General features: G+C 44.6%; 7 protein-coding genes and 1 pseudogene across 9 annotated transcripts in view; 4 read left to right on the forward strand and 4 right to left on the reverse strand.

Annotated features, from left to right (window-relative positions):
• Positions 1-19,908: 19,908 nt before the first annotated feature.
• On the reverse strand, positions 19,909-22,830 carry LOC142558568 (aminopeptidase N-like). The gene has a single exon (XM_075670702.1). The coding sequence runs from the start codon at positions 22,828-22,830 to the stop codon at positions 19,909-19,911; it is 2,922 nt and encodes a 973-aa protein (XP_075526817.1).
• Positions 22,831-28,044: 5,214 nt separating this feature from the next.
• Positions 28,045-28,863, reverse strand: LOC142558215 (omega-amidase NIT2 pseudogene; annotated as a pseudogene).
• A 7,453-nt stretch (positions 28,864-36,316) lies between these two features.
• Positions 36,317-40,297, forward strand: LOC142557685 (omega-amidase NIT2). Its single transcript, XM_075669706.1, has one exon. It carries the CDS (start codon positions 36,613-36,615, stop codon positions 37,462-37,464), a length of 852 nt encoding a protein of 283 aa, XP_075525821.1. The 5' UTR covers positions 36,317-36,612; the 3' UTR covers positions 37,465-40,297.
• Positions 40,298-41,128: 831 nt separating this feature from the next.
• On the forward strand, positions 41,129-60,107 carry LOC142557686 (reticulocalbin-2). Its single transcript, XM_075669707.1, has 6 exons — positions 41,129-41,598; positions 41,897-42,044; positions 46,416-46,563; positions 49,339-49,455; positions 52,504-52,712; positions 59,664-60,107. Exons 1-6 carry the CDS (start codon positions 41,391-41,393, stop codon positions 59,833-59,835), a joined length of 1,002 nt encoding a protein of 333 aa, XP_075525822.1. The 5' UTR covers positions 41,129-41,390; the 3' UTR covers positions 59,836-60,107.
• Positions 60,108-70,586: 10,479 nt separating this feature from the next.
• On the forward strand, positions 70,587-75,796 carry LOC142558216 (regucalcin-like). Of its 2 annotated transcripts, XM_075670372.1 has the most exons (5): positions 70,593-71,002; positions 71,377-71,565; positions 72,518-72,730; positions 74,490-74,633; positions 75,142-75,793. In XM_075670372.1, exons 1-5 carry the CDS (start codon positions 70,837-70,839, stop codon positions 75,348-75,350), a joined length of 921 nt encoding a protein of 306 aa, XP_075526487.1. In that variant the 5' UTR covers positions 70,593-70,836; the 3' UTR covers positions 75,351-75,793. The 2 variants fall into 2 exon arrangements, with proteins under 2 accessions (XP_075526488.1, XP_075526487.1); XM_075670373.1 differs by lacking the exon at positions 74,490-74,633 and having other exon boundaries at positions 70,587-71,002; positions 75,142-75,796.
• Positions 75,797-76,407: 611 nt separating this feature from the next.
• LOC142557688 (regucalcin-like) lies at positions 76,408-92,479 on the reverse strand. Its single transcript, XM_075669710.1, has 5 exons — positions 92,063-92,479; positions 84,175-84,363; positions 82,804-83,022; positions 78,917-79,063; positions 76,408-76,704 (listed from the first exon to the last, which is right to left on the reverse strand). The coding sequence occupies exons 1-5, from the start codon at positions 92,214-92,216 to the stop codon at positions 76,499-76,501; spliced, it is 915 nt and encodes a 304-aa protein (XP_075525825.1). The 5' UTR covers positions 92,217-92,479; the 3' UTR covers positions 76,408-76,498.
• Positions 92,480-99,668: 7,189 nt separating this feature from the next.
• Positions 99,669-114,879, reverse strand: LOC142557687 (uncharacterized). Of its 2 annotated transcripts, none has more exons than XM_075669709.1 (3): positions 114,664-114,879; positions 109,316-109,909; positions 99,669-101,007 (listed from the first exon to the last, which is right to left on the reverse strand). In XM_075669709.1, the coding sequence occupies exons 2-3, from the start codon at positions 109,682-109,684 to the stop codon at positions 100,147-100,149; spliced, it is 1,230 nt and encodes a 409-aa protein (XP_075525824.1). In that variant the 5' UTR covers positions 109,685-109,909; positions 114,664-114,879; the 3' UTR covers positions 99,669-100,146. The 2 variants fall into 2 exon arrangements, with proteins under 2 accessions (XP_075525824.1, XP_075525823.1); XM_075669708.1 differs by having other exon boundaries at positions 114,571-114,879.
• Positions 114,880-115,069: 190 nt separating this feature from the next.
• The window catches only part of LOC142557689 (uncharacterized), a 25,246-nt gene continuing 15,474 nt past the window's right edge, over positions 115,070-124,841 (forward strand). Inside the window, exon 1 of the mRNA XM_075669714.1 lies at positions 115,070-115,401. The gene's annotated coding sequence lies outside the window, so the exon portion shown is untranslated. The remainder of the gene's footprint in view (positions 115,402-124,841) is intronic.

Below are 124,841 nucleotides of genomic sequence, written 5' to 3' on the forward strand. Positions count from 1 at the left end.
CACAGGTCGCACAAGTGTTGCACACGTTTAATCTACTACGTGCCTATCCCTCGTCACCTAATGCTTCTCTTTTGTCATTCGTCATTGTCACTTTCTTTTGATACCGTTGTCAATATTCAAATGTGTATCAAAATAAGCTCCCGTCGCTGGTTGAGTGCCGTCTTATGTCGCCTTCGCCTCGTATTCCTGTCCCCTACACCTGGGGTAGCTTGCACGAACATTTAATAACGAAAATAATAACGAATTTAATAACGCGTTCTTGTACGGACTAGGCGTTGTCTATGGAACATTTAAGAACGTGTTCTTGAGTCCGTTATTATTTTCTTTATTAACTGTTCGTGAAACCCGGCCCTGGTATCGCATCGCATCGTTGTGATGCGTGTAGTGTTGTTTTGACTAAAAGGAATCTCAAACATTCTAAACATATATTCTCTAAGAAAAAAAAAGAAAACATTTACCCAAATTGCTGTATTCTTCAATTATATCTGTTTTTCCTGACTCGTTTTTCGGGGAATTAGTTGACATTGACATTTTAACGAAGTTTTTTAATCACTATATATCTTTCACAAGAAACACGTTCACATAGCATATAACGGTGTCACAAAATCTACAAACTGAACCGATTCGCCAACTATATATAATCTAGCAAATTCAACCTACAGAATTGTAATATGTATATTTTATTCTGGTGCTAGGACTGTTGCAAGCTGGATGCTTCAATTGTTGCTTAGATTATACTATTTTTCCCAATTTTCTGCATTAATAAAGAAAGTAAAAGCGAAAAAGAAATAAGTACAGAAAACAAACACGCAAACTCAAATGCCATTGTAATCTTACATTTTATTTTGAATGCATGAAATTTCATTTAAATTGGACCGGCATTTCTCCATCATAAATGTATTTAAACAGATCACTCTTCATTTGGCGTCGACTTAAAACGTCCTGTCATGTGATACTGACCTCCGCTAGCTGTCCTGTTACGATGGAGATCAATAAGGAGGAAATAAAAACGAAATGAAACCGACAGGGCATACGGTTCGTCACACAGGAGTCGCAAGCGAAGCAGCAAGCCCAGCTGTGTGTTGCAAACTTCAAAAGCAGCAGCGACACTTTTGTAGCGTTGAGGAGCACCAGTGTGTACCGTGCAACGTACAATGTTTCATATTTAGCTCACCGAGAAAGGTATTGCATCTGTCTGGCTTTAGGCGGTGCGGACAGCGACCATTTCATTGCCAACTTAATGGTAGCAGTAACATAAGGAGCTATTTTTTTAGACTTTCTTCGTAATCGTTCGGGTTGCAGTGAGCGCTATACCGGCCATATGAATCAATAAATTTTATGTGTCGGTGAACGCAGTACCCATGCACAAGCGACCGCTTAAGTTTGATTCACATCGGGAAATGCCAAGTAAGCGGATCCATTTCACAGATAGAAACAGTCGGTGCAAATGATGACGGTTGAAATCAGGCAAACATTGTAGCCACAAGCTCAGTGCAAAGAGAAACTTGCAAAAATTTGCTGGGCTACACTCAAACGGTCGCAGAGCACGTGAAAGGGTTATTTGTGATATCCCCAAAGCTTACAGCTGCAGAATACAAGCACAGGTGCTACGAGGTGCAGAACTGTGATACGTACGATAGAGAAACGTCCACCATTTCGTATGCGTGCTAGAAAAGAGCGGCATGAAACATCGTGAGTTCGGAAACTGAACCTTGTTGTCTTCCAGGTTTTTCTTTCACGGCGCTATAGATCGCCACAAAGGCACTCAGCCTATCGCAGAAACTACATGCGTCTTTCGTTGCCAATAAACACCTGGACTTTTAATTTCGCAGAAGAGCGGCTAAACCGTACGTTTCAACGTTCAAGCATTTATTGGGTAAAGAACGTTTATTTCCTCATCCAGTCTGAAATAAGAAGCGCAAAGTTGACTAGAGCCGCCCTACCTGACGTCATTGGCCGTGCCCGTAGCGCAACTTGAGGAGCATACGTCTCTCGCTTTCAACATTATATCGCGACATCACAAGCCTAGCTAGAGTGTGATAAAAACCACGATGATAACTACAAGTGAAATCGCTACTCTACTCTTCATTTTCGTATTGAAGCCTGTCGACCAAGGTAAGTCTCCGTGATCACGATTTCGCCGCCTCCGACACGCACTGAGAGGTTTAGGGTGAAGGACGGGCGCAACGTTTAAGACCATAAATCATGTCACGTAGCCTGTTAGGTAATGGACACCTTGGAGCCCAATAGCGTGCGAGCGTGTATTTCCCTACTTTGTATTAGCCTCCAATCAAAAGCTGTAGCACGTCGCAGGCACACACTGGAACATAAAACGGAAAGCATCATAAAAAGAACGGATTTCCAATATTGTTTTTAGGCGTATGTGAGTTAGCAAGTCTTCGAAAGCACTAAGAAAATTTTGAAAGCACATAACCTGCACTGCTGTTCTGCATTTTATAGTGTAATAAGACGCGAAACAATGTAAAATAATACTAGGGCAAGAAAGAGAGTCCAAGAGGAACATTCTTTCCTGTCCGGGTTTTACATCACATTGTTTTGCGTCCTATTACAAGTATGAATCAGCTGTCCCCGTAACAATTAGTGATATGTCCTGCGTGCGATGACTTTTCACTTTTTTCTGGTTATTTAAATATATAGGCTTCTGCTAGCTATAATCAACCAATGCAAATTACCTTCTTGCCGCTATTTCCTGTCAGTTTCTCGTCAAAGGTCGCAGCTTATATTGTCCTAATTTACGTACAGCTGAATGGGCAAGTTCATTTCAGTCGATAAATTGTAATTCTCACAATGTGCCTTCAAAAATTATCTGCAACATCCCTCCACCGGCTACAGCTGTTCCAGACTCGGAGTTTACGAGTGTGTCTAGGAGTCCCGCAAGCTACATCTCAGTCACCTCCCCGTTGCAGAAGCGCAGGAACCACATTTCACCGTAATTCGCAGCCTGGAAACATGCTAACATTACTTCAAAATTTCTACCCAGCATTCTGCGCGCCCACTTCTCTCTCTAATAGAGAACCATTCAGGTGCACAGATACACGCCGTACTTCAGGAGCAGAAATCACGACTTCCACGATCAGTTTTTGTCACTCAGACCTCCGCTATAACCACCGTAGCTTCTGCAAGTGCCGAAAATAGAAACGTAACTCGAAGGCCTTAAAAATAAAAGCGACGTTTCTACATTAGCAGCCAAACAATTATCGCTACATCACCTATTTGACAAGTACCAGGAATATATTCACGTCTACACGAACGGTTCTGTAATCAAAGAAAGTGCGACTGCAGCTTAGGTTATACCATCCTTACAAATAGAGTACGCTTGTCGACTAGGACGCACGTCGTCGCCAACAATAGCGGAATTAGTGGCAATTCTCCAAGCCACTTATTTTGTCACAACATATTAGGCATCACCAAAGTGGGTAATTTGCACGGACTCCTTATCAGCAGTAGCATGTCTTGAAATATTGATGACAGCCAACCACACGCACGAATAACATGCGCAGTACTGAACAGTTAAACGGAGGCTAATGAAAGAAAATATGAAGGGATATTACAGTGGGTCCCGGGACATGCTGGTATAGCACGCAACGAATTAGCGGACTCGTTGGCAAAATCCGCCCATAAAGATGCAGAAGTTCAACTCATCCCTTTATCACCAATAGACACGAAACGAAAATTGAGAGTACTAGAGAAGCACTTGTGTATATCAACCTTGTTTAATGAAAATACTAAAGAATCAATTCTTTAGGAAGTGGACCATCAGTTAAAATACCAGCTGGATGTAGAACTTTCTAAAAGTACCGAGAGACTAATTCATCGACTGCGCCTTGAGACAGCGTACACCAAACATTTCCTATATCGCATCAAACGGGCTCCTTCCCCGGCTTGCTCCTGTGGCCACGACGATAAGGATGTTCGCCATCTACTCCTCGAATGTCCCATATACGCTATGCAAAGACGACAGCTAGAGCAAGAGCTGCATTCCATTGATCCTCGCCGGCCTTTCTCACTCGCAAAATTGCTGGGCCTATGGCCATCGAAAATGGCACAGCGAAAAGCATTGAACGCACTCGAACATTTTTACGAAGAGACAGGCATCCTTAACAAGTACTAGATATTGCACTGACTAGTCACACAATGTTACTCTAACTTGCTTCTAATGTTTTTAATTATTAGTGTTTGTATATTATGTGTCGTGCTTCCTGTTTTTGTATTCTGCGCGTGCATTATCCTAACTCTGTGTAATTTCTCATCTGCTCATATGCTCATCGCAGTCTACATCACGGCCGCTTATATGTGTTTGTGACTTTGTTTACGAACTCATCGTGGTGGAACTTGCATTTGACTTTTATATTGATATGTTCATGGGTGTATAGGAATGTGTGCTGTGGATTTATGACCCTATGATGTGGTTTATTTTCATTTTTTACATACATTCTTTATATTGTTGTTTGCGTTATGCGAAAAAGAGTAGCCGTCACCATTGTAAGGTGCCTACGTCTCTTTCTTTTATTTTCATTTTAATAAAAAAATAATAACTCTGTCGCTTTTGTGAGTGCAAACTTTGAAGTCATACACAGCGCCAAGCCATGTTTAAGCGCATCGATAGCTAGCCGCAACAATATAAAAAGTGAGCACAGCATACAATTAACCCTTTGTTGGTGAATGCCTCGAAAGCACACTTGCGCAACCTGTTAATTGGTATCAAGCACTTGGGACTATACATGTCATAGCAAATGTACATCCATTTCTTTTGAGGACCTGTCTTTCCTGTTCGTATATTACAGAAGCGGGCTCTCTCGCATTTCGACTCCGTCAAAATTTGGGATGTGGCGCCACGGCCGGGAATCGAACCCTCGATCTGGTTGCGGAGCAGTGCAACGCCATAGGTGCAAAGCTACCTTGACGCGCGATAAGCGGCACTCGTAGAGTTCACATTAACATTTCATCGTGAAACACATTAGCAAATGTGTCCGTTGCACACAGCGCGAGCCTTCGGTCTAGCCCACGTAGTTCTGTAGTTACGAAAGGCCTAAGAGATGAAAATATAGAGCTTAGATAGAAACGGCGGTAAGTTTAGACTGATTGATAAGCTTCAAAGCACACTCCAAAAGCACACTTTGTCCCATTACCCCCTTCGGCACTCGTGGACGCTGCGACATACAATCTGGCGATGTTTAACCGAAGAATGTCGTTCTTGCTTGCGGAATCACATAGAGTTCAAGATAATCTACTAGGTCTGGACACAATCTTCGCGACCGCGAATCAGTATTAGCAAGTTTCGCAAAGGACCGTGAAAATCGGTAAGAATATGTTGACACAGCTTGCATTAGCTAAGCCACCGTTATCCGGGTACATGTCAGCGCACCGCTAATCCGGGCAATCTCACTGTTTTTCCGCGGTCTTATTTATTTTCCCTGCTTGCATATTTGTTAGTTTCTTCGTGTTTCGGAAGCAACGGTGGTATGGCCCATTGTGCAATGCCTCATAGGTTATGCATTAGCAACTGCCCACGTTCTGGGGAGCTCAGCGAAGCCAGCAATCTGCTACACAACATTTAAGCCGCTTTGAAAAGGATCGGCCCAGACAAGGAAGCTTGATAAATACGCTGTTTTGATATTGCCCACGGACTACAAAGTGCATATCTTATCTGGATAGCGGCATGGACAGACGTCAGTGAACTATCTGCAATGATATTATCTTTATTGGTTTAATTTTGTTTTGCATTAATTCATTTATTTTAGCATTATCATTTCCTCCTTTATTTTCTTGCTGCTTAAGATAGTGAAGTATAATAGCCGAGGTACTCTTTACCTCAATCTCTCTCTGTACAACAGAACAGAACTGAAAGCAAATTAATAATCAGTGAATTTTGACAAGCACGCTGCAATTTATAACGGTATCGAGTGTACGCCTTGATAGCAATAGCTTAGCGTATAAAAATTATATGAAAGCTATAGAAACGGGGTGATAAAAGCACGTCATACTAAAAGGACATATGGAGCATAATTTCAACACAGAACACAATAATGCACTAAATACATAACGTTGTCGAGAGCTACTCAAAGGTAAAACAGTACAACCTCAAAACAGGCTTAAGGAATGCAATGTGACTCATCAAATCCATTACGATAGCAGCGGCGTTTTCTTAGTAAAAATAAAATACACTAGAAGTGAGACCAAAATGAAACAGAGGAGGTAGGTATGTTAACCAGAAAGGAATCCGGTTGGTTACCCTACGCTAAGGAAAGGGAAAGGGCGAACATAAAGAAGGGAGAGAAGAACGCGGTGAGTGTGCCCACGGGCGCGGACAGCACTACACCGCGGAAAGCGCTTGCACAAAATAGTCGTTCTCAGAAAGCACAAAAGCACCTTCACTGCCTTCTGGGCCGATGGTCGGCGGAGTATCATTCTCATGTATATTCTCACAAGTTCGGATAGCTGTTTCCATTCTTTCGCTATATATTTAAGATAATTATTAGAAAATCTTGAGTTGCACAGGTGGCACAAAATTTTCAGTTATCTCGATGTGGTACCATGAGGGAAGAGCGCAAGAAAGAGAAACAATATGGTCGACGACGACGACGACAGAGGGTAGAGGCAAAACACATCCAGCAATCACTTTTACTCGTGGAACACTGTGGCGTCCCGTATACCACGGGGTGTATCTAAGACTTGAAGTATTTCTTAGAATCAAATAACGCTTGCAAGCGCTAAGTGCTTCTAAGTTACGCGTTAATGCTTAGCAGGTATCCCGAGACTACCACCACTATATAGCATTCGTTCACTCAGTGTGTTAAACCTCTGCTTTTGACGAGAATCTCCTTGAAAACAGTTTTACATCTGCTTCTTAAGGAAAGAAAATACGTGATTTAAAACGTGGAATGAACGAGAAGAAGGGAAACTAAGGTGCTTGATTTTTGTTAACAACAACCATATGAAGCTAACAGATAACGAAGCCAAGGAAAGCATAGGGAAAATACATTGAAGCTTTTAATTGAAGTGTAGAAACGATAAGCTAAAGGGAAATGAAAGCGAATGAAAGAACACATTGCCGCCGGTGCGAGCCGAACCTACAACCTGCGCATGTTTATGAAAGGGTTTGTTTCAATATGAATTTTATTTGACAAGCAGTAACAAAGCCGGGGTGCTAGTAACATGAAAAAAAGGCTGTTTATAAGAGCTTGAGGTGACCTGGCCACCACACTGCTACACGAATACAGGGATTTAGTGCGGGGAACAATACATTAGGACAGTCGTAAAACTTCAACGCGCAAAAACAATCTTTCATCTAGCAAGTTCTGAATACTGTTCACTTGTTTTGTTTGAACTTGAACTTGTTTTTTTAAACAAGTTCAAATCAGACAAGGTTAAAGCAGGATATCTATATTTGATATATCTAGGAATAGCTTACAGACCATTATGGAGGCATTGGGTAAGGAGGGACTACGGTTACATAAACGTAGAACAAGCGTCATCTAAAACAACAAAAAGGCGTCAGCGTAACAAGAGGATTATTCGTACAACGCAATAGAACGCCACGTGAAAGCAGTCAATACAAAAATTCAATTGAGATGAAAACAAAAAAAAGTTCACCGAAGATTACAACACTCCCTAATGCAAAATCTGCGCGCAGCTCCATACGTGTTTTTATTTTCGCAATATATTGGCTGGTGCGGACAATCTGGCTTGTGCGGCATGTTTCAAACAGGGCGAAGTGTGGCGCGTCTGCCTCGCTAATCGGGGTGATCGCAAGAGGCAGCGCATGAGTGACGCGTGGGTGCGATTAACAGCAGCCGCCGCAGACAGACCTCCGCTCATGCAGCGCTTTGTTTCCATACGGACAACGCGCGCTACTCTGGCTCCATATCGTAGCCATCGTCGCCGCACAGCCCGTCTTGCGCGGCACTGCACTTTTCTTCTGACGCTTTGGTTCCACCGAAGACGAGAGCTGCCCTTCATCGCGGGGAAGTCGCGCCACCGGTGTCAGCGGCCTTTCACCCAAGGGAGCGTCACATCGAGTGTCACTCGTAGCCCCTCGCTATCGCCTCTTGGAGAAGCAGTGATTCCTGTAAGGCACGATGGTACCACAGACTGACCTCAGTAGCACACGCCGCGGCCGAGCGCAGCCCTCCCCACCTCACGGCACCCTGACCCCCCCTCCCCTCGGAAGCGCAGATGAGATCGTCCACGCGGCTGCGGATGCCGCGGTCGCAGGCAACTCAGCGCATGCGCAGACCGTCTCCCGTCCACTCCTCCGCTTTCTGCCTAATGGTTCCGCTGCACCCTCCTCCTCTCTTCCATATGTCCCTTCTATCATCAACCGCTGAGCTCCACGTTCGCTTTCATTCTTCGCGATGCTCGATCACTCTGTTACGCCGACGCTGCCGACGTTCGCCACTGAAACTGAAGAGCTGCGCTCTAAAACAGGAGCTCATACAGGCGGAATTACACGTGTAAATATTACATGAAGATCATTGTGTTACAGAGTAAGCATAAAAGCGCGAGGGAAGGCATATCAACTGGTGAATCACTACAATGCAAAGTGAAAAAAATAACACGACATTAACAATAAACTCTGTCGTAGACGAAGGTTCAGCGATTATGAAAAGTGTGTGTGAACTCCTACGGGATTTGCTCAGAAAAATAAATAATGAACATAAGACGCTCAGGAAATTTATGCACCAAAAGTCAAAGAAGAAGCTTAGTAAGGATATAGAACGCTATAGGGAAAGAATAAAGACAAGTAAAAATGAAGACAGAGAAGGACTAGAACCCTCTGCGGTTGCTTAGGGCCTATGGTGTTGGGCTGCTAAGTACGAGGTTGCGAGATCGAATCCCGGCCACGGCGGCCGCATATCTATGGGAGCCAAATGCGAAAACACCTGTGTACATAGATTTAGGTGCACGTTAAGGAATTCCAGGTGGTCCAAATTTCTGCAGCCCCACTACGGCGTGTCTCATAATCTGATCGGGGTTTTAGCAAGTAAAAAAAAAATTAATTTTAGTGGGCTCACACGGCAAAGTGAGCCGCGGTAGTTGCTCAGTGGCTTTGGTGTTGGGTTGCGGAGCACGACGTCGCGGCATCGATTCCCGGCCACGGCGGCCGCATTTCAATGGAGGCGAAATGCGAAAACACCCGTGTACTTAGATTTATGTGCACGTTAAAGAACCCCAGGTGGTCAAAATTCCCGGAGTCCTCTGCTATGGCGTGCCTCATGATCAGAAAGTGGTTTTGGCACGTAAAACCTCATAATTTAATTTAACAGCAAAGTGTTCGACCAGTCAGTCGACTGCGAAATGCGTTATGGTTGGATTGGGAAGCGATATTATCCGGAAGTGTTCCATTGACAGATAGCACGAGGAAAAGCTGGAACGCTGAAATTGTGTGCAACGCCACAAATGTGGGTGTAGCTGAACTGATTGTGAAGTCTTCGTGACGTCCACAGTGTGTCTTTCAGATTTGATATGGATAGAACAGCTATGTGAGTGAATTGATGAAATAATGATAAAAGGGCAATTTCACGGCGAATACGTAATGATTGCAATGAAAGGCCGATCTTTGTTTGGGTTAGACTTGAATGATAAGTATAAATGTTTGAAATAAAATGGCTTGCCCTATTTTGTATGCCCTCCAGAAGGTCGTCAAGATATTTTTGATATAATACCCTAAGTAGTTCAAGGCTCCTCACAAAACTGCAACGCACGCTGAAAAAGTTTCATCGCTGTGGCTTCTTGATTACAAATGTACTTCGAAGTTATCCGATTGGGTTATTAGTCAAGCGAATATTCTTTTTCACTGTGTAATAGCAGAATGGGTGCCCATATTGGCGTGCAATGACGCTTTTTTTAAGCGACAGTTGTTCAGTGTACCTTGCGCCGCTTTTGTGGCCCTCATAGCATATCATCCTGTTCGTCACGATCGAAAGGAGAAGTCACTGGAACACTCCATCTGCGCATATGCAGAACTCAATAGCGGGCCAGCTACGTCTAAAAGCTTAGGCATCGCCAACGGTGTCTTTCTTTCCTGTGCTGTCATCGTGGTCGTCATTTTGCCGAGTAGTCATGGCCTCTTAGTAAACGTCGTCATGGTACCAGCTACGGTCGTATCGCGTGACCTTCTTTAGATGGCACGGTACAGTCTTTTTTCTTTATTGCGTCAAAAAAGTGGGAATACACTGAAAAAAGGAAAGGTAAAAGTGCTTTAAGCGAGATTGTGCGTTAATGGCATTCGAGAAAACAGAGTTAGGGAGTCGACAACGCTCTATACCAAAAGAAAAATGTGGGTCGCTTCTGACGTGCTCAGAGACTCGCAGCCGACGAGCGAGTTGCGTGACGCTGGAAAACAGGAAAAGGCAGTTCCAGACTCCTATTGCGTGCATAGCAGCGTCGAATAAGAGCCCCTCGGCTCACCGAATCGACTGAAACCTATAAATGTCACGTCCCTGTGGCCTAAAACGGTAAGCATGGATCCTGCACGTTCCATCACCGATGAACGTTCCCGAGCACCACCAGCAGACAATAAATCATCAAATGCACGTGTTCCTTATTTTAAGTCATAGCCACATATTTTCCTTTTAAAAACTATTACGGTCCGATCTAATCGCCATTTGAGAGACCCGGTGTTTTTCGAGTTATGACAGATGGGGGCCAGATATACGTTGTGAAGAGCACAATTTCCCCGGTTTGCAAAAACTGCACTTCGTTTCAGATATTCTTAACGTCCCACTCTTGAGGTCTCTGAAATGAAGGGTCAAATAGAAAAATTTTCAATGGTTTCTCTGGAGAAAGCCACTCGCACAAAATTCACAGTATTGCCCGAAGGGCGAAGGATTCGTAGCGATAGCAATGTTTAGAGACGCGCTCAAATCCCTTGGCCGGTGTTCTAACCAAATGCAAGGCGACATGTTGGCGCGAAGCAGCATCCGAGGCAACTGCTGCTGTGTAGCAGGATAACAGCTGTCAGGCGTCTTACAGCGCTGACGTCATGAGGGGTGTAGCCAGCGCTGTTGGAGGTGAAGGGCATCGATGGCGCAGGATAGAGACACATTCGACGGAAACCCGTAGGCGTTCGTGGCTTAAAATTCACTGTCCACTAGGGCTGCTATGCACCATAAAGTTTTCTACATTTACTAGAGAGAACTCTGACGCTACGATCGTTTAGCCACCATGGGAATGATGGATACGTAGTACGTGGATTTGTTTGATCTTCGTGCTTGGGGCTTCAGACGTTCTTGTGGCTTGGTTTATTACGCTTTATTTGGGCCTAACTTCTCCTAAATGTCAAAGCAATTTCCACGTTTTTTTTTATGCAGAAGGTAATAAGACGCTGCAAGCACGCATAATGGCTGCTAATACAGTGGTTCCGCTGGTCCGTGCGTCCGTGGCGTAACGGTTTTAATATCGGGCTTCTGTGCTAAAGGTCCTGTGTTGGAATCCTGCCGTCGGTCAGTTGTAATAAGGTTTACGTGACTATTTATAACGCAGTACTTTCTTTTAAAATGATCCCTTTGCAACGTCACGAAGCTATTTAAAGCCAGAAGGGCGAAGTTTAGGCAAATCCATGTGCTACCCATCATTCCTATTGCCCACACATCTAAAAGGCCCTTACCAACATGGCTACGTTCTCGCAGTAGCACGTTTAAAGGTGAGACGCGCTTTTCCAAAACATGGATGATGCGGGGACACATGGAGTCAAGAATGATACCATCAGTCAGCACGTTGACTCCTTATTTACGATTCCAGCCCGAGGTCCCCCATCTTGGTTAGGTCGGACAAGGTGTGCGGATAAGCGCACTCGCATTATTGTGCATGTCCCCTTTGCCACCCAGACAGAACCTTGATGCCCCCGCTAAGAGAAAGCGTTACCTCTGGAGCTTCTATCTATGCATGAGAACGGAAAAACGTTTTTGCCCGGCATCGCCAGCACACATTTCGATGAGGTTTGCTGCGCTTAAAAGAAAAGGGTAAAGTCTACCGACTGTAAGAACAGATTTGTTTAGGCTATCACTTTTTTTTTTTTTTCTTTTGCAGGAACTGCCGAAAGTTAGAAAAAAAATCTGATGCATGAAGTTTACAATTCAGTACCCCAGAAATAAAAAGAACATACCATTTATGTCAAACTGCACCTGCTGAGGCAGCTAAAGCATACGAAATCGATGCATTATACATCACCTTGAACTATGCCAGTAATTTTCAAGTAGGACTTTTGCAAAAGCCCCGTAAATATTGCAACACTTTCCCATAAGCTACGAACGCATACATCAATCAAATCTGCTCGCTTCAGATGCTCTGTCAGATGTAGTTTATAAAACTTCTACAAACACTTTTGGTGCATAGTTATAGATTTGCCTGCTTTGTGCTCCAAGTTTTTTCAACTTTTTCGATTTTCAACACTTCCTTAATAAACAATGAGGCTCGGAAGCAAAAGTCTCATTCCTACGGCCGGTAGAGTTCAGCTTTCTCTCCTAAGTGCAACATGCTACATTCATATAGGTTCAGCGATATCTCTAGTCACAAAGTTCTCGCTTTCTCTTTTGTGTTTTGTTTTCTTTTTCTGGTGACTTTTCGCTTAGTAAACACAGTGACTACAAGCATCTCATGACCTAGAACGTGACCTGTGATAGACGCCGCCTTGAAAACTTCGAAGAATGTATTTTTAATAGTCATCGCTTTATAAGACTTGGATATCAGTTTAGCCTCAAATAAAACTGGCGGTGCTGCGCATGCCTTGCGGTGCCGTCGGCGTCGCCTGCCGCATGGATGCAATCAGCAGCGGGAGCTGCGAGCCGCGAGCAATTGCAGCGAGAGGCCAACGAGGACTGCCGTTCGCGGATGCTGCAACCGGGCCACTCGTTCATCCACTGGCACGCTGTGGCGAACGTGACGTCATTCTACTACCTCTGCGAGTACGACACAGGCATCAGGATTGACTGTGCCAATGGAAAGCGGGCGAACGGTAGCAGGGACGTCGTCTGTCAAGTGCTCTTCGAAGGTAAGTGCCAAGGTTTAACTAGGCACTTGAACCAAATTTCGAAGGGAGCGGAGTGAAAGAAATGTATTGCGCTTTCACTAAGGCGCAGGTTCATAAAAAATAAGTTGTCATAATCGCCCCAGAGCCTCCCAACTCTCGATGGTACGCCCAGCGCCATCAATAAATGGCACTGGGCAATCAATAACCTCTCCTTAGAGATTGTCGGGACGTGAATGACGGCGTCTTGTCGATACGTTTGTATTTATATTAAGCTACGCTTCCGTGACTGTATAACATCCACAGCATTTCGTTCAACTGATCTTTGTTTAGAATGTAAGAGCGCAATTTATGTATTTTTAGGGGAAATTGCACTTTGGCTTTAAGCCTACGCCATGGCCTGTTCCGAAAGTTCCATAGTCTCTCGCAAGACCTTTACGACAGAAACTTCCACCTTCGCTAGAAACGCTAGCACTGGAAGAACCAATGCTGCCAAGTTCAGGAAGTTGGAGGAGCTGGAAATTCTTATCTTGTAGGACCAACAAGCACTAAAACGAAGCCCAAGCAAAAAAAAATTCAAGCAGAGCCGACTCGACTTGACATATATGTAATGCAAAGCGTTATGCAGATGTCACTACGTAGGAGCTGTTTGTTGTTGTGATACCCAGTGATCGGAATGCCAATCTGATACCTCGTCCATCAAAGACAGCGAAGCCGTGTGAACTAGTTCTCACACTCGTCGGAACGTGGTACCAGTGGTCTGCTTGCTTGACTCACGCCCTCGCTTTGCGTTAGAGCGCGGTTCTGACTGGTTCTTCGGGTTTCACTGCCGTAGGCGTACGAAATCGTTGTTGGCTTTCAACGTACAGCCAGTATAACCATAAACAAAAATTAACTAATACTGTATAAAAAAACCTGCATATAAGTTACTGTGTCTCATAGTGAGCTATACGGAAGTTGACTTTATATTTCAATGTTTGACCATTAAATTTCAAAACAACTTCGGGGCTCTGACACACGTTATACGATGCATTTACCCCCATCCCCCGATCACGCTGTCGCACGCCGACCTTCAACGCCGCACGAAAACTGTTACGGAACTCACCCTTGCGTAAAAGTTGCACACGGGACAACTTGTATGTCTTTCTTTTTTCGTGCGCTTCGTCACGCTGATCCTAAAAAATAAGAAGAAATAAATTCTGTAGTTTGCCATAGTGGGGGGACTGCGCATTAATTTTGATCACCTCGAGTTCTTTAACACGCGCCCAATGCACGGTACACCGGAGTTTCTGCATTCTGCCTCCATCGAAATGCGGCCGCCGCACCGGGATTTCATCCCACGTTCTCGTGCACAGCGGCGCAATGCCAAAGTCTCTACGTCAGCACGGCGGGCCTCACAAGATCTGAACTATGCTGAAACAACCGGCCGAAGCTTCTACCTCGTTGCGCTTGCAAGTAGCACGTTTTTGCAGCACGCTGCCACTCTGATAAAAGGTCCAACTTTGAATGCAAGAATACTTACTGCCCCATATATAATGAGAGCAACTCGAGACTCGAGTCTGTTCAGCACAGTGCGGTACAGCCAGCGAAACCTGAGATGGCTGGCTACCAAGCGTTCTTACTTGTGATGTAACGGATCGCGTACTGAAGGTCCCGCGCAATAAGGATATAATTGGCCGCTAGACAACTGAACCCTAACTCAAACTGTTTCAGAAAACGTCACTGAAAGCTAATGTTTAGTTTCGTGATCTACATTTATTCTTGTGCGTGCATATAAAATTTACAACTTAGTTGTGTTGCAATGGAAGGGCCTTGTTTTGAAAGGACATGAAGACTTTATTCCTGACTCAGTCCAAATTAACGATAATAATGTTCCAGATGGGTCCTTGTTCGTGGCGCTCCGTCCAGTCGCCTGGACCAGTTAACGTGATTTAGGTGGGCCATCAGCAGTGCCGATAATCCGTAGCGCAAATCTTGATATGCGGTGCAGTCCCGATCTCTCATGTGTAAGGTAGGCAAGATGGAATGTTTACACCAAGTTCAAATACGCGGACAAGAGAGTGCTTCGTGGCATTTTCAGTAATATGATCTGCGTTCCGGTATTGGCCACATACCTAATACACCATTTCACCTGGATTGATCTCAAAGTGGTGCTCATCACATTGAAATCATCATTTGGTAGCCATAAGTGTCTATGCCCGACGAATTAGTCTGGTGAGTATTTTGGATGTTAATGGTGGCAGGCCTGTGTTTGAGAACAAAATAAATGCAATGGTTTCGTTTCGTGACTGTAAAGTATTAACGGTGCACGAATGCATTTTTTTAGCTCTCTGTGAGAGTCATTGGCGTAATTTCTGAGTAATCTTCAAGACAAGCAACCGGCAAGAAAGTGAGGGATACACCCAGTGCTCGTCGTTAGTGTTCAACCCGATTAGCTTATTGTCACACTGACTAAGGCAGAAATGGCAAATGGTGCATACGTATTATGAACATTTGCCGTAATTCACGGTTAACGCGTTATTATACCAACCTTTCTTCTGTTGTCACTGCGTGAATAGTGCTGCTCTGTCCTGTGTTTATGAGGAGGTGGTGAGAAAAATATACGCTTGCGTGGATAGTGATAAAAAAATAGTGAACTCAATCTTGCATTGTATATATTGTTCTTTTTTTCCCGTGAGCGCTGACTTACTCAAATGAATCCCTCTGTTTTCAATTTCAGGCGCCGTCAACCCATACGAGTTCAAAGGGAAGTGTCGCTGCACGTGTGCGAAGCGTTGAAACACTGGCTGTCGTCATCCCCGTTTGTTGACATAAATACCTGGCAACTCCAAATAAATTTCGACAGGAGGCGCCGTAAGAAGGTCAACGCGAGCACGGATAGCACGCGTGCATGTCTTACGCCGATTTACATGATTTTCTTCACAAATATCAGTTTTTATTTTCTTTAACTTCATTGCTTCACTGAGGCGCGCTCGGACGTAAATATTATTTTTGCTTGTTCTCGTCTCCATCGCTGTTCTTTATGCAAGAATACTTTGATAACGGCAAATTGTTCATCTTGTTCAATCCGTTCTAAATGTGCGTCTTCCCCTGCAGTGCAATATACGCATACTATTTGAGTTATGTACCGCATCCAGCCTAGGCGGCCAAAAGGCAAGCACCAGTATTAGCTAAATAAACAACATACACCAATAACACTATGCCAATTATACCGTTTCTTCTGTATAGTCCCGTCTGCACAAGGGGTCGCCCGGTCCTAGTATTCCTTGACGTTTCTTAGCGGACACTGAAGTTTTGCGTAATTATTGAGAAATTATGTACGTCACCGTCCATTACTATTACACAAACACACAAATCACGAAAAGGTAGCTTGCACTGAGAATCTGAGGGAATGTTTTTAACTTAGAAATTTATTTGCATGAAGGACATTTACATGAAAAGACTTTAGCACTTCTATAGCACATCTCACTAGGGTCTAGCATTGTGAAGAAACAAGCGCGATACACAGATAGAGCCGTCACAATCGTGTCTGCAAAGTATTAAACCAACGCAGGCAGCGAAACGCCTGAAGATTTCAACGAGAGCCCAATACCATTGATGACTTGTTTTCGAAAAAAATCACCCGTCCGTGCGCGTGAAGCGCAGAGTGAACAAACGGCGCATTCACGTGACATCACCTGCACCGTTTATTCTACCAGATTCTATGCACTACCCTGCTAAGATGAAGCGATCGAGACAAAGCACAGCCTTTCACCATACTGGCTGCATACAACAATATGGTGGCCTCGATGATTTCGATGTGTACTCCCTATAGCCAGCAGCAGCGCGAACTCTGGAATTCTCCTAGAAAGTACATGGAGAGCGCGCAAAACCAACTTGTCTCATGGTAAAACAGCAACCATAGATGCACTGCACAGCAAGAAATAGAAGAGAAAATTCTATGGCCTTTCATGCTATCACCGGAAAAATCTTCAATATAGAATTTTTAGGATTATGAAGTCGACAACTGTAGCGAAATGGGCCTGTTGGTACATCTTGAATGGCAGCAGTTGAGCGCTTATAGTAAAGACGAGGGCTACACGTGCACATGCGTAACTAAATTTCATTCTTCTTGCCCGTACGATCTATCTTGTCATCGTGCTCCCCGGTGGCAACGTGATTCATGTAGTCGGTGACGTGAATTCTAAGGGCACTTTTGTTCGACTCTGTCAATGAATTAAACTTCATTGTTGCGAGTAGCGCCCGTGCGTCTGCGTGTCTCCTTTTTTGTCCTCTTCTTTACTAAGCCCTCAACTACTGTCATTCTAGGTTATAGTGTCACGTGTACAGTGTGGTCCATTCTTAAAGGCAACACTCAAATGTACGGCTCACACTTGACTGCAGTTGTAGCTGCACATGCCGGCTGAAGCGACGTCAATGCACTACACAGGGTGTGTAAAAAGATGCCAGTGACTCCAACCGCAAGCCGTCTGTTGCATAGTCGGGCGATTGTGCACTTCCCACACGAAAAAGACATGCACATGCTCAACATTTGTTTTCCCTTGAACAGTGAACTGCACTGTAGATTGTTTGACTTTTAACAGTGGAGCTGTTCTAAGTCGCGCTTTCGCCGTCCGGTGTCACGCAGGTGGGGGGGGGGGGGGAGGCAGAGCGCTCGCCGGGGAGGGGGGGGAGGAGAGAGGCATAGGAGCAGGTGTTTCGTCGGCTCGCGCCCTTTCGCCCCATGGATTCCGCTCGGTGCAAGTGGCAGCTGGAGCTCGCACGAGAGTGGCAGCGCCGACGTCGCGCAAATCCCGAGCTTCGAGAGCGAGAAGCTCAAGCAAAGCGCCAGCGGAGAGAAGCTGCTACAACCGAGGATCGAGAACGGGAAGCGCAAGCCAAGCGCCTGTGGACGCAAGCCAACCCCCAGTTTCAAGAGGAGGTAACCCAAGCCAAGCGCCAGCAGAGTCAAGATAACCCCCAACTTCGAGAATACCCGCCGTGGTTGCTTAGTGGCTATGGTGTTGGGCTACTAAACACGAGGTCGCGAGGTCGAATCCCGGCAACGGCGGCCGCATTTCGATGGGGGTGAAATGCGAAAACACCCGTGTACTTAGACTTAGCTGCATGTTAAAGAACCCCAGGTAGTTCAAATTTCCGGAGTCCCCAACTACGGCGAGCCTCACGATCATATCGTGGTCTTGGCACGCAAAACATTATAACTTAATTTTTTTAACTTCGAGAGTAAGAGGCCGAGCCGAGACCTGGACGCAGAGAGATTCCTCAGGCGAGGGGTGCCGATGGATGGTTCAAGAGAGAATTCCTCTATCGTGAGTGCGGCCACAGCAGCAAGGTGTGTGATAGAATGTGGTTTAATTACAAACTCACGCAACTGAAAAGTTTGCGCAATCCGGAACAGAAGCTCGAATCTAGCAAAACGACGATAACGAGACCAAAGGCTTTCATGAAAATCACGCTAAACACGAGTTCAAGCTTGAGAAAACGACCACCAGCTTCACTGTTTTGACAGCTTTCACAGTGTGGAACTGGCTTTACTTTTTGTCGATGGCTGTCTTCCACCGAACTTTCACTGTTATCAAGTTATCGCTCGGCGCCAGATGCGCCCGCCATATTCGAAGGTTTCTGAATGTTGTCGCCGAGTCTATACCGAAACAGTCTTGTATTCGAGCGACGCGAATAGTGTCGCATATTCTCGAATATATGCAAGCGCCATTGATGACTCAAATAAATTTGAAAAATAACAGAATTCAATTAAGAGGATAAGAAACAATCAAGCCAATAAAACATCTAGAGTGAAGAAAGAAACTGACCAAATGCAAAACAACGTTATATAACTAAAGGCACAGAACCTATGTAGAGCGCAAACACATTTAGCCACCACCGATTGTTCGATTATGCTTAAATTTAATGCAGGTAAGTTGTTCCAATCTGTTACTGTACACGGAAAGAAAGCTCTAAATATAGGTAAGTGCTGGTGATAAAGATCCAGCGTGACGATGCCTTGTCCGGCATGTTACAAGTGATTTTAGATAAATTTGTGCACTAAGAGAGAAATAATTGTTTTTACGCGAAAAAAAAATTAAATTGTATACTGTCTGAATTTCACTTCAGAACTGCAGTGCCTTATATTTGTTTTTCGTGCATTCTGCTGGTTAGGTAATCATGCAGTTGTGCGAAATTGGCAGAAGGCTTATCTTACAGTTTTACCCTGTATCCCTTTCAAGGTGATGGTGTTAATATTAACGTAAGGGTCCCTGCAGTACTACATGAATATTGCAATTTATGTTGCGTGATGTCAATATGAAACTGTTAACCAAGTGTCAGGGTGAACCTGCTTTAATTTACAGCTGAGTAAGTTTGCCGTAGTGCAACTTATGTTGGAAACGTATGCGTTGCAGCGTAATTTACTTTACCGTTATTGTCATGATCATCAAGTTATGTTACCATCATTTCCATGCTGACTGAAACACCTTGCTTGTCGCTCTCGTAGACACTAACGTTCGAGTTCCTTCTAGTAATTTTTGTCAACAGCTATCTGGTCGCATGGACACCTCTACATGAAGCTCATAACTGCTTACGGCAGTAAAAAATTTTAACTAACTTTTGCGAATTTTGTGAAAATGCATGCAGACCAACCGCAACTTTCCAAATAGTGTTTTCTTTCTTCCGGTGCAGTATGCCTGAAACGTCACAACACTTTGTTCAGAACAGGCAGCAAAGAGCCATGGACTATTCATTCGAGGGCGAAAGTTCGGGTATGAGTCACTGCTTTGTTGTTTTGAACAGCTACTGAGGTTACATAAACGATCTTTGTTTTGAATTGCGATGTAAGTTTTCGGCACCAGGTAACTCAACAAAACACACACACACACAAACACGCCAGCACACGCGCACTTAAACTCACGCTCGTAACAAGTGTCTTAGGCAGCGAAGGCTTTCACAAGCTCTGAATCATGGTCCCTGTGCCAGGATGCGTAATGCTTTCGCTGTTCAACGGCAAGCGTGAACGCTTCCGACAAGAGCCGGTTGTTTGTCGTAGTCGCCAGTGCGGCAGTGAGCAGGCTGACCTCATGTGTTGTTTTGGCATTTCGGGACACCATTCCGAACAGCGCGTCACGAACGTTTTTATCAATGCTTGCAGTGTTGTTCTTCCCTGCCTCTTGCCACTTCGACAGGAGGAACTCCATCATCACCTCACTGGAGGTCTTGGAAGCCGCGACATTGTGCATCACGAAGGTACGGTGGTCTTTGAGCAGAGATGACACTGTTGTCTCATTGAGAAGTTTCCATAATCGGTGGCGATCCGAAGTGCAACTAAGCCCATGAAGCACGGCGTCCAGTGGAACAGCTGCGTGTTCCAGGCTGGCAGCGGAGAACAGCTTGGACCACAGCATGTCCCACAGTTCCACAGAACCATGCAATATCGCCGCACACAGAAGTTTCCCGTCTGGCAGCGGAGCTCCAATGACCGTCTTCCTCTGGCCAGTCATATAACCGTTGAGCACATCTCGCGCCAGCAGAATACACTGTGGTTCGGCGTACCAACAGGCTCGTTCCATGATCTGCCTCTGAAATGATTTAGAGTATGCACTGTTGTTGCCCTTCATAATGTCGCCAACCACGTCTTCGAGCAGCCTGTGGTTGTAAGAGCGCCACGAATCCTCGAACTCGCTTTGAAGAAGCATGGTGTCCAGGTATGAAGCAATGTCCCCGTATGCTGCCCACAAGTTTTGGTCCTTCTCGTTTTTGACGTGCAAGGCCGCAGCGAAGAAGTTGGCATACGGCGTCACGCCGGCGTCAGCTAGCTTGAAGATGTCGTCGAGAAGGCGAAGTTTTGTGCCAGAGTCGAACAGTGTAGCATTATGGAGCGCCTTGATGATTGAAGTCCACTCACCTTGTTCATAATTGACCCTGTAGTATCCGAGGCCTTTCTTGTTAAAGAGGACAATGTCATCATCTATAGCCTTCAAGAAGAAGTTTAGTTCGGACTGGAGCAACCACAGTGTACCTTCGGTGATTTCACCCGTGCGTTTGTAAACGACGTAGTGCAGCGGCAGCTGCCATGACTGGTTGAAACACTTGACGCCACCGTAGCATACTGACACTTGTGACAGCCTCTTGAAACCAGGTCGGTGAGCGTACTTCTTAACTGTGACTAGGGGATAGCCGATGTTGTTAATCCACGTTTCCATCTTGTCCGCGACATCCGACGAGCCATTCTGAAGCCGGAAGGCGAGCAGCAGGTCCTTTACACTTGCTGCTCTGTAGCGAGTTCTATTGAGAAATGTGGCAACGGATTTGACGAAGTCCTCTGTTGTTAAGCTTTGGAAGACGACGTCCATGATCATTTCTGACCTCAACAGGAGCGGATGATCGCAAATTCCGGGCAGCCACCTGCGAGGCCTCGATAGTCTCTTTTTCATGTCCTCTGCGCGCAACACATCGGCGACCCTTCTGGCGAAATGACTGTCCGATACTTTAGCTTGGAAGATGTCACGAAGCATTATTCGTTGGAAGACGAAAGCAAGTCCTTCGAAAAGCCAGACATCGTCCCATTGCCGCGAAGAGACAAGATTTCCAAACCACTGATGCGCAACGACATGGGCGAGCTTCGTGAGGATAGACTCACGCCTCTGTGTGTTCAAGGAATCTTCGTCGTAGGCTACGGTGGGCGCACCGAGAATCACCAGTCCCCAGTTTGGAGAGACGCTTTCCTTTGCATCGGGAATGGCGATGATGTGCACTTTTCGAAACGGCAAGGGCACACTCAGCAATTGACCCATGTAGTCAAACATCTTGACGAAGGACTTGAGAGCCATGTCAAGGTAAGGCAAGTCGTAACGAATGGCGAACAACTTCGAGTAGCCGTCATTTATCATTTCAAGCCCTGTGAACACAGCGAAGACAAGCTGGGACGGCGTGATGGGCACCGACATTTCAAAGCGATCCATACGCTCGTTTCCCAGCAATACTGTGGTGTTCTTCAACTCCCAAGTAGAAACGGTTTCGAAGTCTTTGTCGCGCACGAGAGTCAGGTTGAAAGTGGCCTTCAGAGCCGGGTCATCGAAGCAGGGAAAAGCGTACCTGGCGTTTCCGTTCCACAAGTGGGCTGTCATGATCTTAGTCATCATCCCACCTTCTCCGCTGTAGTTTCTGACAACCAGACCCGCGTACTCCGCACGATAAGTCCCGCTAAAAGTGGCCGTGAGGTTGTACACAGTGCCTTGGACCAGTTCGAAGCCCAAATCAAACACAACCGTGTCGACAAGATCGGGCTGCGATGAGCGCTGATTGATGACCACGTTGCTAATCTTCTGGTTGCCCGAGTACGTGCTGATGTTGGCTTCTTGAACGGTGACGTTCGCGGCATGCGCTGTGATGGTAGTGGAGCCTTTCTCGACGCAATCGATAACCACGTTCACTCTACCATGGTACGTGCCTCCCACCTCGATACTGCTGACGTTGAGGTCTAAATCATAGTGCACGGGTATCACGTTTCCTGGGAGCGTGGCACGTTGTTCGGTCTGCGAAGATACACTGCCCTGCGCTACCCTGGGATCAACACCAAGCGCCGACTTCTGCATCGCCGCTTGAGTGGCATTCTTGGCTTTCGATCGGTTCGGCACGGCGAAGAAGGACATGAGCAAGACGAAGCTGACCAGGCAGGCGAACAAGACAAAGTTCCGCACCTCATGGTCGGCACTGTTGGTGGACGACTGTGAAGCGCCCGATAATCCGAAGGGGAGCCAGTCGAGGAATCGCCGGCGTGTTGCTTCGGGCGGTCGCGGCGGCTCCTGTAGGAGGCCCTCAAGCAGCGTCTGGCTCTGGCTCTGCCTCTGCATTGCATTTCATGTCGTCTTTCTCTTCTCTCATCCTTTGGCCATTCTTTCCCGAATTTCTGTTATCTAACAACAAAGTGATTTGTTTTGAAACATTGGTACAAACTTTCAAAGCATTAATTGTTTAAGAGGGTAAAGGTGTGTGACTTCAAGCCCGTAAAAGTGTTGCGAGCTCGAAGTGCAGCCATTGACAGTTCCCAAAAATGATGTTCCACGCCCCCTCTCATGGAACACGGAGTTGTTTAAATGTATGTCTTATTTATAATAATTATTCTAGTTAGGGTTTTGCAAGTATCGTTAGAGAACCTCAATAGTATGTTAGCTTCGAGCTTTGCTTGTGAATTCTCAAGGTTATCCGAGAAAATAGTACAGTAAGTAGATTATCAAATCAGCAAATCCAGTGTCTTGCCGCGTACGACTGTGTCGTACGCGGCAAGACACTGCCAACAGACTAAATGGTGAAGCTTTACATGGTAGCGTCGCTCACAGTTTTTAATACAGCGTCGCTTCTGACATTACTTCCCGGCTCACGTGAAGCACTCAGTTTTCACAGCCATCTCAAAGCAAGTCAGGTCTACCATTCCATACTGGCATAGTATTAGGCATACTAAATAGGCGCACTGCCTATTTTTGTAGTTCCAAGCTAGAGCCTTCAACTGCCCCCATTAATAGCCAGATATTTGTCCACATAGTACGAAGTTCACGAGATTCGTTTTTCTACTAAAGTGAAAACCTGAGAAATAATACGTGATACGCAAGAACATAAAATTTATAATTCAGGCGTAACTCGGCCCAAAGCCACAGTAAAATTTACGGATAGTTCAGTGCATTGAATGCGATTGGAGCATGACGCTTATTCTTCCAGTCATGAAACGTAGCTTGTCGATAGCGTCGTCATAGTTCCTTTGGATGGAAGCACTACTTTGGCTGCTGCCGTGGTAACATACAAAAAATCTCAGCCATAGTTAGTCTGCTCGTATTTGTCGATATCGAGCTCATTTTCGCGCTTTTTCGTCTCTCCTTAACGTCAGCCGCCTTCTCATTGCACTTTCGCGTAGCTGCATGCGATGCCCAAGTACTTCGTTCGCTGATTTTCCGGCTAGCACTCCCTTGACTGGAAGTCCTGCTTGGGAAACGTCGTATTTTTCTGTAGAGGTGCTTGCTGCCACTGATGTTGCTCGGTGGACTTGATCCGGTGCGGCGATGCCTCTTGAACTTGCCCCTGGCACTGTTGGTCGACGAACGACTACCTGAACGCCGACGCCTTCCTGAAAGGCTGCCTGATAACGGAAGAATCCTCTTGGTCGTTGGTTTGTGCAATGCTCTCCTACCTGAATGTCTGCTTCTTGATCGCCGTACAGGCTTAGCTTCACGCCTACTTTTGCTGCCAGCAGTTGACCTTCGAGACTTCGACTCCCGTTTGCTTTCGTTATTGTGCTTGCTGCGTATGCTTGAGGTCGAGGACCATCCTCTTGTGCGGTTTGCGTTTTTGGCTGCTAGTAAATGCCGCTTGCCGTTTGTTGACGTTTTGCTTTTTGACAGACGTAACTTTTTAGCCCTCCGTTTATCATCAACGCTCACGAGTGATGAAGCTCTGCTTGGCTGCCGCTTCCTCCTGGTCGTATGCCTCTTCGTTGTTCTTAGACTCGAGGACGTGCTTCTCGATGACTGGTACTCGTCAGTGGCCTTGAACTTCTTTCTACCTTTCATTTGTTGGCTGCGAAGTGACCGGTGCCGCACTTTTGCCCTTCGTTTGACCTCGCTGCTACTAACCGATGACTCCCTTCCTTGTGACTGATGCCTCCTGATTAGCTTACACCTGACTGTTCTCGATCGCGAAGAACTGCTCGTCGATCTGCGTAACCTCGTGGGATCTCGTTTCGACGTCGTACCCCGTCCCTTTTCAGCACTGGATTTTTCACCAACCCTGCAACGCACTGACTGGCTCCTTGGCGATTGTTGCCTGCTGGTCGTGCGTTTGATATAGCACGTGTCTCTGCCGGAGCGCCTACTTTTGGATGACAGACGTTCCCCTCCCACCTTGTGCTTTTTCCTGCCGCCGCCACTGGTCGAATGTCTACTGGTTGATACGTGTGGTTTTTTAACTGCGCGCTTCCTCCCATTGACGCTGTTTGATGGCTGACTACTTGATGCACGATACCTTCTACTCACAGGCTTCCGTCCAATGCTTCTGCATGAGGAGCCACTTCTCGACTTCTTTGTCCTTTTTGTATTACTCGAGCTAGCGTTGCCGCTGCTCTGGGATGTTCTTCTCAGCCGTCGTTGCTTTTCGGACACGTGCTTCTTTCCACTGTAACCGCTCAAAAATGTACCTTTTGACCTAGTCTTCTTAGCTGCGTATTTTTTCTCGCCGCTAATACTCGATGATGTAGATCTCGACCGATGGCAGCTCTCACATTCGCCGCTGTACTTGGTACTCCCAGACGCGTTCCTTGGGCGACGTTGCCGTTTGCGCGTCGGTGCTCCAACACTGGTTTTGCTCAGCGATCTGCTCTTCCGACGTTGACCCTTTTTGTTTAGGCGTCCGCTTTGGCTATCGTGGAGCTTCTTGTCACTGCGGCTGGCTTTTGACGTCTTCGGCATCTTGCTTCGACATGTCCTCGATGTGTTTCGGCTTGAAGATTGCCCCCGTTCGGTTCGGCGAGGGCACGTACTTTCTGTCTTCACCGTGTATGACACAGTCGAAATGATTTCTGTTGTCACGGAGCTCTCAGCTGCCTGTCTGCCGCGATTCGTGGCCTTCTTTCCAGCAACACCTGTTGACGAGACATCTATCTCGCCTCGGGACGTTGCCTTCGCGACAGTGGTTTCTCCATCCCTGCCTGCTTTTGTCCTCATCTCTTCTCTTGGCCGAGGTGACCGTGTCACTTCTTTGTTTTCTTTGTTTTCATTGCCATCTGCTGTTTGACTCTTCGATTTCATCGATTTGCGTTCGGGCCCGCCTTTCCCAGACACACTCTTCTCGACGCCTTGACACATATCCGTTTACAATTTTACTCAGCCTGCAAGATCATCTTCGAATTGTGCTTACCAGTGATATTTTTCGACAGGCTGCAAGTAAACGGCACTGCTTGTATGAAAGGACTCAGCAGTATGTGAAGGACCGATGCGACAGGCGCATCTAGAGTTCCCTAGAACCATTGTCGGGCTACACAGCTTGTCTTGGAAGTTGTCCGGGAACCGTAGGAAGAGGATGCAAACTGTATCTGATACGGCTGTAATTTTGCGCCATTTAGACGACACTTGTACAAAGAAATGGGCGCAGGCTACGCAGCCCGGGACTGCCCATTCTTTCTCCTTTTCTCGCTGTTGCTGTTGTTGTTGTTGTTGTTGTTGTTGCCTATCTAAAGTATGCCTCCTACCCACTATGGGTCAGTAGCCAAGAAATTGGTGGCTTATTCCAAGTTACAATTAAAACTAAATTTCAGAATTGTTATCTAACAAGACAAATGGGTATTATGAATACACTACTTGATAAAACTTCAACGTGAGTATGGATATACCTCTCTACGTCAGTTTCGTTCGTTCAGACGTAACGACCCTGAGTGTGGATTCAATCGAATTTGTATAAACATTTTTGTAGACAAAGGGCATTAACGAATTTCGGCTTGCGGCAGTAGCAAAAGTAAGCACTCTTGCACATACCCTTTAGTGTAGCACTATAAAATTCAAGGCAGAATATTTACAAGATTTCAATGCCACACTCTACCAATAAATTTTTATTTGCATAGGGCTGCTCTGATGATGATAGTGAGTCAGACACACTTGGTTCGTTCTTTTTATTTTGCGATCATTTCTAGAGGCAACGAAACAGGGTTCTCGAAGCTTCATTTCACTTGCTTGTACATCCTATAAATTCATCAATTACCCTTTCTCTCGGGGCTTCGGTTCTGGGCTTCAGCCACAGGGTTGCTTGCCTTGCCATGTCTAATTTCGTTTGCAATACAAAAAATGCTGCATCGATAGGTCGCCCACAATTTTTTTTCTTTGACATGCCCATGCAAATCTGTGCTGATTTTAATCATTTGCGAGTAATCCTTGGATGCTATTCTTGAACCGATCACTTTCTCGTTCTCGTTTCCCGCGAATACACGCAAAATTGCCGCGCGACTGGCTACTCGAGGCACTTTCCGTGTATTTGCGAGTTTCCTTCACTTTCGCAAAAACACTTATGTAGCACGCATTGAGCAGCAGAAAGCTGTATCGGGAGTTTTTCATGTTCCTCTACAATTTTCTCATTGACACTTTTAATCTAAATATAATATTTGAGAAGTTGTATAATGAATTAGGACTAGTTATGTAATTAAGCGGAATGAGAAAAATTATCTGAGTGTCTCCAAGCGACGGCACCCAACATTACCTTGGTTCTATCCAGCTACGTGGCATTTGCATATTTTTAAGGTTTGGTTAAAATTACGTGGGACACCCTGTATATTTTGACGTTTGCAAAGTAAACTTTTCCTATCTAGTTGAAAATAAGCGCTTGTCCTGTCTTGTCGTTCTTGTTATACAAACGAGTTGTGCAAGACACATGGTCCTGTGAAGCAAGCTATAGATTTCCAGCATATCGTCCGAGCTCTCCTGGTAGATCGTCGCAGTAACCTGAACTACTCCTTGAAAGATGCCCCTCCGTCGGTCGAGGGCACTGCCACGCTACATAATTTAAAACAGTGCCAATTTCTTTACGGATCTTAGAAACAGTTCGAAGTAAGAATGCCCTACCTCTCGGCTAATTTTCACGTTCCTAGGTAGTATTGTTTTCCTAAAGAGATCGTTTGAACATTGTAGAAACCTGCGCCCAAAACTGACCGAACAAATACCCTGCAGAAATTGGTGATACTGTCTCTTGATCGGTACTTAAAAAAATATATAAAGGTTACTATCTGTCCACAACATCTTGCATGATGCCGACCAACTTCTACAAATTTCAGCCGATATCTCCTTTGGTTCTCTTGCAGTAATGCCATAAATATTGAAAATACACACAGGTGTGCTAGCTACGCGAATCGAGTTCCAGCACATATAAGAAGGCCAAAAGTGATGCCGCAGGTTGTTTCGCTGTTGCTACAGCCGCAGTGCCATACGGCTGCTTGACCGTGACATCACCTGAAATGTATTAGAATGTGATCCTAATGCGCGTGCTGACTTACTGGCAACGTCACGCGATATTCGTTCGTAGGACTGCTCAAGTCAGCTCTAATAGATATCGTCTCTCTTCTGCTTCGCGATCGGTATCTGGTTTCTCACGGATGCCAAGAGATCTAGGTCGACGTCACCAATAACAAGCTCTTCTACTGCCCCAGCCGACGTCACAACGTTACCCATAGGATCCACCAACATGCTGTGACCCCACGCCACGTAGCAGGCGCGTTCGTCCGTGGCCGCAGAAGCTGAAGCCACGTACACCTGATTGTCGACAGCCCTGGCGCGCTGAAGCATCTTCCAATGGAGTGGGCCTGTCGCCATGTTGAAAGCACCTGGAAAAAGCAGAAGCTTGCACCCTTGCTTAGCGTACAGTGACGCCAGTTCGGGGAACCGCAGGTCGTAGCAGATGCCTAGGCCCACCTTGCAGTAAGGCGTGTCGAACGTCGTCGGGCTGTCGCCGGCCGCGAAGCAGTCCGATTCCTTGACCGTCATCTTTCCGGGAATGTCGACGTCGAACAGGTGCAACTTGCGGTGCTTGGCGATGAGTTCGCCGTCGGGTCCGTAGACGAGGCACGTGTTGTAGAGCAGGTCGCCGTCGCGCTCTGCCATCGTGCCACCGACGAGGTAGACGCCGTTACTATTGGCTGTGTCCGCCAGAAATTCGCTAGTTCTGCCGGGGATCGGTTCGGCGTTCTTATGGAAGTTCTGAATGGCGCACGGAAAGCCGAAGAATTCCGGGAGACACACGAGCTTGGCGCCTCTTGCTGCCGCCTTCTTGACGTGCTCGGTGGCCCTTGCAAGATTTTCGACCTTGTTCGCTCGCACAGCCAGCTGAATGACTGCGACGCGAAAGCTTCCTAGTGTCGTCATTGATAAAACTCCGAGATTCCCGTATCGTATTTGTACTTCCAGAAATGTTTTCTTGTTCAATATTCTGAAATAATAGCGGGAGTCAAACAAGTACACCCCGAGCGGTTCACAATATCCGGCTTAACATATCCCACGTACGAAGGCGTATGAAGGTGTTCCTTGGATCTCCAATCCCTTTATACACAGACTGTGATCTTGTGCAATACGCGTTTCTCGGAAGCCGGATTCGCCTTCTTTGAACCTAATATATAAAAAAACACAAGGCACGTACGATGTTGGGCCACTTAGTGCACGACTCGAAAAGGTGGGGGGAGGGCGCACACGTCCCTAGAGGTGGCAATAATCCAAGTCCATTCACGTTCAAATCGCAAGGACATTACTTCGGTTTTAGAGCACCCAAAAGACAGTTATAAATAAGAGAAACATAGTTCAACATGCATGTCGCATTTTGCGCAGCAGCCATCGAAACGCCGTTTATCCTCCGCACGCCAGCACAGCGACACATAGACGACACCTTTTCTTATTTACTGTGCAGGACTAGAATTACCTTTCTGCCGCATCGTTTGGGTAATGAATCAGCTCCAATTCATTGCTTTACAACAACGCATCATAATGCAATCAGTGTGTTCAACATCAGGCAGAGAAAGCTTCGCAATAAATGTCAAAACACAGCGCGAGTCAGCATCGTTTGACATCTTGCCCAAGAACATGAAGAGTCCTGGCACCTCGAGTCCAACGCGTTTTCTAATTTTGTAAGTTAACAACCGTCTATTCGCCGGGCGCATCCAACGCATCGCGATTCTTCCGACGGAGAAAACACTCGGTTCAGAGCACGTACGCCGAAGGTCACAGTAGCGATGCAGACATGCTGGCGCAATTTCATACAGAATCACTTTTTCTTTAATTGAAAGAACACTGTTGCGAACTACCTCGGACCAGGCACGTGCTGGTTTAACGTGAGGAACCAAGCCGGCAAAAGCCGGTGTACAGCGTCGGAACTTGCTAAAAGGAAAAGACACGACGCATTACTCGCTTATTTTCAGTTATTCGCCTGTCGCGTCACCACTTCTTACCACGTGGGGAAAAGAAATTATAGCACTTCGTTGGACAGTGTTACCACGAAAGAAGGATGTTGTTCACATGTAACTGACTGTCTACGACAACGGCCAGTGAGTGTACACACATGAGGGAGAGAAATTTATTTTTTTTTATGACGGAAAAACATTACGATGAAGCGGATGAGAGCCGAGAGGACTAGGCACTGACTACAAACAAGTAAGCTTATTTTGCAATGCGGGGTGCGAAACTATCTTTCACCAAGCGCCTATGTTGCGCAGGTATCTGGACACACGCGCTCGTGAAACCTACGAGGCATTCACTATGAATTGCAAGAGGCCTTATGTGTCATCTTGCCATTAGTGGCCCCGACCTAGAAAGAAATGAGCTGTCTCCGTGACTGGGCGATAGGGCACTCTTGTTTCGTTTTGCTTCTAAACGTCCTCTTTCTTTTCCATTTTATACCGAAGTACATACGCTCAAAGCATATATACTTCGTTTGCAAAAGAAACCCACTTTCTGGTAGTCAGTGCCTAAAGTCCAGTCCATCTCTTTCTCATGTCGTTTGTCGCGCTGTTCCTCTGCCATGAAGGCCGCACCAACAAATTCAAGTTCAGACCCTCTTGCAAAACATTTCTTGGTCTCATATCCCGAACTAAGGCCCCAGTCTAGACCTCTTTGGTAGGGTCAGAACTCTTACCCCAGCCCATTCTTTACGTTCTGCACCAGAAGAGGCCACCATATTTTTTTCGGACTTACGTGGGGAGTGGGCCACCTCTCCCATTTGCCAGCGCGTTTGTGCGGTGGTAATTTAGAAAGTGTCGCGTTCTTGAAAGTGGATGTGACGGGAAACACTCTCACAGCATTTGCTGATTCGAGGGATATAATCTATGCAGTGTTTACAAGTAGCGGAGATTGGGTCCCCGTTAATATAATGTGTATACACATTCAGCACGACAAACAGTGTAGACTGGCGTCAGTAATCTGTGCATGTGTGTTTTTTACACGATCGAGGCATCCTCTCTTGAATGCGTTTAGTATGGCATGTGAAAAAGTGTGGGCGCGGACTTGCGAGACTTGAACATCTGCAGCCTCGTTTTGCGCTGCATCCTTTTGCTCTTTTCAGGGGTTTTCAACAGGTCAAGGCATACAAGATCCTAGATTCTTTGAGTGGGAGAGCTGATGCGATCCTGTAATTTCTCGTAATCCTTGATGACCTGAAACCTATTGTATGCGTACTTTTTGAAGTGAACGAGCATGCATGTTCTACCTATATATCACGCTCTGACGAGAAAGATGCCTGTGTTTAGTGAATCTATGCGAGCTGTCTTTGCAGTTTATTGTTTTGTGACCTCTTTTGTGAGATGTCCTTACGGTCCAGTGTGTTCTATGTGATATTTGTTGTGAACAGCTTTTTTAGGAGTGTACGAATAATGATTTTTTAAACCGAATCGAATACGAATCGAATAGTACCAAAAGCGAATCGAATCGAATATCTAATAATTTCGAATAGGTTTCGAATAATGTATAGCCGTTATCAGAATAATATAAAACGATGTTCACATCTCAGTATTTTTAAAGTTAGCAAGTTTCTGTCATTACATAGCACGTTATGAAGCGTTGTTTATTAAAAGCGCTACTGGAGCGTTAGGAGCAAACAAGTAGTTTCTTCGCATGCACAGGACTCTGCAAAGAGTGCGAATGACCCCTGTACCGCCCTTAAAGTATGGCTAGCTAAGTGAAGTAGCAAGCGCCACTGCGCAAGTTCCCATGTTTAATGTCCTCGCTATCCCCGCAGGGGTGAAAACTTACTGTACTTTGCTATGGTCCAATTTTATGTTTAATTTGGCGCAGTTGACGCTCTGAATGAAATATGCGAAAAGTATTCGAAAAATATTCGCATTTATGAATCGTGGCAATTCGATTCGTTATCCGAAACTTCTGAATATTCGCACACCACTACAGTTTTTGGTGCATTTACGTGGCTTTAGGTCTGAAAATAAGTGTCCCGCGCCGCTTGAAGGCGCCAACGTGACGCAAATATCGTATAATAAAAATTGCGCAAGAAACACTGACCACGATTGTCAACGTTCGCAGACTGCCTAACGGACGTTTCTAGATCGTTCGCCCTATTAAAATAATGGTTAGCTTCAAGTGGCATATTTGTTGCAGTGAGGATGTTTAGGTAGCCCTCGTCTTTTCATCGCGTAATTCGGCAGAAAGCAGAGCCGTTAACTGTGGCACATCTGAAGCGGTAGTGCAGTTGGTCGTATGAACATTTTCGGCATACGTGTTTTGTCTTCACCAGTGCGAGCGCCGGTGTGCAAGGCGACTGCCTTCTTCCCCACACCCGCCTCCTCAGCCCTTTCCCGCAGCCGCTACTGGGGGATACTGTTGGTGGTGCACTCTTGCGTTGGTTACATTCTGGGAGTTGTTCGGAAAGTACACCGAAGACGACGCCTCCCGTCACACGCCGTTTCTCCCCAGGTACAAGATCGCCGTTATGTGTTCGCTCGAGTGATGTCAAGAATCTCTGTGAGCTTATGCATGCAACAAACCATCTGTTAAATCGCCAAAAGCAGCACTACAAGGTCGTCGTGGCGGTGAACGGCCGGGAAATCCTCCTTAGCAACGACCAGTAAATCGCAGGAGGCGCACCGTCTAAAAGTTCCCTGTGGTATATACTGTACATACCGTTTCCGTCACTTGTCGCGGCGACATGGAGGGAAACATCGGAATGCATGGGAAAAAATGTTGCTGTTCACTCTACCGCTGGTCTCTTTACGACCAGAGACTAAACAATTACCCTCCGAAATTCGCACACGGCACGCAAACTTCTGCAGTTAGTTACTTGTGGGGCGAAAACTCCCTCTTTCGGAGTAACTTTTCGGTTACTCTCATTTTCCCCAGCATTTTTCTTAGAGTGTATATAAAGTTGTGTCTGAACTTTTTCCCTTTTCGGTGTACTTCACGCTTGTTCACGCGTTATGTTTGTACGTTCGTACCCAGTAAATAAAGTTTACTTACTCAGGGAGCTATATTTTGTTGCCTAATTGCAGTGGTCGTTGCAGGTGGCCCATTGCTCCAGACAGATTTCTTGCAAATTATTGTGAACGATCGTTCCTGCACGTGATCACAATAGCGTGCTGGAAAAAAAAGGAAACAGTATTAATTACACCCTCTGTGCAAGCATAAGGTGACGACAGCGTGCATTCGCGAGTTATAGGGCTACTGACACGATATTTCCAAGACCTCTTTATTTTCTTTTTATTTTATTTTGCTTTCAGTTAAGGTCCGGTACCTCTGAATGCCTGACAATGTCAAAACCTACAGCGCCTTAAATAATTTAATATATTAATATAGTAGCTCTTCTGCAGCCAGTTTCGGTTTTGTTACTACTGTGTTGTGATGCCATGACGCAGTATGTGATCACGAGGGAGCAAGACACTGCGATGTTTTGACACTCGCTCCAGCTCGCTCGGTCGTCCACCATGCTGCTACATCGGCATTCACAGCGAGTAACAGCATACGAGGCGACCAAGCGAGCCGGAGCAAGTGTCAAAATATCGCAATGTCTTGCTCCCACGTGATTCATGCTGTGTCACACGTCACAACACATTATATATCCTCCTGGGGAAGCGAAACCGAAGCTCGCTGTAGAAGAGACATAATACTAAATTATTTGAGGCGTTCTGAGGTATGACATCATATTTTGTGGGGTTAGAGGTCTAGGACCTTTATTTCATGCAAAAGGAATAGTCAAAACTGTAATATAAGTCTTATTAAACAAGACAGCTTACGCGCGAAATTCGTCGCCATATCGTCATATAGCGACTGTCACGCGAATATGCCGACTTACATCTCTACAGGGCGTTTTGTTCTTTTGCGTGACTACTGCATACCACGTTTCAACAATACAGGAACTCTACGTTTTCTATTTTCCCCCTTCCCTCTCAACAGAGTAGCAGCCCAGATTCTGTCACAGGTCACATTCTGTAGAAATGGCGGCGTGATAGGGACCAGGAGCGATATGTTAGGCGAAAGTTTAACACCTCTGGCTTAAATGTGATCGTTAATATCTAGGTGAAGTTCAAAGTGCGCGGGATAATTGAGGCTTTCGCCGTAAATAATGTATGTAAGACCTCCGCAGTGTTATAAGTGTGATTGCGAACGCCACAGAATTTAACTCGCTCTCCTAAGAGAACTCTGCCAACCGCCATCGCGATAAAAATTATTGAAAATACGGAGAACATTATGCTGGATATCGCACGTCCCTGTATTTCTCCCTTACAACTTGTAAATATAAAATATGGGGTTTTACGTGCCAAAACCACTTTCTGATTATGAGGCACGCCGTAGTGGGGGACTCCGGAAATTTGCACCACCTGGGGTTCTTTAACGTGCACCTAAATCTAAGTACACGGGTGTTTTCGCATTTCGCCCCCATCGAAATGCAGCCGCCGTGGCCGGGATTAGATTCCGCGACCTCGTACTCAGCAGCCCAATACCATAGCCACTGAGCAACCACGGCGGATCTTACAACTTGTGAATGTGTGTGTGTGTGCTTGTGGGGGGGTCCAGAACACGGCATGTTTCCGGCTCCTTAAGTCGCTCCCAGAGCATGCAGTAGGCAAAATCATGGCCTTCAACATCGGTCTCTGCTACCCGCAGAAGGCGTCGCTTGGGCGTGAATTTAGAGGTGTGCGTTTTCGTATCAGAAAACAAAAAAAGATTTCGCACTTACCACTGCTCTCTCCTTGCGCAAATTTTGCGGAAATATCGCATGTTGCGGTGCGGATTGTTTGGCGTAACACTTGGCACCGCTCGGACCATAAAATGCGATCATTTAGCCAAATCTCAGCAAGAACAGAGCAACACTAATCACAAAATCTTCTTTCTGCGCTTTTGAGACAAAACGCATGTCTCTACACATATGTTGTCTTCCACTACGAATCCAGTACAGGGAGATATTCTGTAAGCATAGAGTCTGTAAGATTCAACCTAGTGGACAAGTCCATTTCTTCCGCTGCTGAAGTGCTGATTGGCTGTGGCGTCTGCTTGCTGCGTACGCGCAGCCCAGCCTATAGCCAATCAGAACTTCAACAGCAGACGAAATGGATAGGTACACTAGGTGGACACTTACAGAATGCCTCCCCTGTTGTAATTTGTGCGTGCTGTTTCTTTATATTTTTAATTATTGCTCGGACCAAAAAGACATCAAATGCCTGCGCGTGCTCAGGTAGACCCGGACCATGATGGTATAATAGACAAGTGCTTCAACGACGCTTTGGAAAGCGTCGTTCTTTGTTCGGAGTTCCTGCTTCTCTCGCTAACGGCACAATATGTCAAGAGAGCATCATTTCCGAAAGAAAGGCAGCGGTAAAGCATGGAACTGCATGGCGCGATCTCCGCGAGCGAGTACAGGAATGAGTAAAGGTTTTGATAAAGCGCAAGTATTGTGCTCAAACAATCAAGGTAATAAGTGCCGTTCATCTTGAACGCGAAATTGTTACTTTTTACAAGACCGCACAATTACAATATGTCATTTGATGCAGTTCACTTGTATGATTATTAATACGTATTTTAAAAAATTTGCCTCCGTCTCAATAACTAACAGCTGAATGTTAAAGTTGTGGCATTCATAATCGGTTGATCAATGATTAAAGCACAAAGACGGGAGCACGAACAAGCGGCGAGGCACACAAGCAATCCTCTGTCCCGTGATTTATTTATTTATTTATTTTGTTCTGTGTTCTGTATGCTATAAATGCTGAATGACCTGTATAACTATATGTTGCAACTCTTTATGTTGTGCACTTGCTTAGGAACCTTTACATGTATGCGCTAAGCTAGCTTTAGTAGAATATATTATGTAAGGCATGTTTGGCATTGTTCTTTTAGTTTACATCAATTTCAAGCAGATGATTATCTCTGCTCCCTGCCTGCTTGTTCCGTGCCAGAACTCAGACGTGTCGGAAACCAAAAAACAACAGACTGACGCGCACTGTTGTGCGACCGCTCTGAAGGCATTGAAAAACTTCAAAGGCACCTCATAGCGCAACAAACCGGGAAAGCGTACAGCCATTTATGTCTTGTAGGTAGTTTTGTTCATCAGAGCAACACATGTTTTTGTTGTTCCGATCGCATCGCAGGCAGCGCTGCACGCACGGAACGAGTTCGCGCTCTTGTGCGCGTTTTCAAAACACCCGCGTCATATGACGTTTCCGCATTATATTACGCGACTTCTGGTTAAGTCATGTGTTTTGTTTTATTGATTTTGGTTATGTTCCATGGCTTTTACCTGTGATTTCTATCATAATATGTGAGAGATTAGTGGCTTTTTCAAGTATTCATTCCTTCACCTTCTCCACCTCCTCTCTCGGCCGTCAAAATAAGATTACGCGCTTTTTTACGGTACTCGTTGAAGTGTGTTTTGTGGTGGACCTGGCGCTCTGAGGGTTGTTGCCCTCGAAACGCACCTGTCTGGCCTGTCCCTGTGCTCAACGTGCCTGCATGTGTTATCTGTAGCCCCGTTATTTCACGCGCAGCTGTTTTCAAGTATTGCTTTTAAGCTTTGGTACGATACGCTGCTGCAAAAGCCGGCGCCTGCAGAGAGTCGCGTGATTTCCCACTATATCCCCGTGCATCGCCGACTACTTGGTAAGTTTGTCCGCCTACCAAGAAAGATCGACAATGGCCATTACCAGCTTCCGTGTCGCCCTCGTCCAGCTCGCAGTAAAAGCGAACAAAGCAGAAAATCTCGCACGTGCCAGAGATGAAATCAAGAAAGCTGCAACCAGCGGCGCCAAACTCGTGTGCCTGCCCGAATGCTTCGGGTTCCCATACGGCGCTCAGTACTTCCCCAAGTACGCCGAGTCAATTCCCGGAGAAACGAGTGAAATGCTGTCGACAGCGGCGCAAGAAAACGTCGTCTATCTCATCGGTGGTTCCATGGCCGAAACAGAGAACGGCAAGCTCTACAACACTTGTCTCGTCTACGGTCCCGACGGCAGAATGCTCGCGAAACACCGCAAAATTCACCTCTTCGACATCGACATTCCTGGAAAGATAACGTTCAAAGAGTCCGACAGCTTCACGGCCGGCAACAGCCTCACAACTTTCGACACCCCTTACTGCAGAGTGGGCCTCGGCATCTGCTACGACCTGCGCTTTGCCCAAATGGCGCAGCTCTACGCCAAGCGGGGTTGCAAGCTGCTATTCTACCCGGGCGCTTTCAACATGACGACAGGGCCACTTCACTGGGAGTTGCTGCAGCGCGGCAGGGCAGTCGACAATCAGGTGTATGTGGCCACCGCGTCTCCGGCTAGAGATCAAAGTGCTTCTTACGTTGCGTGGGGTCACAGCATGCTCGTTGACCCCCTCGGCAAAGTTGTCGCCTCGGCGGGTGCTGAAGAAGAGCTGGTCATCGGCGAGGTTGACCTTGAGCATTTGGAGACCGTCAGAAACCAAATACCGATTACGAAGCAGAAAAGGGACGATCTTTACGATGTTGTAAGTAAAGGTGACGGTAACCGTGCCATATAAGATCAGTTCAGCATTCTAGGCATACACTCAATGGACCACGGCTGAGTGCGCAGCGTCTTGTCAGTATCAAATAAATATCTTTTGCAAGGAAAAAATTTTTTGAAGCAGATGGTGCGGTCTGTGCTGGGCCTTTACTGGTTTTATCGTTGCATCACCAGTTTCTGTGATATTTACTAATATTAGGTGAATCATGTCTGTGACAGTGTGTGAGTGTGTGTAAACTTAAGGGTCACTATAAGGGTACAAACCTATTGTTTCAATTTTCCAGCAGTCTCAACCAGTGAACTGGCCATTATTAGGGTTTGTAAAGAAGTGTTCTCTCTGACACCAACATTTAGAAGAAAAGCAAGAAGTTTAAGACATAAAGCAATGACAGTGACTTGCTATCTTTAGATGTTCCATCAGCTTGTAATACTTTGTAAGACAAGTATAACAACAGAAAAAAAAATTTTACTACATATGAGTAAAGTTGAGTCGTCAAAGAAAATGTGGGGTAAGAGAAGAATGCCCAACTTGTGTTTTCTACACAAAAGGAGGACAGCAGAAGAGAAAAGGCATGGCAGAAAAGGGCAGTGTGAAGGAAAAAGCTAGTTGGCAATTGTTGCAAGAGAGAAGAAAATTTCCTGGGTGCAGTGCTAATGCACACAACTCAGTTGTATGGGGAGAAAAGGCAAGTTGAATAGATGGGACTGGGCTCATTAGGGAGAAGGGCAAAGGGAGGATAGGATCCGAGTGAGCAGTGAGACATTACTGTTATTGTACCCACAGCATTTGCCATTCACAAGTTTATGCGATGCACGAAAAATTATGACTGAAAACTTTCATAAGGCTAATGAGAAGTATACATCGCTGATGAGGAAAATCAGCGCAAGAAAAAGATGCCGCATATAGGAAGGGAAGAGAATGAAAAGTATTAAAAACATATTGGTGCCAGGATAGCACCTTTGTTTTTACATCTTTACACAACATGTAACAAATGCTTAGTAATAATGCAATATCAGACTCGCATTGTCGTTGTGACCTCCACGCTCAGATTACACCTGTTCTATGATGAATTTCATTGAAGTACTGCTGCTTTCAGTGAAGCCACATCTTATTTCACATCTGAACCACCACCCACTGCTTGGCCTACTTCGTACTTGGATAACTACTCTACTTCAGCTTCAGTCTCGGCTCACCATTATGCCAAACCTGCTTGAAAAATGGCTCACTTATACAAGCAACATGTAGGGCCAAGGCAAGTCAGCAAAACATGCACCCTGAGTGCAGCTTAGAATGACCACGAAGAACCCACAGCGACAACTAACCTGCCTGCAAGCAGCCATAAGACTTAAGGCCACACATGTCATGTCGGGATTGCCAAATCACATACCAGTACGAGTTGCAGAATTATGAGGATTGGATCTGACCTTTGGGTGGCCAGAGGGACATGATGCCACCCTAGAGCCTTTCACAGCTTTTGCAGAGGAATCCAGGCTCCTACATCAATTATGGATCCTGCTCCTCACAGTGCACCTTGCCCTTCCAAGTCACTTTCTTCCCTTCCCTTTCCTCGTATTAGTCCACAGAGCCAAACAAAACATTTCTGCAATCAATGTTTCAAACAAAAGGAACCGCAAACCACATCCGTCCGTGTCTAACGCCTTTTCCTTATGTGCGCCTCCTTTGTGTTTCGCTGGTACCCCCTTTATTCAAGTTCATCATGCACCAACTGGCCCAAGAGCTTGCGCTAATGCACAGAGCATCTATGTTCTGCATCGCTCATGACTAAACATTAGTTCCAGATGATACAAATTCAGTTGTAACCTATACTCCGCTACAAAAGTTGCAGGATGCAGTGCCATCTGTACACTACGAAGCTATGGAGGCAATGAAAGGCACTTCAAACTATGTCGATGTGCACTTCTCAGCTCCATGTTGGAGATAGTAAAGAGTTATCATGTGCCACTCACATGCTTGCTGTATGTTCTACAAATGACCACAATCTATTATGCAGAAAGGTGTATGCAGTTCTAACTTTTTCACCTTTTATTCTTTCTTCAATGAATCTATCATTGCCACATTACTTGACAGTAAGGTTTGTGCAAGGTTCTTTTAATATATGTACTGGCTTTGAGTGGCTCTGAAGAAGCATAGCAGTGACTCTTCAGGATGTAGTGGCAAGTGTTTATTGGCTGTTTTTTGCCCATTTCAAGCGAAGTGGAGAAACGGTTGCAACGAGTCGAACACCTGTGGCAGAAAAGAGACCTTGCTGAGTGCCTGCAGCTGTTCTCCTGGCACAGCTATAAATTGTTCATTATAAATAGTGTGACCATCCTCTTCATATTCTTTCTTCATTCTAGCATGCTTTATTTATTTTTTCTTTCTGACCTTAAAGCGTTGCTGATAATCTGAGACATGTAAAATAGATTATTGGTCCCAACACTATACTCTGCCTTCGCAAGCCATTGTATGCGTATGACACGAAGTAATAAAACGATGGACACTGACCAACAGAAGTGCTAAAAAATGAATAAATCTAAAAGACGTTTCGGCTTCGCTACGGAAGCCTTGTTCACAATGGGATGACGGAATGGGATGACACTTACGACATGTACGACATGTCCTGCTTTTTCTGAATTTATCTTTCTAAGGTGGTAGAAATTCATTAGACGTACAGCACACTGGCATAAGATGGGCAGAAATTAATGCAGCATCACTGCACATTATTGTTTTGTTGACGTGTGGATTGGGCTCAGAGTCAGCTGTATGGTTTCGCGCACCATGGTTGTATACCATTGACAGTGAATGCATATATACTGCACACTTTCTTCCAATAAAGTTGTTGGCACTGGTGGTGTGTCCCTGCTCCTGTCTGTCTTTTGCCCCTGCATTCTGTTTAATGTAATTTGGGGTTATTTCAGTAAGATGGGTTACAAACACATAAGCAGGCTTTTTTTTTTTTTTTAAGGGGCGAGGAGGTGGGCTAAGGTTTCATTATTCCCTGTTGAGCTCCCCATGCTTGGTGCACAATAGTACAACTATTACCATGCTATTACATTGAGCAAGCCCTTGGATGTGCCTGAAGACGTGTACTATCCTGTGTACTTGTCTGGGGCGGCCGTTCGAGGTATATGCGCATTTGCGAAGGATAGGCAGGGCGCCGGCCAGAAAAATTTCGGGGAGGGCGGTGAAGCCCGGTATACGCCACACGCACTCACCTCTGGCTATGCCACCCACTGGTAAGTGATAAGACTCTACTTCCCACTCGTAAAATTACATAGTTTATTTGCCTCTTTCAAGCCCTATTACAGGAGGCAATGCATGTTATTTACAACTTGCTTCTTTAGAACTGGCGAGCCATGTAACTGGCCTGGAAGAAGGAAATAAACTCGTCAAACGTTGCAAAAAATGGGGAGAGGGGGTCACCGTATCACACAACAAAATAGCAAGTGCCACAAAACTAGACTGACCTAGAATACTCTAACAAAACCATCTGGGCATGCAACCGAAAGTCAACTAAACTAGACCGCAAGGACAACGTAAAATGTGGGACACGGTTACGACGTTATGACTACCTTCGAGATAGAGTGCTTTGCTCTTTGGTCTCGGAGGCAATACAAAAACTAAATATGTTTCAGAGACGAAGCGGGGCGCGTCAGTCGTTTCATGGAAGCGCCGGCGTTATTTTATTTTAGTTGTCTGGCGGAGCTGTACGTGTTCTGTGGCTGTACTATTGTGGTATTGTGTATTCGTATTGTCACGTATTGTGTTGTGGCAGCGCCTCGTTGTGGCTTGCAGCAGCTGCCACAAAAGCAAAATAGGGTGGTGAAAGAAGTAGCTGAAGCTGGGCAGGAGCAGTAACAGAAGCTGATTGTCGGTTGTGTGAAAGTGTATAGACGAAGAGTCTGTGAAATAGTGTGCAGTAGTGTGGACGAATAGCTGCGATGTTTTCGCGTGAGGTACCGAGCGGTTTAGTATGGATGGCAGTGTTCCAAGTTTTGTTGATTGTGTTCGACGTTTCGTGTCACGGTCACAGTCATCACAACGAACTCAACAAAGAGCGGGTACAGGACGGTGCAGTCGGATCCAGGGGCCAAAAGCACTTCGAAGCCGAGCAGCACGACACGAGCTTTGACCACGAAGCAATCCTGGGTAAGCTTCACGGGTTTGGCGAGATTTTGTCTTTGAAAGAATATAAGATGACGTGCTGATGGTCGTCTACGCATACGCATTATTCGATTGCTGGACCGTCTACGGTGCTTTGCGTCGCTGTCATGTGGTGCGTAGGCCGCGTCGGTTAATAACAGGATTTGAGAGTCGAAGCATACTCTGTTCCTCATCGCTTTCCGGAATTCTCCAAACCTGCGATCATTTCATTCCTTGCTTTCTTACGCTAAGTGAATATTCAAAATTATCCGCTTCGTATTCTCTTCTTCGGTTGTCTTTGCAGGTAGCAAAGATGCAGTTGAAGAGTTCGACCAGCTGCCCCCCGAGGAAGCTAAGGCCAGGTTAAAAGAGTTGGCGATTAAAATGGACAAGGATAAAGATGGCTTTGTTGACAGGCTTGAGCTCATTGACTGGATACTGCGTTCTTTCAAGTAAGTATTAACTATCGCACTTAAGCTAGGCTGCAGAATTGCGCATTGGGTTTCCATAAGCATTGGAAGGAATGAGCACCAAAACAGTGCCCACTGATCCTCATCAGTGGGCACTGTTCGTCAGACCATAAATAATTGCAGCTTTGACACACCTTTTTCCCGTCTAGCTAGATGGAAAATTTGGCATCATATTGGCAGTTCAACACCAGCTACTTTGTTGAGTCAGGTTATTACATGCAGTGTGCTGTGTTGTCATCAGAATATGCTGTGCTTGCCGTAGACACTCTGCGAAAGTTAACATAAGTCATCATTAGTCTTCTGTGTTCTTGAGGAATAGCACAACAGCAAAATATATAAGAAAAATGGATGGAAAAATTCACCACCTTGCACTTTTATACATGTGAATTTAGGGTAGGAATAGCAATTCGGGCAAGTTGGTCTAATTTCGTCGAGTGATTTTTGCATTGCAAAGCATTGAAGTGGGAAAGAAAAGACGAAAGGGTTAGCAAAAGAAACATTCGTTCTTGTCCTCCTTTCACTAACATTCTGTTCTTTTTTTTTATCTGAACTTCAGTGCTTTGAGCTGAAAAAATCAAGCCACGACTTTGGCGGTTCTCTTTAAGGGACCCTCAGATTAGCTTGGCCAGTCCCTTTTGTTATCCTGATATTCACTCCACAGGCCTTTGTTCACCGGGAAAATGTTACATTAGGAATAATTTATTCTGGGGTTATTTGCAATGGAATGATCCATTTTTGAAAACAGACCCTGGGTTACATAACATGGCCGCTTCCTTGACCTTTTTTGGCTTCAGTCTGCTGGCTTCACATGGTTTTGCCATAATTCAAGCTTTAAAGTCCCGGTTCCGTTTACTCTTGCTCACTGCATAGCTAGCATCCTGACTTTCACAACCTTTCTGCCATGAGGTGGCATACGAGGATTTATTGGCCAGCTAACTGCTCATAAGTTCACATACTACATGACTCCTGTGATTGAAAGAGTGTCCCACACCCTCCAACATGGCCTTGAGTGGCATTGGCTAGCACTCCCAGGGCCAGATATAATACACACAAGCACCTAAGCAGGTCAACGGGAGGACTGCTTCTGCAGTAGCTCAATGGTAGAGCAGTGCACGCATGATGAAGATTCGACTCCCATCAGTTGCTTGGTGTCGTCGCATCCATATTTTCTTTTTTACTCAAAACATTCTTTGGCTTATCCCAGACAAATTGTGGTAAGTGGGTAGGTTCCTGCCTCACCTCGTTTTGGGCTCTCTTTAACACTTTACTCACCGAGCTTTTTGGCTGAAGATAATACAAAAATACAGATTTCTTTTTTATTTGCCTAAATAATTATTTTTATTTTGAAATAACCAAAATATATCCTTAAAAGCAGTTTATTTGTAAGATACATGCAAAATATTTTTTTGAAAGTATGGAGAGAGGATTGGTTTCACTGCACCACACAGCGGAGTGTCTCCAACTTTCTGTAGTCCTCGTTGCAAAAAATGTCTCTCTGGAAATTCAAAAACAATACTGTGACAAGTGGGGCTCATGCATGTGACAAGAGATGTCAGATTCCTAAATTGTTGACTTGATGTGGTACATTTCAAAGCACAGAATCGTGCAGAGGGCTACTCCACATTCCTTTCACCAGATACGTGTAGTGGTTGGTTTCACAGAGAATGAAATCTGTTAGTTCATTTGTTAGAAACAATTCTAAATACGGTGCGCAGTTCCCGTCCTCTGTCACAGGGACCTTTATGCCAGGCGTGGCCGTGAAAAGAAACCTTGTCTAATGCTGACACGTTCAGATGCTGTCGTCGTCCGAATCCGACAACGCAGAGAATATACGCTGCTCAGTATCATCGCTGCTACTCTCGCAGGAAAATTGAACTTCTTTACTGCCCGAGTTCGACAAACCTTCTGCAAACAAATGTTTTTTTTTTTCCTTTTTTCTGGAGCGGAGCTGTTGTCAGCATGCGCACACACAGAGGACGATGCCATGTTTAAATCCCAGTTGCCGGCATCGAAACGTTACTCAAACAAAATGCAAGCTTTGAATTAGTTTTTTGTTTTCTTATTGCACCATCTGTTGAAGCCAAAAAGAACTAAACAAAATTCATCAGGGTAGCTTTACTGTGGCCATGCACAAGCGCTTGTTCCAGCATGGATGAACACAGCTAGTCTTTGGTGGGAGCGGCACAAACCGTGTAGACGAGCTCGTCTACGGTAGGGAAAGGGTTAATAAAAAGAAAATCCACGTGTCCGATGGTGAGATCGAACCTCTGGCTCCCAGCGAAGCAGCTCAATGCTCTAATCATTGGAGCACGATCACATGCATATTTTTCTCATGCCGATGCCAACTAGATCTTTGAAACAACTGGCGTATGCATCACATAGCATGAGCAAGAGCTTGTGCGCACGTGCCAATGAACACACACCATGAACGGGAACGTGCCGGCTAACGCTTTGAGACATTGTGTTATACTGCACTGCCTTCTGAATTGGCCCAGATCCCCCACTCCTGTCCTCGCAACAGGTAACTCTATGAAGATACTGTGTCGCATTGTCCAGCCTTTAGGATTGGTCCAGGTCATAACAGAACACTTAACGCTTATTCGTCGGAGTAAAAACGAAACTGTCATGTCGCTGTCATACTATCATCGTCATCGCCGTTGTATTGCTTCTGTCGCCGCACACCTTCTCGGGTCTCACACGCAATTGCTTGCTTTATGCACGCACATCGGTCCATCTTGTAACTCTTTCAAGAACTCTAAATGATGCTGGATAGCTAGCTACCTGCAAAATGTATCTTGTCTGTTGCAAATGTTATCTTGTTGTATTTATGTGCTTTAGGCATTGCCTGTTTTTGAGACAGGATGGAAAGCATGTGGATGTACATGGCAAATTAATCATTGGGACACCTTGACTTCAAGAATCCGTCAAAATCCCTTTACTCTAGGAAACTCTCAGTACTTCCATTACTTAACTATCACTCCCTCTCATGTGGTCTTTGTAGCATTGTCAACACATTTTTTTCTCATTTTACTTAATCATTTTTTGTCATGGTGGCATATCTTTCTACGCTTTTAAGGTTGAATACGCAAATAAGTTCTACAGGACTATGCAAGGTGGCAGAAGTTTCACAAAAGTATCTCGTATTCATTTAGGTTGTGCTAAAAGAAGCTAGCAGTAGGTATTAATCAAGAATCTGCATCAAAGATTATTAGTTCTGAAGTTTTCAACTATTGCAAACCTGTTGCAAACCTCACAGATCACTCGGAGACACTGTTGAGTAAGTATGTAATATGCAAAGGCATGCCGCTGGCTATACCATTTTGCCACAGAAAAGAGAGGTCATGGGTTAGACTCCTACTCATGATGGTGACATTATGTGAAAGTGTAATTCAAGAATGCTCATGTGCTATCAGTGTCGAATGAAACGTGAGCAGCGGAGTGCATGGCCGAAGCATAACCGAAGGTATAGTGCGCGCCATCCAGTCATACCACTGATAGGCACGCACATCTGGTTAGACTGCACTGCGTGATGATGCTTCCCCATACTGCAATATTTTAGTTTCTGATCTGGTTCTCTCCTATTTGAAAGCAAAAAAAAAAAAAGGCGGTGCAGTAAAAATGATGGCACAAACTATACCACGTGCACCACTGTATGCATTTCATTTGATGCCGATAGCACACATGGTTTCCCTTCACTGTGAGATAATACTCGCCCTATGTTTTCTTTTATTGTTATTTTTCACCTAAAAGAGAACCAGAACAGATGCGAAAACATTGCAGTATATTGGGAGCATCACCGCGCAATGCAGTCAAACTGGATGCACACTCCAGTCAGTGGTGACTAGACGGCGCACACTATATCTTCAGTTATGCTTCAGTCACGCACTCCACTGCGCGCATTTCATTTGGCGACAGTTGTACTCAGTTAAAATTAGTCCATAGCCTTCCACTATGGCACCCTTCAATCCCTTTGTGCAGCTTTGGTACACAAATGTGATCAATTATTGAATTAAAAGACTTGTTTCTCTCTCTCTTTTTTTCTGTAATGAGTTTCAGTCTGAACACCTTCAGATTGGTTTCCACCTCATCTGGCTACTATATATAGCCAATTGTTATGTGTGCTGTTTGCATGCAGTACACTGGCTTGGATTATTTCTAATCCCTTGAGAATTCTATGTAGTACTGTGTAGCAGAAACCTTTAATTCCCTTAGGTATCTCTTTTTTATTATTTGTGTCATCTTGGGTATAATTCGGAGCTAGTATTGTGTGAATGCCTGGTATTCCTCCCTAGCTTCCTTTATGGTGATCTCGCATGTGTGTTGTGTCCATGCGGTTTCTGTTGCTCTCAAAAGGTTGCTTACACAAGAAGAGGCAGCTGAGCGATTTGAAGATGAAGACAAGAATGGTGATGGAAAGGTTACTTGGGACGAGCATGTGAGTGAAGCCTTCGGATCACCACAGAAGATTTCGGACAGCGACAGTGAAGATAATGACTTGAGAGTATGTGACCTGCTTCCGCCTTTTTTGCCTTTGAAAGCAACAGTGGATGGGCCCTTGTCGATGCAGCCTCCGCAATATTAAGCATTTGCAGTTGCACATCTTGTGTCAGTCTGACAAAGTTAGCAGTAGACATGTCACACTGCTCAGATTTGACACTTTACTGGCTTATGCATAGTAAAAATCATACATAAAGGAAATGTGCTTGAGCAACTTGGGCTTTCTATTCTATTCACTATTATTAGTTTGCTATTATTATTAGTATTCTATTCACTAATCAATTAGTTATTCGAAGGTAAATTTTCTAAAATGGTTCTGTAGTAGTATTCGATTCAGTTATTAAATTTCACCATTGGAAGATCTCTGCCTGGAAGTATTTCTGTCTTTCCTCCATTGCTTACGTGTTGCTCAAGGTGTTAGGCGAAACAGACAAATGTAGGGCAGGAACAAGCAGTTGTGAAGTACTTGTCATTCAAGCCAGCTTTTCAGCTCACAATGAGCCACGTAGCCCTGTATATGTCAGTTCTGTGCTTGTTCAAGTTTTCGAGCGCATCGAATTGGTTTGTGCTATCTCAGCTTCAGAGCACATTTCACACTAAATGTCTGGCTTTCACACCTTGAGCTTCAAACAATACGTTGCTTCTCTTTATGTTTTTTTCCTTCTCTCATGGTACAGCTTTTTTGTTTTTCATCTTTTACGTGCAGCAGCTGCGTGAATGCATTTTGAAATTGAATTGTCGCTTTGACCAGCAGCTAGAGCACCTGCAAAAGTCTAATTGCGCTGATGTGGCGGCTCTTTAATTTCAGAACTTAGAGCGTGTAACAGTATTACAAAACCCCAGCCAATCTCTGTCAAGTCTTGTCGATTCTGTAAGAAGAAGCCGGAAGCAAGTGTGTATTTTTTGTGCTGCTGCCAGAAGATTTCATGCCAAATAACGCTGAATGATTTTCTGTTCAGTAACGACAGTTGAAACGTCAGCGTGTGCGAATGTGGACACCCACACCTGGCAGATTTCACAGTAGCACAAAGGCAACAAACTTGGCAATACAGTCCATGTGCAAGTTGTCTGTGCTACCAGTAAAAAGAGGCGCGGGCCAGTCAAGCCATACTAGATGCAATGATGTGAATAAAACAAGGGCATGAAGGCATGCAAAATGTAAACCTCAAAGCACTTGTCGAGTACATTTTCTGCGTATTCTATTATAACTATGTACCAACCAAGCCTTTGTACTGCTGCGATTCAAAGCTGAGTAAGCTGTCAGTTGCTGCCCTTTTGTACCCATGTCCCTTTGTATTCATATATCCCCAGCAAGCATTGTTAGACCTGGAGGACACGTGTGCACAGAATTTAAACCCAGGGCAGCATGTTCAAGAGGCCCTGGATGGTAGCGTTCTTTGATTTGCTTCTGATCTTACACGTTGATGGGATTGCTTCGACCTTTGCTATTATTTGTTCAGTATGTATGCATTTCAACCTGGATGTTGTTTTGTACCTTGAAGACACAAATGACAGTAATTTCAGGGTGTATGAATTTTACCGTCTTTGTGTTTGCCACTCTGTGCTCCACTGAGGTGGGAAGGTGAGACAGAATAAGCAAATCGACTGCCTAACCTGTCTCCCCCCTTTCCCTACACACATCCTTTTTTTTTTCCTTGTTAATAAAAGACTTAGTGCGCTATTTTCTCTTTTACTCAATACATTGAGATGAAATACATTATTTTATGTTAGCCTAACACCTAAAATGCTGTCAGCTTCTGTGTTACTCTGTTGAGCCATTTTTGTGCAATGTCCAAAGAAAAATATGTGACAAGACAGAATTGCAAGCTGCAAAACCTTTTGGGCTCAATTTTGGCATTGGCACTGTATGAAACAGGAAGATGTCAAGAATTTTGTGCAGCCTACACATGGAGCTCCTAGCTATATGTGCTATTTAATGTTACACAGTGTGATGTCATTGGAAAACTACAAAATTATGTGCAAGTGCTCAAAGCTAGCAGTTATTAGTGGAACATGTTAACGCGCATGACTCATTGCTACAAAGCAAAGTGTGCATTAAACGAGTAGAATTTGTCCTTGGTAATATTGGTACAAATGGAAGAGGGGTGAAGCTTGGGCTTAATGTTTAAATGGTTAAAGGCCCACTGCAGTGAAATTTTGGTTGCGTAAAAGCCTAGTTTAAGCTAGCGTAGATATAGGTGAGCCCCCATGCAAAATGTTCAACTTGAAATGCAATTGGAAACATCACAAAAGCTCCACAAACATGCAGCTCCTTGGCATGACCTGCGAAGTTAGGCTGTAGTGCACTGAAAAATCTCTTGAGGCAACATGCTGGGACTTGGGTCACAGCTGCTAACCACCCCGTACATGCATTGTCTGCTTAGGTGCTGCTTAGAGGCTGCTAACAAGAAAGTTATAAAATTGCTGACCCTGCGTTTTTGCCAAGATTGCTTCCGTGGTATGAACTAATACTCATTTATAACTGATTTAGCCAAAGTAAAATTTTGTTGCAGTTGGCTTGATCTGGGTAGGCACTGCCCAAATCTATCGCATTATGGAAAGCTGGTACGGAAAATTCAGGGATGCAATGCCTCCTGTCTTTCGTTTTACCGTCTTTCCTTGCTTACCAAGCTTGCGCTCTGTGGTAAAGGTGGCTGCTTTGTCGTTGCAGTGGCTGTGATTTACTAATACAGATGAACTTGATATCCCTCTGTAGTGTGCCTTTAAGGCATGCCAAAAGTGAAGAGATCCGTAATACAAAATATATCTTCTCTTTCAGCTTCTCGAAGAAGATGACCGTTACTTCAAGGCAGCCGATGCAAATGGAGATGGCGTGCTGGACAAGAATGAATTTCCCAAGTTCTCCCATCCATCTGAATTCCCGGAAATGCAGGAGGTAATTGAAGCATTGTGTGCTTTTCTCAACAGCTCTTACTTTTTACCCAGCTTTCAGTCAACACAGTTTGCCAGGCTGTTGCTAACAGCAAGTTCTCGAATGTATGCAAGCAGAGTGTTTTGTGGAGTAAAATATGTTTGCATGGCTTCCTCAATAAAATCACATGCAACAGCAAAGCAACACTAGCATGCGCAGTTCGCACTTCGACTCTGTTAGCATCTTGGCCTCAGCTCTGTCATTAGCTGGGCAAAAACGCAACATGAAGAAATGCACCGGAGGATCTATCGGTGTGTGGACTCTTATGACATAGAAAGTTGTTACAAAGGTTTGAAGCAATTGCTGAATTCTTTAAACATTGAAGTGGCGTCTTCAAGATTTTAAAAACCCTTAAATTTTATTAGGTGCTTAAAAATTGTTGGAACTTGCTCTTAGCTATGTGCAGGAAATGGTCTCTCTCTCTCACTTTCTTGCTTCTTTTAGAGCGCAGCTCTTAAACACTTGTTCCTGCAATGAACGTAGGCGAGAGCACATGAGGAGGAAAGTGGAGGAGGAGCGAAGGGGAGATGGCCTGTGCATGCACTGAGTTGCCGGCGGCCACGGCAGCTTGAGCCGTATGGGCGATCTCATCTGCGTTTCTTAAGGGGCATCATAGTGGCATGAGGTGGGGAGGATAGGTGGTCTGTGGGAAAGGGCTACCTACGCTTGTCCACGGTGTCGGCTGCTGAGGTCAGTCCACGGTACCAGCGTGTGTGACAGGGATCACTGCTCCTGCCAGGGGCGATGGCGAGCGGCTATGAGTAATGGCTGGATGCGACTCTCCCTTGGGTGTTGTCACTGCTGACCCTTGTGGCACGATTTCACCACGCCGAAGAACCCACTCTCGTCATTGGTGGAACGAAAGTGTGGGAAGAAAAGCATAGTGCTGCACAAGATTGATTGTGCGGCGATAATGGCTACAATATGGCACCAAAGTAGCATGCGTCGTCTCTATGGAAACAAAGCGCTGCATGAGCTGCATGGTGGCTGCTGTGAATCGCGCCCACATGTCACCCACACGCTGCCTCTCGCAATCTCCTGATTAGCAAGACATTCGTTTCAGTCTTCGCTCCGTTTTCAATGTGCCGCACGAGACAGTTTGTATGGACCAGCTACACTATTCACAGCATTCTCTTCCTAATGTACACCGTGTACCTATATAATCATAATACAAAATATTGACATGCGAAGTGAAGACATGTATAAAGCTGCACTCAGATTTCGTGTGAGGGAGTATCGTAATCGTCGGTGATATTTTTTTTTAGCTGCATATAACACTAGGAAGCGCTCGAATAAGGACCTCTATGTGGATTAGAAAGCAAAAGAGGGTAGTAAACATTCTAGCCGAGATGAAGAGGAAAAGAGATTGTGCATGTAATGTGTAGGGAAAGAGAAAGCAGGAAAGCGAAGCATAGTCGAGTACGGCAGAGAATTAGGTGTGATTACACCTAGTTCCTTAGAGTCTTACAGCCTTAGTACCTTACATATTGATACGGTATAACCATCACAAAAGCAGACACAGAACACAAGAAGAAGCGACAAGGACATGCACTTTTCCTTGTCGCTTCTTCTTGTGTTCCGTGTCTGCTTTTGTGCTGGTTATATAAATCTGAAATACCAACTAGCCCAGTCTCACACCTTGCTTTAGTACCTTACAGCATTGTGCTCTGGCACCTCCTCCTGTGTCTTCATTAATGTATTACACTTAATGACTCAATAAAACATTATTCTGATTCTGAAATTTGCAGGCATAGGATGGGTTCATGGTGTAAGACAGGTGCAATTGGAGGTCAATGGCAGAGGCCTTCGTCATGCAGGGAACATAAAGAAGTTAGATGATGGTGACACACAAATACACTAGAACTGCATCATAACGAAGTTGAAGGAGGAACTGAAATTACTTTATTATAACCATTACGCCGTTACCAATGTTATCTACCCTTATGGCCAGCAGTACTCAGTGAGGAAGGGAGTAGTTGCCGCTAGGCAAGCCAACACCAGTGCAACAGCCCACCATGGATTGTAGTGAAAAAAGTGAAAAAATGAGCACACATATGTCAATTTACTCTTCTGGCATAGACCAGTCTCTTGAATTATCAGTGGTTTTGTGAGTATGCCAGTGGAGCACTGTAGTCTTCTGGTGTCACAAGATGCCCTTGTGACTGTACGCAGGCAAACACTTCTAAACAGTATCAACTTCTTTACACTGTTGTCTAGCAATAAGTGTTGTATAAAAACAGAGGCTCGCAGTGGTTTGCTGGCACGCTCAACAAACAGAGCAAGGCCTCAAGCATGCGTGCTGCCCAGTCTCGGAGACCATGAGCCAAGGGGTCACCCAGAACACAAGAGCACAAAGCAAAGCCGTTGATCTTTCCCATGCATTGCGGACCCGTGGCACATAGAATGAAGACAATGAAAAACAAATGTATGAGTTACTGTCGTGGCTTGGCGTGTGCATCGTAATACAGTGTGTTGGGAAGTTACGCACAGGTATTTGGCTTTTATCAAGTACTTTCCAACTTGTTGCACTCTGTCAAATAACCGCAAGTGCTCTGGTTTTCCATGGCCTCTGAGATAGCATTGCACTGTTGTCTCCCTAATTAATAGCACAACCGAATGTCAGAGGCCATGGCTTCAGCATATCGCAGTCATCACTGCTTGGCATCAAAGAAGGGAAACATGTTGTTGATGAGTTGAAACACATTGCAAGAACAGAATTTGTTCTGATGCATTAAATTTGTTGCTAGTGGCGAGCAGTAAAACTTACTCACCAAGGCATAGCATAGTAAGGCACCAGAAGCACCAAAACCACTGGTGACAATTAGTGATGCTAAGTGTGGTCGCATTCTGATTGTACTTTTATAGAGCATCCATGTAAAAATTGTTTTGCATTACCCAAGAGATTGTGTACAAAAAACCTTGTAAAGAGAGCTAGCAGACTAACTGCTTGATTGCATGTTCTTTCACTTCTGCTGGTTGAATTGCATTGACAGCATGTTCCTATTTCTCCAGACATTGTACGAAGAGACAATGAAGCGCAAGGATGTGGACAAAGACGGCTACCTGAGCCTTGAAGAGTTCACGACAGAAGACCCAGACAAGCCACTCAGCAATGAGCAGTACATTGCAGAAAAGGAGCGGTTCGAAGTGGACTATGACAAGAATGGTGACAGAAAGCTTGACAAAGAGGAAACTCTCAACTGGCTGCTACCAGGAAATGAGTAAGCATTATCATTGTTCTCTCTTTTTTCTTAGTGCTGCAGCAGCGAAAAGCTCGAAATTGGATTTACGCTGTCCGTCTGCTCTTTAGGTTATATAGTCCTAGTCATGCCACCGCTGTCGTTTGTGTGTTGTTATCGCATCATCACGCTGGCTTCTGATTCTCATATTTGACATAGTAAAGCAGCACACACCACGAAAGATAAGAAATGGGCAGTGGACAAGTGCATCTCTCGAATTGTTTGTACTTAGTCTTCCGTAGTGAACAAAGAAAACATGTGCCACTGAAGGAAGGGATGCAACAACTTTCACATACGAACTTGCATTAAAATCATCTTCGGGTGGTTACAGGCAGTTTATGGACTCCCTAGAGGCCCCCGAGAATGTCCAAAAAACTGGGCAATCTGAAGAAAAAATGAATGCATGCCTTTTACTGCCCCCAAGGGCTCAAATCGCCATGGGCGTACAAAATAGCTCAGAAGATATGCCAGCACACTTATCAGGTGTATCGGTCCTCATACTTTGACAGCAGGTGCATGTGTGTATAACAAAGGAATATGTACATTGGGGGCAAGGACTTACAGAGTTGCCATCTGTCGGAAGCACCCCCCCTTGCGTAGTATGAGGGATAAGACGGCGCGTTCCTCATGGGTTTGGCTTACGACACTCAATAAAAACACCACGCGGCAGCGCTCCTGGAGATTTCTGTAAGTACTCTCAATACGGGGGAAGTTTTTTACTGTCACAATAATAATCTTGGGCAAACTGAAAGCACAGAAACGTTTACAGACGCTATCTCCTTACCGAATATGTACAGCGAACGCCACTGCGCGCGGTCACCACCATGGAGTCTCCTGAACCAGCTTCTTCCGTGTAAGGTAGGCAAATGCTGAGAGCAAACTATATGAAATATGTTCATATAGTGGGCTGTCTGTATAACCGAATGGAGCATAACAGAATGAAGCCTCAATGCAGCAATCGCATGGGTTCACAACGACTGACTGCGCGTCTGCATGCATGTTCACGCACGATGTTTGCTTTCACTGCGAGCACGTTTTCGCACCATGCCGTGGGCTTTAGGCTGCAGAATATGAGCATTTGACAGTACACAAGCAACCATTGTTGCATGGATGCTATCAGAGCTGTTCAAAAGTCATTTCGTTATAGAAACTTCGACGCCTGTTCGTCCTCCATGCTGTACATTACTGTTTTGAGATTCCCGCCACCTTGACGCTCTTGACGACAATCTTGAATGAAACCGCATGCCACACATTCAAATTTCATGTGCACAATTCTTGCAGCAATGCCCCTTTTAATGCACCTGAAAGCATAATGCAGCTTGTAGCAGTGCGGCAGTTGGCTGCAGCCTTGCTGTGGAGAAGAAAACCACTTGAAGATTCGCACATGAACAGAACATGCTAGCACGTCCGTCCAGAGCAGCCACATCTGGCTACTGCTCCTAGAAACCGTTGGCACCATGTCTGGCTGGATCCAACAGGGCACAAGGCTGCCTCTTCGCAGTGCCTACACCCGTATTTGCTTGCATAATGATCACACTTTTTTGTCAAGAAAATTGACGGAAATTCAGGGCTGCAATCATTACGCAGGTTAAATTACCAGTGAAAATATTTTTTTTTTCATCCCACGTTTGCTGCAGGATGACAACAGGTCAACAAGCAGGCGGCTGCCACTGTAGCAGTGTGGGACACCAAAACAAATATGGCAGTCAGCAGAGCAAGCCGAACGGGCCGAACGCGATTTTTGTTCTTCTTGTGTGTACATTACGTGCATTGAAACAGTTTCTTCCGTATCAGTAATGAATAATATCGTTAATATCAGCAAGTTTGCGACAATAACATACCTATGTCCACTTTGAGGGGACAGAAACAGAGATGGGTGCGTGTAGCTGCCAGTGACGTAGAAACACGTGGCGGGCATGCTGCGGAAACTGCGGCATTTGTCTTCACTACTAGCCTAATTTGGCACGTTTCCACTAAGGATGGGCGAATATCTTAGCTGTGTTACAAGCGTCGGCGTATGAATAGGGTACACTTCTAAAGTGCCAGTGTAAACGTTGCCACCATAGTTTCCGCTCGCAATTTGTTGCGTGCTCACGAGTGCAGACGAGAAAAATCGAAAGGCGCCTTTTTTGTTGGTGTTGTTGTTGGCCAAAACCATTATGAAGCCTACAAGTAATAAAGCCAAGGCAAGTTTGGTTGTAGCTTTCTTTTTCCATGGAAGTGCGGAAAGTGATGGAAGGAATGGAATGGGGCATCTGCTTAAGAATGTTCGGTGCGTGCAGACCGCTTGGTATGTCTTCAAGAGTCGTTCACGTAGCATTCGACAGCATTCGACAGATGGTAAGCGCGATCATCATTAGCTAGACTTGGCACACGACATATCGCTGCAACAAGTTTGGAGTGCGACCGTTACACAGGAAAGAAGAAAAAAACGAATCTTGGCGACAAAATTCAGGAGTGCGATCATTGTGCAAGTAAATACAGTAATTGGTTACCCGGGCAACCAAGCCAGCCATGCCAGCGTCAGCATAGCAACTGGAGCACGGCCAGTACAACAGTATATCTGTGCTAGCAGATACCAGCTGCACTGCAGCCTCCAGGAGTTCTGTATTGCCCAACCGGCCCTCCAGTTTGCGCAATTGGACAACCACTTCTTCATTAACGTGACAGACCCACTGCTGCACACAGCAGGAGCTTCCAAAAGGCCTGCTCGCAGAACTGCGACTCCCACCTCCTGGGCTGAGCATCTTTGAAGACCTACACCACACCATTGCCAGCTACTATGCAGCCTCATACCCTTGATCTTGTCCTCTTGGCGCGCACAAACACAAACAGTCACATCCTGCATTTTTGTGATGCACACTGTGAGCGTGCACCCGTGCAGCTCGTCATCATGCACCACCCCAGGCCGCGAACCTCCCTTCAGCCTGGGAGTCGTTGCCCCAGCTCAGACACACCTGCTATTTGCAAAGAGGAAGCTGGGCCAACCACAAGCACTCTCCGCTTTTTCACAGCACCCATCGCTCCTTCCACGTGCACTGCCACACCTATTGTATTGGATGGCCTCTCTCACAACGGCTTTGGAGATTGTGTCTCTGGCTTCACGAAGCACGATTTCTCTAGCTGTAGCATGGGTATGCCATGCTCGCCAGCACAAGTGCCACCTCCACCAGCTAAGGCTTTTGAACATGGAACCTCAGCACATCTGATATTATTGAAACGCGCTGGATCTATGCTGTGTGTTGCGTGATGGCATGGTCATGATGTGGCGGGATAGGGTGACAATAACAATGCCATTGTCAGCGAGACATTAACTAATGTCACCTGGTAGTTGCGTGTGGAAATTAACCAGCACACGGGTATGTGCACAATGCTTAGTGACACATTTTTTTCCACATTTTCGCACTCTAAAATATTGGCCTTACATGATGACAGGCTTTACATCTGTCAAGAAGTATACAGTTAAGACTCGATCTAATGAAACCCGATTTTAGAAAGTTTCCAATCTAACGAAGAAATCTACATTCCCTGGCAGATACCCATAGGGTTCCATGTTATCATCAACCCGAATTAACGAAACAAACTTGGCCGAACTCAATTAAACAATGTTGTTCTTAAAATAAAGAGTAAGAAAAGTGGTGATTTCGTTCTAATTTTGACACAGACAGGTTCTTCTTTGAGCGTGCGCTCCAAAGCTATCAGATTAAAACATCTAGGTGCCATGGTCACATCCCTAGCTTTATTTTGACGAGGCTGCTTGCTGCGCCCATGCACGGAACAGCAGACTCAACACCGCCTCGGTAGGGGCGGTGGTGGTTGCTTTCGTTATTTCATGGTTTATGCAACAGATGGCTGGATTAGCGGCAAATACAATGCCACGGTAGCCTTTGCGTGTTGCTACGTTACAATTTTAGATTTTGATGGACCGAAAAATTCGTTTCTCGATTTTCCGAACTTCCAGATTTAATGAAATAATTCGAGCGTAGTTATCACTTCGTTAAATCAAGTTTCAACTGTATGATATAAGACAGTCATAATGTGTGTGTGTACGCATTGTGTGTGTGCTAGGAGGGAGGTGTAGCTTTCGCTTTCATTGCTCATAGCCTTAGAACTTAACCAGATGCATTTCTGAGGCTTATTAATGCTTTCCCAATGGTGTATGGCCATGAAACAAAGTAGAAGAAGAATCTGTATAGTCGAGCGTGCCTGTAATGAACCTGGGCGTCACACGGCACCTGCTCATTATGTCGCAATGCTCTTAATGAATCGACAGCTCAGAATAGGGGAAAGGAAACACCATAGTCACTAAACGAAATGCAGTATTTATCGGGGAGAAACATCGGCAATAGTCATTTGCTTCTGCATAAGCAAGACCCTATGATGGTCCTCTCAAGCTTAGTTAACGCGAAAGTATGCTTCTCACCAAGGCGCTCAGAGTAGACAAGCTGCCAGGCTTGAAATGCATGGCATGATTATCACGATTGCAAATGCAACATGCAGCAAACGTCTGCCCCTCCACAAACATATGTTTTTGCTAGAAACCACAGAATGTGTGGCGTCACGATGTGTAGTGTTAAACTGACAACTGTTTGATTTCTCCGCCTTGCGCATCAAAGCTATGCCTGCGCCTTGTCGCCAGGCGTCAATTGCACAAGAAATTGTGCCATGTGGTTTTTTTCCAATTCTTCATTGGTCGCTTGCATTCCACAATTCTCAGGCAATGCTCCCCTCCGCTCCAACGAAGTGGTCCCAGCCAATGGCATAGGCTGTCATGTCATAGTCCACGGTCGCTGCCACAAGTCGCTGCTGGACTGGTTTTGCAAGGAAGCATTGGCACCTTTTACGGTTAATGTAGGCATGACCATGTCATGACCGACTTTTCATTTACCACCTTCAATAAACCATGAACACAACAGAGCGAGGCTGGTACTAAACTTACTTAGCACAGAAAACAGAGGTGTGTAAAAAGGTTCCCAAGGCATGGTGTGTGTGTGTGATGTTGTGTGTGGCACCTTTGGAGGCCTGCTCTGTATTTTACAGCATCTTTCACAATGTTTTGCCTGATAAGGGCTGTACCCTACAGCAAACCTGTCTTGATGTCACCACTAATTGTGGTGTCTGGGTAGTCTGCCTGAAACAAGCACAGGAAAGTACTAAACCTGAAAGGGGGCTAGGAAAAACAACCAGCATGTGGCAAGAGCACTGAATCGTAGTGAAAAGAGCTGAGCAATTCTGCACAGCTTCAGGCTTATTGATTAGAATGACGTGGCTTGGGTCTCAGATTGATTAGGCATATTCCAGTCTGGGGCAGGCATAATTGATGTGTAGTCTTTTAAGCTCTGCACAGGAGCCAGTGAGAAGTTTCACTATAAAAAAGCAAGCACGTGATTTGTTTAAATATGATGTGAGTCAGCGTGCAGTTGGAAGAGAGTGTAAGAAATCTGTACAGTGAGGTACTCGAGGGCAGTTACAGAATTTACTGAAATGCCTGTATGAGAATAAGTGGGACATGGTGGTCAACTGTGGGAAACTCTCAGTAATTTGCATTTGGTCATGTTCATTTCCATATTAGATATTTTACACTAGGCAGTTGTGGTAATTATATAAGCTTTGAAATTAGCAGTATGGGAGTAACAAGAAATTTTCCGATAAATCATGCAGTCATCAGCAAAAGGGCAAAGAGAAGAAGAGATATCATTAGGTAAATAACAAATTCACATAAAAACTCCTCTGGCAGCTGTTTCACTATGTGTAAGCATTGTGCCACTTGCTTATCTCCACACAGCCTGGTGTCATTTTCAATGTAATGAAACCTGATCCTACCAGTATAAACCCTTATCAACCCTTAGTGATTGTTATCAACGTTATTGTGACATACCAAGTTCTGTTAGTGAAAATGTTTTTAGTCTGGTGAAGCACTGGTGGGTCTATATTCAACTGGCAAGATTTAAGCATTAGTAGTTAATAGTTAACATTATCGCAAACTTTCAAGAAGTAAAAAATATGCAGTTGATTAGACTTCCAGAATCACCGAATGCATGCAAGTCGCAAGTCAGTAAATGTGACCAGTTGCATCTTGCAGGAAAAATGTGTCCAAGATCTGTGTTGACTGTAGTGAAATGACTTATCTGAATCGAGGGAGCTTGTTAAATGTGTGTAAATAATGTGTTCAAATAGTTTACATGTAACAGATGATAAATTAAATAGGCCCATAGTCATGTACATGGGTTATGTGTGTCAACAGACTTGTGAAGTGGAACTACCTTGTCTGTTTTCTAATCTTGTGGCAGCTGCCCATCATGAAGCGACTAAATAAAAATGCAACACAGAGAAATAGAACATACATGTTTAGTCTTTTGGGGAAACTTTAATAATAATATTTGGGGTTTTACGTGCCAAAACCACTTTCTGATTATGAGGCACAGTTGGAGAAACTTTGAACTAATGCCATCGTTACCACATTAGCATGATTGTTTTAAGTTATCAATAGTTTACCTATATCAACAGGGTCGACAGTGATGGAATCCACTGGAAAGTACTGTTCACCTGTGGAAGATAGAGGATTGAAAATTGTGGAACCATTAAACAAAACTTAAAGGTGCCATTAAGTAACCAGGTGCAGGTGTGTTAAGGAACCAGCTCTCCTGATTGGCTAAATGAAAATAGTATCCTTTCTTTTAACAATATTAAAAAACACTTTCACTTAGTTTTCAACAGTTTTGGAGATGTAAGCCTACTGTTTCCTCTGCCCAAACTTGATTTTCTGCTGCTTCAGTTTCCATCACATTGTCTGGTTGCGTGACATACTGCATATTGGTCAATGCCACAACTATTCTCCTTTCAGGCTTCGCATTTTCTGATTGGCTAGAGAAATTTTGCAGCAGAAACCTAATGTTTTCTTGTTTTCCTTTCCATTCCTGTGCTTCATTTCAGTGAAGTTGCAGAACAAGAGGCAGAACATCTCATAGCCAATGGTGACGCTGACAATGATGGCAAGCTTTCCATACAAGAGATTATTGACCACCACGAACTCTTTGTTGGAAGCGAAGCAACTGACTATGGCGAACATCTACACAACACCAGCCGATTCAGTGATGAACTTTAGGGTCACATCATCCTTTTGTGTATTGTGTGTGTGTGGACGCATGTATCTTCCTGTGAGTTAGTGGATACAAACTGAAGCAACTTGAGGCATGGCTGTCCCGAGTGGGAGTTTCGTTTTGTTTTATAAACTTTATTTTTGCTCAGGTATGTCCGCACCTTGTCATGTTCGTGTGTCAGGCAGTTATTTATCTGTTTGTGGGTGCTTCTGCAGAGTGAATGATTTTATAGACCATTCAAGGCCAAGGGTACAATAAGGAATCTCTATGCCTCCTGTTTGCGCGTTATACTCTTTTAAACAGCAGTAAACTGGTGCGTGTATCTATATGCATGTATATGGGCCACTATATTGCACAAGCATGCTGTTCACTCACCTGAATATGTGATATTTTTCTATTATTGGAGTAACAAACTGTGGGTAAACCTATCCAACAAGGTCTAAGCGATTTAAGTGAAGTTCTTTCTTCCTCCATAGGAAAGGATTATGTTTCATAGTAAAGTGACCCAGCAATATCTGTGAGCATTGCCTTGTACTAATACAACTGAATCCCATTGATATGCTTAGTGTCCATATGTTTTACAAGCTTATGTATCGATGAAGCCAGGTCCTACTAAAATGCTTCTAGACCTCGTGTATTGCTACCCTTCCCGATACCCATTATTATGACCTTTCCTAATACATCATGCCATGGCATGCTTGCACAACACATAGCAAATTTGGAACATATTAACAAAGAAAGCATGAAGCACCCTGTTTCTTCTTTAATTGTGGTAAAGATGCTTGTAAACAAGAAAAAGATCTAATCTGGCACATATCAGACAGTTGCACAAACCACGCATTTGTGGTGGAGCCATGAAAGAAATGGCAAATGAGTATCGGGCTTCTTACCTCGAATAAACTGCTGAATCTCTTGAATTGAAACACCATCCTAATTTGTCTGACCAAGTAAAAATGTTCTCCGGCAGGACACACGCGCTCTTATCCCACCGTGTGTCTGCTCCCTCCCCCTTCACCTTACTAGGGCGGAGGACGTTGTGCTTAGGAGGCTTCGGGCCGGGGTGGCCCTTACACCGGCTGTTGTCTCAAGGTGGAACTGGTCGCATTTACCACTGGGTGCTACGTGTCCATACTGCTCCGTTCCTGTGGTGGAATCAGATGCATACCACCTAATATGGACATGTACGGGTTTACAATCGGAACGCTCGCGTCTCCTACTGCAAGCCGGCCTCCGCTACAGTGTGACAACCAGCTATGACCGCTGGATACATGACAACAGATTCCACAAAACACTGCTTCAATTCATACACAACACAGGCCTCACAGCACACATATAATACAGATATACGCTCCACGAATTATGCCTTAAGGGCAAGCCTTCATCGCAATAAAAAAAAAAAAAGAAAAAAAAAAGTACTTTACAAAGTGCTCCCTGCTAATATAACTTTTCCTACAGCCGTGTAAAAAAAAACTTTTCACTGAGCAAAAAACCTTGAAACTTGCGTGTTCACCCTGGTGTTATAGGGTGTTACAATTTAATCTTGAATTGTAGGGTGAAGTGACAATCACTACAATCACGCAACAATCCAAGGTTATGTTACCCTACCAACTCACCCAGCTTTCTATCATTTTGTGTTACAGTTTGATTGTGAAGTTTGAAAGGGGGGAAATTTTGGCCTTTATTTCTTTCTGTCTAAATAAATGCAGAGAAATTTGAAAGAACATTATACCGGTGTAAGCTACAGCCTCCCTTTAGTGTCTCTTTCATGATTCTCTCCATGGGTGTATGCAGATAAAGATAAGTCTATCCGGTGGCCATTCTTATTTTGATCAAAAATATATATATATTGCTGACCAAGTGCCCAGGAAACAAAATCAATCTGTTTTGCTGGAAAAAAAATGGATGTATGGGGCGAAATGCAAGAACACTCATGCACTTAGATTTAGGTGCACAGTAAAGAACTCCTGGTGGTCCAAATTATTCCGGAGTTCCCCACTACGACATGCCTTGTAATCAAATCGTGGTTTTGGCACGTAAAACCCCACAATTTTTTTATATGAAACTGCCGGTCACTGAAAAGCATATTTATGTGAATTTAGCTGAATCTGCATTTTGGTTAACTCCCAATGGAAAAGTGTCGTGGCTATGGCTCTAAGAATATTTAGTGATGGAGTACAGGTCAGTAGCATCGATTCTAATTAATTATTACAAAGTATCATCGCTGTGAGGAAAGAAAAAAAATTGAAAATTGCACAATATTAGCCAAGGCCCAGATTTTTTTTATTTCTCCATATCTGCTAAGAGCACGATTTTCAAATTTTTTCAGCCTGTCCAGTTGAAATTTGAGGCAACTGTTTTTGCTCTAGGCACCACTAAAGGTTCACGAGAAGCCCTCAAGTTTAGACCTGTTGCTCAATTAGCGGAGTCTTTTTTTTTTTTTTTTAAACCATCCTCGATTTTCTTTAGAATTTCGCATATTGTCTAATGACTTGGGCCAATGTAATCTGGAAAAACATGTTGCATCATTTCTGTTGTTTCTGAATTGCAAAGCGAGAAGTATGAGCAAGCAAACAGCATGCCTGCTACATACAGTGGTCCGCACATCCTCATAGATTCGGGCTACCTTCTTTTGTGACACACCTGCCGCAGTTGCTTAGTGGCTATGGTGTTCGGCTGCTAAGCACGAGGTCGAGGGATTGAATCCCGGCCTCGGCGGCCACATTTCGATGGGGACGAAATGCGAAAACACCCGCGTACTTAGATTTAGGTGCACATTAAAGAACCCCAGGTGGTCTAAATTTCCACAGTCCCCCACTACAGTGTGCCTCATAATCAGAAAGTGGTTTTGGCACATAAAACCCCATAATTATTATTATTATCATTATTTTTTTTTTTGTGACACGAAAATGCTCCAGGATGGTTCGGAAAGTGAGCATTGGTAAAACAAAATTTTGGGGTGATAAAGCTCGGTGCTTTCATAGACAGGAATTGTGAAATCTGTCCATGGGCATAGCGATAGAGCGGTGGGGCAATTGTCCCATGGTTTGGAGCACTTACCCTTGTTTTGGGGCCTTTAAAAACATGTCCTGCATGCATTTCTTTAGAAACAGAATGGAGCAGATGCGAGAACAATTTTTTAGCTGTACACAAGGTAGCAAATTAGTCAATCCGGGGGAGTGCTCAGCGGAACTCTCAGTGAGCCAATATCACATTGGGATGTGCATTGCGAATGACATCTATAAAAAGGAACAGCCTATGCACTTTTGATCTTTGAACACTGTTTATCTAATGTTCTTTTCAATAATTTTTGTACCAGTTTCAGTCTAACGATTGGTGATTAATAGTTTCTAATGAGTTTCAGTTGAATTGTGTGTCACAAGTACATACACTAAAACTTCACTATGACAAATTTGAAGGGGGAGCTGCTCTTCATTATATCCATTACTTCGTTATAATGATTGTCCACCCTCCTGTGAGGCCGGTATTGACTGCCAGGGGAGGTGAGGGTGTGCTGTTAGGAAGCTCTGGGTAAGCAAATGGCAAGGCATGCTCTGCATCGCCAATGAGGACGCAAAACATTTTCTGCCTCTTTTTTGTCAGCGAGATATCTGCTAGTTTTCTTACAACTGTACAGTACAGTACAGTACAGTACAGTACAGGCGGGGGGTGGCTTTGTCAGAGCCAATGATGATGGGAAAAAAGGATGGAACATTTAATGGAACGTTTTAAAATGGTGTTGAGCTTAATGCAAACGGCTGTGCATGTGAAACAGGTTATTGAGGCCATGCTTAGACAGTGTGACACACACTACATATACATATTGCAAGTGACGCGCTGCTTTGGCCAAGGCAATTTGGTGCATTGCCAGGTGTCCAACAGCTCTCTGTAGTTTTAATGCAATAGCGTTAAAGGCCTCACGTAACAAAAAAATCCGGTGTCAGCGTTGGAGGTGGTTTCACGAAAAATCATTCCGAACCACAACCACGCAGGCCCTCCACATGGCACAGAGGTACCCGCTGTAGTTGCTCAGTGGCTATGGTGTTGAGCTGCTGAGCACGAGGTCACAGGATCGAATCCCAGCCACAGCAGCTGCATTTCAATGGGGGCGAAATGCGAAAACACCCGTGTACTTAGATTTAGGTGCACGTTAAAGAACCCCAGTTGGTCGAAATTTCCAGAGTCCCCCACTACGGCGTGCCTCATAATCAGTAAGTGGTTTTGGCACGTTAAACCCCATAATTTAATTTTAATGGAACAGAGGTGTTACTGAATTAATTGAATTCCTCAAAGTAAAATGTGTCAAGAAAATTGTAAATTATAACCTAAACACAACCTACACACAAGATAGTGTGGGAGTGTAATTTGAATAAGCCAGAAAACGTTCTGTTACATGGGAACTCAAACACAAACCCCTTTACCAGCGGTTTGTTCATTCATAGAGCGGCATGGCCTGCTCAGTTCCTTGCAACAGCACCATCCAGATTGTGTTTGCCTCCATGCATTCACAAGAAAGCTGTGGTTCTGGGAAGCGTGACAAGCAGTCGGGGATCTTTGGATGCTATCGCGTTCCACTCTTAAACGCGAAGCTTAAGCATCCTCCAAATTTTTGAGCTGCTGTTGCTGACTACTAAATTACAAGCAGCGTTACGTGCCGCTAGATTTTGGCCAATCGACGCAAAATGAGTAGTAAAACTTCATTGTGAACTAGACAATGTTCGTCATATCTTGTATCCATTTAAAGTGTTTTTTTTCCTTCGCAACAATGAGATTTTGTGAGAGATCTTATTTACAGGAAAGGCAGAGAGGTCGAACCTGTGCTGGTGCACTCTAGTCTGCTCCTCTGCACTGGAGAACAGGAAAGGGGAGTGAACGTATAGAGATGGACGGTGATGAGGAGAAGAGGACTGGATGCTTATGCACATTAGACTATGGCCTTATACTAAAGCTGCTCGTCTGTAGACTCGTACCATGCAGGAATTTCAACAACACTTTCATCGGGTGCCTTTCAGTATATTAGGCCATGGGCTGAGAACATACAGTGCCCTAGCTACGACAGTGCATGCTTGTCTGCCGACATTGACTAGGTAACTGTCCAGCGTCTGCCTCTCTGGCATATATGCTGGGCAACCAGATAATGTGTTCCAGCATTTCAGGCGCCTGAAAGTGTTCGCAGTCGGGGCTATCTGACCAGCCGATGACGAGTGTGTAGCGGTGGCTGGAAGCAATGCCCAGCCGAATCGTGCATACCAATGATGATTGCCGCTGTGCAACCTTCAGGGACGTACAGAATTTCCCATGTAGGTCGACTGCACTTGAGGGTCTGTTTCAGTCAGAACTTAAGGGGAATTGCAATAATTTCAATGTAAGCATTACTTCGTTATAAGCCGTTACATTATAATGAGGTTTGGCTGTAAGCCGATAGGGATCACTCATGTTTTCTGTGGCTTTTCATTCAATTTGAGGGGATGGATGGGATAAACATTAAAGCATGGTTTTTATGGTACCATGGCTTGTCGGAGCTACTGCACCAGTTAATGGGCCAAGTATATATATATCCACCAACCCTTGTTTTGTTGGAGCTGGCTACACGTAATTGTGGAATTGAATTCTGGGATTTTACGTGCCAAAAGCGCAATTTGATCATAAGGCATGCTGTAGTGTGGAACTCTGGGTCCTGACCACCAGGGGATCTTTAAGGTGCCTTCAATGCGCGGGACGCGCACTTACATTTGCACGCCCGAAACACGTTGTTCCACCTTTTATAGCTTCGTTCGTCATCGTGCTGTTTGCACTCACAAACGCAACTCGATTTACACACAACGCGTTGTTTCACCGTACATAGCTTCGTTTGATCCCAAACCACTGCTAGGCGTGGCCTGGGCCATGCGGGCGACGTCTGTGATGTTTCTCTGGGGTTGGGGACTAGGAAGCTCAACGGAGCTAGGTGCATTTCGCGAGACTTAGGCACCCCTAGGATGGAAAGTACCTATATGCGCAGTTCCACTTGGCGCGACGCGCGGGCGTGCTGCAGTCAACCGGCTGGGCGGGCGTGCGAATGTAAATGCGCGCACGGCGCCATGTGCGTTTTTACATTTCGCCCGCATCGAAATACGGCCACCTCGGCCGGGATTTGATACCACGAACTCGTGCTTAGCAGTGCAACACCATAGCCGCTAAGCCACCGCGGCGGGTCACACGTACTGTCGATCTGTCCGGCACACCAAGCAAGAGTTTCACTATGTTACCATTTAATCGTCATCAGCCTATTTTTATGTCTACTGCGCTGAACGAAGGCCTCTCCCAACGATCTTTAATCCTGCCTGCGCCAGCATGACGCCATCCCATATCTGAATATTTCCGAATTTCATCACAACGCTTAATCCTCTGCCGTGCTCGGCTGTGCTTGCCTTACCTTTTTAGTGGCAATTTTGTAACTTCTATAAACAACCACTTATCTGACCTACACATTACATGGCCTGCCCTGCTACGTTTCACCGTCCTAATCTCAACCATAATATTGGCTCCGTATGATCTGATTCCCGTCTCGTGACGTTATGCCTATATTTTTTGTTCAGTTGCTTGCGCGGTCCCTAGAACTCCTCTACAAGCGGTTTTGTTAACCTCCCAACTTTCTGCCCATATCTAAGTACCGGTAAAATTCAATGATTGTAGACTTTTAAAGCATGGCGGTAACCTGCTGGTTGTATGATTTGGTAATGCCCGCCACGCGCCCACCAACCCATTTTTTTTTATTGTATAGGTTTCCTTCACTTGATCTAGGTCATTCACCCGGATAAACACACTCCTTCATAGATTATAAAGGCTGATTGCCAGTCACGAGTTCCCGTTATCTTGCTAGGCTATTGAACATTACCTTATACTTCCACGTATTAACATTCAGACATACTCTTACACTTTGTTGGCTAAGATTTTCAATTATTGTTTCAACTCGGCTCCTTCGTTTCACTCCAACTCGCTGGTGATCTGTTATGCTACTCGGACCGCGTAATTTGCAGCAGCTAGCAGACAAGGCGCCGGAGCGAGCTCCCCGAGCTCCCTTATCCAGTCATACGACGCAAGCACGTGCTGGAAAGCGAAGCTGAAATTGGTCGCAGAAAAGTTATAGCAAATTCGTTAGAGTGCACTAAGCTTGCCGTTACGTTTTTCTGATGTTTCAAGGTCCTAGACCTTCATATACCCCCCCCCCCCCCCAAAAAAAAAAAAAAGGAAATAAAGAAGAGGAATCGAAACTATCAAGTCAGTACTCATTAAAGCAGCATCGTAATTCTAATGACATGTGAAGCCAACAGAAAATGAAGCCAAGGAATGCACAGGGGAGATTATTTGTAGTTTTAATTGAAGTCCAGAAATGATAAGCTAAAGGGAAATGAAAGAAAAATAACTTGGCGCCGGTGTAAGCCGAACCCACATCCTCTGCATTACGCATGCATTGCACTACCAATCGTTGCTATGGTGGCGGCTGTTCCCAGGTCCAAATTTTGGGGTATTTATGCAAGTGCACATAATCTAACTCGGCCATGGCGGTGGATCTGAAGCACCCTTTTGACCGATTGTGTCACGACCGAAACTGGTGGTAGAGAACGACCGATGTGTTCGGCTGCTATCGGCGGTAAGGTGTTTTTCCGTCCACTTTCATTTCTCTCTATATAATCATTTCTACACTTCAATCCAATTCACAAATAATTTCTCTTATGGTTTCCTTAGCTTGATTATCTGTTGGCTTCATATGGTTGTGACTAAGAGAAATCGGGCCGCTCGGTTTCCTTTCCTGTCGTTCATCTTGTGATGAAGTTGTTCGTCCATGCTTTGTTGTGACATGCAAAAGTGCGCTCATAGCAGTGATATTTGACCATGCAGTTGCAGACTAAACTTTCAATAATAGCTAAATATAATAGCAGCTAGCCCGTCTTCATCCGCCATCTTTTCCTGTTGTTTAAGTTGATATATTATTTATTTATTTTTTATTTAATAATACTGTCAGCCCGTGAAGGGCCATTGCAGGAGTGGAAAATACAAACACATACAAGGATACAGTATGACAGCAAAAGCAAGTAAATGAACAACTGTAGACATTTCAGCAGGGACGCGAATCAGTTTAAATTCTATGCACCCTTACAAACTTCCCCCCAAAAATAAGAAGCAAAATGAACAGAAACACCTTTGGCAAAGTTATGATATACATATTAGTTAGCGGCAAAAAGAATAACGTGTACACATTGCAAAAATTCCTCAACGCATGAGGCCGCCATGACAGAGTCGGGGAGCGCATTCCATTCCGTAATACCTCTCGGGACAAAGCTGTACTTAGAACAGTCATTTCTGACTTGAGGGGGTGTGATGTACTGGCTATGACGATGTCTGGATATTTCATTTGTCGAGATTTTGAAGAAGTTGTGTTTGTCGACAAGCAAGTGACCAATAATGATAAGGTAAATTAGTTTCAGTCGCTCATACCTGGTACGTAAGTCTAGCGGAGGTAAGTCGGCAAGTTTAAAAAGTTCAGTGGGGGATTGGCAGTAGAGATACTTGTTAAATATGAACCTTGATGCTAACCTCTGGATTCGGTCAATCTTTTGTTGGTTGGATTTAGTGTAGGGATCCCATACAGCTTTAGCATACTCCAAGATAGGACGTATTAAGGATTTATAGGCTAAAATTTTGACCTCAGGTGTCGACGCACTTATATTCCGTCTTAGGTTCCAGAGCGCTTTGCTGGCCTTACCACATACAGCATCAATGTGTTGATTCCATCTGAAGTCAGAAGTGAACGTTACTCCTAGATACTTATGTTTATCGACTCTGCTAATAGTTATACTATTTATGTTGTAAGGGTAACGCAAGATTTTTTTCTTTCTCGTTATGGACATAACAACAGACTTAGCTGCGTTTAGTTCCATCTGCCAGTCGTCACACCATCTTTTAATTATTTGCACTGTAAATTGGCCTGATCATTACTATCTCGAATTTTATTATACATCACACAATCATCAGCAAACAGTCTGACAGGGACACTTATATTACTGGGCAAGTCATTTATAAAGATCAGAAATAAAAGAGGACCTAGGACACTTCCTTGCGGAACTCCGGACACAACACGGGAAGGGCGTGATGTGCACCCCCCGAAATCAACGTATTGTTCTCTAGAAGAAAGGTAAGATGAAAACACTGAGTGATTGCGGGGCTCTGAAATACAGAATTAATTTTTATGATTAACATCGGATGGGACACTTTGTCGAATGCTTTCGCAAAGTCGATGAAGATTATGTCTGTTTGACCACGGGAGTTTAACGTTTCAGAGAGGTCATGTACAATTTCAATGAGTTGGGTGGTTGTTGAGAGCTGTTTTCGGAAACCATGCTGTCCAGGAAAAAACAAGTTGTATTTGTCCAAGTAAGAAACTAATTGTTTATTAACAATGTGCTCGAGGAGCTTAGAACACGCGCTTGTAATAGAAATTGGTCTGTAATTTGCCACTTCCGCTGTACTGCCACTTTTGTGTATAGGTATGATTTTTGCGCGTTTCCATGCTACCGGGAAGTAACCACTATCAACAGAAGACTGAAAAATTTTACTTAGGTATTTAGAGTTCCATTCTGCATATCTACGTAAAAATTCATTTGGAATGCCGTCAGGACCAGGGCTCTTCTTAACATCAATATTCAGCAGAAGATTTAAAACGCCTTGTTCATTGATTTCAATGTCTGCAATGGGTGGTCTAGCAGCTGTGTAGGCTACATGAGGTTTATAACCATTATCTTTAGTAAAAACGGATGCAAAGTAAGCATTAAAATTATCAGCTTGCATTGCAGCAGTACTGCAGGATTCTGAGGATAACGGTTTTGTGGATGGGTTGACATACCGCCAGAACTTCTGCGGCGCCTCTTTAAGGAACTTCGTAAGTGTCACATTATAAAACTTGTCCTTAGATTCTTTTATAAGGCATTTCAGGTCATGGCTCATGTGTTGAATTGAGATCTTCTTATCGGGGGTTGGATTCCTCGAACAGTCCCCACGTTTTCGCCTTAATCTTCTCTTTAGATGTATAACTTCCCTTGTAATCCAAGGATTTTTCCTTTGAATTCTTTTATAGCACTTTGGTATGTAGTTTTTAATACAATCCATGACCGTTGCTAAGTAGTAGTCCCATAAATCATCTGTACTGGTGTTTGACTCAAAGAGATGAACAAAATGGTCAAAAGAACGCTCTAAAAAGTCTAACACACCAACATCATTGGCAGAGGAAAACTTCAAAAATGTTTTATGAAGAGCACATGGGTATGGTGCAGGTCCTAAGCTTAGAAATGCTTAGGACCTGTATATATCGAAGTTGTGCCGACACTGATTGATGTCGTGAATAATAATTCGTTATACTGTACTCAAGCGTGTAATACTACGTATACACGTCACTATTACTGCCTGCATACTATTTGACCACAGCTGTCCCTTGCGTTGCAGTAGTACAAAATACTTTTTGTTCTAATGACAAAAAATAAACAGGTAAAGCAATGGCTGAGTACGCAGGCTACCTGCTTCTTGACCAATCCCCAGTTGTGGATATGCGCCATTGTCTTGGATCATCATCATTATCTCTGGAAAGGAATAGGAGCAGATTAATGAGACTGTTTAAATAAAGCATAATAAAACAAAGATGACTAGATTAATAAAGAAAACCGCATATGCAACCTTCGTTGAAATCCTGCATTTCTTAGCAAACACTCCTGTCGCTGTGCCCAAGATCATGAACGGCTAAAAATCGAGGCGAAGTCGAGATGAGCACTAAGAGGAAGAAGACACGTCGGTTCGTTCTCTGCGCTCGCGCTGTCATGCCAGCCTGCGGTGCCAGCCCTACGGGATGAGCGCTCGACGCTGAAGCCGGGCGCCCTGCAGGCGGCGCCAGCGGGTAGGGTCGCAGACCCAGGTCATAGCGGGCGCTCGAGCCGAGCCGTGGTCGTGTGCAGCTAGAACCGGCCGAGCATCGCCCCACGATGCCGGGCTTACGGGTTCGCGTGGCGTCCAAGCGGCGCTGCCAGATCGGCGAGGGCCCACACTGGGACGAGAAGGCTCAGGCGCTGCTGTACGTGGACTGCTACGCCGGCTGCGTGAGCCGGCTTGACCCCGAGACCCACGAAGACATCGACACCATACACTTCGGTGAGTCGCATGCGGCCTTTGAACTACATGGCCGTGTCGCATTGAGGCACACTTAGGGAGTTTTAAAAATAGGGGACAAAATGCTAGGGGGCGCTAGCAGCCAAGAATACAAAAGAACGCAAAAGGCGTACAGAGAGAGATAAAATGAAGGCAGGGATGTTTACCAACCAGGAGTCTACGTTCAAAGTTGAGTTTACTTGTAGTACGCAAATCCACTTGGGGACACTAATTCTGAACTTCTCTATTGACATTGCAATACCTTGTATATTAAAATGATAGCGGACGATTGTAGATATGTCTGCTCACGCGCGTCGGGCTATACCAACGCATTTGGACAGCACTGGCTGTTTGGTAACGATTTCATCTTTCCTCAGAGGGTACGATCCCGTTCGCGATCCCGCTGGCGAACCACCACCACAAGATTGTCATCGGACACAACCACTATGTCAAATTGACGGACATGAAGAAGCGTCACGAGGAGCTGATCGCCATGGTGGAGACCGAGAACGCGGGCACCCGGCTCAACGACGCCAAGTGTGACGCCGCCGGGCGACTCTGGACGGGTGAAAACATGGCCTGTGCACAGTTGACGCTGCGCGTGTTCTGCAGTTCACGTTAGAGTCTCACCGATCATAACTGTCGAGAATTGGAAGGTGTGCCAATGCTTCAGGGCACAAAGCTTGTAGGCCGCAGAAACCTCACTACACGTCTCAACACCACACTTCTAATTGCAGATCGAGTGTTGATTTTTTTGTGTGTGTGCGACTAACTTCTTTCTCCTATATTTAATTGCATTTTCGTGAGCTTTCATACTCCTCGAAAGGAGTACACTCGAAGTTCGTGCCCCTTGGGGCTCATCTTGTCTCCATACTATAATTGTCGTCTACACTCTTAAACAAATGTACGCCCTTTGCGTCGTATCTTGCCACACAGTAATAATGGCAATCTGTCTTGTCCGCATTTGCTCTAACGCTGCGAGCCCAGTACTTCCAAGTCATGAACGGCATGGACGTTATCAGCATGGCAGAGCTTTCTCGACAGGAAAGTAGCGAGTGCAGCGTTTTCAAGAAAGGAAACGCAGGCAAGGCAGATGACTTGTGGAACAAGCCCCAAAGGGTGCAAACTTTTTGAAGAGTGTAGTACTACAACGATAATAATTATCAAGAATTGGCAGGTGTCCCAATGCTTCAGGGCGCCCAAGTAGGCCACAAATTTTACTGCACGGCCCCGCAGCACACTCTTTGGCAGTAATGCACTACACCTACACTCTAAAAACAAATGGAGTGTTGTTGACTCCTTTTGCGGTAGTAACTGCTATGACCCATATTAATCTCCCTTTCCGAAATCTCTCGTGCTCCTCGATGGAGTACGTTCAGTGAACTATGCTTGAGCTCAATAACAAAGCGACAGAAAACTTAAGCTGCTGCTGTCATAGTCACGAAGCTATCTTTACACTAGCTATTAGAATGCGTAGTGCCTACTTGTCAGTTATTTGAGGCGCTTTTCAATGCGCAGGCACCATGGCCATCGACAAGAAGCCGATGAACGTGGAACCGGAGCAAGGTTCGATGTACAGCATAGAGAAGAAGCACATTCGTAAGCATATCGAGCGCATCACGCTGCCCAACGGCATCGCCTGGACGGCCGACAACAAAAAGATGTTCTTCGTCGACTCGGTGCCCGGCAAGCTGTACGTCTACGACTTCGACCTTGCGAAGGGAGACATCAGTGAGTTTGTGCGAATTGTGCGGTTATTTCACACTGCAGTCGGCGAGTTCTGTGGATGTATAACGAGGTTATTTTTTTTTAATAGCTGCAGAAAAAATCTTAAAGTTAGAGCAATATTGTTCCCGATGACTTGTCGTTTCCTTTCCAGTGTTCAGCCTGGCAGCCGCTAGATAAGATTTTTTTTCACTGTTGTATGCGTAGTTAACGCAGCTACGTTAACATTAAATTATTTATTTCGATGGCTAAATAATTGAGTGATTTGGGGCTCGTCATCAACATTATCTAGCTGAGCGAAGAAATTTCTGAAGGAATTATTTTGGACATATAAAGATAAATCCGAAAGATATTCTAGACCTTTTCTGCCGAGGTCCAAAAGCGCCTCTACAGAAAAACTAAAAATCATTCTGATATTGACCACCTCTTTTAGAGTCACAAAAGCAACTCTATAGAACGTGTCTAAAATTTGGTCTTTTAGGTTTCTAAAGAAACGCGGCGTTCAATTATCTTTTGAAACTCAATATGCAAATTGAATAGACTATGGAAAGGAACGCAATAGAGCCATATCGACAAAATGCAGAACATCCTAAAGGATCACGATTAAATTTTTTTATAAAGGTGGGTATTGGGGCGGAGTCTTAATTACAAGCGATTTCAGGTGAAGTCGATTCCAAATGAAGCCTTGGAGGTAACGCCCGGTGGCCACAATTTCATTCCCGTCCAAGTTTGTCTTCTGTCTAGCCGTGTACCTACACGTGTTCAGCAAGCGTGTTTGATTGCCCGTGTCCTTTATGCAATTCTGGTTCTGTTAAACCTATTTTTCACCGATTCCTTGACTCGCCGATGTAAAAGCAGTCGCACTCGGCACACAGCACTGAGAAATTTTGTTCGAGGCAGAGGGTGCTTCACATTGACACTGTTGGCGCGAAGCATGCTTGTGAGTATACGTGCGCATTTCGTACACCGCGTTTACTGAAGAGCCAGTGCCTCGCTGTTTCCTGGAACGTATATAAAGGATAACAGCACGCGTGCTTTTGTATCCGAACACGCGAGATTCCATCGAACGCTTAATTTCACCTGGTACTGCGGGAAGCATCTCGGATGCCTCTATAGCTGTACGATTACCTGTAGGCTCAGTGCAGTCCTGCCAGTCTATAGATGCAAGGCTCCTTCGTGTCCACATTACTCAGAGTTTAGTGCCTAACTGAGGCTGGTTGAGTACAGGCGAGTACACACTGCAAGAACAAAAGCAGCGCAGACAATTGCTTCTGCGGAAGTAACTGCACGCTTGTGCCATACTTATTCTCGAGTGTTATAGTACTCTGCTCCGACAGAGTTCATGCTGTTCAAGTCAAAGCAGAGGCTGGAGTAAGAGGGCAGGAAAATATGGAGGCAAATAGTTTACACCTGTAAAAGAATTTGTCAGCACACCTTTCATTCTATAGACTGAGCTGGAGGGAAAGAGACGTGCCTTACTGCTCGGCTATCTCTGTCTATCCACTATTTTCTCCACTACTCTTTTTATCCATTTCCCCTCACCCGTACAGCGCTGTGGAGGTGCCCTCGCACGAGAGGCAGTAACGGCGCTGTACTTATCTTTTCCTTTTCTCCTTTTAAAACCACTCATCATCAAAGAGTTCAGATATAAAGGGGTTCGTCTTAGTCTCAGTATTGATGCTGTCATAGAAAGGCGCACGCAGAGATATACCGTTGGAAAGACACTTGTCGGAAACACGTGCTGGAAACATTGCCTTGAACGCAGGCAACCAGAAGGTGGTGGCAGACTTCAACAATCCAAATTTCGCCGAGCTCGCGTACCCGGACGGAATCACGATCGACCAGACGGATAAGCTTTGGGTCGCCTGCTACAACGGCGGTCACGTGGTCAAGATCGACCCCGTCACCGGTAACACGCTGATATTCATCTTGCAATCGAGCTTGAACGGGCAGCACAGGTCATTCAGGCTACCTGTGTAGTTGCACATGGGGCGGCGACACACGAAGTTGATTTTTGGCTAAGCAATGTGCTTCAGATGAGGTGTTTGACTGACTAAAGTAGGCAGGCAAGACATTTGAGCATTTAATTTCAGGATTTCGTAGACAATTATCCACTACACGCTAATTAACTTGCACCGAATAAGATAGGCACCGCATCGTAATGATAAAGCAACGTTTTATGATTGTACCCTATAATCGTGTACGTATTACGAAATATTAATGCGCAGCAAGCAGATTCTGAGATATTAAGGCGCCAAGCACACAATGTTGAAGAGGCGGATATCCGCACAACAATGACGTTCTGTCACAACTCGCACTCTTGAGCGCAATATTCTGGGCGGTATTTTGGGCCCAGTATAGGCGCCTGTTGCTTTCGTGAGTCGACCCTAAAGGTGGCCCGTCTCTCTCTATACCAGGCACCTTGGTGCAGAAGGTGAAGATACCCACGCAGCTCGTGACTTCGCTGTGCTTCGGCGGCCCGCGCTACGAGGACCTCTTCGTCACTTCAGGCTTCATCGGACTCAGCCGCGACCAGCTACAGAGTCAGCCGGACGCAGGCGCCATCTTCAAGATATCCGGCATACCGGGAACCAAGGGCCTACCGCCCAACTGCTTCGCGATGTAACGCTCCGCGCTGCCCTTGCAGAATTCCACAGTGAGCGCTAACGACGACAAGAATAAAAATATTGTGCGGCACTTAGTTTGGTGCAGCGAAACCGGGGAAGAGCAATGAGCAAAGTGCTGAGTGCTCATGGTGGTGCGACGGCGTAGCTAAAACGACCATTTGCAGTTCACTCTGGTCCCGTTTGCCACTTTTACTTGCCGGTTTTTCCCAACCGCACAACTTTGCACGCCTTCAAAAGAGTGGGGCACAATTCAATCGCAGCGGCGTCACGTTCTACGAACATCCCAAACTTAACAGCTTAGAACCTGCGTCGCGATATATGTGCTGTTTAGGGCGTTGTAGCTGGTTACAGCGTACTTTAGAATAATAAGGCGTCATACTCTGGGTTGCCATGAATGCTACTTACGTTTCACCATGTATATAATACCGCGCCATACCGGCCATCCATGGACTGCTCCACTATATACCGCTGCCGTGCAATTTTTCCCCTTGTAAGGACCTAGCATATATACAGGGTATTCAAATAAAAACCCTAAGGCGGCATCGGACCTTGCGTAAGAGTAGCGAAAAACTAGCTAAAAGCTTTTTTTTTTCAGACTACCGGGTCCAAGCTGTACCTTGCAGGTGACAGCAGACTAGAACGTTATCCCCGCAAACCCCACGATCGAAGAACGATGTGATCGTCGTGCGATAGGGGCGGGACCATTGCGTATTTTTCACGAAACAGTTGCTAATTACCTTTCAGTGCGGCTCCAATTAAATACGTTTGACTAACTGAACTTGACTGGACCATGGCTTACGTTCTGGAGCAATCTACAGGCGCACTCCAGGTTATGTCCTTTGCTCCAAAAAATATTCCGGCACAAGACATCCTTCGTGGTCGAAAATAGACTGTGACAAGAGTATTCCGCAATCCGCCCCCATGACGGTGCGACTGTGAGTATACTTGTGAGGGTATACTTGATTTGTTTGTCTTTGATGGCACATATAACCACCTTTATCTTCAACAACTTTCTTTTTTCTTTAATTTGCTCTCTCTCGCTTACCAAGACGTGAAGTATGGCAAGAAAGCGTTTATTTGAGCTGATCACTCAGCCCTTATCCTAAGAATATTTCTTTCGGATTTCAAATCTTGTGCGCATGCTGGCTTAGCGATTGAAGGCGTGCGCCTCGAAACCCTTGGCTCCCAGACAGGTGACCTTGAAGACTGATCCCGCCAGGGGTTCGGCGCGGAGCTGGTCCGGCGTCAGTCCCTTCCAGGCAGAGGTGACGTACAGCTCGTCGTAGTTATCGCCACCAAAGCAGCACGACGTGGTCTTTGACACCGGAAGCAGAACGCTCCGGAGCAGCTTTCCTGTGGACGAACATGGTGGCGGTCAGAGGAAACCGAAAGTATAAGCACGGTCACGAGGGAACGGAATGAGGAAGAGCAGCGAATTTGTAAAACGTGCATGTACCGCACAACTGCAGTCGATAGGGTTTTCGCTGGCTTGTTGTCGCTCTTACTTGTAAACAAAAAAACGAACTCGTCAGCTCCCCTTCTCGCTAATTACATAGGGCCTCGAATTTGGCAGTCTTGATGCCATGAGGTAGCATACAACGGTTCGCCAGTTGCCTGCTCCTAAGTTCACGTCCATTGTGTTATTATCTTGTTGTTCTAACTTAAATAGTCGTTTGTACTACCTACATCAGCAGATCAATGTTTTTTGAATTTCAGAGGCAGCTAGGAACGACCCAATGAGAGCTAATATGCTTTCACACTCAAAACAGTGGCCGACTGGCTGACAACACTGCTGCTTGAGCGTCATCTGTGCCTCAAAGGCAATTATGTGATGTATTTTATAAACTTGATTACATATAACTCTTACTGTGTTTTCTGGCATACGTGAAATTGAGCTATGCTTGCATTTATTGGCAGTGAACTTACTGTCAGTATCAGGAAAGGAAGTTTTATTTGTGCTATTTGTCAGTTTACAATATCCAATGTGAATTTGACATCAAAACAATAATGATAAGCTTGCTTGTCATTGTTTGTGCTAACAAGAGATTAGTATTTTTTAGGAGTATACCTCAAAATGTTTGTCTCGTTTTTATACCAAGAACAGATAGCTGTCAACTCAGTAATTATGCTATGGAGCCTCAATTGCTTGTTTAATAATACAGAAATGTTATTAATTAATACAATACCTTTTAGAGTTAAAACTCAAAACATGCGGGAAGTGTAGCGTGGCTTTGGACGTGAAAAAAGTTAATTATGTGGTATTTTGTGTCAAACCACGATCTGATTATGAGGCACGCCGTAGTAGGAAATTTGGACCTCCTGGGGTTTTTTACCGTGAATTCAACCTATCGTAAACATGGTAAGCAGAGCTAACTATAGCACCTTCGAAAATGAAAGAAGCCTGGACATTGAATGTCTGCACCGCAGCTACAGCAGTGCTTGCCAAGGAGGCTACTAGCTAGCTGCAAGTGGAAAGAGCATTAGCTGAGCTACAAGCTGGCTTGTAGAGGTCTAGGTCTACAGTACAGCTTCCAAAGACGGCTACTAGCTGTGGCCTTAGCTAGATCAAGCTGGAAGGTAGACGTCTACTAGCTAGCTGCATGCTTCCTAGGTATTTGTGCATTTCTCGTAAATACAACAAATGATTTCCGTTAAGTTTTCTCTGGCTTCTCTCTGTTGCGTCCTATGGTTGCGACAGGCAAAAAAAAATAATAGAAAATTGAGACTCTCGAATTCTCTTATTCTCGCTCACTACATAAACTGTGTAATTTAACTACTATTTGGTCTTAAACATCTTCACCACCGTTACGGATCGCAGCGGCTTCGCGTTTTCACATGCCTTTTCCCATTCTACGTGCAATGGGTAAAAAGTGATGTCACACGGACAAGCGAGCTCGTTAGATTCCAACTTGATGCCATATGGAATGCCTGATGGATGCCACTACACTAAGCTTCTATTAAAGCAATGCATTTTGTCTGCGCCATTCGATTCTTGGCCAGAGTGGCTATGCGCCACTTACTTTAGGATCTTCATTGTCATCTCCACCAGTCTCTAAGCAAAACGAGTTCAAAGTTCGTTATGTAAGACGAAAACCTTCCCCAAAGATGCCTATACCAATATGTAGTGACAGCTGATCTCCAAGTTTGGCTCCACTAAGCTGAAGCATTACTTGCGACTTAGCTACGCAGTATCTGTGGTGTACTATTTTTGCACGCCCCTATCTCTTATCCCATTTTTATGTATTGTTCCAATGCACATTCTTGCGGTGCAGCTCTCTTGACCCCGTTTCTTATCACGGGCCTCATGGTGGCGAGCGAGGTTGCGTGTAGAGCTGAGTATCTACAGATAGAAGATTTGTTCTTTATGGCATCGTAGAATCCATTTGTGTGCATCTGGCTAAGGTGTGCCGATCGAATTGAGCGATCGTAGAAGGGATATTAAAGAAGATGGACAGGGACTGTCGTCCAGGATCACGCTGCATACATTTAGGTTGGTGATAGACAGAGCTATTGCTTTTTATCATGAGGCGCATGTGCTTTGTGTCCAGCCCCTGTACTCACTCACCTGTTTCGGGATCGATGTTGATGACTCTCCCCGCAGCGAAACAGGCAAGCCACAACTTGCCGTTAGTGTCGACAGTCATTCCGTCGGGGTATCCACAGTCTTTGTACTCTTCCTTTGCGTTGAAGTCCACCAAGACCTGCCTGTTTGCTGCATACGTAAGAGATAAAAGCAAAGATAATATGAAAACTAGGGGTAAAAAAACATTCGAAGCTTTGAATAAGTATAGAATATTACAGACTAACTTCATATTAAAACAAATATTCAGTATTTTTGAATATCAAACTAACCAAATATTTCTCCAAAACTAACTGCTAAAGCCTGCTTACTGTTCTCCGTCGGCTAAACAAAGTATCGGAAATTATCAGATGTGAAACGGCAAAAGTTTTGCAAGCAACGCAGAAACAAAATGGGTAATGAAAGCTTTGATTTTGGTTTTGCGATAGAAGCCTGCATGATACCCTGCGATTTTTACTTCTAGTCTATCATTTAGTGTCTTTGGGTGTGTAGTCATGAAGCAGTTTTATCTTTTACGCTACAGCCAGTGATGTTTTCCTTGCAACAGGCTCTATTACATACCCGCCGTGGTTGCTGAGTGGCTATGGTGTTGGGATGCTGAGCACGAGGTCGCGGGATCGAATCCCGGCCATGGCGGCCGCATTTCGATGGGGGCGAAATGCGAAAACACCCGTGTACTTAGATTTAGGTGCACGTTAAAGAACCCCAGGTGGTCAAAATTTCCGGAGTCCTCCACTACGGCGTGCCTCATAATCAGAACGTGGTTTTGGCACGTATAACCCCATACTTTAATTTTTAAAGGCTCTATTACATGTGTTTACAGCACACAAGTTCTTCAGCAGCTTCTTCTTTTCTTTTTCCGTAACTGCTTTCCGTAATCAGTCTCCAGAAATGTTGAGAAGCTATTCGTAATCTTGTGTTTGAAACTGACCCAAATTCCCCTTATAGGTAGCTGTTTTTTCACTGGTCAGTACACGCACGGTACCTGTTTATACCAAAACAAATATTCCTGCTTCAAGTATGTGCGTCTGCAGTTGAGTATTCAATATTCGATTTGATACTTATTCGACTAATATTCGAAAAAAGTTTATATTCGCCCACTTCCAGTGATACCCATACTGCCACGTAGTGGTGACGGTGCACAGGCAGAAGCCCCACAGCGATGCGAAGTTCGACGATAAAAGGTAACAGTTCATTGGGCGTTTCGGTATTTATACATCTGCCGGCGAACTTTCTCGACGCAACACTGGCGACCAAGTATTTTCTAGAAAGTGCTTCAATCGTACCGGAGCATGCATGCATCATGCAATCTGATATGACAGGTCCAGCTATTGTAGAAAGGGCGAGAGAGTTCAAGACGCCAGTGTTATCTCCTAGCTTACTGTTGCATGAGAAACAGCTGGAAAAGCGATAACAAAGCGGTACTGCAATAGCGCATGCAGGATCAAAACATGAAATAAACGCGTGACAATGTAGAGGGTGTTTCAGTGAACGCTTTCAAAATTAAAAAAAAAATTGCCTGTGGCAGACAGCACGATTCTAGTCCATTAGCTGGTCTACTCGAAGAAGTGGACATTACTTTCACAAAAAAGTGAGATGCCTAATCGACTAATTAACAAAAAAATCACTGATTAAGTATTTAACTAGTCACCTTATGGTGCATATTGCAATTTGCAAGTTCTAGCGAGTGAGACTGCAAGGCATATCGACTTGAAAATAATTGAATGACACCATTTACGAGATATGCGCCATCAAACTTACGGTAAAAATGCACTGTGGCTCCACTTACTTTCATAACAAAATATGGTTTTATGCATTCAATCACAAAAGTAACTGGAACGCCATGCATTTCTTCGCAAAGTTCGGGAATTAATATATCGAAACTGGTGTCATCCTAAGAAATCGCTTCAGTTGCGTCTGCCTTGCGAACTTCCCGGCTAGAATTTGTAAATTGCAATATGTACCATGAGATAATTAATTTAAAAATAATTAGTGGATTTTGTTAATTAGTAGATTACGCAGTTAAATTTTCTGTGTAATGTCCGCCTCTTCAAGTAAACCGGCTCATGGACTAGAACTGTGCTATCTGCCACAGGCAATTTGAAACAAAAAATTGAGAGTGTTCGTTAAAACAATCGGTATAGGTACCAGGTATATGGTTTCTTTTTTCGTTATAGCGAACACATGGTTAGAAGCTGTGGCACATTGATTACACCTCATCGAGTGGTGTATTTGAAGTAGTGGGCATTACTTGCGCGATTCCTTGAGTATGTTCATCTAATTAATTTTCGTTAATTGACATCAAAAACGTTTTGGCACCATAAAACGTGTTTAAATTACGGGATTAAAGCCACGTACTAATGATATATATATATATATATATATATATATATATATATATATATATATATATATATATATATATATATATATATATATATTCTTTTATAGAAAATTACACCCTTTGTGGCTTCTCTTGTAGCACAACAATAATCGTCATCTGTCTTGCCCGCATATCCTTTCTTTAACGCTGCGAGCCTGGTACTCCCAAGTCACGAACAGCATGCGCGTTATCAGCATGTCATGGCATTCTCGACAGGAAAGTAGCGAGTGCAGCGTTTTCAAGAAAGTAAATGCAAGCGAGGCCAATGAAGATTATCGTTGTGGGACAAATATACACCCTAAAAGGTGCAACTGTTTTAAAAGTCTAGTTAGCAGAAATGCTGAGACTATAGCACCAGCTGCGAGATCATCATCGTCATCATCACCAGCCTATATTTATGAATCGGATCGGAAAACATTTATTGGGCTCTAGAAAAGAGATCGTCGCGGCTTCAGACGGCCTCTCCCATCTTCTGGTGGATTCTTCTGTCTGCAATCACAGGGTTGGTGCCCTAGTCCAAGGCTCCTCTGAGTATGGCCAACCCGCGAGCTCGCTCTACTAGGCGCTTTTGGCCGTTCAAGCTTACGCTGGAAAGCATACTCTCCCACTGTTCCGCACTCGGCCTTTTAATTTTACAGATAGTTGGGGACTCAATATTTTGACAGGCCCATGATATGTGGTATAGATCTGGTTTCTCTCCGCACCATGGGCACTTAGCCTCATACTGTGCAGGGAAAATTTTATTGAGAAGGTTTAGATTCGGGAAAGTACCCGTCTGCAGTTGTCGCCATGCAACAGCATCCTCTCTGCTTAGATCCTTATTTATGAAGGCCTTTCTCAGCGATCTACTATCAATTAGTGCTGTATTATACTAGCTGATTGAGGGAGGTAGTGGCCGAATGATGCACTAGGGAGACCAATTACTGTTCTGGCGATGGAGTGCCTTTTTTTCAAGCTTAGTAGGCCTTCCTAATGTGGTTGCATCTGTACTAGTATAGCCCCCACTGGCTCTCGACATTTTCTTTCTCTTTTTTAACGGTGTCAGGCACCACTCCAAGCCAGAAAAATGTAGCGGACTGGACGAGGACTCGAACTTAAGACCTTCAGATTAGAAGCCCTGCGTTCTACCTCGATCTTCAAGATCTATGTCCCAAAAATGTGCAACGATATACGGGCGTTCTCATGGTTTCATCGACAGTACTTGAGGGAGGCTTTGTTAAGGAAACATCACCTCTGTATGATCAGCCTCAGGTAATCATGCTGTTGCTGTTTCCTGTTTATTTTGTTAGGTTTTGTCCTCATCTATTGCGCCACCTTCAGCATGTGGCTTCGTGGCTTACGCGCATCAGTATAGTTGCTGCAATAAATGCACCTCCATCTTTCAAATGTGGCTATATAGGACAGGTCGCACAAAAGCTTGTCTCGAAAAATAAAAGATGTAACCATTTGGCAATTAGGCAATAATGATGATGCACCAGAAAGTACTCACACAGCTGCCCACTGGTGGCATCGAAGCTGAACGAGTACACGCTACGTGTGAACGAGTCGACGTAGAACATGCTTCGATTGTCCGGTGACCAAGTCATGCCGTTGGAAATGTTCACCTTGGTCACGTGGCTGGTCACATTCAGCGTGGCCGGGTCGATGCTGAAGAGCGAGCCGTTCTCCTTATCGATCATGTGTTCGTCCTTGTGCTCACCGGTGGTGCCTTGATGAGGAAAACACAACAGGAAAGCAAGCAAATACTCTGTGGGAAAACTAATATACTATACTTCAAAGAAATAGTGATCAAAGCAGCACAACGCATCGTTAGCTTGAAATAGGGTGATATAGAGATCAGTGTGCCTTCGCGCATGACGGATGTATGCAAACACGACTGAAGTTTACCATGCACTAAATAGGCCAGGCTATCAAAGGGTAGTGCTATATACACAAAAGAACTCCAGTAATGGGCAGGCTGACGTCTCAAGTTCTCGAATAAACAAAGTAAATCTATTTCCGCGGACACAGCCAGGCGTCAGATTTGTGATGTAGTAGTGTATACGTTTACATTGTAATTTATAAATTTATATCTTCCTCATGGATGGGCCCGATAAGGGCCTGCACTGGTGATGAATAAAATATTTCTAGAAAATGAAATAAGAGACCCGCCGCGGTGCGTTCGCGGCTACGGTGTTGCGCTGCTAAGCACGAGGCCGCAGGATCCAATTCCGGCTGTGGCGGCCGCATGTCGATGGAGGCGAAACGCAAAAATGCCCGTGTAAGGTGCATTGGGCGCATGTTAAAGATCCCCTAGTAGCCAAAATTAATCCGGAGTCCACCACTACGGCGTGCCTCATAATCAAATTGTGGCTTTGGCTCGTAAAACCTCAGAACTCTAATTCAATGAAATAAGAGAATCTCATGAACCGGTCATTAGGCATTGCATGTACATCTACGTATATACCTTCCACATGCGTTAGCGTTTACAACTGAAAGGAACTGATCAACAGTCGACGTAAGCAAGATACATTTAGAGTATTGATGGAAAAAAGCAGGGATGAGACGGAGCGGGGTTGTTTACAAGCATAGGTACTCTACAATATAGAGATATAGGTTGTAATACAGAGAAATAATGTAGAAATCTGCAATATGCTAGACTGCCAGAGATGTATTAAATATTGATTAGCCAAGCAGGCTATGTGACTGTCGCCTCCCTGTTTCGAAGGAAATGTCATTAGAGATCATTATCACCAACATCGTGGTTTGCTGCCGCGAGATGTATTAGATCTGTGATGTCAGTGCAAGCCGAAAACACGTCAGAAGGTGCTTCAATGTGTGCGTCGATTGAGAGGAGAATTCGGTACGCAAGAAACCATACCTGCCCAGAGCCGACCGGTGACGTCACACTTTCCGTCATTGAATTTGTTTGTCGGCTTGTCGCTGTCCACCTCTGTGAGCACTTCGGACTGAGATGTGGTCCAGTCAAACTTGCGGATTTCTCTGTTCAGCGTGATGACGTTCAAATTCGGATTGGACTTGTATGGAATAGCGATGGTGACTAGTCCGTCTGAGAAACACCAAAAGAGACACAAACCAGTTAAATGGCTTTCGCGTCGCAAATGTTCGCAGCAAAGCTATGAACGTGTTGTGAAAAGTTTGACTACAGAGCGCTTATTAGCGAGCACAAATATTCCCGTTATACAAGCGACCTTGTATTCAGACCTTATAGGAATGGGGCTGCTACGGCCGCAGATAGCACCCGTGACACGCCGCCAATAGAAGAATGCCAGCTGCAGTCATTTATACTTTCAAGAGTGCTTTAAAGTGTATATTTACTTAGTATCTGCAAAATACGGCAGTCCAGGTAGCAAACAGGGGATTGGAAGGCGGGAGGAAATATGAGCAAATAATTTAGGACACAGCTTTCAAGATTTTCGCCCTCTAAAGCTCTCAGTTAAATTTAGTGGGTAAAGTATAGAGAGAGGGAGAGAGAACTATTTGGTCCATTAAGGGTTTAGCGTTCGGTATTCGTCTTCATCGCTGCAGACGCTTGACCTTCTTAGCAGGGTTGGGCCCCTAGTCCAGGGCGCCACTGAGCCGCGCTGCCTCGCTTGCGTGCTGCACCATTGCCCTTTGGGCGGCGAGCTCGCAGCTGGTGAGCCGGGTCTCCCACTGCTCCGCACTCGGGGTTTTGTGTTGGTGGAATGTGTAGTTACGTTTACACTCCCAGGTTATATGGTAAAGCGTGGGGGTTGCCCCGCACCACGGGCAAGTGTTCCTAAATTGTGTAGGATACATCTTGCTTAGTATATGTAAGTTAGAGAAGGTTCCCGTTCGCAGCCTCCGCCAACTAGCTGCTTCTTGCTGTGTTAAGGCTTTGTGTGGCGGGGAGTATCTAATTCTCTTGCCTCTGTGGTAGTTCAGTAACTCTGAATAGCCAATCTCCACGGTGAAGTGCTGTCCCAGGGCGTGTGGCCGCTCGACTCGGTACGTGATCTCGCGAGCCAAGCTGTCCGCCCTTTCATTTCCTTCTATCCCCGTGTGTGCCGGAATCCAGATTAGTTTGTGGGTTGCGGTGTGTCTGAGGTGTTTTGCCTTGCGGAGGATAGCTAAGGCAGCCCTGTAGATTCTACCCTTTGTGTAGTTCCTGCATGTCTCTTTTGAATCCGTTAAAATTACCATTGATTTGTCTTTTCGATAGCCCTCAGCCGCTGCCAGCGCAACAGCGACTTCCTCCGCTTCCACTGTCCTGGCGCTACGTGTAGTTGCGCAGGTGATTAGCTTGCCTGCGTTGTCAACCACTACCGAAGCTGCCTTAATGTAATTTGTGTGTCTATTCCATGGATACAGTGTTGCATCCGTGAAAACCGTGTTTTCTAGCTTGGCTAAATGCCTTTCCACATAATCTGCCCGCGCCTGCCTTCTGGCCGCGTGGAGATTTGGATCCATGTTTTTCGGAATGGTATTGACCTGCAGGGTCTTACGGATCTCGTCGGGTACATCGGCAGATCGATCGTGATGCGTCCTTGGGTCGCGACCTAACCTTGTCAAGAGCGCTCTTCCCGTAGCCGTGTCTCTGAGTCGGTGAAACTGTGTTCCAAGCTGCGCTTCTGCCAGTTCGGCGAAGGTGTTGCTAATCCCTAGCTGTAGCAGCTTGTCGTTCGGTGTGTTTCTTGGTAGGTGAAGTGCCCTCTTGTAGGTCTTCCGCAGGATTGTCTCTGCTTGTTCCGTTTCGCTCTTGATCATGGGGTGGTATGGCAGCGAGTAGATTACCTTGCTGACTATGAGGCTTCTGACGAGTTTTAGCGTGTCGTCTTCTTTCATCCCATGCCTTCGGTGGGAGACTGGTTGTCATTCTGCCTACCTGTTTAGCCGACTTGCTGAGCAGGCTGAGTGTGTGGCTGCATTTCCTGCTTGCTTGTAGCCACATTCCCAGGACTCTTATCATGTTCCTCTCCGGGATGTATTGCCCCTCCAGTTTCACCTCGAGTGGTGCATCAGTGGGGTGTCTTCCTACCCTCAGTAGCTCAGACTTCTCTGTAGAGCAGGCTAGTCCTCTTTCCTTCACGTATCTTTCTACGCAGTTTGCTACTTGTTGTAGCTTCTCCTGTTTCTCTCCCAGGGATCCATGGTTCACCCAGACCGTGATGTCGTCTGCGTACATCGCGTGCTGGATGCCCTGGGTTCTGCTGAGTCTTTCTGCTAGGCCGATCATCGCCACATTAAAGAGTATGGGCGAGATGACCGAGCCTTGGGGTGTGCCTTTGCTTGGGGTGGTGAAGACATCACTGCTCAACTCCCCTAGTCCCACTGAGACCGTTCTGTTGGTCAGGAAGTCTTTGACATAGTCATGAATTCTTCTCCCACAGTTGGTGTTATTTAGCCCCTCCATTATAGCGGCGTGGCTGACGTTGTCAAAAGTACCTTTTATATCAAGTGCCATGACTACGTTTTCCCCATTCTTGGGAATTGTCTCCAGGACCTCTTTAAGTTGCAGAAGCACGTCCTGCGTCGAGAGGTTCGCCCTGAAGCCGAACATGATGTCTGGGTAGAGCCTCTTGTTTTCTAGGTGTTGCTGGATGCGTTTCGTGACGACCCTCTCGTATAGTTTTCCCAGGCAAGAAGTGAGGGAGATTGGTCTGAGATTCTCGATCTGCAGCTTCTTGCCTGGTTTGGGAATCATGACTACTACAGCATGTTTCCACTCGCCTAGTATCTTTCCTTCTTTCCAAAGCTTGTTGAGGTAGGCCTTCAGCTGATCTACTGCCTCATCGCTTAGGTTCCTTATGAGAGAGTTTGTAATTCGATCTGCTCCTGCCGCTGTGTTTTTCGTGATTGGCTCTCATTCTTGCCGCGGTGACTTCCTCTCTGGTGATAGGCTTGTCCATATCTGAGTTTTCTTCTCCGAGATAATCTCCTTCGTATTCCTTGGGTTCGTCAGTGTATAATGGCAAGTCGGAAATGCCTTGCTAATACTGGGTGTCCCGTCTAACGTTATCCAAGAAAAACACGGTGCAAGGTACGATAATAAGACGGTGTTCGGTCGTCAGAAGTCTAACGACCGAACATCGCAAGTTTTATAATTGTATCTGCCATGCTTATTTTGGCAAGACTGGCTGCAGAAAAGCTGTGATAAATTATTTACGGTGATCTGAGGCCTGGAGCTATTTTTTCTAAAGTTTAGGGGTCTAGGAAGGTCATTTAAAACAAGAAATGAATAGTCGAAATCATCATGTCAGTATCCCTTTGAATGATTTAAGAGAAAAGGCATACGCTGTAAATAAAATGCTTTGTGAGAATTCTTTTCACACTGCAATCGCTAACATTCTGATGAATAAATCAATCAAGACCTTAACATCTGGTCAGAGCATTGGCACTTCAATAATATAGCATCCATCTGGCTCGTTGAATAATCCATACGATTTAGCACACCTTATAACCCCATACGGACTACTCCACAAACGGCGAAGCCAACGGAGAAAGTTCGCCTGAAGTGTCCATATAATCGCTATTTCAATCATTTGTCCGCTTGAGCTAGCCTAACAGATGCAATTTACAGAACCGTGATATCTGTCATTGGTGCAGAGTTATGTATACAGTCAAACCTCGATATAACGAAGTAGGCAGAATCGGCAGTATGCTTCGTTATATCGAAATTCGACATTTTATGCAAATTAGTACAGTCACCGATCGATTTTTTCTTAGACAGAAAGGGGCCGTACAATTTTCCGAATTATCGAGCAATCGAAAAATGCAAAATTGAATGACAAAAAAATTGGAGGACGCTTAAGCTTCGCCTTCAAGAGTGGAACGCGACAGCGTTCCCGTCACCCCCCAAGGGGTGTAAGACAATGGGCTACGGCGCAGCGACTACGCGCCCCGCATCGGACGCGGTGAGCGTCGAGCAACGCAGCGTTCGGCGCGACAACGAAATGTGCGCCTGACCAAGCGACGCACGCCTGAGCCTTAGAAACAGCTAGTTTCTAAGGCAACACCGCGTTCACTAGAGGCGCTTTTGTACCGCTTCGAAGCATCGAACTCGTGGCTCAGGGGTAACGTCTCCGTCTCACACTCCGGAGACCCTGGTTCGATTCCCACCCAGCCCATCTTGGAAGTTACTTTTTATTTATGAAGTGCCTGCCGTGATTTATCGCTCACGGCCAACGCCGCGGACGCCGACACCGACGCCGACGACACCGGCTTTTCTGCGACACGAGCTCCTTAACGCTATCGCGTTAATAATTCATTTTGATGAATTTGGGAGTCGGCGACAAATGATACGGTTTCATGCCACGTCGACAATATCTTGACATAGGGAGTGCGAATTAACCGAAGCCAGCCACGCTTTCGCGTGCCGTCCGCCCCCGCGGTTGATAGCGTCACCCGCACTGGTACGATGCAATCATGAAAAACGCCGGCAGGGGGAGCGAATGCCTCGTCTGCCTCTCGCTCCAACGGGTCACCGAAACTCGAGATTACGCAATCTTAAAAACTAAATACGCAGGTAGACAGCTTACATGATGCCACGCCCTCTCGGCACGCCCACTCTTGGCACACGCGGCAGATTACCTCTAAAGCAGGGTGCGCGGCTGCGTATGCGCTCAGCCGCGCTTACAGCCATGTGCGGCCACGGCCGAGACGCGTGCCAGAAAGTTCGATGCCCGCCAACTTATCCGCCCTCCACCCCCCTTCGCCCCCCTCCTCGCGCGCGCTTGAGTGCGTTACCGCGAGCTCGCTCCCCTCCCCCTCTTTCCCTTAGCTCCAACGACGAGGCGGCACTCGTGCGTGAAGCGACCGTCTTTCTTTCTCATCCTCGCACGCTTTCACTCGCGCCTAAAGCACCAAGTGGGCGGGGCGCGAAGGGTCTTATCGCGCTTGGACTTTATACGGAACATGATGCGGCTACACTTCGGCGGTCGCTCATCTCGCGCCGCGCGCGATTTGCGAGGTGCTTTTGCAAGCAGCCGTTTGTAATTCAATCATTTGACAATGTGCGTCCGTGGAAGTTCCATTTATTGTCTGGGCATTCCTCTGCTGCGGAAGCGAAATTTCTTTATATTGAAATTGCATACAAACACACTTTGTTATGATTAGTTTCTAACTACATGGCGCTCTATGGACAAGAGGTTATGAAAAGTTAAGTACTTCGTTATATCGAAGTTCGTAATATCGAGGTTTTACTGTATTTGCAAACTTCGTTCTTCTATCTTATTGTAATAGCACTTACAGGGCACTCGATGCGAATTTTCTCCGTCGGCGTTGCCATAAGGCTCCGCATATATCTATATGTTTTATATATATGCCACATGGTATATGGAATGCTGTACACCCGTGAGCAATGTTATACGGACCACAGGGTCGCCAAAAAAAAACTATTTCTTTGTAATTAACACGCATAAACGGAAACTGACGAGGGCATCAGAAAATTCGTAATGCCAAGGGACAGCACCCGCCGCGGTAGCTTAGCGGCTGCGGTGTTACACTGCCACGCACCCGGTAGCGGGATCAAGTCCCGGTCGTGGTGGCCGCATTTCGATGGGGACGAAGTGTAAAAACACCCGTGTCCCATGCATTGGGAACCACGTTAAAGATTCCATGGTGGCCAAAACTAATCGGGAATCCCCCGCTACGGCGTGCTTCACAATCACGTCGTGGTTTTGGCACAAATAACCCCAGAATTCAATTTAAATATTTGGACTACTTGGAATACATACCTAGCCCCGTTTCTAGTACAAGCACCGTGTACGCTGCTCGCAACACTTCGACAAAGCGTAATGAGCTCAGAAAGCGCTTACATACCCTCTAAAGTTTCGTGTAGGCTGAGCATGCCGCAGTACGGAAACGTGAGGCCAACGCAAGGCGATCGACAACTCCGAGAAGACCCTGTAGTTCTAACCAATAGTGTTCGAGGTCATCGAGTTTTTACTGTTCATGTGTTTACATACGCCACAACATGCGTGTGTACTCAGCTTACGTTAACTGCAACCCGTACTGCTACTACAGCTACAAGCCTTACACTACGTGTAATATTCTAAGATGTTGCTACCGCATTCATTGCATGTCCCTGATGGCGAAACTGTGATTTCCTTAACTTCTTTAAACATATTGCCGAAAATCGGCCAGGGCGTAAATCAAAACTCCATTCCAACAAATCACAAATTCCATTCAATATATGCGCACCGGTACTGTTATAAAATAATTTCTGCGTTTTAAATGCATTCGAATAGGGAAATCAAACTTAATTAGCCCCGAGCTAATTTGAGGCGATTGCTGTTCAGGTGTTCGTGAAGTATAAATTATATATGACAGGCAGTCATAGTGAGCGCTGAACGGTGCTTTTTCTGAGCTACTGTTGCGGTGAACGAAGACAGTACCAGAAAGTTGTTTCGCGGATAACTGGCGCCTAACTCTCCCTTTTACGCACTACTATAATTCCTATACTTGGCTAGAACTCTCTCCCCTGTGTAGGGCAGCAAACTGGATCTTCCCATCTGGTTAACCTCCCTGCCTTTCCACTTTCTTCTGTCTCTCTCCAAACGCACTCATGGAACACGTGACGCGAAGGTCAAACCTCAGTCGAACGTTGTTGTTCGCGCATGCGCCGATCTGTTCTCGAGCTTCCATTTAAACGAATGAATTGTTTATCTTTCTTTCTACTTATGTACATACAGGGTGCTTTTTCTTTTTAAAGCCATACAGATTTTTTATAAAATGGCTATAAGCGGAGTTAACGTGTTGTTTAGCAGATGAGTTCCTAGCCGGGATGGATATTCTTTGCCGCTATTAACGTGGGCTTCAGAAGACGAACAAAACTTTTTATTAGTGCCTTATCGGCCATTATTATAGGCCAGTCGCGGCAGCTACTGCTGATATGGAACGCTTTGCCTGGCAACCGGCTGTATGCCGGGCAAGGAATTATATAGCCTCCTCGGCGCCAGGTCAAGATTTGCCGCGACATGCTTCCGTTCAAACTTAGCCCCGCTCTTCTCTATGGGGTGTTTCCGTCTGACGCGTATCGGGACGCGCTGGATGTCGATGTTGCCTTGATTGCGCTTTGGAATTCGATTCTGAATATCTCGAATTAAGTGCGATTTCCAAGTTTTAAAAGAAAATGTATATTAAGATGTCACTGCTTCCAAATTTATAGCATTTAGACAACCGTACGTCCGAAGGCACTAATAAAGAAGGTAACTATTGAGTTTCCTGAATTAGCCTTCTGAAGATCATATCAGTAGCTAAGTATGCTCACTTCGCCTAGGAACTCGTCTGCAAGAACTTCGTGTTCACTGCACTAACTCTTTAAAAAAAAAGTCTGTATGGTTTAAAAAGAACACCCTGTATATATTCAAGAGACAAAATGGAGTACCAGTTCCTTTACATGTCCTGTTATGCCTCCCAGTCTTCTCTTCCAGCGCTCCTCTCTCTCGGTGTCCAAAATATTCCTCCAGTAAACCGGTGGATAACCTTGAACAGCGGCTTGTGTATTCCGGTCATGCGTTTATGCGAGAACAGAGAGAACGTCCGTCTTGAAATGGCAGTCGCGAAGCCCGGCAGCGAATGAACTTTGATACAAATGTTCGCTGCTTATTACGCAGGACGGTGATGCCGTACGTGTTTCAAGCTGGGCAAAACTGTCTTAGTCTGCACGTCTTTTTACGTCATAAATATTCTGGCATTGCGAAACAAGCACGCACGCACGCACGCACGCTCTGAGTGACACCGCAGGGGCAATGTGCGTATACGATCACCGCTCTTGAGGGACGTACCAAAGTGGATGCCCGACGTGTCCCGCGTGTTGACGTCCAGCCGGCACAGGTCTCCCACGGGGGCGTCAACGTAGAGGAGCGTCTTGGATGCAGAGTCCCAGTGTGGTCCCTCGCCCAGGTTGGAGCGTCGGATGGAGGCCGCCGACACAGACATCTTCACTCTTCGACGGCCAAGCGCAACTATAAGCGATTTGGAGCCGGCGGATTTCAAGGTCTTTTAAGTGCACAACCTGTCGGGTCAGGATTAGCTATGCGACAGCCGCCAGCTGTTGTACACGTGCCCACTACAGCCGTTCCGAATGCGAGGAGTAGAGGTGAGCGCCAAACTGAAGTACGAGAACAGTGGCAGGAAGGCCGGCCGTCGCGATAAATGGACCAAGCGTTAACAGGAGCGCTGTACGGCTCGAGGCACGCAGCGACGCTGCTTTCGGTGTATCGCTTTTATCTTCACGTCGATACTCGCTTATCAGCGCAGGAACGGTTTCGTCTGGAGAACGTCCTCAAGTAGCCATAATAAAAAAAAGCAATTGCAAAAACCTCGTTATGCATGCGACGCGAGCTAGGAAATGGTTTCGACGGTCTATGCCGACGTGTCTACACGTCCACGCATGAAGCGTCAACGTGATATGCAGGGGAATGTCATAGGATGCTTTGATCACGTCTTGGCTGCTTTGTTATCGAAGTCGAAAGTAAACGTGAGAAACGTCCTACTTGTCTGTCTCTGGGGGGAAAAAGAAAGAAAAAGAAAACCAACTTTTGTCCGCCTTCTCGATTTAAATTGTATGTGCATTGATACTGACGTATCAAATCAAAATATTTTACCATTTCCAGAAAGCAAAAAAAGAGAAGAAAGCTATTAACAAAGATGCCAGCACATAGGCTATGCTGTATCATTACTATATTAAATCATTTTGATGAACATAAATTTAACATACAGAATTTTACACTCAACCAGCTTAAACAGTGTCAAATTTAGCGCACATTTTATATTGTATCCTTTTGTTGTGTGCGTAGTGTTTATGTTGCGGAAAACTGTCTTAATTTTGTTATTTGTGTACTATGGAATGAGTCATGCAAACTAAAAGACCCGATACTAATCGTAAATTTAGTTTCTCATTCGTTTTCAATGCGATTGTATATATCACATTTGTCAATGCGAGCGAATTCTATGTTGTTTGCCAGCTGAGGTATCGCTCGATTGGTTTGTGACCTAATGCGACTCTGGTTTGTGTGACTTGGTTTGTGACTCTGTACAAGTTACTGAAAGTGTTAGCTTCACCAAGCTGCCTAAAAGCAGCTTTTTCAAGCGAAAAGCTTTCTTTGTCTCTTACGCCCATTTTTGTGGTCAATGGCTGGCGGTTTGGGTTTGCTGTTCGAAGGATGGAACATAGGTGCCGACACAAAGGGCACGCTTGTTTACGATGCGGGGCGCATTCGTCATTAAGTTTCATACAATGGGACACTATGGCATTAGCTACCGAACGTCACCTGTCATCACCCTTGAGGAAAGCACGTGCCTCTCCACCTGTACTACCACTAGAAACGCGCTGGTTAATGGCTGTGTTCTCAACGGAATCACGCAATGAAACCACAAACGCTACGTAAATATCCTCACTGCAACAAATGTACGTCGTCAAGCGCACCACTCTTCTATAAAGCCAATAGCTTACTTGAAGCGTTCGGGCTATTCGCCTAGCAGTAAAACACGTTGTGGGGCTAGTTGGTACATAGCTTTCAATAGATGAAGCGCCAGTAGTGACGGTACTCAGGAAGGAACACAGACAGGACAAGGCGCTCCTGTCTGTGTTCCTTCCTGTGTACCGTTACTATTGGCGCTTTATCTATTGAAAGCTATTCGCCTACATTGACGATCATCACCAATAGTTTCTGGACAATTTTTCTCTGACCCCTCAAGTTCCGTAGTGAACACGAAACAATAAATTTAATCTAGTTGTTGCTTTGACATCACCAATGTACCACGGGCAAAATAATTACAACTCTAAGGATACCCACTAAAGCAAGTAATTAAAATTTTATTTTGACAAATGCACAATACAGACAATGGAGCGCCACGTGAAAACAAGACAGCTTGACGTTTTGCATAATGCCAACGACTCTGTGCACACACAAGGCAACATTGGGTTTCTACTAAATGTGAAGGATAGATGTGCATGCGAGCATGAACGCTGTGCGCGATGGCAGGATGCGCATAGAAACAGTTCGTGGGCTGTGCATCCTGCTACAGGTTTTACTGAGTTTGTTGTGGTGTTCCAACACGCACACAGTATATTCGTCGCACAACATGGCCTCGCAAACGCAAGCTTGTTGCTCTGCAAACGGATGGGTGGACCATTATGGCATATCCCTGTGCTTTCACGATGAACAAGTCGTTCACTACAACGCGAAAGTGGTGAGCGGCCTTCACTGCAGGAACTTCAGCTTCTATGTTGAGTCTTTTGTCATTTCGGGTTCCATCAAAGCAAATTACATGTAAAAGAGGGAAATGCAAGAAGAGCAGCATGACACAATATTTTATGTACTTGTGTGGCAATCCTGTGTGGTCGAGCGTGGCCAAAATGTGGCCTTGAAAAGGCTGCATTTGCCCACACGAACGAGTCCAGCTTGTCACAACCGCCATTATCCTGTATGTCATCATTGGTTCGGTAAGCACGATCATTGTTGCCTACACTAAGTGATACAGCTCACCATGACAGCGCTGTAGCATATGAGTGCGGAAAATAGGCAGCTAGTCATGCAAGTGCTGTACGGTTCTTAAAATATGCTGACTGGTGAATGAGTCGAAGCTTCTGCACTTAACTGCTACAATGAAGGTGAAATAAGGGTGAACGGTTTGCATAACTACATAGAAGGCGAGTTTTCAGGTAAAGTAGGTGCACTGAACACTATATTGAGTGTTGTGCACTTGTCATCTACGGGGTTGTCCACTATTAGGAGGAACATGGCGCAGCGTGGCTGCAGAGTGCCTCAATGTCAGTGCCGTTTTCTGTACAGACTGGCGACACCATTTGACCAGGCCCGCACCGTACCTCCGTCATATTGTGTCGGAGCTGTTGAAGCAGCCGTACATGTGCGTGCAGTCACGTGTGGCGCGATTCTGTTGCCCAGCGTTTTAAATTTACTGTGCTGGGCACGCGCTTGCGAAGTTGATTTTTCGGGCTCGCGATGTCGTATGAAAGGTGCGTGACCAATTTGATAGCTAAAAATACGCCGTCATACTTGATTTCTGAGTAGATTTGTGTACCAGCTAAATGGAAAAATGAAACCTATGTCTCACATTTTCCCGCGACCCAGAACGCAGCAAGAAGTCCATGAGAACCTTGTTCTGCTTAGCCATTATGCTTAAATTTGTGTCTTCACGTGAAACGGTTTTCGGGAAGTTTTCTGCTGCACTATATAGGCGTTTGCCGTCTATATAATTTAATCAAGGTGATCAGAAGCCTGCTCAAACTCAACGTGTCATTACCAACAATCCCATGCACTGAGCATCTGAACTTTCAGAAAATGTTCTTTGGGAGTTTTATTGCCGTTCAGCATTTATACTTGCACTGGTTGTGCCAGTCAGATGTAACGAGAGGGATGGAATAGGGAAGACCGCCGTAGGTGTAAACTTCGACTGACCTGTTCAAATATTTATAAGTATATAACTTGAGTTTTGCTTTGTCAATGTTCTTAAGTTGATGTCCATGGCCTGTTGCGGCTTCAGGAAGGTGAACGTCTTGGTGAGCTGCCTTGAACTGCGTTTCGGTTTCCTTCCTCTGGTTTACTCAAGTGACAGCTATATATTTTGGCAATAAGCATTTCCCTTCTTTTAGTAAGATGCTTCTCTTTTTCACATTGCTGCGCTCATCATGGATCGTTGCATAAGAGAAGGTAAAGCAAATGTTTTTCAGAAAGATATCTTGGGACTATACTTATACAGGCAGAAAATGTTATATTGTACTGCAGGCCAGAAAATTTCACGAGACGCACGAATGGGCTTATACTTTAGGCCAGATGACACTGTTAATTTATCAGTGTTTAAAGATCGCACACTGCGCCTTGCTTTTCACTTATTGAAAAGAATACCATGGTTCTACGTGCCAAAACCAAGAACTGATCATTAGGCATAGTCATCAGGTACCTCGAAATAATTTTGTCCCCCTGGGTTTAATGTGCACCTAAATTTAAGTACACGTGCGTCTTTGCATTTGGCCCGGTTTGAAATTTGGCAGCTACGGCCGTGATCGAAACCACGACCTTGAGCTTGAATTTTGACATTCGCAGAGTGTATCTCTGCAAATATAACACTGTTTTCGTCTACGTAGTCTATAATTCTTACCTTTCACACACACGATTTTATCTCGATGAATACAGTACCTTCAGTAATTGGTAACACTGCCATGTTCACTCTGTTTCGTCTTATACGTTTCCACGTCATTACGCAGCTAAAGTTTTACGGCCGAAAGTTGCGTCATATTTTCGAAGGACCTTTAAAACCTTTGGTACACACCATATGCGTCAACCTTGTTTTCGAAACAAATTTGTAAGTGAAAGCACGGTAAAATGGACTACTTACCTGCTGGGCTCGAAACTTATTCTAATTTTTCTTCATGTAAGAGTTCAAACTTTTGTTTCTAAGGTGACATGTAAATATTGCAATCCGCGTAGTCACACAAAACGGGAAAATTTGAAATTTTGACACTGTCAGAGCGCAGAATCTAAATTGCCAGTGATCGTCATTGCTCGCCTTGACGTGTTCCGACACAATATGGCGGCACAACCGGACGTGTCGCCACCCTGTACGGAGAAGCGTGGCATCGACGCACCCTATGGCCGCGCTACGCGGAGCGCCAACGCACACGGCGCTTCTCTGCACGTCCCAATGACGGCCAAAAACTAGTGTTGCCTGACTGCAGCATAAGGTTGCCAGCCTTATGCAAATTCGCTATATAGTAGACTTACGCTAATTCGACCCTGACGGGATCGGCGAAATCCGTCGAATCATATAACGGATAAGAAAACGCCAAAACCAACTGCTGATTGATTTGGCAGCACTTGCCAAATTTTACAACGTCCTTGAATCAAATGCGTGCCCGCTTTCTGTGTCCGAAGTAGAAAAATAATGTAGGAATGACATTAAAGCTCCTAAACGAGCTAGAAATCTAACCCGCACCCTATTTTTTAGCAAGAAAAAATTGTTGCACATTGACAGCCGGTTTTCTAAAGTCAACTTCGCCACACGGTATTTTAAAAGTCAGGTCCGCCACAACACACCAGTGTCATGCGGTAAAGCATATGATTGTTGCGAAGGCGGTTCTGGTTTTGTGCGCGATTCCACCGCGCAAGCAATTTTAGTCCCAACATTCTCTTTTTAAAAAAGAAAGGCGCGCGTTATAATCAGGTAAACACAGTAATCAGACGTTGTGAGCTACGGGCATTACTTAAATACCTTCTCAGGGCAGGTCACAAATAGGCATTTTCGACGCATTGACACGCTGCCATTAAAGGCGTAAGTATCGGGCTCCCTATAGAGGTCAGGCGCGTAAGTACTGACTGTTCAAGTTCGAATTATCCAGCGATGGCAATTTTAGGGTCAAAATAACGAAAATTTTGGCCCATAGAAATGTATGCGCACTGGCCAGAACCTTTGGTCAGGATCGAATTCAAAAAAAGAAAAGATCGAATTAACAGGAGTCAAATTAACGGAAGTCTACTGTATCATGAAACTATAATGCATGTTGTGGTGACTATGCGACATCATGGCAACATCCTACATTGTTCGCACATACGAAATGTACAGTATTTATACATTGCCTACAAAGAGCTACAAAACTGAACTGTAAGTGCTTGAGTGAAAGTCACACTTTAATGCCGTGCTTCAGTGTCAGTGAATGCCATAGGGAAATGCTAGAAGGCAAATGTTCCAACACTTAGCTGTTGCCAGTATACCTACAGCCTAACGCACACAACTGCCTTAATGGCACCACCAAACGGCCATTTTTCTCTCACGTAATGACAAAATTTTGTCACTCGAAAACATGTTTAGATGACAGAGACCACTGTGCAATAAGAAACTAGAACAAGCATTATACATTAGCAGAACAGTAGATATCAAACTCAGACAAGTAATATCTCTGGTAAGTTCAAACAAAACTCAAAAGCTTGTTTTCCTTGCCATGTTTTCAATGCATACTGAAAGGAGGCAAGCCAAAAAAATATTTTGCTATATCAATTTTCTACTTTCCAGGTGTAATGGGATGAGGCTAATACATGCCCTATTAGAGTTTGTTGATAAAGTATGGGTAGTCAAATAAAACGTTTGGCACTCAAGGTGCTGTGTGTGTTGATGGGTGTCACCACAAATTGGTGCCACCATCAAGTTGTCATCAATGCAAATGGTCAGTATGCATATACACCACATATGTATATGCCTGGTTCCAGAGCTGTTCAAATGTTAAGATATGGGTGGGTCTGGCCTATTTAGAAACACATGTCAACCATTGATAGTGCACAAAGACACATACAGTGCTATCCTATCAGTGCTCCTTTACATCTTTTCCTTTGTGTGCTGCAGCTTTAACTGTTCAAACATAACCAGGTTTGCAAATACTATTTTAACTTTATTTTATTCGATACCAGATAATACACTGTCCTGATATTTTAAAGAAACATAATTAGTCCCTGTGAGTTAGAGTGAATCCGAGTTGACTGTGATAGGAACAAAGCGCTGCAGTACTGAAGTAGGAACAATGCATATGTACACAACTTGCAACTGAGGCACTCAAAATGGTTTATAATATCTTTATACTGCTCAAATCGGTTATCACATGGGATTGGCACAGAACACAAACAAACATATACAAGCTCTTATTTCATTGTATTTTATCCCTCATATGCTCTGGAGCAAATTCTTACAAAAGAAATAAAAAAAAAGGAAAGAAAGAAACAATCAGACTCATGTTAGTTTAGACTGATAATTCAAAACTAATTCAATTTGCCAACGAGGCCCTGTTAAGATGATATCATTGCTTTTGGTTTTTGCACCAGGACGAATTTATATTAAAACTTCAGCTTTATTCACAAAACTGTGCTGCTCATGGAGGTGAAAAATTGTCTTGTGCAGAGCTTACCATAGCTTGCACATTTCTGTGAACTCATTTGCTTCATTGAACTCGTGACAAAGAAGAGGGTATTTTCAGGGCACAGAATCCTGCAATTTATGCCCTGAGCACTTTAACTGCTGATTGAAAGTATTATAAATGTGAAAAAAATGAGAATAATAAATGTACAACACAGGAGCATGCACTGTCCAATGCAACACACATGAAAGAGAAAATATATTCAAATGATGGCTTAAGGCCTATATTGTGAAATTGGTAAGGTAGATCGAACTTAGTGCAGCTCAGTATGAAAGCTTCACATGCAAAGCTCTACAGTAAGCTAAGTGTCTCTTTAACAATAGCTAATGGCTCGACCCAGCCCTGGAATGACGTCATTTCTAGGCTGTTTAACAAATATAAGATGTGCTTCCATAGAATGTATAATGTAAAGGGTATCGCATAAGCACTGCATAAAAGCAAGGAAAAGTACAAAGTCATTAACAACATAGGGACAATGCAAATATATATTTAGTGTCTAAAATAGACAAAAAAAGAGAAACGAGAAATCAGATCCCAACATTTCTAGTCAGTTCAGTAAAACACAGGATCACTGTCGGGTTAGAAAGCATTTGAAGAACTGCAGCTCAGTTGCCTTTTAGGGAGCCTTGTATTTTGTTTTCATTATTCCCTGATTTATTCTTGTTTTCTTTTAGGCACAGTAATGACTCAGTAGCGAGTGAGCACTTGTATGTGTCCACTTTCTCTTGTGTCATCTTGGTCCTTCACTTTCTCAATAATGACATACCAATTAGTATAGTCATGGATAGTACCTGTAACAGCTGTTGCTGTGAAGATTGCTGTGGTGCCATGCAAAAGGAACCAAGTGAGCAGCTGAAGTCATAAAATGAGTACAAAATTGCACCTGACAACTAAATCTGAGCTTTGGCCCTGCATTTCGCTATTAAGTGCACTGAGGCAGCCCCACTACAGTGGGCAAGCAGTAGCAGTGTGGCCATCTGTTCTGTAGTGGCGCTGTGCGGCCTCCACATTTTGAAACAAGGCGATACCACATTTCCTGCAACCATAACCTTCGATGTTACCCATTCTGCATTTTGTTCCGTCATCGCTGTACACCACATCAACAGCACCGTGCGTGATGTGAAAACTTTTTCCTGCTGCCTCACTGCTTGTGAAGCTTGCACTTTGCTCCTTGTCTTTGTCCTTCGTAGGCTTCACCGGTTCCTCGTACTTGCTCTCATTATCGGTGGAACAATCCTGAATATTAGTGTGGTTTCTGATTGTGGTTTCAGAAGCAGCAGCACCTGATGTGGAGCCAGGGGACACATTGTGCAGGTTCGAGTCACAAGTGCTCGAATCTAGAGCAGTCAGCTCCTGCGAAGTGTGCAAGGAATTGGCGTTGTCTGCTGCTGGTTGAGAAGGTGGAAAGCACAACATCCGTGCAGCAGACGGCATATTCTCACATTGTGTAATAGCTAGCGAAGAAGTTCTGCCTGCAGGAACTGATATTGCTGTGGCAACTGTAGAGGAAGAACTTTTGATGCACACTTTCATGGTCTCCTGCTGGTGCCCAGGATCTAAAGCACGCTGAAGCATAGACTGAGCCCTTCTGTGCTTTTTCCCACTGTCATGTGCCTTCATGTTCATCACACCGGAAATCAGCGTCTTGCAAATGTCACACCAAATGTAATTATTCGCTGGAGATGAAGAGTCTGTCCTAGAGAAGCATCGCACGCTGTGGATACAGATGTCCCCGTGCTCTGCGTAGCTTGCTGGCCCTGTGAATCTTTTTTGGCATGTCCTGCACTGGTATGGTCCACTGTTTGGCTGTGGAGAAAATGAAATAGCACTGATGTGAAAGAACAGAGTGAGCGGGAACCACTACACTCTATCAAGACTGTAAGAATATTCAACACATGTGCATCTAAACGATTGTGCTAGAGGAACCTCATTTTTTTTATGTACGCAAAAAAGTGAAAATGAAAGTGCTTGTGAAGATCTTTGTGCAAGGCCTGTGTATGCCTTACATTAGAGCAAATTTGGTGAGAAGTTCTGCAGCACTCTCGCCGATGGAAAGCAAGCATATGAGATTGAAGCAGAGGTTTACCATGCCCAAATGAGGACAAATTATCAGTATGCCTTTCCAAGCATGCACTGCTGTAATTAATCTACGCACTATTGCTTTCCATCAACAGATGTGGCAGCATCAACTTTTCCCACAGAAATTAAGAAAGTTCAGTGAGGACTGAAAGCTTTTTTTGAAGCATGGTGATTGACCATCACTGCACAGGTTGTTACTCAATGGCATTCCTTCCTTGCAATCTATCTGCACTATTTTTCAATGCACTACATTGTAGCTCTTAATTCAAGACACCAGTAGCTCTGCCCTGATGTCGAACAAGAGCCACGCAGCCTCTTGTACAGCAGAAAGTTACAGACGTGTAGAAGATAGTGGGAAAAAAAAAAGAATTGGCATAAAGAGCAGCCAGAGAATACAGAAGTTACAATGTCGTCCTATGAGAAAAAACTGAAGAGGCTATGTAGAGTTCCACAAGAAATCAAGGATTCTAACATGAAAATTACATGTCAAATTCCTGAAATTTTTTTGCCAAATGGTTTATTTACTAGCATAAAGTCCACCTTTGTATAAGGCCCACACTCCTACTTTGCAGCATGAAAATTTGAAAAAAAAAAAAAGAAACGTTTTAGTAAGTGTCACGAGTGTATGTGTGTGCTAGTCAGCATGGTTACTGTGACAGAACTTTTTGAAGTTTTGATTCCTGTGCATGATGGTCTACCAATGGGTCACTTGTCATATCCCTCTGGTGCATCGTAGCCCAGCAGTGATTCACCAGGGGGTTGTGCTTCTTTGAAGTTTCCGTTGAAGTAAATGGGATATAATAGGGTTCAGTGATGTTAGGAGGACAAAAGAAGCATATACAGTGCTAAAAAGCGGGCACGTCCTGTGCTACCAGGGCTTAGCGGAGCGACGAGAACTAGGAGTCGGATTCCTGACTAATAAGGACACAGCTGGTAACATACAGGAATTCTATAGCATCACCGAGAGGGTGGCAGGTCCTGTAAAACTTCATAAGAGGTACAAATTGAAGGTCATACAGGCCTACGCCCCTACATCCAGTCATGATGACCAGGAAGTCGAAAACTTCAATGAAGACGTGGAATCGGCGATGGGTAAAGTCAAAACAAAATACACTATAGTGATGGGTGACTTCAATGCCAGGGTAGGTGAGAAGCAGGCTGGAGAAAAGTTAGTGGGGTAATATGGCATAGGTTCTAGGAATAGCAGGGGAGAGTTATTAGTAGAGTTTGCAGAACGGAATAATATGCGGATAATGAATACGTTCTTCCGCAAGCGGGATAGCCGAAAGTGGATGTGGAGGAGCCCGAATGGCGACACAAGAAATGAAACAGACTTCATACTCTGCAATGACCATAGGATGGTAAGAACTTGAATTAGCCTAGACTTGAGGAGGGAATGGAAGAAACTGGTACATAAGAAGCCAATCAATGAGTTAGCGGTAAGAGGGAAAATAGAGGAATTCTGGAGAAAGCTACAGAACAGATATTCGGCTTTAACTCAGGAAGAGGACCTTAGTGTTGAGGCAATGAACGACGATCTTTTGGGCATCATTAAGGAGTGTGCAAAAGAAGTTAGTATTGACTTCATCAGACAGGATACCGGTAAGCTATCGCAGGAGACGACAGATCTGATTAAGAAACGCCAATGTATGAAAGCCTCTAACCCTACAGCTAGAATAGAACTGGCAGAACTTTCCAAGTTAACCAACAAGCGTAAGACAGCTGACATAAGGAAGTATAATATGGATAGAATTGAACATGTGCTCAGGAAAGGAGGAGGCCTAAAAGCAGTGAAGAAGAAACTAGGAATAGGCAAGAATTAGATGTATGTGTTAAGAGACAACGCCAGCAATATCGTTACTAATATGGATGAGATAGTTCAAGTGGATGAGAAGTTCTATAGAGATTTATACAGTACCAGTGCCACCAACGCCGATACTGGAAGAGAGAATAGGCTAGAGGAATTTGACATCCCACAAGTAACACCGGAAGAAGTAAAGAAAGCCTTGGGGGCTATGCAAAGGGGGAAGGCAGCTGGGGAGGATCAGGTAACAGCAGATTTGTTGAACGGTGGTGGGCAGATTGTTCTAGAAAAACCGGCCACCCTGTATACGCAATGCTTCATGACCTCGAGTGTACCGGAATTCTGGAAGAACGCCAACATAATCCTAATCCATAAGAAAGGGGGCACCAAAGACTTGAAATATTATAGACCGATCAGCTTACTGTCTGTTGCCTACAAAGTATTTACTAAGGTAATCGCAAATAGAATCAGGAACGCCTTAGACTTCTGTCAACCAAGGGACCAGGCAGGATTTCGTAAAGGCTACTCAACAATAGACCATATTCATACTATCAATCAGGTGATAGAGAAATGTGCAGAATATAACCAACCCTTATATATAGCTTTCATTGATTACGAGAAAGCATTTGATTCAGTCGAAACCTCAGCAGTCATGGAGGCATTACGGAATCAGGGTGTAGACGAGCCATATGTAAAAATACTTAGATATATATATAGTGGCTCCACAGCAACCGTAGTCCTCCATAAAGAAAGCAACAAAATCCCAATAAAGAAAGGCGTCAGGCAGGGAGATACGATCTCTCCATTGCTATTCACAGCGTGTTTACAGGAGGTGTTCAGAGACCTGGATTGGGAAAAATTGGGGGTAAGAATTAATGGAGAATACCTTAGTAACTTGCGATTCATTGATGATATTGCCTTGCTTAGTAACTCATGGGACCAATTGCAACGCATGCTCACTGACCTGGAGAGGCAAAGCAGAAGGGTGGGTTCAAAAATTAATCTGCAGAAAAGTAAAGCAATGTTTAACAGTCTCGGAAGAGAAGAACAGTTTAAGATGGGTAGCGAGGCACTGGAAGTGGTAAGGCAATACATCTACTTAGGGCAGGTAGTGACCGGGAATACGGATCATGAGACTGAAATAATCAGAAGAATAAAAATGGGGTGGGATGTGTTTGGCAGGCATTCTCAGATCATGAACAGCAGGTTGCTATTATTCCTTAAGAGAAAAGTGTATAACCCCCAGCTGTATCTTACCAGTACTCACGTACGGGGCAGAAACCTAAAGGCTTACGAAAAGGGTTCTATTTAAATTGAGAACACAACAAGCTATGGAAAGAAGAATGATGGGCGTAACGTTAAGGGATAAGAAAAGAGCAGATTGGGTGAGGGAACAAAGGAGAATTAATGACATCTTAGTTGAAATTAAGAAAAGGACATGGGCATGGGCAGGACATGTAATGACGAGGGTAGATAACTGATGGTCATTAAGGGTTACAGACTGGATTCCAAGGGAAGGGAAGCGTAGCAGGGGGCGGCAGAAAGTTAGGTGGGCGGATGAGATTAAAAAGTTTGCAGGGACAACATGGCCACAATCAGCACATGACTGGGGTAGTTGGAGACGTATCGGAGAAGTCTTTGCCCTGCAGTGGGCATAAACCAGGCTGATGATGATGATGAAGTTTCCTGAATGTGCATAAAGATGGCACTCCGACACGTCTGATCAGAAACAGCGAGGATTTTACAGTCCACTATTTTTTAACAAAAATTTCTCTTGCACACTGCACGAAAGCTCTGTGCAGCCGCAAGAAGGGAATAACTGCGGCGACCTATCCTTGACTCACGTCGCAGTGAACGTGTTAATTTCCACAAGCAGCTACTATATGGCACAAGTTGCTTTTCTGCCAATGATGGCGTCATTGTACCTGCTTGGATCATGCTGAACAGAGTCAGCACGCTTCGACAGAATTAGCTGTGCTGCAGCTCATTACTTCGATGCATTGTGCTTTTGGGCAGATGAAAAGGGCATTGCGCTGCGGGGTGTGTGCATGTGGATATTGAATGCATGGCATGCAGCAGTTTTGTTTGAGGTTGTCATCAATAGCTTAAAGCTGACAGGAATCTCAAAGAGTATGGTTGGCACAGAGGATGACCACATTTGGTGGGCTCCAATGAGGTCAGCTAAAGAAGGATGAGAGCAGTAGTACCGGCGAGGGCGCTGGATACAATGTGTTCATAGTCGGCCACCAATGGTTGTGTTATTCCGCACAGCAGTTGGAATGCTGTTCGGGGTTTCAGTAAGTAGCCATAGGCCTTCCTTGTGTAAGGCCCTCACCTTGTGCAAAATCCATTAAAGGAAGAGTGGGCCTTTCATGAGTAAATACGGTATCTGTACTCCTTTAATTTAATGCTTTTTTTTTTTTTTGTCTGTCGTATCCTGTCTACATAACAATATTCAGCTTCCCTGCAGAAACATTTCTTCATTTGAAAGAGTTTCATTCCGATTTTATTCCCGATACCAGTAGCTCTATTTTGATGGGAATAAAATGTAAGAACACTCATTAATTTGCATTAATGCACACATTAAATAATCCCAGTTGGCCAAGGATAATCCAGAACCTTCCACTAAGGTATATTTCACAAACCAACTGCTGCAATGGGATATTCAGTTCCCTCAGTCATTAAATCGATCTATCTATCTGTCTGTCTGTCTTATAATTTTAAAGTACCCATAAAGGCTCTCTTCTGAGAGTATCACAAAGGTGGATGAAGGGGGAGAGGGCAATAAAATCATGTAATACATACATACAAACATATTTGCAGGCATAGCATCAAACAGCAAAAAAAAAAAAAAAAAAAAAAACAAAGAAGAAAGATGAGATCACAAGTTAAGCAACAGCAAATTTCTGATAAACGTATATTGCATGTAGCAGACACAGAAATACAAATATGTAGGTATGTACATCATGCCTAATAGAACTGTACAACTTAAAGAACAAAAGAAACACAAAAACAAAAAAAACAAATGCATGAAATGCATCAACAGGCATCACTCATAAGCTCATGGAATTTATGCAGGTCAAGAACAGTGAGTATGTCAGGCGACAGATTATTTCAATTGATTATCATTCTAGGTATGGAATGGGCAAAATGGTGTGTTTGACATGAGAAGTGCTTTATCTCACAGGAATGATCGCGTTGAGGGAAGATTACGGAAGGAGTTTGAAAGAAGTGTTCATGCGGCAAGTTGTGATAGTAAAGCTTACGAAGAAGTGACAGCCAAGTTATTTGTCAGTGGCATGCAAGACTCGAGTTCAGCAAGCCTTTTTAGTGCAGTTACAGTTGAGTGTCATGAATAATAAAAAGATGAAAGTCACTTTAGCATACACTAGAGAGGATGAAGGCTGACATGCTAAGAGACAATTTTTAGATTACCTGACAGTCTCATTTGAATATGTTAAATTCTATTACTTGTTTTCTTCTAACAAAGGTCATGGGTTTGCCTGCCATCAATGGTGCCACTGAACTTTGGTCTCACCGAAGGTCGAGGGTTCAATGTGCTCCAAAGGTGGCGAGTTCAAGTGCCATAATTGACTTTGCCTTAGTTAACACCAAAGTCACGTATTGGACTACCACCAATGGTCGTGGGTTCGACCATCAATAGTGGCACCACCAATTTTGGTGCCATTGAATTTTGTCCCATCAAAGGCCATGGGTTCAAGTACTTAATTAACTTTATCTTAATTAACTGTGTCTTAATTAACACCATAGCTCGTGGGTTCCACTCCCACATGTTCGTGGGTTCGACCATCAATGGTGGCACTGTCAATTTCGGTGCCATTGAATTTCTGTCCCACCAAAGGCTGAGGGTTCGACTCCCACCAGAGGCTGCGGGTTTGAGTGCCTTAATTAATTATGCCTTAATTAACACCAACGGTCGTGGATGGGAGCATCAATTGTGGTGCCATTGAATTTTGGTGCTATAACGCTGGACGGTCAGTTTCTTAGGCGAGAGCCTTAAGCAGCTTGTCATGCGATGGCCTTGAAAAAAAAAAATTTGACGTCTAGTCAAGTGGTACAAAAAAACCCATGTGACCTCTGAGTGAGCGGCGGGTGGACAGGGGAACGAGTGGCATGTGCAGAAAGAAAAACAGGTGTTGCGTCGCGGACGTCATGCGGCGGCGGTTGTGGCAAGTCGACTGCGAAGAGAGAGAGAGAGAGAGAAAGAGAGAGAGAGATGGCGATGGAGGATGCTCAGCCGGGGCCTAGCGGATTGTGCAAGTGGGTCTCGCAAGTACACCATGGCTGATGATGCTCGCCAAGCAAGAAACAAAGTGGTGGGAGCAAGCTGTTTGACTGCAAGTGCTGCTTTCCCCTGCTGAGAGGATGCAAGGTAATTGCATTCGGCTTGTGTTACCCATGTGTAACACTTACTGCCGACAAGCATGCTTTGCCTTTAGGTTGTGCATTAAGTGTTTGCATGTGTCGTTGAGGAGGTCGACCTGAAGCGACCACACATGTACTTCACACTGCGGCTCGTTATGTCTTGCGAGAATTCTGACCCCTCCGATCATATAACTTAATGCATTACCAAGTGTACCGCAGGCTTTTGCCTTCAAGTGTTACAGGAGTGTAACATGCTGCCGAACTTTTCGTTAATGCTGGACAACGGATTTTGCAACCCATAAGGCACTCAAGGCTTTTTCACTTATAGATCAATTGGACAGCACGGTTCTGCAGGGATTTAATGTCGTCAGTTAGAAATGTGTGGTCAGGGTCCCAAATAGCTGATGCGTATTCAACTTTCAGGTGGATTGGGGTGACATATACCGGTCTGCACAAATGTGAAGGAGCATGCTTCATGTTCTGTTTCAGCAAGCTCAGTGAACGGTTTTCTGAAGCTGGAGTGTGCTCAATGTGTGTTTTCCATGTTAAATTTGAAGTTAAATGAATACCAAGCTGGTGTGAATATGGCAGGCATTATCAAATCCTGACTGGGAACTTACCACTGTCATATAAAAGAAAAATATGCATTACACCAGTGCTAACATATAAGGCAGAAACTTGGAATTTAACAACGAAGCTCGAGAACAAGTTAAGGACCGCGAAAAGAACAACAGACCGAAAAATACTAGGCGCAACGGAGGCAGCAAGAGAGCAGTGTAGACCAGAGAGCAAACGGGGATAGCCAAAATTCCAGTTGACATAAACAGAATAAAGATGGAGCTGCTGGGAAGACCATTTAATATGCAGGGTACATAACCAGTGGACCATTAGAGTCACAGAATGGGTGCCAAGGGAAGGGAAGCATAGCCAAGGATAGCAGAACATTAGGTAGGGCGAGAAAGTATGAAATTTGCAGGTGCAAGTTGGAAACAGCTAGTGAAAGACAGGGGTAATTGGAGATCGCTGGGAGAGGCCTTTATCCTGTCAGTGGATATAAAAGTAGGCTGCTACTGCTGATCTCCAATTACCCTTGTTCTGTGCCAACTGATTCTAACTTGTACCTGTAAATTTCCTAATTTCATCACCCCACCTAGTCTTCTGCCGTCCTTGACTGCGCTTCCCGCTCTTGGCACCCATTCTGTAACTCTGATGGTCGACCAGTTATCCATCCTACATATTACATACTGTGTACAAAACAAAAGAAGATATTTCATCTGTAGAGCAATCTTCAGGTCAATATTTCGTTCTGTAAGACTGTGAAGAAGCCTGTCATGAGGAACACGGTTGAAAGCCGTTGAGTAGTCAGGAAGACTATGACAACTTGACATGACAACTTAACCATCAACATGTAGTGATGATTGTAACTCATGGATGAATCCAGTTATAGTTGAGGGTCACATGAATAACCCCTGCAAAAACCAGGCTTGTATTTGTAGATGATAGATACATAAAGAGTTATAGCTCAGCAACTTTTCTACATCTGGAACTTTTCTATATGGTGACACAGTAATCTTTTGCACTGCACCTGCTGTCCTTTCCTGGACAGAAAAATTATCTCAGTCAGGGGCATGGCTAAAACGCTGCAATGAATCAATAAAGAATAAATAAATCATACCAGGATGATATTTCCCTCTTGTTAAGTCAGGATAACTGTTATAAAAGTTACTATAGCCTGATAGCAATGGAACTGCAGCAACAAAACCAACATGCGACCAAACAACAAACCAACCAATTGCGCTGCAGTATGTATAAATAAATAAATAAATAAATGCACCTTAAACTGACCTGTAGCATGAAGTCAGAGGAGTATGGAAGATTCCCATCAGACGCATTGTCAGGATTGTACAGTTGCACGGTTGTAATAGCAGTGCTTGACTTGGAGGCAGTCGGACTGGCCAAGTCACTGAGACTAGAAGGTGATTCCAGAGCTCTGGTTTCTTGATGCTTGTCCAAGGAATCAATGCTGGCTTGTAGTGACTGGACCAGATTTGAGGAGCTTGACAGAGACGGTAAGGGCCTCGAATCCTGTGTTGTGCTAACACTAAGCAGGGAAGTCATATCAGGGGAAACACTGAGAGACGTTACAATGGAAGGGGATGTGTTTGTGAGAGGACGTCTCGGAATGACTTGCTCACGCTTAAGTTGAGCTGCCATGGCATTTTTGTGCTTCTTACCATTGTCATGCTGCCTGAGGTTTACAGCCCCAGATATCTCAGTATTGCAAACATCACATTTAATATAATTGTCCTTTGTTCTGTCTGGAATACCTCTGGTGGAAAAAAGTTTATGATGCCTGTTGCTGTCCCTGTGTTCTGCATAGCTTGCTGGTCCTGTGAAGTTCTTGTTGCATGGTATGCACTTATATGGTTCATCGCTGAGCTGCAGAAAAAAAAAAAAAATGTTATGCCATGCTTAGCAGCGTTGGCGTGAATGAAGAAGACCAGCAGCAACCAGGGTGCAACAGCACAGTGTATCCCATGTGGCTAGAAGGCAGCCGGCATGCAAGTTAGCAACTTCCTTTGTCTAATAATGTTATACCTTAGATGGACTTTTACTGACTGGAAAAGACACCCACAGGCACTCTGAATTGGTTTTCCTGTTGCCCCGAATCTTAGTGATCTTTTCCAAGCTCCACCAGAGAGTGTACTTCGTATTTGAATTGAAAACACCAATGTTTTAAGAACTCTAAAGCGAAGCTTTCTTTGCGAACCCTCAAGGACCTTTCTGACCATGGCTGCTGGCTGGGTAGGTGCTGCTGCTGTCTTGCTGAATAGCTTGCACACAGGACAGTACTACCATTTCTACTCCCTTACAGGTGTCTATGTTGCCGGCCTCATTTTCTATGAAATTACTCAGTGATAAAACAAATGATACCTAAACATTCTCATTACAACTAATATACAACATCAAGAGTACAATTCCTTTAATAAAGCAAACCTTTCTGACCTTTCCATCCCCATTTTCCTCACCTTTAAGCCATAATCACACACATATTTCTACTGTATCAATGCCAACTACCTGTTTGAGATTATTACTGCATGTTGATGATGATTTCCATACTATGGCACATACCAACAATGGGATCGATGAAGAATTGGGCGGTGTACTTAAATTAAGTAAGAAGAAATGAATACATAGAAGGCAATAAAAGAGTTGTCACATGGTGTACCATGCTTGCATGACAGCACATGTGTGCACGCCAGTTTCCTTTATGCCAGGGGTGCAGGAATGAAATGCACAAAACTGGTAGCATTTCAATAACCACTCCACAAAAGTGTCACTTCACATAGATTTAAAACAGTGTGTTGGATCCGATAAATATATATTAGATTCCTGGACAACTTCTTTATTTTGCTTAACTAAAACCTTAACTTACTTAACATGCATGTTGCTGATATTCTAACCACCATTTGCAAGTATTCTGATCCCCTAGAACGAATTTGTGAGCTTCCTGTTTAGGGGGAGGTCAGATTTCTGGAGGAGGAGGAGGAGGACGAGGAGGAAAAACATTAAAAAAGAAAAGAAAGGACAAGCACATTATGTTTCATTTTAGAAGTGACCACAACTCTAGGTGTTGCGAAACTTGAAGAACAAAGCCTTTTCTACCCTTTTTTGTTAGCATCTGAAATGAGTGAAAAGAAGTATCGTTAACCTGACTTTCCAAGATGTTCTGCTAAAATCCAGCCTTTATTTGATGGAACAAGTCCTTGTGCAAGAACCAGCTCATTTATCAAAAGCTGGGTATCTCATTAATATGCAGATTGTTGTTTGAGAAAGTGCTTCGAAAACTAACCACCCATAGTGATAAGCACATCGGTCATACACATAAAGTAGCCATAGTTTCATGCTTCACAATATTCACCACAGCAGGTAATGCACAGGTATTAGTAACACCTTCTGCTCCTAAAAAACTTGTTAGCCTGTGCAACAGAAGCATGCCTAGAAAAGGACACCACAATGGTTGCTGGAGCATAAATACAGGCATGCTGATAGCGTCGAACATCTGGTATATTGAATTCTTTTGAGCTGCAGCAAATAGTGCATCAGGTAGTTCACTAGATACTCATATGATCGCTCCAGGGAGCGCAGAAGCAACATGCACAAATCGAAGGATGCTCTTTTTGCTACTCATCGCAGCACATGCGGTTGTCAGCTAGTTTTAAGAAGATTTCAAGAAGACAAGCTAGTAAGAGAAATTACTGAGGCTGAAATGACCGACAGGCTGGGCATGTGATGATCACCTTACCATTAGTTGGGTTATCAGAAAAGGAATTGGCATTCCTTTGGTTGAAAAGCCTATCAGTTCGTAAATGTCAGTGAGAAATGTGCACTTCCTTTGACATGCATACATATTACCTGTCCTGTTTCTTACTGGGGTTCTCACTGCATGCCCAGTTTTGTCAGCATTAAAGTACTGGCATGTTTTAGAGGGGCTGTACTCTAGATCTACTAGTGCCTCTTGTTGGTACTGGTAGATCTTATCACACTGGCTAATGCCAGTGATAAAAAAGTGCATGGCTGGCAAAATGGTGTCAGCAAAACTGTTGCCACTATTTTCTAAAATCACAAATGGCGACATTGCCGAGCTGTTCAGGTGCAGATTTCTGTAATCTACCCAGATGGGCAACTTTGTGAGCATCTATTGTTCTAATCCCCAATGCAAGAATAAGCTCGTCATGTAGACATACGTCCACCGCTGTTTCATACGAGCATTAGCTGAAAGGGTGCACATTGCATTACAGTACTTAGACCCTCTTACTGAAGAGAGCACATTTTACAACTCTATAAGGCAAAGCACAGCTGTCTGAACTTCTAAAACTTCTGCAGGCACCCCTTCTGCAGCAAAGCTTCTAATGTGCTCTCAGATTTTCAATAATGCAACTTCTTTTAACTAACATGTTGCAAGTGAAGCCTATCATTGATAAAATAGATGTGGTGGCACAGTGCAAAAACGTGAGACCAGATAAATTGTTGAAGCTCTCAACATTTAAGCGAAAAAAGGAAACTTGATAAATGCAACATTTTTCCATCAATCACGTTTAGTTTGCAAGGTAGTTTTATTTGAGAATCTTAACCAAGTTCCTTAAGAAAATTATGCCTCTTTGTTTCATTACAACTTTAATGCTTTTTTTCTAATAGGCTTTGTGGATAGTTAGATTGTGGCAGATTAACCTCCCACACAATTTTTTATTTAAATGAAGATACAATGCATGATAAATGCCAGAAACCACTAACAGTAATGTACATTTTAATTACATGTCCACATATTTTCACATAAGAACGAAAATACCTCCCCAAATTATACAAATTACATATAACTCTACACTCACGTTTAGTTTTGGGAGATGATCCACTTGTGCCCCTAATGGAAATTTTGAACTGCCTAGACAAAACTGGCATTTTGTGTAGGCTTTTGAGCAACACAGCTTTTGCTCCTTTTACTATGAATTGTCCAACACCTTGTGGCTGATGCAGCATGGTCTATTTTGACATTGCCCCATCAAACCCGATTCAAGTAACTAATGTGAGGTTCAAGAGGCAGATTATGTAATAGCTTACAGCGGGTTACACCTTAACATTGTACCTCAATCACAATACCAACTGCGATTGAGGGTTCTGAAATGAATTTTCACAGCCTTAAAGCATTTGACATGCAGTAAAATCTCAGTATAAGGAAATTTTTTTTCATTACACTCTTGTCCAAATGCAGGTGCTACTGCCAATGATCAAACCCACGAATTTGTTGGCAGCAGAGTGCAGCGACCACTCTGCAGTTTAGTGGATCAGCAAGGAAGATGCATGGACTAAAAAAATTGTGGAGTTTTATGTGGCAAAACCATGATCTCATTATGAGACACATCGTAGTGGGGGACTCTGAATTAATTTTGACAACCTGAGGTTTTTAATGTGTATCTACATTTTGCCCCCATCGAAATGTGGCCACTGTGGCCTTGATCGAACCCACAACGTTGGGCTTAGCAGCACAACATCATAGTCATAGGGCTACAGTGCTGGGTTAATACATGGACTGCATATGTGGGTATGCTAGACATGTATAAAAACAGGACACCTCTGCAATAAGCAATGAAAATTGTGACACTTTCTGGCAGCAGTAAGGAAGCAGCTTTAGGTTGACTGTGCACACTTTTTAGCATTGAAACCTTGTAAATAGTTTGCTGTCGCTTAATGTAGAGAACTTGTTCCATACAATCGGCCGGCGGGAATGTGGCCTTACATGTGCTAGCTGGTCGGCAGCATTTGGTGAACAGGATCCTACTAGGAGACGTCATCAGTTGTCTGCTATTTGTCAACAACGTATGTATGGAAAATCAGCTTTTAGAGAACTGGGTTAGATTTAGTTATGCATGAAAAGGTTTAAACCCGTGCTTAAAAAGACAACAGGACTGGCTGGTTCAGGGTGAACAAGTGGAGCAAAATGAAGTTGTACCCTCAAAACGTCAGTCCCCCTATACAACTAGCACTTTCGAGCGCGCTTAAATCGATACAAATACGGTGCTTCCACATGTCGTTTACAGTCACGCTCTACTTCCAACCTGTCATACTGAATCATGCCTCGCCCTTCGATCGCATTCGAAGAGTTCGATTGAGATAGCCTTTGAAACCTGGCAACCCGCATTTGATACTTACATATACATGTTTTAATTTAAAGAAAGTAGTACCGTTAAAAAATGTACGACCTACAAAACGATCATGCGTTCTGCGATTTCACTGACAGCCACACCATTCACGCAGCGTCGGAAAAATGCGGAAAAACCGCTGCATACGTCGCGTGCCAGAGTTTCCTGCATGCTTTGCTGCGCACAGCTAGCAAAAATGTTAGCAAGAAAGATATACTATGCTCTAAAATTAAGCATGCCGGCACAGCGCGGGAAAACACAAGATACAAACAAGCTGAGATACAAGTTCTAAAATTAGGCATGCCGGCTCAGCGCGGGAAAACACAAGATACAAACAAGCTGAGACACAAGTTGCGACATATCATTAAGCTAGGCGATCGCAATATAATGAAAAACAATTACCCGGGGTATCCTGGAAACCATGTTGAGTATGACCAAAGTGGTATGACGTAACGTTCTGAACAGCCGAACTGCTTTCAGCAGCTATCAGCTTACCGTTTCACTTGCACACCGGTTCAAGTCGTAAATGACAGCTTCAGCAGTTGACGAGCTATTTGTGAAGGAGACTGCGATCGGTAACAAGACAGTTAAGACTGTTTTTACCCAGATGCTGTAAGGCGCGGCCTCCGTATCGATATGTTGTTGGAGCGGATCTGCTGAGCCTGGTTGTCCCTACTAAACCCCCTGTTATGGGATTATGCGGCTCCATCCAATAGCGGCTTATTTGTCTTGTAAATAAAGCCGAAAATCAAAAGCGAAACCGAAACCTAATTGTGTGCCCCCAAAAGCCTTGAAAATGCATTTGACTTCTTGCTAAAACAAATATTAGATGAAAAGAGTCGCCTTTTACCACACTTTGCTTGTAACAACCGACGTATGTAAGCCCTAAACATCGTTTCTACGTCTTTGCATCAATTCAACCAATGTAATTTTGTTTGATTTCATCTTCTTCCAAGATAGTTTAACGAAGACGACGTTTTACAAATAACGCAGCAGTGCTCTAATATTTTAAACGCTTATGTTCTTAACTGCTTGATGGCAAAGCAAAACCACTCAGCAGCTAGTGGTCGGTGTCTATTCCAGGGAAACAGAGCATATAGATGACAGTGTCTGTTACAGGCGCGAGCGACAAGTGTAATGTTTTCAAAACAGTAAAAGATGGATGTCGCAGGACGTCGCACTGGGATGCACTACGCATCCAATTCCCAGACATGAAAACATCTGAAATACACGGTACGTTCCTTTTAACAACTATGACTAATTCACGTCTTGTGCACTAAGGGCGCGCAGCAATATATGGTATTATAAGAGGTTGCACTGAATGTGAACATGTGTAGTTATAAACTGCGGAAGAGTACGCATTTGGGCTGGTTGGTTCATGATTACGAGCAATAAAAACAGCGCTCAACAACAGGACGAGCAGAGGGACACAGACAGCGCAGTTGTCTGTGTCTCTCTGCTCGTCCTGTTGCGCTGTTTTTATTGCTCGTAATGTGTAGTTATGTTGGCGTATTCGCTCTATACAAATGTGTTTAGCGGAGTGAATTAGTTAACAAACGCTGTATTATTCGGAATGCTTGTATGAATGTTTCCCTATTCACAAACAGCTTTACAGCGGAACTCCGTAACTCTTGTTACCGGCGGGTTTCGTTTTTGACGTATGCAAAAAAATTGTCGGAGCTCTCATCGCCCTCTCTCTGGTCATGTGTATAGGGGTGGTGGTGTTGTCGTGGGGGTGTGTTGGCTGTCTGTTTTGTTTTGGGGCTGTGTTGGCTTTGGAGCCGTTGATCCAGATGCGCGCCTGCAGCGGCGCACCCGAAAATGCATACAAGCACAGCGTAAAACATCTGTACAACACGTATCTGTGTGATGGTCGTCGACATCTCGGCCTTCCATGTATTCGCGGCTGACGCGTCGGCCGCTGACATGGATGATGAACTGGTACTTCATTACACGGAGATGAGCGGCTCGCTTCTGCGTGACAGCCTCTCTGTGTGTACAGCTGCATGCAAGAAATACCCGGACAGTCACGAGAAAGCCGCAAAACGGATCAAGCAGACTATGGATAGGCGCCATGGTTCGTCCTGGCACGTTGTCGTTGGTGCTTCGTTCGGCCTTGAAGTGACACATGAAGTGCGGCACATTCTTTACCTGATATGTTGCTCAAAGTTCGCGGTGTGCTTGTGGAGATGTTCTTGAGGAATGCGGCCGCAGGCTGGGCACTAAGCGCATCACGTCTACATCCGTCGCTCAACGTTCGCCGGCTTCGACGTCTCGTTTGTGCTCGTTCTGCGGTAATCGATAGCTGTTGTCCGATTTCTTGTTACGTGGTGCCTTGTACACAGCGCTTTTGTTGTTGTCAGTGCTGACTGGATATTCACGCGTAAATTCGCTGCAATGGTCATAGCGCCGCACGAAGTTTTTCGCACAAATCTCCTTTCTGGTTGAAGCGATATGCTTATGTTCCAAGAGATGTGACAGTCGAGACAGTAAACAAAAAGTCGTACGTTTCGATTGTTATTGCTTGGTGGTTATCGTGGCTGTCCAAAACCAATTCAGTATATGGTGATTGATAGCTGTTAGGTGTACTGCTGAGTGCTGAAGGTGTGCTGTGAACGTTCGTGTTATCAGTGCAATCCGCGCACTGTTGTATCTGTTTCTGTTGCTGTAACGTTGTGTGTGTTTTGAGAATTTCGATTGCAGCGTGTCATTTCTTGCAAGTTTCAGTGCTATCCAGAGTCTACGTACTCTTGATCGGTGCAGTCATGCCTGACATACTGACCTATATGTGCGTTTTTGGTAAGGCATATTCATTTTTCTCGTCAGTGAAATGGAGAAGTTGGTGCATGCATTTGTAAGAGTATTCAGCTCTGTAAATTCTTTGCTAAGCTTTAACTTACCACATATAATTGCAATTTATAATGAAGAGCAACGAAGCAGATGTTGACAAAGATGAAAAAATTATTAAAAGCTTGACGTTTCAGTCCCCACACAGGACTTTTACTCACAAGGCACCCGTTTTCATGTCATCTTAGCCAGCATCTGTTTTTTTTTTTTTCACGATTCCTCCTGACCTGACAAGATTTTATCAGCCTCTCATCTTTATTGCAGAGAAACATTTGTTGAATGATACAAAGTTTAATGTCGTTCAACTACTGTGTCAGTGACGAAAAGGACCTATTACTGCATTCATTGTGCCTGGTTTGCTTTAATGTGATGCCTGTGCCCATTGTGATTTTATTAAGAATTGCAGGGGATCTATTTAGTAAGAAAATAATGTGCACACTCCTCTGTAATAATTTGTAAATTTTTTGCTGTCAGTAGTGACAGTGTTTAGTGGATCAAAATCTGCTTTTGGTATTTAGGAATTTCTGTTGCTGCCAGCACTCAGTCACCCAGCAAGTTTGGCCACTTGAAGCAACAAGTGGTTTGCCTGCCAAACTAACTGAGATTACACTCATTGTTGGGACTAGCAGCTCGAAGCTCCACGCTCTCCTGATCAAGGATGCTACCATGGTAGTGGCTGATTCACAGAGATCACACATGTGCCCTGCACTTGATAATTAAAATTAAGTAGCAAAACCTACCAAGTTGGCTCAGTGACTCAGCCATTCTGCTGCTTTATGTGATGCTTGAAGTTCTATTAATAGCTGTGTTGGCTGCTATCTGATTGGGGCAGAATGCAAAAATGTTTGTGGACCTTGTTTCAGGTGCCCATTAATGGACCAAAAGTGGGCAGCATTATTCTGGAGTCCTATGGCACCTCTTATAGCCCTTGTGTTGCTTTGAAAAATTTAATAGTTGAAAGTGCAAGCACTGTCACATCAAAACAAAGCTTATGGGGTACCACACGTAAAAAGCATCCTATCTTTAAAGATCATGTTTTTTTGTGGCTCTTGTGAGTTGTAAACAAGCTAAAGGTTCTTCATACTGAGACTTTTAAGGACAGTAAAGGCAAATATTAAGTCTTGCTAGAATGGCATGTGAGGCTTCTGAAAACCTTGCAGCATTTGTTTTATGGGAGGAGATGACTTTGTTACAGACAAAGTTATTGAAACCAGTGCACCTCTTCCTCACTTGAAGTAGCCTGCAGTTACTACCTCCATTTGGGCAGCTTATTTGGGTCTTCTTTGACCGTTCATTACTCCGGAGATTAAGAGGGTCTGTGCTCCTAATATTTTTGAGCACAGGGCAAGATAGACAGAAGTGCCAACTTGCCCGGTAATGCAGTCCAGCTATTGTCCTCCCAATTTGAGAGTCTTGGGGCAACAAATAGGTGGCATTAAAATTTAATATTAATGCTAGCAAGAGCTTGGCCTCTGTGTTCTCTCTTAACACTGGTAACACTCTTAGCTTTCAGGGCAGTAAAGAGCCTATTGCACTTTTTTTTCAGCTGCAGATTATGAGGTGACACAATTTGGCAACAGGCTGGTTGCTGCCAGGTTTTGCTATATTGGCATGATCTGACTGGCTTATGAACACTGTCTGCTGTGTGTGCACACACATTTAGTGCGAACAGCTTGTGAAGAAAGGGGAGAGAGTACATTACAAAGACACAAAAAAAAGATGAGGGCTGGAAGAAACCACTGTTGAAAGCTAGGCACAGCACTTTGCCGGAACATTATACTCCATTTCATGCACGGCGAGAGGAAGTGCAAAGCCTAGAGAAACTTCTCGCATGGTTATAACCCTTGACCTAAAAGCAGTATGTCCAGTGTGTCATAAATGAAAGGATATAAAGGTCAGCATCATGTAATTCGATGAAACGTCAAGTCTCATATTTTTGTGTCACAGGATATGATGCAATCGTTACTTGGAAGTCGTTGCATATCTGTACCTTTTCGCCACTGAACAAGTGCAGTGACATGTTTCTTCAGCTAGTGGGCACATTGCACCACTTGTACTCGTGGCCAAAACATAGTATGTTGTATACTGAAGCCACGAATGTGCACAACTAATATGTGGTTTGACTTACCCTTATGCCTGTAAGTTGTAATACAGTAGACTTCTGTTAATTCGACCCTGGTTAATTCGATTTTTTGGTTATTTCGGTCTTGACTAAAGGTCCCTGCTGGTGCCTATGCAGTTCTACAAGCCAAAACTTTATTTCAATCCTAAAATTGGTCTTCGCTGGATAATTCAAACTTGACGAGTCAGGATGCACACACCTGACTCCGATGGTGCCTGCTAAACCAAAAAAAGGCCAAAAATTGACGGCACTGTGCAGTTGAATACAAAACCAAAACTACGTTTGCACGTTCATTTGCTTTACCGCATAACAATCGCATTGCGGCGAAGAGGGCTTAAAAAGAACTGTTGCAAAGTCATTGTGGAACTCATATTAGACCCTTGGCAATTTTTCAGGCTAGAAAAATAGTGTGAGCTTCAGATTTCTACATTTTTAAAAGCTTTTTAATGTCATTTATTTGTTCGTTTCCCACTTTGGAAACAGAGAAAGGGAGGCGCATGTTTGATTCGGAGGTGTGTTAAATTGGGAACATAGTGGCAAACGAATCAGCAGTGTTCTGCCGTTTTTTCTGCATCATGTTTAAATCGACCCGCCGGATAATCCGATCAATTCCGGCTCTCCTGTCAAAGGTCGGCTGTACATGTAGTTACTCAATTGAAAGTGTTGCAGATAAAAGATGGCACTGAGAAATGCATAGGGCGAGACTAGTATTAGCGCACTTTCTGTGTAGTTTCTGCAGCATTTCCTGTGAAGTCATAAACGGTGTATGGTTGGGCAGACCAAATGCGATGCAAGATAGGTAAATTGATGCTAATGTCTATCTTTTACACGGTGCTAAGTGTAGGAATGTTGCGCATGCTGCACGACTGGTGAAATATAGCCCAATATACGGAACCTAGATAAAGTGAGTCGCTCTTTATACTGAGCATGCAAAACTTAAGGATTTATATTCGTGTGGACTAGGTTCCTCATAATGAGCTTAACATTGGGTATACTGAATTGGGAACGACTATGATCAGTGCAACACAGCTACTTGCACGCCATGAATGCTGCGTTCAGGGGAGTTATGTTTATCTTTTTGTCATGCATTTTTTTTTGTTGAGCCATTTCTGCTGTGATTGTGCTGGCTTTTACTGTGTCGGTGTTAAAAGGAATGGTCTGCAGCGTGCCTACACCATCTTGGGCATTGAGAACGGCATTCTTAGCAATATCGAGAAGTGGTCAAGACACTGGTAAAAATTGCTGCCTAGTATGTGTAATTTTTGTTGTTTTCAATAAATTCCTTCCTTGCTTCTCTCCCCTAAAGATACCAAATTCATACATAACAAAGACAGCACAACAGTTTAAGTTTGTTGTAGGCAAGTTACGTTTTTAGCGCATAAGCATGCTCGTTTAACGAGTTTCAACTGTAGTACAAGTCACAGTTACATTTTATGCTTATTATAAATGCATTTGGGCCCACTGGCTTGTGAAAATCTTAATTCGCTTGCCATGTACGCTTTAGCGTACATGGCTCGCCATTGAAATCGGCGATGCGATGTTTGAAGCTGCGAACTAAGCGGGCGCCGGAGGAGGAAGGCGCCTAGGTGAGGAATAGAATCGCGCGCCGTGGAAAGTACGAAGAAGCGCGTTGAGAAGGCTTTCAAGCGGTCGGCAAAGCAACGCCACCTACACGAAAGTCTAGGTGGCGGGGAAGGAGACAAGAGGCGAAGCGAAACATTGTGGAGGATGAGGGTAGGCGGAGGCGCTCTAGGTCACCGGTTTGATCTTTGGAAGTTGTATGCGTTATGGAGGTAGCGGGTTCTCGTGGCGGGAACGCAGCACGCAACAAGGTATGGGTTGTCGGTGCCCCAACACTCTGCCGCGCAGCAGCTAGCGAAGTAACCTTTGTGCAGTGTTTCGCTTCAACGCAAACTGAGCGGGAAGAACGCAGCACGCGCAAATGTATGAGCCGTCGGAAGTGTCTAAGACTCTGCCCGCAACGCAGACAGCTTTCAAGATAGGGCGCGCGAGGTCATGGCGAAGTTGCGCAATACTAACGCGGTTGCTGCCGAATACAACGGCGCCGCCCTGCCTCCCGTCCCCTCGGAGCCTAGCGCGTGACGGAAGACGGCGCGCTTCCTTTTCGCTTTCCTCCTGTGCGCGCACGAGATTCAGCCGTCATCGTCGGATCACCGCCGCACGCTTTCACTGCACATGCGGCGCGCGGGGGTGATGTCACCGCCCTTGCACTTCATTCGGAACATCGCGGCGACGACGACGGCTGAAATGTGCCTGCAGTGACCTTTTCTATACGCAGTGTCAATTCCTATATAATTGCTCTCGCAGTTATATAGGAATGGTACTCATATTCTTGTGCGTAACCGGCGTTCACGAAATGAAGCGTCACTAATTTTTTTAATCTAAATAGTCAGATTTGGTGATTTCTTTCTATATTGTTACATTTGTTGATTCTTTCACGTCGTATTTCCAGGTGACCTAGGTAGAAGCATTTGTTCAGACTAGGAACTCTATCTGGAAATAAGAGGAGTAACAGCTGCTCAGGGTGTCTGCCAACCAGGAAAACCTGGAAAACCGGGAATTCTCACGGATTTTGCATAACTTGGGAAATACTCTGGTAAAACTCGGGGAATTTGTGCTTTTATCAGGGAAAATTAGCTGTAATTTCATTGAAAGGGAACGAGAGTCGCGCTAATGCTGGCTCGAGTAACAGAGAGGAATCGTAACGAATCGTCTCTGGTGACGTTTCGTCGGCTGGAGGAGTTCCCAGTGTACAGTAAACGACCGATTTTCTAGACGCCCAATTTTCGGGACATGCCCGAAAATGCGGACGGCTTCCCGGCACCGCCACCTACCCCATAGAGGCAATGTACACGAACGTATGAAATTTAAGCGATCAAGGCAGAAAGCTGGGCTAGTTGGTGTGTCATAATTATTCAAAAGACTAGCGCAAAATAGCAGGGACAAAGACAGAGAAGACGACAGGACGTCATCTTCTCTGTCTTTGTCCCTGCTATTTTGCGCTAGTCTTTTGAATAATGTATGAAATTTAGGACGCAAGAACCCGTCGCCGTCCGATTTTCTGGACTTTATTGCCGTGACTGCAAGTCCGAAACAGCATTAATTAAAGCCACCACCGCCGCCATTTTGACTATCACGCCACCTCGAACCGGCGCTCTCGCACGCAGATCCGCTGGCAGCCGCAGCCACCACCTCGGCAACGCTAGGCCTAGCTGCTTCGACGTTCGCTATTGTTAGCAATTCGCCGCTGTTAGCCAAGGCACCGACTCAGCTTTTGTAATCCTCGCCAATGACTTCGAAGCACGGAAAGCACAACGCGTTGCAATATGCCGGTTTTCGAAAGTAAGCTTCGCCTCAATACGGGAATCTTATGCGGTGAAGCATATGCGAAGTACCGCGGTGAAGCTTAACAAGTGCGGGAAGGGGCAATTGTCATGGGACCCAGTATGTATTCTTTAATTATACACGCAGGCACCCGCCGTCTCCTGTCACAGTACGAGCACCAACATGCCTAATAAGTGTACTGGCAGGCCTTCAGAGTCTTTTCGGACGTGGTCGTGGCGATTTGAGCCCTCAAGGGCAGTAAAAGACATGCATTCATTTTTTCGGACTGTCCGAATTTTCTTATGTTTTCGCGACCACTAGGGAGTCCGAAAAAAAATCGGACGTTGACGGTACAACTGACCAAGAGGGTGCTTCAAATGGTCCGTGGGGCGAACGCGCGGCGGGAGGAGGACGAGAAGAAAAAGGACCGACACATTGAGGAATGAATGATAAAGCAAGTGTGCCGCCGCCTCTGTGAAGGAGATTGAGCTCAAAAAACAAAGTGTTGGCGGACGCCGAGATGCTGGTGTCCCTCATCCAAACCAAAATAAACTTTTTAAAGCAGTGAAATGCTGCACTGAGGCGCTGTGCACGGGCTGAGGATATGTCAGGACAGCTGAGGTTGACACATGCGACAAAGTTCGGGCTTCATACCAGTGAACTTGCTATCAGTTGATAGAAATAGTTCATATACAAAATTATTCGCTTCTGTATGCATCTCTTTTTATTCGTATTTAAAAATGTTCGACTTGATTTGCTATGATCATTACAATTTCTTTCGAAGATATTTTATTCACTCTGTATTTTACTAACCCCTCCTTTCTGTTTTCTTTTTGAATAAAATAAACACTACTCCTTAGTTTCCAAACGGGAGTAAGTTGTTTTTTATTTTTTAACATGTTTATTAGCGAGTGACAGCATCGGGCGACATAGTGTCAGCCCGTGTTGACATAAAACGAAGTTCTGTGTCACTCAGGGAATTTTGCAAAGGTACTCGGGGAAAACCTGGAAAGCTCAGGGAATTTGGAAATAACAACTTGGTATACACCCTGTACTGCAACATCATTTGCTTTACACGTGGTGGTGTAATCGATGATGATTATCGTTGTGGTTGTGTTTCCATAATAGTTTTAGCAAACTCAACATTCTTGCAGAACATGAATGAAAACGTAATGTACAGTTGTGAGCAATATTTTTTTAGACCAATGATGTGCACTTACGATGCCGCTGACTGCTTCATTAGAATACTTTCACCGACGGAATTAATCGGCACCCATAGGGAACATTAGTGTGGGCAGGCTTGATATAATACATGTTGTTTAATAGTGCTTGTGTAGCTTTTAGCATTTATTATTTCATCGGACTAGTTGCACAGATGTCCACACTTCTGTCTAGAGCACTAGTGTATGTCACTGCAGGGTAAGAGTGAGCAGTATCACAGCAGCTGTGTAGTTCAAGACACCGTAATGAATAATACATGCTTCACAAGCTTTGTCTCTGAAAATGAGCAGTGACACACACAGATAAACGCATGCACATACACATAAAAAAGCTAGCATATTTGGGTAGACTTGGCATGAATCAAGAACAACATCAGCTGTGACCAACCTCCTAAAGACCTGCAAAGATTTCCAAAGGAAATCCTTAGACAATGCCCGAGTCTACGCAGAGATCAATCACTCAAGATGTTAGTTTATGCATAGACTATTGGGGTTTGATGAGTAGGCTCTTTTCCAACTGTTGCAGCACCTGCTCACATGACTATCACTCATTGCAGTTTTCGTATTTAATCAAGTACTTTTGTACTTTACCTTGCACTCATTATGGCTCGCACTAGTGTGTAAACAAGGTCTAATCGGTTCCTGCGAAGTTTCACATTAGTACGCCTTCTCGTCTCTCTAAGGCGATTATTGAAGATTTCTTGTGCACACACAAGGCATGGTAGATCTGGAGGACAGAGGATGCTTATAACAGGTGTCAATGTAAAACAATGTTTTCTTTGCTTCCTATGGTAGCTTCCATGTGCTATACACAGGCGTGACGGTATCTGTATGAGGAAGCTGTCTGTATTCTTTAGTTCGTACTTCCTCTTGACAATGTCATTTGTGAGAGGTGCAGTTTTCGGAAACCAACAAGCCTTGCAGAAAAACATCAGCATGTGCGCCTGTAAACTGCTTCATGAGAATATAGTCTAGTGCTGCTCTGTTAGTTGTACGATATAGAGCTTCCTCAAAATGCAGGGTACCTCACGTAACTATGAAGTATATTTCTTGCATTAATTTTGTTGGAGTTACCTGCAATGGTCACTCGCTTGGTACTGACAGTTTTCATTCTCTACATAATAGAGTTGTCTTTTGCA

This window comes from Dermacentor variabilis, chromosome 9 (assembly GCF_050947875.1).
Source record: "Dermacentor variabilis isolate Ectoservices chromosome 9, ASM5094787v1, whole genome shotgun sequence".
NCBI classification, from domain to species: Eukaryota; Metazoa; Arthropoda; class Arachnida; order Ixodida; family Ixodidae; genus Dermacentor; species Dermacentor variabilis.

Bases quoted from the DNA above. Each gene is read 5' to 3' on its own strand.
- LOC142557687 (XM_075669708.1), bottom strand. From the start codon at position 114,591: ATGGTTTCCAGGATACCCCGG. The intron at 109,910-114,570 runs GTAATTGTTTTT...TTTTTTCTGCAG, and splicing joins TGGTTTCCAGGATACCCCGG to CTCAGCGATGAACCATATAA. The intron at 101,008-109,315 runs GTCAGTTTAAGG...TTTTCTCCACAG, and splicing joins CCTCTGACTTCATGCTACAG to CCAAACAGTGGACCATACCA.
- LOC142557685 (XM_075669706.1), top strand. From the start codon at position 36,613: ATGGCCATTACCAGCTTCCGTGTCGCCCTCGTCCAGCTCGCAGTAAAA.
- LOC142558216 (XM_075670372.1), top strand. From the start codon at position 70,837: ATGCCGGGCTTACGGGTTCGCGTGGCGTCCAAGCGGCGCTGCCAGATC. The intron at 71,003-71,376 runs GTGAGTCGCATG...ATCTTTCCTCAG, and splicing joins CATCGACACCATACACTTCG to AGGGTACGATCCCGTTCGCG. The intron at 72,731-74,489 runs GTGAGTTTGTGC...CCTTGAACGCAG, and splicing joins CCTTGCGAAGGGAGACATCA to GCAACCAGAAGGTGGTGGCA.
- LOC142557688 (XM_075669710.1), bottom strand. From the start codon at position 92,216: ATGTCTGTGTCGGCGGCCTCCATCCGACGCTCCAACCTGGGCGAGGGA. The intron at 84,364-92,062 runs GTACGTCCCTCA...GGTGTTTCTCAG, and splicing joins CACGTCGGGCATCCACTTTG to ACGGACTAGTCACCATCGCT. The intron at 79,064-82,803 runs GTGAGTACTTTC...TTACGTATGCAG, and splicing joins TGCCACCAGTGGGCAGCTGT to CAAACAGGCAGGTCTTGGTG.
- LOC142557686 (XM_075669707.1), top strand. From the start codon at position 41,391: ATGTTTTCGCGTGAGGTACCGAGCGGTTTAGTATGGATGGCAGTGTTC. The intron at 41,599-41,896 runs GTAAGCTTCACG...TTGTCTTTGCAG, and splicing joins TGACCACGAAGCAATCCTGG to GTAGCAAAGATGCAGTTGAA. The intron at 52,713-59,663 runs GTAAGCATTATC...GCTTCATTTCAG, and splicing joins TGGCTGCTACCAGGAAATGA to TGAAGTTGCAGAACAAGAGG.
- LOC142558568 (XM_075670702.1), bottom strand. From the start codon at position 22,830: ATGCAGAGGCAGAGCCAGAGCCAGACGCTGCTTGAGGGCCTCCTACAG.